Source organism: Oncorhynchus mykiss, chromosome 10 (genome assembly GCF_057628025.1).
Source record: "Oncorhynchus mykiss isolate SJ-2025 chromosome 10, ASM5762802v1, whole genome shotgun sequence".
NCBI lineage: Eukaryota > Metazoa > Chordata > Actinopteri > Salmoniformes > Salmonidae > Oncorhynchus > Oncorhynchus mykiss.
The window spans coordinates 13,141,781-13,285,959 of NC_143031.1; the positions used below are offsets into that span (position 1 = coordinate 13,141,781).

The following is a 144,179-nucleotide window of genomic DNA, read 5'->3' on the forward strand; positions in this document are numbered from 1 at the left end:
TTAACCAAACTTGTTATGGCTGAAATCCTAATACCGGGATCGATATGACAACTACCAGTGAAAATAGAGGGCGCCAAATTCAAACCACAGAAATCTCTTAATTACAATTCCTAAAACATACATGTGTCTCATATCATTTTAAATGTAATCCTGTTGTTAATCCCACCAAAGTGTCCAATTTCAAATAGGCTTTTCAGCGAAAGCACAACAAACAATTATGTTAGGTCTCCACCAAACCAAAATAAGCACAGCCATTTTCCAGCGAAATATAGCATTCACAAAAAGCAGAAATAAAGATAAAATTAATCACTAACCTTGAATTATCTTCATCAGATGACACTCATAGGACTTCATGTTCCACAATACATGCATGTTTTGTTTGATAAAGTTAATATTTATATTAAAAAAATCTGAGTTTATATTGGCTATTTAGATTCACTAATTCCAAAAACATCAAGGGATTTTGCATAGCCACATCGTTTCAACAGAAATACTCATCATAAATGTAGATGATAATACAAGTTATACACATGGAATTATAGATATACCTCTCCTTAATGCAGCCGCTGTGTCAGATTTCAAAAAATGTTTACGGAAAAAGCAACACATGCAATAATCTGAGACGGCGCTAAGAACAGAAGCCAAATTAGCCGCCATGTTGGAGTCAACAGAAACCAGAAAATACATGATAAATGTTTCCTTACCTTTGATGAACTTCATCAGAATGCAGTCCTAGGAATCCCAGGTCCACAATAAATGCTTGATTGATTCGAAAATGTCTGTTATTTATGTCCAATTAGCTACTTTGGTTAGCGCGTTTGGTAAACAATTCCAAAGTCACAAAGCGCGTCCACTATAACGGGACGAAATGTTCAAAAGTTCCGTAACAGTCCGTAGAAACATGTCAAACGATGTACTTGTAACGGATGTGAAACGGCTAGCTAGTTAGCGGTGGTGCTGAGGTAACGGATGTGAAACGGCTAGCTAGTTAGCGGTGGTGCTGAGGTAACGGATGTGAAACGGCTAGCTAGTTAGCGGTGGTGCGTGCTAAATAGCGTTTCAATCGGTGACGTCACTTGCTCTGAGACCTTGAAGTAGTGTTTCCCCTTGCTCTGCAAGGGCCGCAGCTTTTGTGGAGCGATGGGTAACGATGCTTCGTGGGTGACTGTTGTTGATGTATGCAGAGGGTCCCTGGTTCGCGCCCGGGTATGGGCGAGGGGACGATCTAAAGTTATACTGTTACATACTGAATCAATCTTTAGAATGTTGTTTACATATACAGTGTGGGAAAAAAGTATTTAGTCAGCCACCAATTGTGCAAGTTCTCCCTCTTAAAAAGATGAGAGAGGCCTGTAATTTTCATCATAGGTACACTTCAACTATGACAGACAAAATGAGAAAAAAAATCCAGAAAATCACATTGTAGGATTTTTAATGAATTTATTTGCAAATTATGGTGGAAAATAAGTATTTGGTCAATAATAAAAGTTTATCTCAATACTTTGTTATATACCCTTTGTTGGCAATGACAGAGGTCAAATGTTTTCTGTAAGTCTTCACAAGGTTTTCACACACTGTTGCTGGTATTTTGGCCCATTCCTCCATGCAGATCTCCTCTAGAGCAGTGATGTTTTGGGGCTGTTGCTGGGCAACACGGACTTTCAACTCCCTCCAAAGATTTTCTATGGGGTTGAGATCTGGAGACTGGTTAGGTCACTCCAGGACCTTGAAATGCTTCTTACGAAGCCACTCCTTCGTTGCCCGGGCGGTGTGCTTGGGATCATTGTCATGCTGAAAGACCCAGCCATGTTTCATCTTCAATGCCCTTGCTGATGGTAGGCTGTGTTACTTTGGTCCCAGCTCTCTGCAGGTCATTCACTAGGTCACACTGTGTGGTTCTGGGATTTTTGCTCACCCTTCTTGTGATCATTTTGACCCCACGATTTGAGATCTTGCGTGGAACCCCAGTTCGAGGGAGATTATCAGTGATCTTGTATGTCTTCCATTTCCTAATAATTGCTCCCACTGTTGATTTCTTCAAACCAAGCTGCTTACCTATTGCAGATTCAATCTTCCCAGCCTGGTGCAGGTCTACAATTTTGTTTCTGGTGTCCTTTGACAGCTGTTTGGTCTTGGCCATAGTGGAGTTTGGAGTGTGACTATTTGAGGTTGTGGACAGGTGTCTTTTATACTGATAACAAGTTCAAACAGGTGCCATTAATACAGGTAACGAGTAGAGGACAGAGGAGCCTCTTAAAGAAGAAGTTACAGGTCTGTGAGAGCCAGAAATCTTGCTTGTTTGTAGGTGACCAAATACTTATTTTTCACCATAATTTGCAAATAAATTCATTATAAATCCTACAATGTGATTTTCTGGAAACAAAATTATCATTTTGTCTGTCATAGTTGAAGTGTACCTATGATGAAAATTACAGGCCTCTCTCATCTTTTTAAGTGGGAGAACTTGCACAATTGGTGGCTGACTAAATATTTTTTTCCCCATTGTATCTTGAATAAAGTTCCAACCGTAGAATTAGAATGACTTCAAATGAGCAGTGGAACGCAGGTGCTTCCCCTGTGAATGCGCATAGTGAATACATGGTCAACTCGTGGCAGTGGTGACTATTTCCTGTGTCATTTGACCCCACTTCACATTAGAGTCATCAGACAAAGTTCTATTGACTGTTGACATCTAGTGGAAGGCGTAGGAAGTGAAAACTCATCCATATCTCACTGTAATTTCATTGAGAGCTTGGTTGAAGATCAGCCACCCCCTGCTATATGAGTCCTGTTATACTCACAGACATAATTCAAACAGTCTTAGAAACTTCAGAGTGTTTTCTATCCGATTCTACTAATAATATGCATATATTAGCAACTGAGACTGAGGAGCTGGCCGTTTTCAATGGGCACCTTTTCATCCAAGCTACTCAATACTGCCCCTGCAGCCATAAAAAGTTAACCCATAACCCTAAACCTAAACCTAAATCTAAACGTGACCACTAACCCCTTATCCTAATTTTAACTCTATTTTTAACCCTGACCTTAAACCTAACCCCTAAGCTTTAAAAAGCCTTTGTCCTCATGGGGACATAGGAAATGATGGGGACATAGGAAATGTCCCCATGAGGGAGAATTTTCCTTTTTTTACTATCCTTTGGGGGGACTTTTGGGGATTTTAGGTCCTCATAAGGATAGAAGAACCTACACACATGCACACGCACACAGCCCAGACGAAGAGTGATGCACGAAACACCCAGGAGCACACTGAGTTTATTTGCATCTTCCAGGAATAAGCCGTCCTGTAATCTGCCCTTGATTGGAGAGAAAGGCTTATATACAGTGCATTCGGAAAGTATTCAGACCCCTTGATTTTTTTCCACATTTTGTTACGTTACAGCCTCATTCTAAAATGTATTAAATTGTTTATTTTTCTCATCAAACTACACACAATACCCCATAAAGACAAAGAAAAACAGATTATTAGAAAAGTTTTACTAATTTATAAAAAAAGTAAAACTGAAATATCATACTTACATAAGTACTCAGAACCTTTAATCAGTACTTTGTTAAAGCACCTTTGGCAGCGATTACAGCCTCAAGTCTTCTTGGGTATGACGCTACAAGCTTGGCACACCTGTATTTGGTGAGTTTCTCCCATTCTTTTCTGCAGATCCTCTCAAGCTCTGTCAGGTTGGATGGGAAGCAATGCAGCACAGCTATTTTCAGATTGCTCCAGAGATGACCAAGTCCGGGCTCTGGATGGGCAACTCAAGGACACTCAGAGACATGTCCCGAAGCCACTCCTGCGTTGTCTTGGATTTGTGGTTAGGGTTGTTGTCCTGTTGGAAGGTGAGCTACTCCCCCAGTCTGAGGTCCTGAGCGCTCTGGAGCAGGTTTTCATCAAATATTTCTCTGTACTTGGCTCCGTTCATCTTTACCTCGATCCTGACTAGTCTCCCAGTCTCTGCCGCTGAAAAACATCTCCACAGCATGATGCTGCAGCCGCCATGTTTCACTGTAGGGGTGGTGCCTGGTTTCCTCCAGATGTGACACTAGGCATTCAGGCCAAAGGGTTCAATCTTGGTGTCATCAGACCAGAAAATCTTGTTTCTCATGGTCTGAGAGTCTTTAGGTGCCTTTTGGCAAACTCCATGCGGGCTATCATGTGCCTTTTACAGAGGAGTGGCTTCCGTCTGGCTGATTGGTGGAGTGCTGCAGAGATGGTTGTCCTTCTGGAAAGTTCTCCCAGGATGCACTTGAGCTCAATTTCGAGTCTCATAACAAAGGGGCTGAATACTTATGTAAATAAGGTATATCTGTTTTTTATTTGTAATATATTTGCAAACAATAAAAAAAAAAAAGTTTTTGATTTGTCACTATGGGGAATTGTGTGTAGATTGAGGATTCTTTTTCATGTAATACATTTTAGAATGTAACGTAACAAAATGTGGAAAAAGCCAAGGGGTCTGAATACTTTCCAAAGTCATTGTAACAGTCAGAGTCAGGGAGGGAAAGATGGAGGACAGGCAGGTCATTCATCCCCTGCCTGTTGTACGAGACACTGCCTGACGGCCCAGTCACTTCCATTCCCCTTGACAGACTGATCCTTCATAGTGAACCCAATGAAGTGCATTCATCTTAAGATAGCTCGGTGAGACAACAACATATCTCAATTGTAGCAAGTACATATTTCCTCAATAAAGTAGTTATCAGCAAAGTCACATGTTCATTGGAATAGCTTGAATGAGAATAACAACTTAGTTACTGTAGATGTACAGCTACATGGGCACATGGTCACATGGAATGATATTTCAGTACCTGATAAATATAGAGTTGTCTCTATAACAGCTGCAGTCACTTCCATTCCTCTGGGACAGACTGGCCCAACCCATTCACACTGACAATAACATCTGCATCCCTATGGTTCTTCTCTTAGATCACATTCTAGTTTTTATTGAACCCTTATTTTATCAGGTTAGTTGACTGAGAACACATTGTCATTTACATGAACAACCTGGGGGATAGTTACAGGGAAGAGGAGAGGGGACGAATGAGCCAATTGGAAGCTGGGGGGATGATTAGGTGGCCATGATGGTATGAGGGCCTGACTGTTAAGCCAGGACACCAGGCTTAATACCCCCACTCTTACGATAAGTGCCATAGGATCTTTTGTGACCACAGAGAGCCAAGACACCCATTTAACGTCCCATCAGAAAGACGGCACCCTACATAGGGCAATGACCCCAGTCACTGCCCTGGGGCATTTGGATATTTTTTTGGACCTGAGAAAAGAGTGCCTCCCACTGGCCCTCCAACACCACTTCCAGCAGCATCTAGTCTCCCAACCAGGGACCAACCCAGAGGCAATCTTCAGAGGCAATCCAGCAGCGGGATGCAGTGTGGTATGCTACTGGCCAGTCAAAGATCTTAGAAATGATCAGAGAGGGAACCCCTTTAGGCTTTAGAGTCATGATTCTCCTAGACTTAAGGTGACAGTAGTCAAAACCCTGACGTGAACCTGGAGGCTGAACATCATGATATCAATCCTTTTTCTTTGACTAGAATATGAGGCAGACACACTTCTACCAAGCTAAAAACTTAATAACAACTATGCTTCATTTATGCTTAGAACTATTACAATATTGATATTGTAGGATAACTTGAAGGGGATATGCATTGTGAACACATTGGGGAAAATTAATTCACCTCAAATACCCCTTTAAACTTGGCCAAGGTTTATAAGGGCATATTTTTGTTTCATTTGGCACACTGTTAACTGACTTCATGTATAGTTCACGTTATTGGCTTAGCTAATCAAGGACTATTTCTCTGCTATGTGTTAGGTTGTGAGTCATAGCCTTTAATGCATGTCTATCAGTCCAAAACTAACGCAAGACACTTGCTGTCACACTTTCAGATATGTGATCAAAGAACGGGATGACACAGCTTTCATCTCTTTTTCACATTGAATAAAATAAACATCTGCTTTCCCATTTCATGCAGGTTTTGACACTTGAAGTGGTAAATTGTCTGAAGTTTTGGGACGATGAAGTTGTTTACAACTTTCATGAATTTCACCTATCAGTTGTGGTTTTGGGCGAAGTAACAAGGCTTTTCAAACTACTAGCTCAGTGGTTCTCAGTCCTGGTCCTGGGGACCCAAAGGGGGACACATTTCAGTTTTTGCCCTAGCATTACACACATTCAAATCATCAAAGATTGATGATGAGTTGATCATTTGAATCAGCTGTGTAGTGCTAGTGCAAAAACTACAACGTGTCCCCCTTTTCGGTCCCCGGGACCAGGTTTGAGAAACACTGTACTAGATGATTATACTCCTCAATTAGACATGTATTGGTAAGGTCTGAGCAGATACAGTATATCTTCACCAAGCTTGGAAATCAAAGATACAGCACATTATGTTTGTACATCAGAATAATGATATGACAGTGGATTTGTCCTGGAGCGCATAGTCTCTCGAATGATCTTTACCCTTTACTCTGTCTGTTGAATGCCAAAGAAACTACATGCTAACAACATGCTGAGGTCACATAGCCTCAGTTGGGCCTATATGAAGTCTTAAACCTTTTGTTGGTATGCTAGTCAATTGCATCAATTACTGTACATCCTTTTAACCTCAGGAGAAGCGTTAGGAAATGTGATGTGTGTAGAAATACATAGCCAGTGTGATATGGCTGCTTAGAGGATCCAGACAGCATAGATTAGAACATACAGTAGGTAAACAAGGCCAGCCTGTCTGACATCACCGTGGTGCCAGTAACTAGGTCTACTCTCGACCCCTGGGTGCGCGGGCAATAAGTGCAGGCCTTTGCCGTCTCACCGCACTGCAGATTTGATTTCCCCCTTGCCGTGGAGCCCGGGCGTGGGCGGGCGCTACAGAGGTGTTAAGCGCTCTGTCACTCCTGGCCTCACACCCCATCAATCCTGCCATAGCTCATTGCCATAGTTCATCTGGAACCCAAACTGTGAAACGGTTGGTAATGCTGCCTTATCAGACTTTGATTATCTTTAATAGTCGCCCTACGCTGAGCATGAAATGTGGGGCACATAGCAGGTTTGGAGAGTCTTATTTCATTAGTCATAAACAACAATAAGACAGACAACACTAAAGTGCTTTTGCTCACAGGAAGGAAGATCGAAACAGTGCAGGAATATTCCCACCTGGCTCGTATTCACTAGAACTGTAACCGATACAGGGACTATATGAATTTGTAGATTATGGATTAAAACATTCTAAAAACCTGGGGCCAGCCCAGCAGGGGAGCATAGTAATAAGCAGCATATCATATGCATGAGGTTAACTTCTGGTCTGAAGAAAATTAAACACTGTGGTATTTTATTTACTTCAAGGGAGTTAGCAAGTTTGAAGGTAAAACCAAAGCTCATAACTTTTGAAGTTACAAAAGAACTGTAAACTTGTGCTAGAATAGAGATGTCACGTGCATTTGCCATATGTTGTGACAGTTATTTTCGACGTGTGAACTGACTCTGATGATGCCTGTTCAACACCTTTCCTTCAACAACCCCCTCCATGTCACATAATATTGACAGACATTGTTTTTAGCACAGGTAGATGCTTCTCGTTGTTAGAATATGATGTCTATGCACTGTAGTCGTGTAAACAACAATATTGCATAAATCTTACTATCGGTGCTTTGACGGAATCTGGCCAGTAGTTTGAATCTGTACATGATGAGACGTGGACGTCAGGTATTTGGACGGGTAGTGTACTTGTCAATCAGCCATGGCGCCCATATATAAATATACACAAGACCAAGCCACTATGAAATCATATTCAAAGTTTATCACAGCTAATTATATAATAATTAAAATGTGCATGTTTGGCATCCAAACAGGTGTAAATTCTGCCTCTCCCCAGTGTCTGTCCATAATAAGCAGCAGCTGATGCTTACTTTCCATCCTGGTCTTTTTGAGGACACATTCTTCATGAAATGTTCAACTGGAAAAAATTCTGAAATTCCCCGAGAACAAGATGGAATTACATACGTTTGAGATGGTTGCATATAAATAGATGTATTGTAGATGCTGTTGACAGCATTTTTCACATTTTTACTCTGAAGTGCTAACTGTGTATTGGGATCTTGTTTTTCTTCTTTAGCTCATCATGACAAACTATGGATCGTCCAAGTCATTCAGCAAGTCATTCAGCATGGAAGAGCAGCATCAACTGTTTACTGACTATCACCCTAAGCATAAACATTCAAAAACACCAGCTGGTCATCATTATTAAATGGATCAATATGTGTTTGTGTTGTCGTTATGTGTGTGTATGTTGTGTGTGTGTGTGTGTGTGCATGCGTATGTAGTGAATGTGTATACAGTGCCTTCGGAAAGTATTTAGACCCATTGAATTTTTCCAATTTTTTTACGTTACAACCTTATTATGATTGTTTTTTTATTCCCTCATCAATTTACACAAAACAGATTTTTTTTTAAACATTTATGCAAATTTATACAGCAAAAAAATATACACCACCGTTCAAAAGTTTGGGGTCACTTAGAAATGTCATTTTTTTAAAAAGAAAAGCAACAAAAAAAAGCCCATTAAAATAGCATCAAATTGATCAGCAATACAGTGTAGACATTATTAATGTTGTAAATGACTATTGTAGCTGGAAACGGCAGAGTTTTTAATGCAATATCTACATAGGCATACAGAGGCCCATTATCAGGCCAGCATCCCAGAGTCGCCTCTTCACTGTTGACGTTGAGACTGGTGTTTTGTGGGTACTATTTAATGAAGCTGCCATTTGAGGACTTGTGAAGTGTCTGTTTCTCAAACTAGACACTCTAATGTACTTGTCCTCTTGCTCAGTTGTGCACCGGGGCCTCCCACTCTTTCTATTCTGGTTAGAGACAGTTTGCGTTGTTCCTTGAAGGGAGTAGTACACAGAGTTGTACGAGATCTTCAGTTTCTTGGCAATTTCTCACATGGAATAGCCTTCATTTCTCAGAACAACAATAGACTGACGAGTTTCAGAAGAAAGTTATTTGTTTCTGGCCATTTTGAGCCTGTAATCAAACCCACAAATGCTGATGCTCCAGATACTCAACCAGTCTAAAGAAGGCCAGTTTTATTGCTTCTTTAATCAGGACAACAGTTTTCAGGTGTGCTAACATAATTGCAAAAGGTTTTTTGTGGGTTTGTTTACTTTGATTTACACAACATGCCTACCATTTTGAAGATGCTAAATATTTTTTCCTCTGAAACAAACAAGATAAAAGAACAGAAAATTTGAGCGTCCATAACTTTTCACCCCACCAAAGTCAATACTTTGTAGAGCCACCTTTTGCAGCAATTATAGCTGCAAGTCTCTAGGGGTATGTCTCTATAAGCTTGACACATCTAGCCACTCTGATTTTTTTCCCCATTCTTTATGGAAAAACTGGAAAAATCCTCATTCGTCATTCCTTCAATTCTGACCAGTTTCCAAGTCTCTGCTGATGGAAAAACATCCCCACAGGATGTTAGTCTTGGGATAATGATAGGTGTTGGGTTTGCGCCAGACATAGCATTTTCCTTGATGGCCAAAAAGCTCAATTTTAGTCTCATCAGACCAGAGTACCTTCTTCCATATGTTTGGGCAGTCTCCCACATGCCTTTTGGCAAACACCAAACATGTTTGTTTTTTTTTCTTTACGCAATGGCTTTTTTTCTGGCCACTCTAGCGTAATGCCCAGCTCTGTGGAGTGTACGGCTTAAAGTGGTGCTATGGACAAATACTCCAATTTCCGCTGTGGAGCTTTGCAGCTCCTTCAGGGTTATCTTTGGTCCCTTTCTTGCCCCTCTGATTAATGCCCTCCTTGCCTTGTCCGTGAGTTTTGATGGGCGGCCCTCTCTTGGCAGGTTTGTTGTGGTGCCATATTCTTTCCATGTTTTAATAATGGATAAATAATGGTGCTCTGTGGGATGTTCAAAGTTTCTGATATTTTTTTATAACCCAACCCTGATCTGTACTTCTCCACAACTTTGTCCCTGAGCTGTTTGGAGAGTTCCTTGGTCTCCATGTTGCCGCTTGCTTGGTGGTGCTCCTTGCTTAGTGGTGTTGCAGACTCTGGGGCTTTTCAGAACAGGTGTATATATCTATATATACTGAGATCGTGTGACACTTAGATTGCACACAGGTGGACTTTATTTAACTAATTATGTGACTTCTGAAGGTAATTGGTTGCACCAGGTCTTATTTAGGGGCTTCATAGCAAAGGGGGTGAATACATATGCACACACCACTTTTCCGTTTAGTTTTTTTTTTCTTCACCAATTTGGACTATTTTGTGTATGTCCATTACAAGAATTTAAAATAAAAATCCATTTAAATTACAGGTTGTACTGCAACAAAAGAGGAGAAATGCCAAGGGGCATGAATACTTTTGCAAGGCACTATACATGTATCACATTTACATAAGTATTCAGACCCTTTACTCAGTACTTTGTTGAAGCAGTGATTACAGCCTTGAATCTTCTTGGGTATGATGCCATAAGCTTGGCACACCTGAATTTGGGGAGTTTCACCCATTCTACAGAACCTCTCAAGCTCTGTCAGGTTGGGCTCAGGCTGGGCCACTCAAGGACATTCAGGGACTTGTCCCGAAGCAACTCCTGTGTTGTCTTGGTTGTGTGCTTAGGGTTGTTGTCCTGTTGGAAGGTGAACATTCACCCCAGTCTGAGGTCTTGAGCTCTCTGGAGCAGGTTTTAATCAAGGATCTCTCTGTACTTTGTTCCGTTCACCTTTCCCTCGATCCTGACTAGACTCCCAGTCCCTGCTGCTGAAAAAAATCCTCACAGCATGATGCTGCCACCACCATGCTTCACCGTATGGATGGTGCCAGGTTTCCTTCACACGTGATGTTTGGCATTCCTGGCCAAAGAGTTCAATCTTGGTTTCATCAGACCAGAGAATCTGTTTCTCAAGGTCTGAGAGTCTTTCAGTGCCTTTTGGCAAACTCCAAGTGGGCTGTCATGTGCCTTTTACTGAGGAGTGGCTTCCATCTGGCCACGCTACCATAAATACCTGATTGGTGCAGTGCTGCAGAGATGGTTTTCCTTCTGAAAAATCTATAACGCAACAAAATGTGGAAAAAGTCCAGGGGTCTGAATACTTTCCCGAATGCACTTTGTTTGTGTGAGTGCAGCGTGTGTATATAGTGTGTTTATAGTCTAGTGAGTAGTCAGTGCAGCCAGCAAACACTTTAGGAAAACATTTTGAAATCACAATAAATGTGGAATAGTTTAAGATCTCATGGATCTCGAAGTTAGTTTAGGTTCAGTTAAGGTTTATTTAACTGTTGTGGCCCATTGAGTGCTTTAGGAGAGTGGGAAACTTCTGTTCACAGGTGAATGCATCATGCCTGGCTCTCACGGTGGATGAGCAGAAGACTACCATCTGGATTTTGGTCAGGGGGGTCCATAAATACATCAACATGAAAAGCACTACCAATGCTCACTGCTGTGACACTGAATAACATATGATATCTCTAGAGTCCTCCCCTACTGTGTACCATGTCTTCTGGAGGGGAAATGAGCGATCTATTATCCATGTGTTTATCATACTGTACGATCTCTGCCTATGTTATGGTGGTATATTGATTGTGAGAGTGGCTGGTGCATCCCGTCTCCTACTATTAAACTGATGTTGTTTTAGAGTGTCTGATGCATCCCATCTCCTACTATTAATCTGATGTTGTTTTAGAGTGTCTGGTGCATCCCGTCTCCTACTATTAAACTGATGTTGTTTTAGAGTGTGATGCATCCCATCTCCTACTATTAATCTGATGTTGTTTTAGAGTGTCTGGTGCATCCCGTCTCCTACTATTAAACTGATGTTGTTTTAGAGTGTGATGCATCCCATCTCCTACTATTAATCTGATGTTGTTTTAGAGTGTCTGATGCATCCCATCTCCTACTATTAATCTGATGTTGTTTTAGAGTGTCTGGTGCATCCCATCTCCTACCTGATGTTGTTTTAGAGTGTCTGATGCATCCCATCTCCTACTATTAATCTGATGTTGTTTTAGAGTGTCTGGTGCATCCCATCTCCTACCTGATGTTGTTTTAGAGTGTCTGATGCATCCCGTCTCCTACTATTAATCTGATGTTGTTTTAGAGTGTCTGATGCATCCCATCTCCTACCTGATGTTGTTTTAGAGTGTCTGATGCATCCCATCTCCTACCTGATGTTGTTTTAGAGTGTCTGGTGCATCCCATCTCCTACCTGATGTTGTTTTAGAGTGTCTGATGCATCCCATCTCCTACCTGATGTTGTTTTAGAGTGTCTGATGCATCCCATCTCCTACCTGATGTTGTTTTAGAGTGTCTGATGCATCCCATCTCCTACCTGATGTTGTTTTAGAGTGTCTGATGCATCCCATCTCCTACCTGATGTTGTTTTAGAGTGTCTGATGCATCCCATCTCCTACCTGATGTTGTTTTTAGAGTGTCTGGTGCATTCCATCTCCTACCTGATGTTGTTTTAGAGTGTCTGATGCATCCCATCTCCTACCTGATGTTGTTTTAGAGTGTCTGATGCATCCCATCTCCTACCTGATGTTGTTTTAGAGTGTCTGATGCATCCCATCTCCTACCTGATGTTGTTTTCTTCAACCCAAGTTGCCACATGTTCAATTTGTGTATATATACACTGTCGTTCAAAGGTTTGGGGTCACTTAGACTTGTTTTTGTTTTTGAAAGAAAAGCAATTTTTTGTCCATTAAAATAACATCAAATTGATCAGAAATACAATGTAGGCATTGTTAATGTTGTTAATGATTATTGTAGCTGGAAACGGCAGATTTTTAATTGCATATCTACATAGGTGTACAGAGGCCCATTATCAGCAACCATCACTCTTCACCCTGTGTTCCAATGGCACGTTGTGTAAGCTAATCCAAGTTTATTATTTTAAATGGCTAATTGATCATTAGAAAACCCTTTTGCAATTATGTTAGCACAGCTGAAAACTGTTGTCCTGATTAAAGAAGCAATAAAACTGACCTTCTTTAGACCAGTTGAGTATCTGGAGCATCAGCATTTGTGGGTTTGATTACAGGCTCAAAATGTCCAGAAACAAATAACTTTCTTCTGAAACTCGTCAGTCTATTCTTGTTCAGAGAAATTAAGGAAAGTCCATGCGAGAAATTTCCAAGAAACTGAAGATCTCATACAACGCTGTGTACTACTCCCTTCAAGGAACAGCGCTAACTGGCTCTAACCAGAATAGAAAGAGGAGTGGGATGCCCCGGTGCACAACTGAGCAAGAGGACAAGTACATTAGAGTGTCTAGTTTGAGAAACAGACGCCTCACAAGTCCTCAACTGGCAGCTTCATTAAATAGTACCCGCGAAACACCAGTCTCAACGTCAACAGTGACGAGGCGACTCCGAGAGGCTGGCCTTCAGTTCTTTAATTTGCCATGCCTAGATACAGCACACCTTCCACCTCCGCTCAGAGTCAGGATAGTCAAATCAATAGTAATTACTACTGAATGATCAAGTTGAACTCATTATGTACAATGACCCAAGCTGCTAGACTTTAGATAAAGCCTTCTCCATTGGCTTTCAATCTCCACACATCACTAGAGTCTCAACTCAAATCTCTCCTCAGTTGTACTTCTTTTCACACCCTCTATTTCCTTCAGTCTGCCTTTTGAAGTCTGTGATATTTAACTTCATGATCAGGGTGATTGTGTTGGGGGAAAGATAACGCAGAAGTAGGTCTACATTTTGGAAACCTAACAGAAATTATATAGCCTATGTGTTACCTGCAAAGCATAAATTCGGGTGGCAGATAGCTTAGCAGTTAAGAGCGTTGGGCCAGTAACCGAAAGGTCGCTGGATCAAATTGCCGAGTCGACTAGGTGAAAATCTGCTGATGTGCCCTTGAGCAAGGGCCTTATTTCTCATGTAAGTTACCATTTAAACAGCCTGTGTCCACCCTATCGACAAGGGGAGATGCCCCGTGGAAGGGCTCTTTCTGTTCATTCTAAGCATGTGCCGTTGTGTCTGCCTCCAATGTAAAATGCATTTTGGACCTCCACACCAAATTACTTCTTTACTTATTTTAGGATTAAGGAAGTGTGTAGTTCGCATTCTTTAGGCATTTTGTGCTCAGTTTTATGCCCCTCGTTCCCAGCTCAAATGTACTGTAAGCTGCTTGCGTTCAGTTACAGTGAGAGTGGCTCTTGGTGCTTAACCTCTTCCTTTAGCCAAGCCAATCTGTGTAAACAGGGATTAATTACCCAAGCTTATTGTCAAGATAGCCCTCCATAACCACAGAGAGTAGATAAGCACGCGTTACACACATAATAGTCTGGGGAGAAATGAGGACATGGTGGGTTCACTTACGTAGGTACGCTGCTTTCAGAAAGTATTCACTTCCACATGTTGTTGTGTTACAGCCTGAATTTAAAATGGATTCAAATTAGATTTTGTGTCACTGGTCTACACACAATACCCCATAATGTCACAGTGAAATTATGTTTTAGACATTTGGACAAAAATGAAATTCTGAAATGTCTTGAGTCAATAAGTATTCAATGTGCTTAACCAGTCACATAATACGTTGCATGAACTCGGTCTGTGTGCAATAATAGTGTTTAACATGATTTTTGAAGGACTACCTCATCGCCATACCCCACACGTACAATTATCTGTAAGGTTCCTCAGCTGAGCAGTGAATTTCAAACACAAAGGAAGTATTCCAATGCCTCGCAAAGAAGGGTACCTATTGGTAGATGGGTAAAAAATGAAATAACAAACATCAAATATCCATTTGAGCATGGTGAAGTTATTAATTACACGTTGGATGGTGTATCAATACACCCAGTCACTCCAAAGATGTTTTATATCTTTTTTTATTTCACCTTTATTAATCCAGGTAGGCTAGTTGAGAACAAGTTCTCATTTACAACTCCGACCTGGCCAAGATAAAGCAAAGCAGTGCGACACAAACAACAACACAGAGTTACACATGGAATAAACAAACATACAGTCAATAATACAATAGAAAAAGTATATATACAGTGTGTGCAAATGAGGTAGGAAAAGGGAGGTAAGGCAATAAATAATAATAATAATGACAATGTAGCAATTAAACACTGGAGTGATAGATGTGCAGAAGATGAGTTTGCAAGTAGAGATACTGGGGTGCAAAGGAGCTAAATAAATAAATAAAGTCCTTAGATACAGGAGTCCTTCATAACTCAGTTGCCGGAGAGGAAGGAAACCGCTCAGGGATTTCACCATGAGGCCAATGGTGACTTTAAGACAGTTACAGAGTTTACTGGCTGTAATAGGAGAAAACTGAGGATGGAGCAACAACATTGTAGTTACTCTACAATACTAACCTAAATGATGGAGTGAAAAGAAGAAAGCCTGTAAAGAAAATAATATATTCCAAAACATGCATTCTGTTTGCAATAAAGGCACTAAAGTAAAACTGCAAAAAATGTGGCACAGAAAGGAACTTCATGTCCTGAAAACAAAGCCTTATGTTTGAAGGAAATTGAACACAAGGCATCACAGGGTACCACTCTTCATATTTTTAAGCATAGTAGTGACTGCATCATGGTATGGGTATGCTTGTCATCGGCAAGGACTAGGGAGGTTTTTTAGGATAAAAATATATTAAATAGAGCTAAGCACAGGCAAAATCCTAGAGGAAAACCTAGTTCAGTCAGCTTTCCAACAGACACTCAGAGACAAATTCCCCTTTCAGCAGGATAGTGACCTAAAGCACAAGGCCAAATATAAACTGACTTTGAATGTTCCTGAGTGGCCTAGTTACGGGTTTGACTTAAATTGTCATAAAAATCTATGGTAAGACTTGAAAATGGCTGTCTAGCAATGATCAAGTAACTGCCTTAATGTTGCTGGACTCCAGGAAGAGTAGCTGCTGCTTTGGCTAATGGGGATCATTAATAAACCCCAGGAAGAGTAGCTGCTGACTAATGGGGATCCTTAATAAACCCCAGGAAGAGTAGCTGCTGCCTAATGGGGATCCTTAATAAACACCGGGAAGAGTAGCTGCTGCCTTGGCTAATGGGGATCATTAATAAACCCCAGGAAGAGTAGCTGCTGCCTTGGCTAATGGGGATCATTAATAAACCCCAGGAAGAGTAGCTGCTGCCTTGGCTAATGGGGATCATTAATAAACCCCAGGAAGAGTAGCTGCTGCTTTGGCTAATGGGGATCATTAATAAACCCCAGGAAGAGTAGCTGCTGACTAATGGGGATCCTTAATAAACCCCAGGAAGAGTAGCTGCTGCCTAATGGGGATCCTTAATAAACACCGGGAAGAGTAGCTGCTGCCTTGGCTAATGGGGATCATTAATAAACCCCAGGAAGAGTAGCTGCTGCCTTGGCTAATGGGGATCATTAATAAACCCCAGGAAGAGTAGCTGCTGCCTTGGCTAATGGGGATCATTAATAAACCCCAGGAAGAGTAGCTGCTGCCTTGGCTAATGGGGATCCTTAATAAACCCCAGGAAGAGTAGCTGCTGCCTAATGGGGATCCTTAATAAACCTCAGGAAGAGTAGCTGCTGCCTTGGCTAATGGGGATCCTTAGTAAAAAACAAATACAAATCAACAACCAATTTGACAGAGCTTGAAGAATTAAAACAATATATAATGTGCAAATTTGGTACAATCCAGGTGTGCAAAGCTCTTAGACTCATAGCTGTAATCGCATGTATTGCCTCAGGGGTGTGAATACTTATGTCAATTAGATATTAATGTATTTCATTTTCAATAAATCTGCAAACATTTCTAAAAACATATGTTCACTTTGTCATTGTGGGGTATTGTGTGTAGATGGCTAAGAAAAAAATCTATATGATCCATTTTGAATTCAGGCTGTAACACAACAAAATGTAAAATAAGTCCAAGGTTATAAATACTTTCTGAAGGCACTGTATGATCACACACAGGGTGCAAATCTCAAAAATATTTATTTGTGGTTTTGGTTTAAGTTTAGACATTGGTTAAAGCTCGTATTTCATGGCTGACATTTTGAAATGTGAATCGCTGTTTGAGTAGTTCAAAAGTTATTTAATGTCACTTCTAATTACGTTTGGTGCCTTTTGATGCAGTAAGGTGATATCTTTAATATCTAAATAGCTTTTCAAACAGCATAAACATGTCAGTGAGACACTTATGTTTTAGGTAGCCTGTATGACTTTACGATGAGACATTTTGTTATTTGGATGAACTCTCCCTTTAAATTTCACCATGTCTTGGAATTTGTTTTACACATATCCCTCTTTTTTTTTATGTCCCTGGAATGACTTTGCCCTCCAACCACATAGCCTATGTGGGTTAGTAAAATCTTTGCAAAAAAAAAGCAAGTCCTATAGAATGACCTGTTCATGCCAAGATTCCAGGGATATGCACATCCGATAATCCAGTTGTCAGTTGGTTAAGACAATTCTAAATGTTGTGGAGATGGGGTTTACAAACAGACAAGTTCTCAGGCATTCATTTCATGAAGGGGGGGGGGGGGTCTCCTTGTAGTTCCAGTTTTTCCTCAGAAGAGCTTGCACCTCTGTGGATGAAAGGCTACTTTTGATCATGGGTTGTGTAATAACCAGGGTGATTCGCTGCCATCTCTGCCCCAGCAGCTGCCACTCAACCCAGGGGATGAGGAGATGCCAAGTCAAAATCTGCCTGAGCCAGCCAGCCCAGCACGCTGCTGCCCTGAAACACATCAAACACTGGGCTACTGCCGATGTTCCCATCACATCACTGCACAGTCGACCACACCTCAACTCGCTAGTCAAAAACTGCTTCACATGCCTCCAAATATGATGTCATCTGTTGTTTTATCTGTTTTTTTGTCAAGGCACCAAGTGCTTTATTGTAGCTCAATCCAGATTTTAATCTGTTCTCCCCGGTGATTATCATGATGGACTTCAGGTATTATATGGTCTATAACCCTCAAACTCAACTCTGGACCTCTAAACCAGTTTCACTGTATTTTATTTCATTGTTCCCCTCCAATCAGGGACTGATTTAGACCTGGGACACCAGGTGAGTGCAATTAATTATCATGTAGAACAGAAAACCAGCAGGCTCCTGACCTCATAGGTTGAATACCCCTGGTCTATACAGCGTGAGAAACCAGCTCACATGTTCCAGAGTGTCATGTTTTGATGCATAGTCGCATTTCTTTGTGTTACACCATGCCATTGCTAGAATAACAGCAATGTTTATTAAATACATGTATTGTAATGCTATGTACATAACGTGTTGATTTGACAAACAAGACACATTGATAAATGCAATCATTTTATTATAAAATGCACACAGCTGTGTGCAAATCCCTTATGAAAAGGATATTTTCAGTACATTTAGTGTATTATACAGACCCCAAGAATAATTCATCAATATCCTCAAGAAATATACAGAGATGGCAAACAACTAACATATCAATGGAATTTATAATATATTGATTTTGTTTTTGGAACCCAGGTACCCAATACAGCAATGATGGTGTGGTATATTTTATTGTTTTTCCCAGTCTGACAAAATATATAACAATATAAATTATCTACATGTGATCTTCACATGGGTCTTATTTAGAGTTTGCCCAAAATAAAATAACTCTCTTGTCTTCGGTGATTGTTGAGTCTACATCTAACATAAATGTGATGGTCGAATAGACGGAGGCAAGGCATGAGGCCAAATTAAGCTGATTAATACCACATTACTTAAATGTCAAATATATTAATCTTTGTGATTGACCTATATATCTTGTGCAAATACTGTATATTTTATGATATCTTTGGAAGTACCAGCAGACTTCCAAAACCTTCAACAGTTTATACAACTGTATGTACCATACTGTAAACTAGCACAAGAAAATACAGAAATCACAAAAATACAATATAATGTAAAGTAAAGTCATATTTAAATAGTTGATAGAAATAATCCGATTTTGTATGCCATCCCCGTTCAATAACATGACCTCTCAAGCTCTAAGGACTGGTTGGTCGTTGGGTATATGTAAACCAAATAGAGTTGTTCCACTCTGGCTTGATACCTCAGTAACTACTTCCTCAGTTTAAAACATCTCTACTTTATGACTGCACTCAGTCCTTCATTTAAACAAACAAAACATGATGCCTTATGCTAACTCATTCTCTTTTCATTGGTGAAACTTGAATTTATGAAAGTGTGCTGAAAGAAGGAGACATTTAGATAAAGCTAACTCATGGTTTAGTCCTTGTGCCTGGATATTTGTTCATAAGCAATAGACCATGAGAAAATGTTAAAGATATGCAAATAAAAGTCACATTTTTGTCATATTTTCATGCTGTATGTGTCAATAGTAAATTATTTAAAAATGGTGTTAAATATATTTTCTCGAAGAACACAAAACGGGTTTCTCTCGTTCTCACATTATTTCCAAAAACTCCAGTGCAGCAAAACAGTTCATTTCGATTTAGAGATCATTGGATACTATGGGTTTCTGAAAGGATATATCACATTTGTGTCAAAGTTTGGCACTTAGTTGTTCTTCCATAACCTTCCATTCCTTTACATTTTAAAATAAGTAAACACTACACATTAAAGGCCCAGTGCAGTCTAAAATGTTTTGTTTTTTAAAAATACATTTTCAGACTATGAGGTTGGAATAATACTGTAAAATTGAGAAAATTATGAATATGCCCTTTTAGTGTAAGAGCTGTTTGAAAAGACCACCTGTAATTTCAGTTTTGGCCTGCCTGGTGACATCAGGTAGCCTAGCAGTTACGAGTGTTGTGCCAGCAACCAAAAGCTTGCTGATTCAAATCCCTGAGCTGACTAAGTGAAAAATCTGTCGATGTTCCCTTGAGCAAGGCAATTAACCCTAATTGCTCCTGTAAGTTGCTCTGGATAACAGCGTCTCCTAAGTTACTAAAATGTAAATAAGAGAGTTCCAAACCTCTCCCCCATTCACAGATAGTTTTCAGACCACTCCCAGAAGGTCCTGGCTAAATTCTTGCTTGAGAAATTGCTCTTCGCTAAGAAGCTATTTTTGTTCATTTTGAAAACACAATCACAGTAAGGTTCTTAATTGTTACCCAGAAATAGGCTGCATTGGACCTTAAGTAAACTATCAAGTGGCCCAAAAAATAAATTCCATTCTTTTCAAGAAGTGCAAAAAACAACACACATGCTTAAGACACACCCTGGTACTGAGTGATAGCTTCGCAACAGGTACAATATATAGGACCACTAGTGAATGAAAGCGCTTCAGTTTCCACTTCATTCAACTAACATTGGTAGTACAGTTAATACAGAAACTCTGAAGATCACTCTAGAGTAGCACATCTGTTCAGTACCTCAGGAAGTAGCTAACATCACAGTAAAATGTCTGAAAATATATTTTTAATTGAGGCTGGTTAATAAGTAACTTTGCCACCTACCTTTTTAGCCATAACATTCAATGAACAGACTATAACTGGTCTTTAACGCCTATGTAGACCACAACATGGAAAATAAAATAACTACGACACGATAAATGAATTTCTACATAGAACGAAAGTGTGTCTCGTTGTTGACAAATGACATTCTCCATCTCTGTTTTGTTAAGGGCCATCTGTTTTGTTAAGGGGAAATCTAAACAATTTCCCACAGGTTCAAGCATAATGTAATGATATAAATGAAAAGGGTTAAATGAAGGAAAGACAACAAACCAATAAGTTCCCCATTTTAAAATGTAAGGGTTTGTTAAGTGTTGGTTTCCTTTTGTGATCGACTATGTACATAATATCATGTGACTTACAATATGCATAATGACTTATTTATTTCGATTCAAGAACTGCTCTTTAACATCCTTGGGCTGCCTTTACCCAAGGTACTCGTTTGGAAACGGTTGGCTATGATTTGGGTATATAAATATCCCTCAAGTTGCATTGTAAGACCTCTGTACCGTATGATGTGAAGCACATTAGTACTCAAAGCAGTTTGAGTACTTATTTTGACGTTCACAATGTGCTACACTATACAGTACATGAGTAATGTCGTACTGACACATTAATGATTTAATGATGCATCATAAACACTGGAAAAAAACAACAACAAAACAAACCAAAATGAATTCCTGAACTTCTCCCAGATCTTTAAACATGTTTTCAGTGTCAGATCATTGTAATTTCCACAGTGTGTCTCTTCAAAGAGAGTAAGGCTAATGCATCTGGTCGGGTCACAAGCAGATGCTTTCTTCTCCACGGAGCTGTCAAGTTCAGCAATATTCCTCCAGTTAAATAGTTAGTTTTTGCCTTAAGTCCCCCTAAACCACCCATTGAGACAGATGGATCTGTTTTAATGCAGTGACTAAGCAATGCTGTTCAGTCTTATGGCAAATGGGAGTGTGTTTTCTGTCACTGAGCGTTTGGGCATTTTGATGGGTGTAGGCATTCAGAACTACAGCCGCTTCCAGTGTAGACACTCAACGTGCCAGCCGAATGAAGTAAAACACTGCTTGCTGTGTTTGTGTAATACTAACGTCTACCAAGTGGTTGTCGGGGAGAAAAAGGAGCAGAATATTTTTGGGATGATTCTGATGCCTACTTCTTATCTACACACTTCCCATAGGAGCCAGCACAACCACACCTGTGTCAATTGAAGTGTTTGAAAAGGAAGATTAGGTCCTCAGAACACTATAAGTTCATTAAAGTTGATATAACGTTTTTTTGCCTGTAAGGTCTGTATTGATCCTGTCTTAATACATATTGGTGGAGATGAACATGAACTTAGAAGTCAACATCTGAAAGTATTTTTGTCTCATTTTCTACTTTTCCTCAAAAAAAGATGAATAATCAGCCGTGTTCTTTTTCTGCATCCATAGCCAACAACAGAATACCTTAAAACGTGTTGAATTTTGGCCAGAAAGGTGCATGCAATAAATGTAAACCACTACATAATAACATATATACACAGTGTCTGTACAGTCGACCATAAGCAGTATTTTCTAGCGCTCTGACCACACATGAAAAAAAGTCACGTTCAACACTGCTAGTCATGTTTAACACTGCTAAAGTCATGTTTAACACTGCTAAAGTCATGTTTAACACTGCTAAAGTCATGTTTAACACTGCTAGTCATGTTTAACACTGCTAAAGTCATGTTTAACACTGCTAAAGTCATGTTTAACACTGCTAAAGTCATGTTTAACACTGCTAGTCATGTTTAACACTGCTAAAGTCATGTTTAACACTGCTAAAGTCATGTTTAACAGTGCTAAAGTCATGTTTAACACTGCTAAAGTCATGTTTAACACTGCTAAAGTCATGTTTAACAGTTAGCTAAAAGAAACATATCAAAGTAAAATGTAAAATCATACTTACTGTTCAACCTATATAACTATTAAAGTGCTTTTTGTATTTTGGATGGATGAATATAGCAATAAATAAAAACGTGAAAATAAGCTGATGTCATATCTGACATTTGTCTTCTGTAGCGCATGCGTAACTTGTTAATACAAAAAAACAGGAAACTGCCCTTTTCACTGTGATCTAATATGCTGACTAAGGGCAGATACAAATAAAACATTGAAGCGGACCTGATATTGAATAATTTCTACATAAACCAATACCTGACCAAGGGGAATCTGGGAAACGTAGTCATGCAGAATCACTATGGTGAGCTTAGGTTCTTGCTTACACAAAGCACAGTCGTAGTTCCACTATCAGACTCCAGATCCCTGCATGCCTATTGGGTTTGCTACAACTTTTGCATTAAAAAATATGAATGATCAAATAACGAAATAAAAGAGAAACAAAAGGAAAAGGAAAACATTTCAGTGGGTCCCCTTCTTAAAAATGGTCTTGTTGGAGCAGAACGTATATTCTACGTCCGGCTACACGCTGGATCTAGAGATAGAGATAGGAGATCCAGTAAACCAGGTTAAAGAGACCGAAAGCGGTGGGGAAACCGATGCGAGCGTACGAGTCTATCTTGGCGACACGGATGTGCAACCGCCCGTGCCGCCAGGCCCCAGAGCGGCAGTCCTCGAAACAGCAGAAGAAGCTGGTGCAGTCCTTGCCGTCCAGGCACTCGTAGCCATACTCCTCATCCCGCTCCTGCATGTGGGTGGCGTTGTTCATCTGGATGGCGGTGGCTGAGCGAGGGCGTATGTCCACCGTAGGGGTCTGCTTTTAACAGAGAGAGCACAGTTAGCAACTGGAGTCTAAGAGGTGAAACATGGGGGACCTAATTTAGTCTCTATCTTAGTACACAAAATATAATTTTTAACTTCACTTGGAAATTGAATCTTTTTAAGCATTTCAGTAAAACACAAATAAGCCATCAGTGGTACCTGTATTTAATTAGAGTGGCTTAAAGCTGACAATGGACTATTCCCTTTGGAACACACAATGCAAATTACACCTATGGGTAAAGCCAAAAGTACAAAGTATCTGGCTTCTGTAGGATACATTGTGTATTGGGCTTTATTTAGTCGAAAGATGACGCTAGTGCTGGGCAACCTATTTTAAGCTCTGTTTTGCACGTCATGGGAAAATACGAGGAGTATCATGGTTATCATTAGTCCCAAACCTAAACACAGTCCCTTTTTGCATAATGATTCACTCAAATGACATAATTCTTGTTCTGTATGTGGATGCCATTGAGTGGATTTCAGAGGGGGAACATTTGAATTTATTCTAAATGGATAATGATGTAAGCTGTACGATAAGAAAGACTGTTGAGCAGGGACTCACTGTTCCTCCATTTCCTATCCCTAAATGGGTTAAATCAACCTCCTTTAAAGCCTGCCCACCACTTGAGAGCACAGCAATTCATTTCTGACAATTCCTAAAATAGTCCTTTGCTCCATCAGTCAAAGGAGGCACAATTAGCATTTTCATGGGCTTTTATCTCAAAATGGCAAGCCACCTTTGCACATATGTCTTCTCTCGTGATGAACTATAAGACTGAGTTTCTGCTGACCCAGCATAATATTTTGTGTATGATTCATTTAGAAATATAATGACGCAGTTACATACAGTATTGTATTGTTCCACTTCAAATAAACTGAATGGAATCGCTACTAACTGAACAGAGCCCAAAGCCTTTAACCTCTAGTCCCTAACCTCTCCCGTAACCTCTAACCCCTAGTCCCTAGCCTCTAACCCCAAGCCCCTAACCTCTAGGCCCTATCCCAGAGCCTCTAACCCCTACTCCCTAACTCCTAGCCTCTAACCCCTATCCCCTTCCTTTTCATTAGGCTTTATTGTAGTTAATCGATGTCATGCTAGTGCTATGTATAGGTAATCATACTGCTTTCCTAATGTCCTCATAAAATGAACCATATGTGTGTCAAGCACCATCAAACGCCATAATAATTGGGGTTAAATTGTTTAAAGGCATGTGTCATTATAAAAGATCAAAACACTGATTTGACTGTAGCTCCTTCTCTGCAGCTCAAATTTGCCCAGCACTAGAATACAAGGATGCTTGTAGTTCCTTTGAAAACGATGCATAACCACATGTAAAGATTGGTTGGTTCCACATTATACTCTGATTCATTGACAAGCAGGGGATTTGCAGCTAGGTCGAAAATATTGAGGTTAATACAACCTAATAATTCCATGCGGAGCGTTTGAAAATAAACACATTCATTGGACCAGCTCTGTGGCTGATTCTACAGGAATAGGTTTGAAAATGTCACCAATGGTCAAGAAATCAAGTAACAAAGTGGCTGCAGATCATTTTTTATAATTTTTTAAAGAATATAATGACAGTAAAACAGTTATGCTGTGTTTGGTGAGTAGTTAGCTAAAATGGGAAACTTTTTGTACTGCTAACATTTGCTTCCAGTCACTTTTGCTTGTTAATTCTGTAGAATCAGTAATGGTGCTGGTCCAATTAATTTGTTAATTTTCCAACGCTTCCGCATGGAATTATTACATGGTTTTAACCTTTTATCATCAACCTAGATTTGCACCAGGAAGCAGCATCGGGTCATGTGACTCGGTTCTCAAAGGGGGGGTTGCACGGGAGAAGGAAGCGTGTAGTGGAAGCTAGCTCAAGCAGAAGAGCAAACCCAGATCCTGCAGTGTGGCCGGGGTTTGCAAACAAAAGTGGCATAACCAGCTTTAACCGGATGAAGTAGACAACCTCTCAAAATGAATAATTGACGGAAACACTTAAGGGCTCTATTCAATCCGCACCGTGGAAGTTCAGCTTTACAGGTTGAATATAGGCCTTAGTCTCCTACTCTGGATAACTACCACTATAATCAAAGCTAAGTGTCAGCTGTAGTTCATTTTTTGTCCATTACTTAAAATAGCTATAAAAATGATCTCACTTTAAATGGCTGGTTCAAATGTTTACCATACTTACAGTATCCTCTGACTAATGGTATTTAAATTCAGTCAAATTACCCCATTAAGAAATGTTACACTTCCATATAATAGATTCAGGGTGATTCTGTTTTTTAAAGCACATCATCTTCTTTACTTGAGTGTTAAATATACAGCTAACTGCCAAAATAAAGGAAACACCAACATAAAGCGTCTTAACAGGGCATTGGGCCACTACAAGCCAGAACAGCTTCAATGCACCGTGGCATAGATTTTACAAGTGTCTGGAACTCTATTGGAGGGATTCACACCATTCTTCCACGAGAAAGTCCATAATTTGCTGTTTTGTTGATGGTGGTGGAAAACGCTGTCTCAGGCGCCGCTCCTGAATCTCCCATAAGTGTTCAATTGGGTTGAGATCTGGTGACTGAGACGGCCATGGCATGTGCTTTACATCGTTTTCATGCTCATCAAACCATTCAGTGACCTCTCGTGCCCTGTGGATGGGGCATTGTCATCCTATGGGGGCATGGCCATGGTAGCAACATTGCCCAGCATTTTATACATGACCCTAAGCATGATGGGATGCTAATTACTTAATTAACTCAGAAACCACACCTGTGTGGAAGAACATGCTTTCAATATACTTTGTATGCCTCACCTAAGTGTTTCCATTATTTTGGCAGTTACCTGTAGCTCTTCAGTAGCACCCTGTGCACTGTGAGTGTTTTAGAGATTACTGGGGCTAAATCTACTCTGCTGCATGTGGAGCCATTAAAATGATCACTACTAATTAGGCTTAACACAGTGTAGGGGTTGTCTATTTCAGTCTGTTAAGGCTCTGCTGATTCTATAGGAAGCGTCAGGTTAAAAGCCCCACAAACACACGGGTAGCTTAGCTTGACAGGGGAAATAGAGCTGCCACTGCTTTACTGTTAAAATTGCACAGTGTAAAAAATAAAATAAGTCAGAATGAAACTATTTTGTACCATCTTTTTACTAGCTGTGGACGTGTGTGTGCTGGTTATATGAGAGAGCAGAATGTTGTCATTACACAAGTATGTCTGGCTGCCTCTGCACAGTGAGCGCTTTGTTTGGTGGTATTGCGGAAGACATTCTGAGGTAAAGGTAAAGAAATGGTCTCTAAAACAGACATGTAGCAGTGAGGTACACTAGCTGGGTACAGAGACAGGCAAAATGCAGCAGACACATGCAGTCAATAGATGAAACTCAGACACAGGCAATATACCTTTGAGGAAAATAGCCGGAGGAGCTTTTGTCCCAACAGGAAACAAAGAATATGTAGAATTAAAAGAGAACAACACAAAAAAGAACAAATGTAAAAAGACAAACAGAGAGAATGTCTAAAGAAAATAACACCGTAGAAGTAGGAAGGGAACAACATACTGTCGAGACACACATACAGGAGGAAGATGCAGGACTGGATACATCAAATTGTGGACCAGGTTGATCCCCAGTCAATTTTACATTTAGAGATGTGCTATATCCATGAAACAAACTTGACATCAACGATTTAGGGATGATATTGATCCTAGTTGGGCTCAGAGCTGACCCGTTACACCAAGACAAGACAATGGCATTTTTAAGCTCAGTTAAAGGCATTTTTATCTGAAAAACACATTGAACATGGATTTGTAGTACTTTAAACTCTCAAACTACTGTATCTTCAAAAATGCTTTTTTACTGATTTTATTTCCTGTTTATCAAACAATTAGTCCTAATGGAATAACACATCAGTTCCAGTATGCATACATTTAACAGATTGATTATAAATACACTGTCGTTGTCTACAAACAATTATTTGAACAATTACTGTACCATCATAACATTTCATAACACTGAAATAGGACATCATTATTTACTTATTCATTTTTTAATTTTCAGAAAATGGTTAAATCCTTAAACCTAAAACCTATGAGAAATGAAAATGTTTAGACCCTTACACCCAAAACCTATGAGAAATTAAAATGGTCAGACCCTTACACCCAAAACCTATGAGAAATGAAAATGGTCAGACCCTTACACCCAAAACCTATGAGAAATTAAAATGGTTAGACCCTTACACCCAAAACCCATGAGAAATGAAAATGGTCAGACCCTTACACCCAAAACCTATGAGAAGTTAAAATGGTTAGACCCTTACACCCAAAACCCATGAGAAATGAAAATGGTCAGACCCTTACACCCAAAACCTATGAGAAGTTAAAATGGTTAGACCCTTTCACCCAAAACCTATGAGAAATGAAAATGGTCAGACCCTTACACCCAAAACCTATGAGAAGTTAAAATGGTTAGACCCTTACACCCAAAACCTATGAAAAATGTTAGACCCTTATTAAACCCAAAACCCATAACATATTAAAATGGTTAGACCCTTAAACCCATAACCTATGAGAAATGAAAATGGTTAGACCCTTACACTATAAAAACCTATGATAAATGAAAATGGTTAGACCCTTACACTATAAAACCTATGAGAAATGAAAATGGATAAACCATTACACCAAACACCTACGAGAAATGAAAATGTTTAGACCCTTACAACATGAAAACCTATGATAACTTAAAATGGATAAACCATAACACTCAAAACCTACGAGAAATGGAAATGGTTAGAATATTACCCCCAAATCCTGTGAGAAATGAAAATGGTTAGACCCTTACACCCAAAACCTATGAGAAATGAAAATGGTTAGACCCTTTCACCCAAAACCTATGAGAAATGAAAATGGTTAGGCCCTTTCACCCAAAACCTATGAGAAATGAAAATGGTTAGGCCCTTTCACCCAAAACCTATGAGAAATGAAAATGGTTAGACCCTTACACTATAAAAACCTATGAGAAATGAAAATGGTTAGACCCTTACACTATAAAAACCTATGAGAAATGAAAATGGTTAGGCCCTTTCACCCAAAACCTATGAGAAATGAAAACGGTTAGACCCTTACACTATAAAAACCTATGAGAAATGAAAATGGTTAGACCCTTTCACCCAAAACCTATGAGAAATGAAAACGGGTAGACCCTTACACTATAAAAACCTATGAGAAATGAAAATGGTTAGACCCTTACACTATAAAAACCTATGAGAAATGAAAATGGTTAGGCCCTTTCACCCAAAACCTATGAGAAATGAAAACGGGTAGACCCTTACACTATAAAAACCTATGAGAAATGAAAATGGTTAGACCCTTACACTATAAAAACCTATGAGAAATGAAAATGGTTAGACCCTTACACCCAAAACCTATGAGAAATGAAAATGGTTAGACCCTTTCACCCAAAACCTATGAGAAATGAAAATGGTTAGGCCCTTTCACCCAAAACCTATGAGAAATGAAAATGGTTAGGCCCTTTCACCCAAAACCTATGAGAAATGAAAATGGTTAGACCCTTACACTATAAAAACCTATGAGAAATGAAAACGGGTAGACCCTTACACTATAAAAACCTATGAGAAATGAAAATGGTTAGGCCCTTTCACCCAAAACCTATGAGAAATGAAAATGGTTAGACCCTTACACTATAAAAACCTATGAGAAATTAAAACGGGTAGACCCTTACACTATAAAAACCTATGAGAAATGAAAATGGTTAGACCCTTACACTATAAAAACCTATGAGAAATGAAAATGGTTAGGCCCTTTCACCCAAAACCTATGAGAAATGAAAATGGTTAGACCCTTACACTATAAAAACCTATGAGAAATGAAAACGGGTAGACCCTTACACTATAAAAACCTCTGAGAAATGAAAATGGTTAGACCCTTACACTATAAAAACCTATGAGAAATGAAAACGGGTAGACCCTTACACTATAAAAACCTATGAGAAATGAAAATGGTTAGACCCTTCCACTCAAAACCTATGAGAAATGAAAACGGGTAGACCCTTACACTATAAAAACCTATGAGAAATGAAAATGGTTAGACCCTTACACTATAAAAACCTATGAGAAATTAAAATGGTTAGACCCTTACACTATAAAAACCTATGAGAAATGAAAATGGTTAGACCCTTACACCCAAAACCTATGAGAAATTAAAATGGTCAGACCCTTACACCCAAAACCTATGAGAAATGAAAATGGTCAGACCCTTACACCCAAAACCTATGAGAAATTAAAATGGTTAGACCCTTACACCCAAAACCCATGAGAAATGAAAATGGTCAGACCCTTACACCCAAAACCTATGAGAAGTTAAAATGGTTAGACCCTTACACCCAAAACCCATGAGAAATGAAAATGGTCAGACCCTTACACCCAAAACCTATGAGAAGTTAAAATGGTTAGACCCTTTCACCCAAAACCTATGAGAAATGAAAATGGTCAGACCCTTACACCCAAAACCTATGAGAAGTTAAAATGGTTAGACCCTTACACCCAAAACCTATGAAAAATGTTAGACCCTTATTAAACCCAAAACCCATAACATATTAAAATGGTTAGACCCTTAAACCCATAACCTATGAGAAATGAAAATGGTTAGACCCTTACACTATAAAAACCTATGATAAATGAAAATGGTTAGACCCTTACACTATAAAACCTATGAGAAATGAAAATGGATAAACCATTACACCAAACACCTACGAGAAATGAAAATGTTTAGACCCTTACAACATGAAAACCTATGATAACTTAAAATGGATAAACCATAACACTCAAAACCTACGAGAAATGGAAATGGTTAGAATATTACCCCCAAATCCTGTGAGAAATGAAAATGGTTAGACCCTTACACCCAAAACCTATGAGAAATGAAAATGGTTAGACCCTTTCACCCAAAACCTATGAGAAATGAAAATGGTTAGGCCCTTTCACCCAAAACCTATGAGAAATGAAAATGGTTAGGCCCTTTCACCCAAAACCTATGAGAAATGAAAATGGTTAGACCCTTACACTATAAAAACCTATGAGAAATGAAAATGGTTAGACCCTTACACTATAAAAACCTATGAGAAATGAAAATGGTTAGGCCCTTTCACCCAAAACCTATGAGAAATGAAAACGGTTAGACCCTTACACTATAAAAACCTATGAGAAATGAAAATGGTTAGACCCTTTCACCCAAAACCTATGAGAAATGAAAACGGGTAGACCCTTACACTATAAAAACCTATGAGAAATGAAAATGGTTAGACCCTTACACTATAAAAACCTATGAGAAATGAAAATGGTTAGGCCCTTTCACCCAAAACCTATGAGAAATGAAAACGGGTAGACCCTTACACTATAAAAACCTATGAGAAATGAAAATGGTTAGACCCTTACACTATAAAAACCTATGAGAAATGAAAATGGTTAGACCCTTACACCCAAAACCTATGAGAAATGAAAATGGTTAGACCCTTTCACCCAAAACCTATGAGAAATGAAAATGGTTAGGCCCTTTCACCCAAAACCTATGAGAAATGAAAATGGTTAGGCCCTTTCACCCAAAACCTATGAGAAATGAAAATGGTTAGACCCTTACACTATAAAAACCTATGAGAAATGAAAACGGGTAGACCCTTACACTATAAAAACCTATGAGAAATGAAAATGGTTAGGCCCTTTCACCCAAAACCTATGAGAAATGAAAATGGTTAGACCCTTACACTATAAAAACCTATGAGAAATTAAAACGGGTAGACCCTTACACTATAAAAACCTATGAGAAATGAAAATGGTTAGACCCTTACACTATAAAAACCTATGAGAAATGAAAATGGTTAGGCCCTTTCACCCAAAACCTATGAGAAATGAAAATGGTTAGACCCTTACACTATAAAAACCTATGAGAAATGAAAACGGGTAGACCCTTACACTATAAAAACCTCTGAGAAATGAAAATGGTTAGACCCTTACACTATAAAAACCTATGAGAAATGAAAACGGGTAGACCCTTACACTATAAAAACCTATGAGAAATGAAAATGGTTAGACCCTTCCACTCAAAACCTATGAGAAATGAAAACGGGTAGACCCTTACACTATAAAAACCTATGAGAAATGAAAATGGTTAGACCCTTACACTATAAAAACCTATGAGAAATTAAAATGGTTAGACCCTTACACTATAAAAACCTATGAGAAATGAAAATGGTTAGACCCTTACACTATAAAAACCTATGAGAAATGAAAATGGTTAGACCCTTACACCCAAAACCTATGAGAAATTAAATCGGTTAGAACCTTACATCCAAAACCTATGAGAAATTAAAATGGTTAGACTATTACACCCAAAACCTATGAGTAATGAAAATGGTTAGACTCTTAGACCAAAAACCTATGAGAAATGGAAATGGTTAGAATATTACCCCCAAATCCTGTGAGAAATGAAAATGGTTAGACCCTTACACCCAAAACCTATGAGTAATGAAAATGGTTAGACTCTTAGACCAAAAACCTACGAGAAATGGAAATGGTTAGAATATTACCCCCAAATCCTGTGAGAAATGAAAATGGTTAGACCCTTACACCCAAAACCTATGAGAAATGAAAATGGTTAGACCCTTTCACCCAAAACCTATGAGAAATGAAAATGGTTAGGCCCTTTCACCCAAAACCTATGAGAAATGAAAATGGTTAGGCCCTTTCACCCAAAACCTATGAGAAATGAAAATGGTTAGACCCTTACACTATAAAAACCTATGAGAAATGAAAATGGTTAGACCCTTACACTATAAAAACCTATGAGAAATGAAAATGGTTAGGCCCTTTCACCCAAAACCTATGAGAAATGAAAACGGTTAGACCCTTACACTATAAAAACCTATGAGAAATGAAAATGGTTAGACCCTTTCACCCAAAACCTATGAGAAATGAAAACGGGTAGACCCTTACACTATAAAAACCTATGAGAAATGAAAATGGTTAGACCCTTACACTATAAAAACCTATGAGAAATGAAAATGGTTAGGCCCTTTCACCCAAAACCTATGAGAAATGAAAACGGGTAGACCCTTACACTATAAAAACCTATGAGAAATGAAAATGGTTAGACCCTTACACTATAAAAACCTATGAGAAATGAAAATGGTTAGACCCTTACACCCAAAACCTATGAGAAATGAAAATGGTTAGACCCTTTCACCCAAAACCTATGAGAAATGAAAATGGTTAGGCCCTTTCACCCAAAACCTATGAGAAATGAAAATGGTTAGGCCCTTTCACCCAAAACCTATGAGAAATGAAAATGGTTAGACCCTTACACTATAAAAACCTATGAGAAATGAAAACGGGTAGACCCTTACACTATAAAAACCTATGAGAAATGAAAATGGTTAGGCCCTTTCACCCAAAACCTATGAGAAATGAAAATGGTTAGACCCTTACACTATAAAAACCTATGAGAAATTAAAACGGGTAGACCCTTACACTATAAAAACCTATGAGAAATGAAAATGGTTAGACCCTTACACTATAAAAACCTATGAGAAATGAAAATGGTTAGGCCCTTTCACCCAAAACCTCTGAGAAATGAAAATGGTTAGACCCTTACACTATAAAAACCTATGAGAAATGAAAACGGGTAGACCCTTACACTATAAAAACCTATGAGAAATGAAAATGGTTAGACCCTTCCACTCAAAACCTATGAGAAATGAAAACGGGTAGACCCTTACACTATAAAAACCTATGAGAAATGAAAATGGTTAGACCCTTACACTATAAAAACCTATGAGAAATTAAAATGGTTAGACCCTTACACTATAAAAACCTATGAGAAATGAAAATGGTTAGACCCTTACACTATAAAAACCTATGAGAAATGAAAATGGTTAGACCCTTACACCCAAAACCTATGAGAAATTAAATCGGTTAGAACCTTACATCCAAAACCTATGAGAAATTAAAATGGTTAGACTATTACACCCAAAACCTATGAGTAATGAAAATGGTTAGACTCTTAGACCAAAAACCTATGAGAAATAAAAATGGATGGACCATTACACCCAAAAGCCATAATAAATGAAAATGGTTAGACCCTTTCACCACAAAAACCTATGAGAACGGAAAATGGTTACACCCAAAACCCATGAGAAATGAAAATGGTTAGGCCCTTACCCCCAAAAGCCATAATAAATGAAAATGGTTAGGCCCTTACCCCCAAAACCTATGAGAAATTAAAATGGTTAGACCCTTCCACTCAAAACCTATGATAAATGAAAATGGTTAGACCCTTACACTATAAAAACCTATGAGAAATTAAACTGGTTAGACCCTTACAACACACAAAACCTATGAGTGTCACTTCCTGACCTTAGAGAGCCGTTGTATTTCTCTATTTGGTGAGGTCAGGGTGTGAGGTGGGGTGGGCATTCGATGTTTTGTATTTCTTTGCGTTTGGCCGAGCGTGGTTCCCAATCAGAGGCAGCTGTCTATCGTTGTCTCTGATTGGGCATCATACTTAGGTAGCCTGTTTTCCCACCTATGTTGTGGGATCTTGTTTTTTGTTAGTTCTGTGAAGCCGGCTGAACGTGACGTTCGGTATTCCTTTTGTTGTTTTTGTTTGGTGTTCTGAGTATTAAAGATCATGAACACTTACCAGGCTGCACCTTGGTCTACTTCTTCAGACGAACATCACAGAAGATTCCACCACAAAAGGACCAAGCAGCGTTTTCTGGAGGAGTGGACATGGGAGGAGGTACTGGAAGGCAAGGGACCGTGGGCGCAGGCTGGAGGATATCGCCATCCTAAGGAGAAGCTGGCATGAGTTGGCATGACGAAGCATGCATGAGAGGCAGCCCCAAACAATGTGGGGAGATTGGCGGAGTCAGGTTATAGACCTGAGCCAACTCCCCGTGCTTACCGCGGGGAGCGAGTGACCGGGCAGGCACCGTGTTATGCGGTAAAGCGCACGGTGTCGCCAGGGCGCGTGCACAGCCCGGTGCACTCGGAGCCAGCTCTCCGCAAGTGCCACACTAGAGTGGGCACCCAGTCAGGGCGGATTGTGCCAGCTCAGCGCTCTTGGTCTCCGGTGCAGGTTTCGGCCCAGGGTATCCTGCGCCAGCTCTGCGCACTGTGTCTCCGGTGCGCTGTGACAGCTCAGTGTGTTCTGTGCCTGCACTCCACACGTGCCGGGCTAAAGTGGGCATTCAGCCACGAGGAGCGGTGCGAGTTGTAAGCACCAGATCTCCAGTGCTCCCACACAGCCCTGTTCAACCTGTGCCTGCGCTCTGCAGGTGCTGGGCTAAAGTGGGCATTCAGCCTGGAAGAGTGGTGCCAAGGATAGGCACCCGATCTACAGTGCTCCCCCACTGTCCGGTTCATCCTGTGCCTGCTCCATGGGTCTCCAGTCCGGAGCCTCCGGCGACGGTCCCTAGTCCGGGGCCTGCGGCGAGGGTCCCCAGTCCAGGGCCTGCCACGAGGCTCCCCAGTCCGGGGCCTGCCACGAGGCTCCCCAGTCCGGGGCCTGCGGCGAGGGTCCCCAGTCAGGGGCCTGCGGCAATGGTCCGTAGTCCGGGGTCTGCGGCGAGGATCCCCAGTCCGTGGCCGGTGACGATGGTCCCCGCACTAGAGGCGCCACTAAAGTGGGGGGAGCCAGAGGCGGAGTGGGGGCTATGCCCTAAACCGGAGCCGCCGCCAAGGGTAGATGCCCACCCGGACCCTCCCCTATAGGTTCAGGTTTGCGGCCGGGAATCCGCACCTTGGGGGGGGGGTGTACTGTCACGCCCTGACCTTAGAGAGCTGTTTTATTTCTCTATTTGGTGAGGTCAGGGTGTGAGGTGGGGTGGGCATTCAATGTTTTGTATTTCTTTGGTTTTGGCCGAGCGTGGTTCCCAATCAGAGGCAGCTGTCTATCGTTGTCTCTGATTGGGTATCATACTTAGGTAGCCTGTTTTCCCACCTATGTTGTGGGATCTTGTTTTTTGTTAGTTCTGTGAAACCGGCAGAACGTGACGTTCGGTATTCCTTTTGTTGTTTTTGTTTGGTGTTCTGAGTATTAAAGATCATGAACACTTACCACGCTGCACCTTGGTCTACTTCTTCAGACGAACATCACAATGAGAATTGAAAATGGTTAGACTATTACACCCAAAACCTATGAGAAATGAACATGATTAGACCCTTATACCCATAACCTATGAGAAATAAAAAATGTTAGACACTTAAACCCATAATACATTAAAATGGTCAGACCCATAGACCAAAAACCTATGAGAAATGAACATGGATAGACCCTTATACCTAAAAGCCATGAGAAATAAAAATGGTCAGACCCTTACACCCAAAACCTATGAGAAATAAAAATGGTTAGACCCTTACACACAAAACCTATGAGAAATGAAAATGTTTAGACCCTTACACCCAAAACCCATAAGAAATGAAAACAGGTTAGACCCTTACACACAAAACCTATGAGAAATGAAAATGGTCAGACCCTTACACCCAAATCCAATGAGAAATTAAAACGGATAGATCATTACACCCAAATCCAATGAGAAATTAGTATGGTTAGACCCTTACACCCAAAACCTATGAGAATTTAAAATATGTTATTTCCTCGATTTCCTTTTTTATTCATGAAGATCAAAAAGATCTGAGTCAAAGGCTTCTTCTGCATCACAACTTGGCAGACCATGTGAAGAACCTCATTTAGAACAACCCCTTAGAGAAAGCAAACTGGCATTACACCTTCAGATCGTCAAAACTCATTCACCCAGCACACATTTATATCCAAAAACAAATCTTACTTACAGAGAAGCTGAAACTGGAGCACTCCACAGCCTGATAAGTACCTAGCTAGCTAACTCTGGTGCTTTTACTATAGCCGTCATGATGTTGTGGGGATTTAAAGCCCCGACACCTTCTGGCCATGTGACGAGGTTTTAAAATAGTACTGCACAGCTGTGGTATGGATTAAGGACAGGTTCTATGTCTCTCGTAGACTGCATGGCACGAGGTGGCCTCACAATGACTGCTCCCTTCAGAGAACCTAGTGGTAGTAGGCTTTGCATTACAGTGACACAGTAATACAGTGATTGGCGAGGCTTTCAGAGACGGGAAATAACTCTGTGTTTGGAGAGTGTTGTAATCCCCACCCCTTGACTGGGCCTATTCCTAATATAAACACATTCTCACAGGTATGGTCAACATTCTTTGCAAACACATTAAGCTCAAAATGTGTCTGACATTTATCTCAGCTATTCTGACCATTTTATCTTCACTACTTGAGAAGAGTCATTGTGTGCCCACTTTGTTTTGGATAAACGACTCACCGGGTTTTTCTTCTTCTTGTCCTTTTTTGTGCTTGGCTTCCTGTTGCTTACAAAGTAGTGCAGTGTTCCGTATTCTATCAGCGCGGCAAAGACGAAGATGAAGCATACGGACACAAAGAGGTCCATGGCCGTCACGTAGGACACCTTAGGCAGCGACTTCCTGGCTATGGTACTCAGCGTAGTCATGGTCAGCACAGTGGTGATGCCTGTCAATAGACCAGATGGCCAAGAGGGTCAGACGAGGGTACAGAAAGGGTATAGCAACAAAAGATAACAAACAGTATGCCATTCTTAGAGGGTTTTGATTTTAGTACTTGGGGAGTTGGTACAGTGGAGGCAATAAAAAATGTAGGATATGTCGGAGACTAACAAAATAGAGTTGTAAGAGTGGTTCAGAATATATATATATATATATTTAATATATATATAATTATTTTATTGACCTCCCTAGTCTCAGAGACGTGAGAAAAAAACTGACCAAAAATTCAAAGAAACTTTCTGTACAAAAATATATTCACAGAGATTATTGGAATGGAGCAATCTCAGACTGGTTGAACAAAATACAATATGTATGATACACACAGTGGGGATGTTTGAACTATTTTAACATGCTGCACACATCTATTTTGAAGAGAGCTTCCTATTTGATCCTTATGGGTCTTAAATGAATTACATACTTTACGTGTGTGAGCTGGGTTATGCCGAAGTGCTTTCTCTGGTAATGTAACATATCTAACAGATACAATATATTTCCCATAATACTACTCCAACAAATGAAAGGAATCCGAGGAAACGGTATCATTAAGTATAGTGATTAGAAATCAAGGCAGAGTATTCAAGTACTGGATTACACAAACTAAAGGATTATGAAATGCTGTTAAATTGCAAACACTTGACACATTATGACGTACAGTTTCCCCATAATGGACGGCGTAGCAACCAACTGTTGTGGTCCCTTGATCCACAACATACACAATATATACAACATTATGTGGACACCCCTTCAAATTAGTGGATTCAGCTGTTTCAGCCACACCCGTTGTTGACAAGTGCATAAAATTGAACACACAGACATGCAATTTCCATAGACAAACATTGGCAGTATAATATTGTTACTAGAGGTCAGTGACTTTCAACGTGGCACCGTCATAGGATGCCACCTTTCCAACAAGTCAATTCATAAAATTTCTGCTCTGCTAGAGCTGCCCCGGTAAACTGTAAGTGCTGTTCTTGTAAAGTGGAAATGTCTAGGAGCAACAACGGCTCAGCCGTGAAGTGCTAGGCCACACAAGTTCACCGAACAGGACCGTAGAGTGCTGAAGTGCGTAAAAATCGTTTGTCCTCAGTTGCAACACTCACTACCGAGTTCCAAACTGCTTCAGGAAGCAATGTCATCACAATAACTGTTCGTCAGGAGCTTCATGAAATGGGTTTCCATGGCCAAGCAGCCGCATACAAGCCTAACATCGGCGGATGCCGGGAGAACGCTACCTGCCTCAATGCATAGTGACAACTGTAAAGTTTGGTGGAGGAGGAATAATGGTCTGGGGTTGTTTTTCATGGTTCTACATGGTACCTCAGTAGTGTTCTTGTGGCTGAATGGAAGCAAGTTGCAGCAATGTTCCAACATCTAGTAGAAAGCCTTCCCAGGAGAGTGGAGGCTGTTAAAGCAGCAAAGGGGGGACCAACTCCATATTAATGCCAGAGATTTTAGAATGAAATGTTCGACAAGCAGGTGTCCACATACTTTTGGTCATGTAGTGTATCTCTTCTTTCAAGTTCAGCCTTACCACCAGCCATCTGGGGCAAAGGGATCAGTGTTCATTTTGGCAGCTATTTTATATTTAGTTTTAGTCTTAAAATATATTTGAGCCTTAGTCACACTTTAGTCATTTTATCCATCATTAGTTTCAGTTATTATCAATTGACTAAAACTCTGGACAATTTTTGTCAGTGCATTTTTCCCCCATTAAATAATTTATATTTACCTCTATCTTCCATCATGTGCACATTCAGATGGCCGTGTCCAACTAGGCCTACTATCCCTGTATACAACTGGCACATTGCTATTGTGGAAGATTGTAACCAATGCCAGCCAAGATTTACTATATAGGCTACAAAGCCTTGGATACAGGTTAAACAATTTATGTATAGGCCTACAGCTCTTTTCTCCCAATCATAACCAATGAGAGAATCGCATTCCGTATTCTGCAAAGGCATGCATGCGTATGATTGGACAATACAGATGAAAAGCAGCTTCATGTCAAATTGAATGTCCATGAGTCTTTTCGTCAACTAAAAATGAAAACTCATTTTTTACAGTTATAAATTAAGGACCCTGTCTTTCAAAGATCATTTGTAAAAATGCAAATAACTTCACAGATCTTCATTGTAAATGTTCAATGAACCATAAACAGTTAATGAACATGCACCTGTGGAACAGTCGTTAAGACACTAACAGCTTATAGACGGTAGGCAATTAAGGTCACAGTTATGAAAAGTTAGGACACTAAAGAGGCCTTTCTACAGACTCTGTGAAAAACACCAAAAGAAAGATGCCCAGGGTCCCTACTCATTTGCGTGAACGTGCCTTAGGCATGCTGCAAGGAGGCATGAGGACTACAGATGTGGCCAGGGCAATAAATTGCAATGTCCGTACTTTGAGACACCTATGACAGCACTACAGGTAGACAGGACGGACAGCTGATTGTCCTCGCAGTGGCAGACCACGTGTAACAACACCTGCATAGGATTGGCACATCCGAACATCACACCTGCGGGACAGGTACAGGATGGCAACAACAACTGCCCGAGTTACACCAGGAACGCACAATCCCTCTATCAGTGCTCAGACTGTCCGCAATAGGCTGAGAGAGGCTGGACTGGGGGCTTGTAGGCCTGTTATAAGGCAGGTCCTCACCAGACAACACCGGCAACAACGTCGCCTATGGGCACAAACCCACCATTGCTGGACCAGACAGGGCAAAAAGTGCTCTTCACTGACGAGTCGCGGTTTTGTCTCACCAGGGGTGATGGTCGGATTCGGGTTTATCGTCGAAGGAATGAGCGTCACACCGAGGCCTGTACTCTGGGCTCATGGTCTGGGGCGGTGTGTCAAAGCATCATCGGACTGAGCTTGTTGTCATTGCAGGCGATCTCAACGCTGTGCTCATGTGGTACACTTCCTGCAGGCTCATCCTGACATGATGCCACCAGCCATACTGCTCATTCTGTTCGTGATTTCCTGCAAGACATGAATGTCAGTGTTCTGCCATGGCCAGCGAAGAGCCAGGATCGCAATTCCCACATCTGGGACCTGTTGGGGCGGAGGGTGAGAACTAAGGCCATTCCCCCCAGAAATGACTGGAAACTTGCAGCAAGAACTGGCAAATCTGGTGCAGTTCATTAGGAGGAGATGCACTGTAGTACTTAATGCAGCTGGTGGCCACACCAGATAGTAACTGTTACTTTTGATTTTGACCCCCCATTTCTTCAGGGACACATTATTCCATTTCTGTTAGTCACATGTCTGTGGAACTTATTCAGTTTCTGTCTCAGTTGTTGAATCTTGTTATGTTCATACAAATATTTACACATGTTAAGTTTGCTGAAAATAAACGCAGTTGACAGTGATGTTTTTTTTTGTTGCTGTGTTTAGTTTTTTCCACGGCAACTCGTTTCATTATCATCATTCGTTGTCGTCGGGAAAAATAGGTCGTTGAGTAATATTTTTTGTCATAGTTATTGTTGACGAAATTAACACTGCATGGGATCTTTGTCATCGAGACATGATGATATGGAGGGCGATACCACACCAGGGGAAACCCTTTAACATAGCACACAGATACTACAGATGCGTGTTTAGTGAGTACAGCTACCAGCATCCCTGCCTCAAACACACACCGCAGCTCTTTAACAAACCACTCTAATAGATCACGAGGGCTTTGCGGCTAATATGGTTTTATTTGTGTCTATTTTTCATGCAAAACGAGAGACATCATCATGTCTCAAGATTAATGTTGCAATATCTATGGAGGTGCCTGGAGTGATTGTCATATTTGGTTGGATGGCACTGAAGGATTAAGAATAATGTGACAGCTAGCTAACCAACATTCACCACCCTGTTATCTTTGGGAAGAAAATTAAGCCATTTGACTCCATTTTCATGTTTGTCCTAATATTTAATATTACATGAAGATTATAAGATAACAATAAGATATGGACACCTGCAGTAAATAAAATAACAAGTTAACCTCTCACAGCAATAGGGACATTCACTAAAGGTGAATTGGAAGTGGATGTCCGTGTTCTGGATTGATTTACAATCAGCAATGCTTCTAATGGTCCTGGTGAGTGCTTGTGTTCAGGTTTGAGAAGCTTGGAGAAGCAAGGAGCTGACTAAAGAATATGTACATACTCTGAAGTCGTCTGCCCTTCGGAGACAAGAGCGGGTTCAAAGGTTCACACATTCTGAAAAAAAGTCTCCCTTTTTGCCTTAAGCAAAGCTGGCCACCTGTATTTTCACACTGAGGCTGCATCTCCCCTGCTGTGTTGCATAATGAATGTCTAATTTAGATATGTATGAAAACAGATGTGCTCATCTGGGCTCATATCATCAAGAAGGACTAGTTACTGAAGCCTCTCTGGGTCACTGAGGGTTGGTCCTGACCACCACAAGTCCTGTGTTATGAGAAGCACTGATAATAAACTTCACTGATAATGCTGCACCGTGTGTTTGTGTCGAGGCTAGGTTGGTGTGAACCTGAGGAGGTTTTTAAATACCCTATCCCGATTTTCCTTGCTTGTTGTTACCTAAGGATGTTCTAGCAGGCACAGCATCCTTGTTGATCCAGAAGGAGACCCAGGAGAGAACAACGATGAGAGTGCAGGGGATGTAGGTCTGAATGGTGAAGTAACCCATCCTTCTGCTCAAGTCGAAGAAGACTGTCAGCACAACGTAATCTCCTACGAGAGAGGGAAGATGAGAAAAAGAAAAACACTGGATCACCAAATTACTGTATATAATATGCAGGAAGGCAATGCAGTCAACACAATTTAATCCCCATAGAGAACTACAATAAGCATACATGCCATACAGACAATGAATAAACAGTAGACAAAGTTAGGTAAAGATATACTGGAAATCTGATTTGGAAATCTGATTTGCATATAACATCACAGGGTTAAATAGAGATTCTACAAACTAGGTGTAGAATCCCCTCTTGACCCCTGACCTATCCAGATGTTAGACTGTTATACAGGGTGGTCATCCCTGCTTCCGCCAACTTCTGCTATGAAGTTGGAAACAGTGCGAGCAGCTCACCCTACCTGTGTAGGTTTATAGAGAGCTCAACGCTAACCCGTACACTAATTGATTAACACCACAATGTAAGCTGTGTCAGAAACTCTCCTGCCCCCTACTATAGTTATCGTGCTTGTAAGCCTGGGGGGCATCGTGAGTATTCTCCTAGCCCTTTTCTGCTTTGCGAGTGGGGCCGCACCAAGCAATTTGGCAACCCGATAATTGACTTCCCTTACAAAAAAAGAAACGCACACAGCAGGGTTACGTGATCAATCCCAGGTTACACCTCTCCTCACCTCCACACTGAGAGAGAGAGAGAGAGAGAGAGAGAGAGAGAGAGAGAGAGAGAGAGAGAGAGAGAGAGAGAGAGAGAGAGAGAGAGAACCAACCAATGCCGCTGACATCTCCATGTGAGTTTTCTGCTGATGAGGCAGTTGGTAGGAGAGAGATATGTGAAGAATATTCTCACAGGTCTGTGGTCCACTATTTGTTTTTATTACCATTACATTAATATAGCTATTGAGGTTGGTCAGCACACATTGCATTACCCTCCACAATAATAATGATGGGCTTATTAGGCAAATACTATCCTTTTTTGTGTTTAATTTTACCCCCCTTTTCTCCCCAATTTCGCACACAACCCAACCAAGCCGCACTGCTTCTTAACACAGCGCGCATCCAACCCGGAAGCCAGCCACACCAATGTGTCGGAGGAAACACCGTGCACCTGGCAACCTTGGTTAGTGCGCACTGCGCCCGGCCCGCCACAGGAGTCGCTGGTGCGCGATGAGACAAGGATATCCCTACCGGCCTAACCCGGACGACGCAAGACCAATTGTGCGTTGCCCCACGGACCTCCCGGTCGCGGCCGGTTACGACAGAGCCTGGGCGCGAACCCAGAGTCTCTGGTGGCACACCCGGTAGGCCGGCAAATACTGTCTTAATGTAAGACACCCCAGCTGTACAACAGCACAGTTCTGGCAGAGTGCTTCCTACTGTCATGACATAGACTTGGGGTAGACCTGGGGTGAGGATATCGACAACTTACTCCATCAAGACTAATGTATCCATATCAATGCTTTCCTGTTATCATGAAACACTCGACTCGCTTGTTCAAATGTTTAACCCCATTATCTCACACCAAGGCCAACTGAATTATTCCTTCGTTCGACAACACAAGAGATGGAGCAAGCACATGAATATGAGGTCAATTGGATGGAGACACGATAGCTACAGTGCTTTCGGAAAGTATTCAGATGGCTTGACTTCTTCCACATTTTGTTAGGTAACAGCCTTAATTAAAAATGTATAAAATTGTTTTTTTCCCCCATGATCGATCTACACACAATACCCCATAATGACAAAGCAAAAACAGGTTTTATTGAATTTTTGCTCATTTATAAAAAATTAACAAATAAATATCACATTCAGACCCTTTACTCAGTACTTTGTTGAATCACCTCTGGAACCAATTACAGCCTTGAGTCTTCTTGGATATGACGCTACAAGCTTGGCACACCTGTAATTGGGGAGTTTCCCCATTCTTTGCAGATCCTCTCAAGCTCTGTTAGGATGGATGGGGATCGGGTTCAAGTTTGGGCTCTGGCTGGGCCACTCAAGGACATTCAGAGACTTGTCCCCAAGCCACTCCTGCGTCATCTTGGCTGTGTGCTTAGGGTCATTGTCATGTTGGAAGGAGAACCTTCACCCCAGTCTGAAGTCTTGAGCGCTCTGGAGCAGGTTTTCAACAAGGATCTCTACATTCTTTACTCTGTTGATCTTTGCCTCGATCCTGACTAGTCTCCCAGTCCCTGCCGCTGAAAAACATCCCCACAGCATGATGCTGCCACCACGATGCTTCACTGTAGGGATGGTGCCAGGTTTCCTCCAGACGTGACACTTGGCATTCAGGCCAAATAGTTCAATCGTGATTTCATCAGACCAGAGAAACTTGTTTCTCATGGTCTGAAAGTCTTTAGGTGCCTTTTGGAAAGCTCCAAGTGGGCTGTCATGTGCCTTTTACTGAGGAGTGGCTTCTGTCTGGCCACTCTACCATAGTGGCCTGATTGGTGGAGTGCTGCAGAGATGATTGTCCTTCTGGAAGGTTCTCCCATCTCCACAGAGGAACTCTAGAGCTCTGTCAGAATGAACATCGGGTTCTTGGTCACCTCCCTGACCAAGGCCCTTAGCGCCCGATTGCTCAGTTTGGCCAGGCGGCCAGCTCTAGGAAGATTCTTGGTGGTTCCAAACTTCTTTCATTTAAGAATGATGGAGGCCACTGTGTTCTTATGGACCTTCAATGCTGCAGAAATGTTTTGCTACCCTTCCCCAGATCTGTGCCTCAACACAATCCTGTCTCGGAGCTCTAAAGACAATTCCTTCAACCTCATGGCTTGGTTTTTCCTCTGACATGCACTGTCAACTGTGGGATCTTATATAGACAGCTGTGTGCCTTTCCAAATCATGTTCAATCAATTGAATTTACCACAGGTGGACTCCAATCAAGTTGTAGAAACATCTCAAGGATGATCAATGGAAACAGGATGCACCTGAGATCAATTTTGAGTCTCATAGCAAAGGGTCTGAATACATTCACTTTGTCATTATAGGGCATTGTGTGTAGATTGCTGAGATGTATAATAAAAAAAATAATCCATTTTGGAATAAGGCTTAAGCATAACAAAATGTGGAAAAAGTCAAGGGGTCTGAATACTTTCCTAAGGGCACTGTATAGCTGGTTATCCCCACATTGTGAGTGCAGTATGATAAACAAAGAGCATAGGCTGTAGCTTTGATAGACACAACTCAATAATTTTCCGCTGGGGCTACGCACAGCATGGCAGCAGTGACACATCACACATTATCATGGCCCACGAGTCACCATTCCTGGCTCTGCTATTATCACATTATCATGGCCCACCAGTCACCATTCCTGGCTCTGCTATTATCACATTATCATGGCCCACCAGTCACCATTCCTGGCTCTGCTATTATCACATTATAATGGCCCACCAGTCACCATTCCTGGCTCTGCTATTATCACATTATCATGGCCCACGAGTCACCATTCCTGGCTCTGCTATTATCACATTATCATGGCCCACGAGTCACCATTCCTGGCTCTGCTATTATCACATTATCATGGCCCACCAGTCACCATTCCTGGCTCTGCTATTATCACATTATCATGGCCCACCAGTCACCATTCCTGGCTCTACTATTATCACATTATCATGGCCCACCAGTCACCATTCCTGGCTCTACTATTATCACATTATCATGGCCCACCAGTCACCATTCCTGGCTCTACTATTATCACATTGTCATGGCCCACCAGTCACCATTCCTGGCTCTACTATTATCGCATTATCATGGCCCACCATTCCTGGCTCTACTATTATCACATTTTCATGGCCAACCATTCCTGGTTCTGCTCTTTTCTATTTTGTGTATTCAGAGAAATACAAACAAAAAATATCCCTCCCAAATGATTTAGTGAAATGTAATATCGGGTCCTTGGCATGTACTGCATACGTCCCCCCTGTCTCTCTCTCCTTCCCCAGAATCTACAGAGCTTCAGTGGGTGAAGTAGTCGGCTTGTCCCAATGGATTTCTCTGTGCGCTTCAGGACATCAAAGGGCCCTGCTTGCTTCTCCCTAATGAGAGGCCAGCGCATGTGCGAACACACACACACACACACACACACACACACACACACACACACACACACACCTCAAAGCTCCTCTCTCTTCAGGAGATCTCATCTGTCAACCCACAAGATAGTGGAACACATGACGTAGGTGTAGAAGTTCTGCTTTAATCATCACACCGTGTGAATGCATGAAACAACACTTCCTTCTCACAACCAGGCAACTCCTTAGTGGGGCCTATACCTAAAATATTTATACATTTACTTTACTTCTCTTTGACATGAGGAAATACAAAGCTCTTATCCAGGAACATTGAAGATGGTTGGAAATGGGCTCAATGGGTTTGGTTGGGTCATACCAATGAATATGGACCCTTTTCTCTAATCAGGTTGAGACAGATCTTGGATTCAATTAGTCTATCTGGGTTGAAATACTTCTCCCTCTTTCTAAACAGATATGATGCTTGACTAAAACATAATAATTTCAACTGGTGTGAGATGTTCTGCTGTGTTCTGATGTTTTCTGAAAAGCTTAAAAATTTAGAATGCTGTGACAAATTCACCACTTAGACTACACAATGACTCAAAATCGAACTCATTGTTTATATTGAGGTATTGTTTTGTGTATTTTTATTAGTATAGCTGCATATTTTCCCGAAGCAGGAAATTTAGTAAGAAACCTCACAAATGTAATATTCTCCTATAAAGAGTTATGGAACGCAATAATAACTTGGCAGGGAAGATCATTCATCAGAGCACACTGTTAAAACCTCTGGGACTGCTGGATAGAATTATGCACATAACACAGGCCTCACTCTGCCCATGCTCCTACCATTCCAGATCCCACTGCAACAAGACCACAGTGGTAAATAAGCAGTTCCATTTTCCATTTTTGAACGGAGGAAATGCTGAAACATCACTCCCAGTAATGTTGGTGGCTACATATTGCCGGAGGAGACTGCTTTCATGAGAAGAGATATGGTAATCCCAGGTTGGGTTGCAGATCAGGAGAAGAGCTGCTGCCACTGGATAATCTCTCTCTCATCCCCTGGGATTGAGACAGACATCTGTAAACTGGCATGATGGAGACAAGCAGGCTGGGACCTGCGGCACATGCTGGCCGTCCTGTGGTCATAGGCATCTGCTGACAGGATGGCAAAGAAGACGTTATGCACAACCACAGAGCAGTCTATAAGAGGGGGTGGTGAGCACTATCGCTGTGGGGCCAGCTATAAGAGGGGGTGGTGAGCACTATCACTGTTTGGCCAGCTATAAGAGGGGGTGGTGAGCACTATCACTGTGGAGCCAGCTATAAGAGGGGGTGTTGAGCACTATCACTGTGGGGCCAGCTATACGAGGGGGTGGTGAGCACTATCACTGTGGGGCCAGCTATACGAGGGGGTGGTGAGCACTATCACTGTGGGGCCAGCTATAAGAGGGGGTGGTGAGCACTATCACTGTGGAGCCAGCTATAAGAGGGGGTGGTGAGCACTATCACTGTGGGGCCAGCTATAAGAGGGGGTGGTGAGCACTATCACTGTGGGGCCAGCTATAAGAGGGGGTGGTGAGGGCCGATTTGTTCTTGAGCGGTTGGTCGGGGGCCGGAACATAATTACAAATCATTTATAGACAGCAAATTGACAGCAAGAAGCCTAAACCTAAACAGATGTAATGTTTGACTAAAACCAAATCATTTCAAACCTTGCTTACATTTATATACTATCACATGTCTCTCTAATATCCGTGGGAATACTTGGGAACAGATTTCTTCAATTAAAATCACTTGGAGACAAAATTCACCCAACTTATTGTGGGAAGCTTGTGGAAGGCTACTTGAAACTTTTGACCAAAGTTAAACAATTTAAAGGCAATGCTACCAAATACTAATTGAGTGTATGTAAACTTCTGGCCCACAGGAAATGTAATTGAAACAAATAAAAACTGAAATAAATCATTCTCTCTACTATTATTCTGACATTTCACATTCTTAAAATAAAGTGATGATCCTAACTGACCTAAAACAGGGAATTTTTACTAGGACTACATGTCAGGAATATGTCAGGAATTGTGAAAAACTGAGTTTAAACGTATTTGGCTAAGGTGAATGTAAACTTCTGACTTCAACTGTATATAAACTCAGCAAAAAAATAAACATCCCTTTTTCAGGACGCTGTCTTTCAAAGATAATTCATAAATATCCAAATAACATCACAGATCTTCATTGTAAAGGGTTTGAACACTGTTTCCCATGCTTGTTCAACGAACCATAAACAATTCATGAACATGCACCTGTGGAACGGTCGTTAAGACACTAACAGCTTACAGACGGTAGGCAATTAAGGTCACAGTTCTGAAAACTTAGGACACTAAAGAGGCCTTTCTACTGGCATCTTTCTTGTGGTGTCAGTAGAAAGGCCTCTTTAGTGCCCTAAGTTTTAATAACTGTCAAAATAAAGAGAGAGGACATTTCATTTTTTGCTGAGTTTATATATTCCCCCCCCCCCATACCTAATATATTTATTTTCTTATCTTCCTCTGCTCACTATCCATTTGAACTGGTTTAGGGGGAGACTAATTCTCCTCACAGAACAAAAAGAGTGCTGATGAGCAATCTCTAATCCCGGATGTGCTGGGAAAAAAATATGATAATCTAAAATTCAAAAAGACAAGATCTAATTAGTGAAGGCAAGCCAATGCTGTGGTTGGCGGCAGCAAGGAGATGCACCATTATTGTAGCTCAGAGGTATGCAGCACACAGGGCATTAGGGTAGGCTTTCAATTAAAACACAAGGCAGGGGGTCAGTTCAGTCATACTGTACTGGACATGCACGCACAGACAGACAGACAGACAGACAGACAGACAGACAGACAGACAGACAGACAGACAGACAGACAGACAGACAGACAGACAGACAGACAGACAGACAGACAGACAGACAGACAGACAGACAGAGCAATGTGTGTGCTAGCGAGAATGGTCGGGTTGTCATAGCAATCTTTTCTCTAGGCAGGGATCCATTTTACTTGCAAAGTAATAAGCTCAAGAGTGATTTTGTGAGGGGTTACTACAAACTGAGAATATTTCACATTTAATGTGGACATGAGAAAGGTGCAAAATTGCTTACACGACAGCAAAGATGTAGCCGCGGCCTTCATTCATGGATGTGTGAAAGCAAGGTGATCGTCTTATCGCCTGAAGTGATCTGACATCTAATGTAAAGTCACAGAAATATGATGACTAGCTCAGGTTTCCATGAAGAGATTACACACTATAACACTTTCTGTTGTAGTAAACAATAAACAATTGTCAGAAACTACTGTAACCAGCGAGCAACAAGTCTCCTCTCTCCTCCTCGTTTCCTTGGTTATTAGCTTGGAGACGGTCCAGTACAGTCAGTACAATTGTGGCTGAGAGCAGTAATGGCTGGAGAAGTGAGCCATGGACTCGGGAACACGATACCCATTTACTATTCACTGTGCTCTCAGGGAAGACTACATGGCTGGATAATTTGATCATGATCTCCACGACTCTCCTCCCAGCTACTGCTCCTCAGAGTGGCGTTGAGTCTGCACTGCTTCCTGCAGCTCAAAACTCAATGCCCGATACTGGGCTAGCTGCTGTGCTGTCTCAACAGTGTGGTGTTGGGAGTGGATGGAAGGCTATTAAGTGATATTAAAGTGTGTGCTGGCTGAGCTGGTCTAGCCCCCTGACGGACCCCAGTGCAGCCCTCCCAGCCCTCTCAGCTCAGATAATGACATGCCAGGATGTGTCAGCGTGACAGCCTTCCCTTGCAGGGTGCACCAGCAGACACTGGGGAGCGGGCCAACCGGCAGGTCCCTGACAGCCCAGCCTGTTTATACACTATACCTCACTTCGCTGCCTCCATCCTGTGCCAAGAAATAACAACTGTCACGCAGCCTTACAATGTCCCACACTCACAAATGGGTTGATTTCATTTCTGCTCAATGTATTCCTGTGTCCTAGTTTATTCATCTGACGCGCACCAAGGCAGGATGCTGTGGTTACACTCCATCAAATGAGGGAGAGAATAAGTGGAAAGTATTAGCAAATTCAAATCCCTGTTTAGAATTTCAACCGTTACTGTGATTGTACAGTAGGGCTTCATGTTCTCTGGCTCTGGTTTAGGAGCTGTTGTGAGACTTTGGGATGCTGGGATGTTGTGGTCTATTTTCATCTCTCCTTTTCTGTTTATCTTGCCATCTATTTGCCTGTTTCTCTCTATCCCAAATCTCCCTGTTTTACTCCCTGTTTCTCTCTACCCCACATCTCCCTGTTTTACTCCCTGTTTCTCTCTACCCCCCTCTCCCTGTTTCTCTCTACCCCCCTCTCCCTGTTTCTCTCTACCCCCCTCTCTCTGTTTCTCTCTACCCCCCTCTCCCTGTTTCTCTCTACCCCTCTCTCCCTGTTTCTCTCTACCCCACTCTCCCTGTTTCTCTCTACCCCCCTCTCCCTGTTTCTCTCTACCCCCTTCTCCCTGTTTCTCTCTACCCCCCTCTCCCTGTTTCTCTCTACCCCCCTCTCCCTGTTTCTCTCTACCCCCCTCTCCCTGTTTCTCTCTATCCCCCTCTCCCCCTGTTTCTCTCTATCCCACATCTCCCTGTTTTACTCCCTGTTTCTCTCTACCCCACTCTCCCTGTTTCTCTCTACCCACTCTCCCTGTTTCTCTCTACCCCCCTCTCCCTGTTTCTCTCTATCCCACTCTCCCCGGTTTCTCTCTATCCCACATCTCCCTGTTTCTCCCTATCCCCCTCTCTCCCTGTTTCTCTCTACCCCTCTCTCCCTGTTTCTCTCTATCCCCCTCTCTCCCTGTTTCTCTCTACCCCCCTCTCCCTGTTTCTCTCTATCCCACTCTCCCCGGTTTCTCTCTACCCCCCTCTCCCTGTTTCTCTCTACCCCTCTCTCCCTGTTTCTCTCTACCCCACTCTCCCTGTTTCTCTCTACCCCCCTCTCCCTGTTTCTCTCTACCCCCCTCTCCCTGTTTCTCTCTATCCCACTCTCCCCGGTTTCTCTCTATCCCACATCTCCCTGTTTCTCTCTATCCCCCTCTCTCCCTGTTTCTCTCTACCCCCCTCTCCCTGTTTCTCTACCCCCCTCTCCCTGTTTCTCTCTACCCCCCTCTCCCTGTTTCTCTCTATCCCACTCTCCCCGGTTTCTCTCTATCCCACATCTCCCTGTTTCTCTCTATCCCCCTCTCTCCCTGTTTCTCTCTACCCCCCTCTCCCTGTTTCTCTCTACCCCTCTCTCCCTGTTTCTCCCTATCCCCCTCTCCCCCGGTTTCTCTCTATCACCCTCTCCCTGTTTCTCTCTACCCCCCTCTCTGGTGCCCACAAGAGCTCTTAATACGCAGGTGGTAGTCAATGGGGAGGAAAACAAGCAGTTCTTTCCCCAAAGCAACATATTGTCTTTGGTTCATCAGCAGCGTCTGTGTCCAGGTGATAATTACGGATTTACTAGTCTGTCTCAGGCTGGATGGAGATGGACAAAAAACAGGTTGTTGGTATTTTAACTCAGCACAAGGTGTTGGTATTTTAACTCAGCAAAGGGGATTGGTATTTTAACTCAGCACATGGGATTGGTATTTTAACTCAGCACAGGGGATTGGTATTTTAACTCAGCAAAGGGGATTGGTATTTTAACTCAGCACAGGGGATTGGTATTTTAACTCAGCACAGGGGATTGGTATTTTAACTCAGCACATGGGATTGGTATTTTAACTCAGCACAGGGGATTGGTATTTTAACTCAGCACAGGGGATTGGTATTTTAACTCAGCACAGGGGATTGGTATTTTAACTCAGCACAGGGGATTGGTATTTTAACACAGCATATGGGATTGGTATTTTAACTCAGCACAGGGGATTGGTATTTTAACTCAGCACAGGGGATTGGTATTTTAACTCAGCACAGGGGATTGGTATTTTAACTCAGCATATGGGATTGGTATTTTAACTCAGCACAAGGTGTTGGTATTTTAACTCAGCATAAGGGATTGGTATTTTAACTCAGCACATGGGATTGGTATTTTAACTCAGCAAAGGGGATTGGTATTTTAACTCAGCACATGGGATTGGTATTTTAACTCAGCACATGGGATTGGTATTTTAACTCAGCAAAGGGGATTGGTATTTTAACTCAGCATATGGGATTGGTATTTTAACTCAGCAAAGGGGATTGGTATTTTAACTCAGCACAGGGGATTGGTATTTTAACTCAGCACATGGGATTGGTATTTTAACTCAGCAAAGGGGATTGGTATTTTAACTCAGCATATGGGATTGGTATTTTAACTCAGCAAAGGGGATTGGTATTTTAACTCAGCAAAGGGGATTGGTATTTTAACTCAGCATATGGGATTGGTATTTTAACTCAGCAAAGGGGATTGGTATTTTAACTCAGCACAGGGGATTGGTATTTTAACTCAGCAAAGGGGATTGGTATTTTAACTCAGCATATGGGATTGGTATTTTAACTCAGCAAAGGGGATTGGTATTTTAACTCAGCACAGGGGATTGGTATTTTAACTCAGCACATGGGATTGGTATTTTAACTCAGCACATGGGATTGGTATTTTAACTCAGCACAAGGTGTTGGTATTTTAACTCAGCATAAGGGATTGGTATTTTAACTCAGCACATGGGATTGGTATTTTAACTCAGCAAAGGGGATTGGTATTTTAACTCAACACATGGGATTGGTATTTTAACTCAGCACATGGGATTGGTATTTTAATTCAGCACAGGGGATTGGTATTTTAACTCAGCACATGGGATTGGTATTTTAACTCAGCACAGGGGATTGTGCCTGCCTCCATTCCCACCTCTCTGCTCTGCTCATCACTGGCATGACCCAGGAGGAAGTAAGGGGTTCAGAAACCAGTTCCTACTATGGGAACACAGCCGCACCACCGTGGTAAATTGATTATATACCGTGTGTAGCATTTCTAACCCCTTTCACACAAACTGAGAGGTACGTGGAGATCAGATAAAAAGCACTTGAAAAATGTGATAAACACATTATTACTGAATCACATTTTTTTTTTCGATAGGTGTTACCCAGCTCAATGTAACATCGATAGGTGTTACCCAGCTCACTGTAACATCGATAGGTGTCACCCAGCACACTGTAATATTGATTGTTGTCACCCAGCTCACTGTAACATTGATAGTTGTCACCCAGCTCACTGTAACATCGATAGGAGTCACCCAGCTCACTGTAACATTGATAGGTGTCACCCAGCTCAATGTAACATCAATATGTGTCACCCAGCTCACTGTAACATCGATAGGTGTCACCCAGCACACTGTAATATTGATTGTTGTCACCCAGCTCACTGTAACATTGATAGTTGTCACCCAGCTCACTGTAACATCGATAGGAGTCACCCAGCTCACTGTAACATTGATAGGTGTCACCCAGCTCAATGTAACATCAATATGTGTCACCCAGCTCACTGTAACATCAATATGTGTCACCCAGCTCACTGTAACATCGATAGGTGTCACCCAGCTCACTGTAACATCAATATGTGTCACCCAGCTCACTGTAACATCGATAGGTGTCACCCAGCTCACTATAACATCGATAGGTGTCACCCAGCTCAATGTAACATCAATATGTGTCACCCAGCTCAATGTAACATCAATATGTGTCACCCAGCTCACTGTAACATCGATAGGTGTCACCCAGCTCAATGTAACATCAATATGTGTCACCCAGCTCACTGTAACATCGATAGGTGTCACCCAGCTCACTGTAACATCAATATGTGTCACCCAGCTCAATGTAACATCAATATGTGTCACCCAGCTCACTGTAACATCGATAGGTGTCACCCAGCTCAATGTAACATCAATATGTGTCACCCAGCTCACTGTAACATCGATAGGTGTCACCCAGCTCACTGTAACATTGATAGGTGTCACCCAGCTCACTGTAACATCAATATGTGTCACCCAGCTCACTGTAACTTCAATATGTGTCACCCAGCTCACTGTAACATCGATAGGTTCTTGGTGCTCTTCTAAAACAGCGTCTCTCCTGAATCTGCTGTGGATTTCTACTATCGAACCTGTTGCAAGACTTTTACCAAGGTGTCCCTGGGATGATTCCCTAACCTCCCGCCACACAGTCACTACATTGCCACCAAGGTGTCCCTGGGATAATTCCCTAACCTCCCGCCACACAGTCACTACATTGCCACCAAGGTGTCCCTGGGATGATTCCCTAACCTCCCACCACACAGTCACTACATTGCCACCAAGGTGTCCCTGGGATAATTCCCTAACCTCCCGCCACACAGTCACTACATTGCCACCAAGGTGTCCCTGGGATGATTCCCTAACCTCCCACCACACAGTCACTACATTGCCACCAAGGTGTCCCTGGGATAATTCCCTAACCTCCCGCCACACAGTCACTACATTGCCACCAAGGTGTCCCTGGGATAATTCCCTAACCTCCCACCACACAGTCACTACATTGCCACCAAGGTGTCCCTGGGATAATTCCCTAACCTCCCGCCACACAGTCACTACATTGCCACCAAGGTGTCCCTGGGATAATTCCCTAACCTCCCACCACACAGTCACTACATTGCCACCAAGGTGTCCCTGGGATGATTCCCTAACCTCCCACCACACAGTCACTACATTGCCACCAAGGTGTCCCTGGGATAATTCCCTAACCTCCCACCACACAGTCACTACATTGCCACCAAGGTGTCCCTGGGATAATTCCCTAACCTCCCACCACACAGTCACTACATTGCCACCAAGGTGTCCCTGGGATGATTCCCTAACCTCCCACCACACAGTCACTACATTGCCACCAAGGTGTCCCTGGGATAATTCCCTAACCTCCCACCACACAGTCACTACATTGCCACCAAGGTGTCCCTGGGATGATTCCCTAACCTCCCACCACACAGTCACTACATTGCCACCAAGGTGTCCCTGGGATAATTCCCTAACCTCCCGCCACACAGTCACTACATTGCCACCAAGGTGTCCCTGGGATGATTCCCTAACCTCCCACCACACAGTCACTACATTGCCACCAAGGTGTCCCTGGGATAATTCCCTAACCTCCCGCCACACAGTCACTACATTGCCACCAAGGTGTCCCTGGGATAATTCCCTAACCTCCCACCACACAGTCACTAAATTGCCACCAAGGTGTCCCTGGGATAATTCCCTAACCTCCCGCCACACAGTCACTACATTGCCACCAAGGTGTCCCTGGGATAATTCCCTAACCTCCCACCACACAGTCACTACATTGCCACCAAGGTGTCCCTGGGATAATTCCCTAACCTCCCACCACACAGTCACTACATTGCCACCAAGGTGTCCCTGGGATGATTCCCTAACCTCCCACCACACAGTCACTACATTGCCACCAAGGTGTCCCTGGGATAATTCCCTAACCTCCCACCACACAGTCACTACATTGCCACCAAGGTGTCCCTGGGATGATTCCCTAACCTCCCACCACACAGTCACTACATTGCCACCAAGGTGTCCCTGGGATAATTCCCTAACCTCCCACCACACAGTCACTACATTGCCACCAAGGTGTCCCTGGGATAATTCCCTAACCTCCTACCACACAGTCACTACATTGCCACCAAGGTGTCCCTGGGATGATTCCCTAACCTCCCACCACACAGTCACTACATTGCCACCAAGGTGTCCCTGGGATAATTCCCTAACCTCCCACCACACAGTCACTACATTGCCACCAAGGTGTCCCTGGGATGATTCCCTAACCTCCCACCACACAGTCACTACATTGCCACCAAGGTGTCCCTGGGATAATTCCCTAACCTCCCACCACACAGTCACTACATTGCCACCAAGGTGTCCCTGGGATGATTCCCTAACCTCCCACCACACAGTCACTACATTGCCACCAAGGTGTCCCTGGGATAATTCCCTAACCTCCCACCACACAGTCACTACATTGCCACCAAGGTGTCCCTGGGATGATTCCCTAACCTCCCACCACACAGTCACTACATTGCCACCAAGGTGTCCCTGGGATGATTCCCTAACCTCCCACCACACAGTCACTACATTGCCACCAAGGTGTCCCTGGGATAATTCCCTAACCTCCCGCCACACAGTCACTACATTGCCACCAAGGTGTCCCTGGGATGATTCCCTAACCTCCCACCACACAGTCACTACATTGCCACCAAGGTGTCCCTGGGATAATTCCCTAACCTCCCACCACACAGTCACTACATTGCCACCAAGGTGTCCCTGGGATGATTCCCTAACCTCCCACCACACAGTCACTACATTGCCACCAAGGTGTCCCTGGGATAATTCCCTAACCTCCCGCCACACAGTCACTACATTGCCACCAATGTCTCCCTGGGATGATTCCCTAACCTCCCACAACACAGTCACTACTTTGCCACCAAGGTGTCCCTGGGATAATTCCCTAACCTCCCACCACACAGTCACTACTTTGCCACCAAGGTGTCCCTGGGATAATTCCCTAACCTCCCACCACACAGTCACTACTTTGCCACCAAGGTGTCCCTGGGATAATTCCCTAACCTCCCACCACACAGTCACTACATTGCCACCAAGGTGTCCCTGGGATAATTCCCTAACGTCCCGCCACACAGTCACTACTTTGCCACCAAGGTGTCCCTGGGATGATTCCCAAACCTCCCGCCACACAGTCACTACTTTGCCACCAAGGTGTCCCTGGGATGATTCCCAAACCTCCCGCCACACAGTCACTACATTGCCACCAAGGTGTCCCTGGGATGATTCCCAAACCTCCCACCACACAGTCACTATTTTGCCACAGGGTTTGTCTCTTCATGAATGTAGACCATATAAAAGGGAATTTGCTGGAGATAAATTGGTCAGTGCTCAGTGTAATGTCACTACTGTCCCCCTAGGACGGGTCACCTCGGAGAAGCTGTGGTGGGTTTTCTTTGTTCCTTTGCTGGCCCCCATGTGCAGGACTGAAGGGCTACAGAGAGCACAATGACACACCGCTGTGTGAGGATGGTGGGCTGGCGGGTCGGGGGGTGGGCGGGCTGGCGGCGCGTGTCCTGAGTGCTGTGCTAGTCCCTTACCCCGGCCACTTCCTGTCATCCACAATGCCTCCAGATTTCCCCTGTCAATGGCTCATCTGTGGGGAGGCTGCTGATGTGTCCCGAGGCTTTCTCCACTGCAGCTAAATCACACAGACAAGAGAGCTGCACGCCACAGCAGCTAGAAGGTCCTTCTAAGAATAGCACTCGGCCCAAAAACACAACAAAACACAGATAAATAACAAATTAACCATCAGTTACTCTGCTTAAAATCAATACTATGACTCATCTTAAAGAGAGAGTGGAAATGTGGAAAATGGAAATTGAAACATGGAGAATGAAACATGGAGAATGAAACATGGAGAATGAAACATGGAGAATGAAACATGAAGAATGAAACATGGAGAATGAAACATGGAGAATGAAACATGAAGAATGAAACATGGAGAATGAAACATGAAGAATGAAACATGGAGAATGAAACATGGAGAATGAAACATGGAGAATGAAACATGGAGAATGAAACATGGAGAATGAAACATGGAGAATGAAACATGGAGAATGAAACATGAAGAATGAAACATGGAGAATGAAACATGAAGAATGAAACATGGAGAATGAAACATGAAGAAAGAAACATGGAGAATGAAACATGGAGAATGAAACATGGAGAATGCAATTGACTCTTTTTACGCTTGAGACGATAGCCCTAAACCGTGCTCTGTTTAAACAATGCTTTTACAATTCATTTATTCTGTTAATGCACTCAGAAGGAAACTAATGAATGTGGGGAGGTCCTTTTGAAATAATGCTGATGATTAACTCAAATGCCCACAAACTAAGGTCTGTGTTTGGCGGGAACAAATCACATGGAATAAAAAAAACATTGTCCGACTCACAACTAACTATCAGACCCGTGTGAAGGAAATGTTACTTTGTGAAGAAAAAGTATTGGGTGTCATAAACAAGTCCCTGCTTGTGCCTGGTAAAAGTGTCTATAACCAGTCTATAAGGGAAATAACGGAACTGCCCCGAGAGAACTCCTGACAGACGTTCACTATGGGGTATCAAGTATGTTAGAACGTCCCCACTTAACTGATAATAAACCATTATTAATTTAAGATTGACTTTGAGTGTCCCTGTGTAGAATATCCACAACACCCTCAAGTAATTTACTTTCGCTGTATTAGTATCCGTCTCTCTCGCTCTCTCTGTCTCTCTCTCCCACTCTCCTTCTCCCTCCCTCATGTTCTCACTCATGTTCTCACTCTCTGATGTGTTTCTCACTCTCAGACTGCTTGTCCTTAAGAAACTGAGAAGCTAGTATCTTGGTTTGTCAGCAGCAGCGGACAGCAGCAGGGAGCTGGATCAAGACACTGAGGAGGACATAGGGCTCGGCAGGTAGATTTGTGGCCCTGAGGGGCATTGATGTGGTGCGACACAATGAAGGACTAAGCTCGTTGACATTGCCAGAGGAGAAACACCAAATCAAAGCAGACACAGCCTCCTTATAAGGCAAACAACCACAGCGGAGGAGCAGGTGGTGTTGTCTTTAATTCTCTCTTTTTGTGCTTTGGGCCAAATTTGAAATATAACTCAAGCTATGTGCTCTGAGGGCAAGTAGTCAACATTTTCCATATCAGCACGGATGAAACTGTAGTTAAAATACAGAGGGCAATGGCATGATCCCTCCTCCGCCCCCTCGGAATACATTTTCACCAGATGGTATTTCAGAATCTTAAACCGAGGCAAGCCCCACAATGGACTGCACCATTACAATCGCCGCTCCACTTTCCCTTGTCATGTAACAGAACAGCTGTTTGTTTATCTAACCTTTGAGTCAAAAGAACAGAAAGAACGCGATTTAGTCCTGCATCTATTGCAAGGTAAAGGAATCTAACTGTAGTCTACTATCTCCAATCAATGTAATTCCCTCTCAGTTGTATAAACAGTGAGTGTTATTCCAAGACCTTGTGTTGTATTTTCCCTGTTTCACTGACTGACTTCAGAGCTGGTGTTATCCCTGGGATCAGAAGCTACTGTGTGACTATGAAAGACAACAGCTGTCGGAGCAGCCGCTAACGGCAGACAGATAGAGTGCGGATTTGTAAACTGCCTCCTAAAATAAACAGACCATTTAATTCTGTCTCTGATTGGGTTCCAGGAGGAGAAGTTCAAGTTTGATGAAATAGCTATGAAGATGAAGTGTGCCAGGTTTCATCTGGTCAGAAAGACACAGATTGTGTGGCTCCATTCAGTTTATCTTCTCCATACACAGCTTTACCCTTTCAACAGGTCAGCTTACATTTCACTATCTACAAATGCAATAGTTTACATGATACATAGACTAATTAAAATAGTAACTCAAACATAACCCCTTGATCAGGGCTATATGCTGAAAGGAGTTGGTTCCGTTGTCATCCGAGAATGTACGTACATCTTCCACATTATTAGTTCAGCTCATTACATGGAGGTTTTTAAAGAATATGCTCTCTGTAACCATAATTTCTGCCATCTGTAACCTAGTCATTATACCTGTAATGCTAACTGTAACCATCATGTCTGCCATCTGTAACCTAGTCATTATACCTGTAATGCTAACTGTAACCATCATGTCTGCCATCTGTAACCTAGTCATCATACCTGTAATGCTAACTGTAACCATCATGTCTGACATCTGTAACCTAACCATCATACCTGTAATGCTAACTGTAACCATCATGTCTGCCATCTGTAACCTAGTCATCATACCTGTAATGCTAACTGTAACCATCATGTCTGCCATCTGTAACCTAGTCATCATACCTGTAATGCTAACTGTAACCATCATGTCTGCCATCTGTAACCTAACCATCATACCTGTAATGCTAACTGTAACCATCATGTCTGACATCTGTAACCTAACCATCATACCTGTAATGCTAACTGTAACCATCATGTCTGCCATCTATAACCTAGTCATCAAACCTGTAATGCTCTCTGTAACCATCATGTCTGCCATCTGTAACCTAGTCATCATACCTGTAATGCTAACTGTAACCATTATGTCTACCATCTGTAACCTAACCATCAAACCTGTAATGCTAACTGTAACCATCATGTCTGCCATCTGTAACCTAGTCATCATACCTGTAATGCTAACTGTAACCATCATGTCTGCCATCTGTAACCTAACCATCATACCTGTAATGCTAACTGTAACCATCATGTCTGCCATCTGTAACCTAACCATCATACCTGTAATGCTAACTGTAACCATCATGTCTGCTATCTGTAACCTAGTCATCATACCTGTAATGCCAACTGTAACCATTATGTCTACCATCTGTAACCTAGTCATCATACCTGTAATGCTAACTGTAACCATCATGTCTGCCATCTGTAACCTAGTCATCATACCTGTAATGCTCTCTGTAACCATCATGTCTGCCATCTGTAACCTAGTCATCATACCTGTAATCCTAACTGTAACCATCATGTCTGCCATCTGTAACCTAGTCATCAGACCTGTAATGCTAACTGTAACCATCATGTCTGCCATCTGTAACCTAGTCATCAAACCTGTAATGCTAACTGTAACCATCATGTCTGCCATCTGTAACCTAACCATCATACCTGTAATGCTAACTGTAAACATCATGTCTGCCATCTGTAACCTAGTCATCATACCTGTAATGCTAACTGTAACCATCATGTCTGCCATCTGTAACCTAGTCATCATACCTGTAATGCTAACTGTAACCATCATGTCTGCCATCTGTAACCTAACCATCATACCTGTAATGCTAACTGTAAACATCATGTCTGCCATCTGTAACCTAGTCATCATACCTGTAATGCTAACTGTAACCATCATGTCTGCCATCTGTAACCTAGTCATCATACCTGTAATGCTAACTGTAACCATCATGTCTGCCATCTGTAACCTAGTCATCATACCTAGTCATCAAAGCAATGATCCAAAGGATTTGTAATAATACATGCATGGTACATTATGTTCCCTTCTCAGTTAAATGCATTACTAAACGGATGTACCTTTCAGGACGACAACATCGCCTTCAAAATATAGTGAGACGTAATCTGAAGAAAATACCAGACATACCAGACATGAGAAAATGAGAAAATACCAGACATAATTGCTCTACTAAAGCATATCTGCTAGAATCATTTCTGTTTCTTTAGGCCAGGGTGATTGTCTTACACTGATGGAATGTAGCCAACAAAGATCCATTCTGTTCGATCAATATCCATTTAAGCGAATAGCCTAAATAAATGTAGTATCTTTTTAAGATCTTTCTTAATTTCCCTCCAGAAGCCAAAAGACTCTTGCCACATTTATGACAATGGGAACTGATAATGTTTCCTCTGGTTAGTACTTCTTCTGTAACTGCCAGTTAGGGGAAATAACTGCTTAAATGGCGGTATATCTTCTTGACTGATTAAACACTGTGATTTATAGGTTGGCCTTTAGTTTTACATACATTATTTTCCCCTAGAGAAGACTTCAGCCATGTCCCTTGCAAACCCAGATGTTTTAATGACCATATAGTGTGTACAGGCCAAAGATAAAGCTCTCTGTCAGGCTGTAGGCCAGAGAATATCACAGTGACTTCCCAACAAATTCATGCATTTCCATACAAGGCTCCTGACACACCACCACACATTATAAACATTCAACTCCAAACAGCCTCTAACCAGCCTCCAGTACTAGCTCCACTGCAGAGCCATTTTCCTCAGGAGACAAATTCATTTCCTGCTTTGGAATCCAACCAAAAATGTGTGCATGCATAATGCATATGTTTTCCTCTGTTATGTATTAGGCACATAGTCTTTTAATTCACCAGGGTGTGTGCATGCTGCAAGTGCCAGAAAGCAGAAGGGGGGTTATGGAAAAGGGGGAGGTGCCTCCTTGAGTAAACCACATTCAGAATAGGGAAGCTCAGAGAGAGAGAGAGAGAGACAAAGACAGAGAAACAGAGAAAGAGTGAGAGAAAGAAAGAAAAAGAAAGAGTGAGGGAAAGAAAAAGAAAGAGTCAGGGAAAGAAAAAGAAAGACTTACCTGACACAGTCCTGACAATCTCGCTGGTATTCCTCAGGCCAACGAAGGAGAACTGGTAGAGCCTCCAGGAGCGGATGTCTCCCACCTCCACGGAGCTTCTCTTCCACTTGTACACTATCTCCTCTCTGGGGTAGCCATCTGGACAGAGGGAGGGTGGAGAGACAGTTAGTTCGGGAAATTACTACCTGTGGTGGTCTATGACTGAATCCATCCAATAATAAAACGTGTTAAACAGGTGATGTGTAATGCTATGTACATCTTTTCCACTCCAATGGTAGGAAAATGTTTAGGGTGACTTTAATGTAGACATAACCAATATTCAGGAACATTGTAAGGAGCAATCCTAAATAGTGACTGGACACTAATAGTCTGATAATGACTGACCTTCAGTCAAGTCTCTGTTGATTTTTGTCCAGAGAAGAACACTACAGGCCTACATCATGTACAGGCCTACATCATACTAAATGGGGTGGTTTAATGCACATTAGCTTTCCCAAGTGCAAGCTGTAATGGGCTTTTTGGTTGAATTGCCCAGATATCCTGCCACAGATATCCTGTAATAGATATCCGGTAACAGATATCCTGCCACAGATATCCCGCCACAGATATCCTGCCACAGATATCCTGTAATAGATATCCGGTAACAGATATCCTATAACAGATATCCCATAACAGATATCCTGCCACAGATATCCTGTAATAGATATCCGGTAACAGATATTCTATAACAGATATCCTATAACAGATATCCTGCCACAGATATCCTGTAATAGATGTCCCTCAACAGATATCCTGTAACATATATCCTATAACATATATCCTGCCACAGATATCCTGTAATAGATGTCCCTCAACAGATATCCTGTAACAGATATCCTATAACAGATATCCTGCCACAGATATCCTGTAATAGATGTCCCTCAACAGATATCCTGTAACAGATATCCTATAACAGATATGCTGCCACAGATATCCTGTAATAGATATCCGGTAACAGATATCCTATAACAGATATCCCATAACAGATATCCTGCCACAGATATCCTGCCACAGATATCCTGTAATAGATATCCGGTAACAGATATCCTGCCACAGATATCCCGCCACAGATATCCTGCCACAGATATCCTGTAACAGATATCCGGTAACAGATATTCTATAACAGATATCCCATAACAGATATCCTGCAACATATATCCTGTAACAGATTTCATGTAACAGATATCCTATAGCAGATATCCTATAACAGATATCCTGCAACGGATATCCTGTAACAGATATCCTGTAACAGATGTCCCTCAACAGATATCCTGTAACAGATATCCTGTAACCTATATCCCTCAACATATATCTTGCAACAGATATCCTGTAACAGATATCCTGTAACAGATATCCTATAACAGATATCCTGCAACAGCAATCCTGTAACAGACCCTGTCTGTCTGGTTACTGTACTGGTCTCTCTCGTCAACCCTGCCTGTTTACTGTACTGGTCTCTCTCACCAACCATGTCTGCCTGTTTACTGTACTGGTCTCTCTCACCAACCCTGTCTGGTTACTGTACTGGTCTCTCTCACCAACCCTGCCTGTTTACTGTACTGGTCTCTCTCACCAACCCTGTCTGTCTGGTTACTGTACTGGTCTCTCTCACCAACCCTGCCTGTCTGGTTACTGTACTGGTCTCTCTCACCAACCCTGCCTGTTTACTGTACTGGTCTCTCTCACCAAACATGCCTGTTTACTGTACTGGTCTCTCTCACCAACCATGTCTGCCTGTTTACTGTACTGGTCTCTCTCACCAACCATGTCTGCCTGTTTACTGTACTGGTCTCTCTCACCAACCCTGCCTGTTTACTGTACTGGTCTCTCTCATCAAACATGCCTGTTTACTATCCTGGTCTCTCTCACCAACCATGTCTGCCTGTTTACTGTACTGGTCTCTCTCATCAACCCTGTCTGTCTGGTTACTGTACTGGTCTCTCTCACCAACCCTGCCTGGTTACTGTACTGGTCTCTCTCATCAACCCTGTCTGTCTGGTTACTGTACTGGTCTCTCTCATCAACCCTGTCTGTCTGGTTACTGTACTGGTCTCTCTCACCAACCCTGCCTGGTTACTGTACTGGTCTCTCTCATCAACCCTGTCTGTCTGGTTACTGTACTGGTCTCTCTCACCAACCCTGTCTGTCTGGTTACTGTACTGGTCTCCCTCACCAACCCTGCCTGGTTACTGTACTGGTCTCTCTCGTCAACCCTGTCTGTCTGGTTACTGTACTGGTCTCTCTCACCAACCCTGTCTGTCTGGTTACTGTACTGGTCTCTCTCATCAACCCTGTCTGTCTGGTTACTGTACTGGTCTCTCTCACCAACCCTGCCTGGTTACTGTACTGGTCTCTCTCATCAACCCTGTCTGTCTGGTTACTGTACTGGTCTCTCTCATCAACCCTGTCTGTCTGGTTACTGTACTGGTCTCTCTCACCAACTCTGTCTGTCTGGTTACTGTACTGGTCTCTCTCATCAACCCTGTCTGTCTGGTTACTGTACTGGTCTCTCTCACCAACCCTGGTCTGGTTACTGTACTGGTCTCTCTTACCAACCCTGTCTGGTTACTGTACTGGTCTCTCTCACCAACCCTGTCTGGTTACTGTACTGGTCTCTCTCGTCAACCCTGTCTGTCTGGTTACTGTACTGGTCTCTCTCACCAACCCTGTCTGGTTACTGTACTGGTCTCTCTTACCAACCCTGTCTGGTTACTGTACTGGTCTCTCTCACCAACCCTGTCTGGTTACTGTACTGGTCTCTCTCACCAACCCTGTCTGTCTGGTTACTGTACTGGTCTCTCTCACCAACCCTGTCTGGTTACTGTACTGGTCTCTCTCACCAACCCTGCCTGTTTACTGTACTGGTCTCTCTCATCAACCCTGTCTGGTTACTGTACTGGTCTCTCTCACCAACCCTGTCTGTCTGGTTGCTGTACTGGTCTCTCTCACCAACCCTGTCTGGTTACTGTACTGGTCTCTTTTACCAACCCTGTCTGGTTACTGTACTGGTCTCTCTCACCAACCCTGTCTGGTTACTGTAGTGGTCTCTCTCACCAACCCTGTCTGGTTACTGTACTGGTCTCTCTCACCAACCCTGCCTGGTTACTGTACTGGTCTCTCTCACCAACCCTGTCTGGTTACTGTACTGGTCTCTCTCACCAACCCTGTCTGTCTGGTTACTGTACTGGTCTCTCTCACCAACCCTGTCTGGTTACTGTACTGGTCTCTCTCACCAACCCTGCCTGGTTACTGTACTGGTCTCTCTCACCAACCCTGTCTGGTTACTGTACTGGTCTCTCTTACCAACCCTGTCTAGTTACTGTACTAGTCTCTCTCACCAACCCTGTCTGGTTACTGTACTGGTCTCTCTCACCAACCCTGTCTGGTTACTGTACTGGTCTCTCTTACCAACCCTGCCTGGTTACTGTACTGGTCTCTCTCACCAACCCTGCCTGGTTACTGTACTGGTCTCTCTCACCAACCCTGTCTGGTTACTGTACTGGTCTCTCTCACCAACCCTGTCTGTCTGGTTACTGTACTGGTCTCTCTCACCAACCCTGCCTGGTTACTGTAGGTTTGGAGGTTAATGTTATACTCCCTCTTTCATTGTACTGCTTCTCCCCTCTATTACTGCTTTCTCTCACAATAGAAAAGCACTAAAAACACAGCAGCATGTTGTGCACTGTGCTGATGTCTTCATGGTATAGTGCTTGTTCTTGGCTGCCACTGCTGTTGAAAGTAGGCATGTGGAGGCCATGGAGAGAGAGAGAAAGTGGCATGTGGAGGCCATGGAGAGAGAGAGAAAGTGGCATGTGGAGGCCATGGAGAGAGAGAGAGTGTGTGAGCGAGAGAGACATGAGAGAGTGGTGGTGGGGAAGTAAAGAGCACATGGCAAGACTTACAGCTGGAAAACTCCAGCGGACAGGAGTGCTCATCCATTGGGAAGTTGTTCAGTTTAAGCTGGCACTCGGCATCAATAGTCAACCTACAAACACAAAAACACAGTTTGCATCTGCTGTGCTGGTCGGGTTGTCAACAAAGCATCTAAAATATTCTGTTCTGAAACTATCCTGTCTGATTTCTATTGTTCATTGGACTTAAGAGTGTTGGGCCAGTAACCAAAAGGTTGCTAGATTGAATCCCTGAGCTGACAAGGTACAAATCTGTCGTTCTGACCCTGAACAAGGCAATTAACCCACTGTTCCTAGGCCGTCATTGTAAATAAGAATTTGTTTTTAAATAAAGGTTAAATAAAAATTTAAAAAACATTTTTTTTTAATTATAATTAGTCATTGGTGAGGTTGGAGTTCCCTAATGAATTAATGAACTGTGGTTGCATTCTGGGAGAACATCAATCACTGCTGGGTTGAGGAGTCCAGTCCACCAAAGTTCATCTTCTCATTAGACAGTGTGAGGGAGAGTTAGCTAGCTAGCCAGGCTGAATCTACTCTTCTTTCTTAACCAGAGGCACCAAATTAGGATGATTAATGAGGTCTGAAGCGCAATCAGTCAGCTCAATCAACTACCGCCTGTCAAATACAGTCAACTGGAAACCGTCTGTTTCCTCATTTGTGTCAGAGTCTCCCAGTGGTACTTCTTCATTGGACAACATCTCACCGCAGTGTGTAGAGTATCCGTCCATCGTTCCAGATCCGGAGCATACGATTGGGTGTGGTGATCCAGTGGGCGTCGGCCTTCTTGGAGTTGCGGAAGAAGGTGTCAGGGATCCAGATCTTGCCCACCATGTTGCTGTTGAGACGCAAGACCTTCATGGTACTGTTGAACTTTAACCTCCGGTCATACCACGTCTGGGCAAAAAATATGTCGATGGTGTACTCCTGCGGAGGGAAAAAAACAGGCTTGATTCTATTAAACCCGCGGTGCGGTATTATTCAAGGTCAAATCAAATCTAATGTTATTTGTCACATGTGCTGAATAAAACAGGTGTAGACCTTACTGTGAAATGCTTACTGACAAGCCCTTAACCAACAATACAGTTAAGAAAAATAAGTGTTAAGAAATACAAAAGTTAAAAAGAAATAAACAAATAATTAAATAGCAACAATAAAATAACAGTAATGAGGCTATATTCGGGGGGTACCGGTACAGTCAATGTGCGGGGATCAGAGAATGTTTTTTACTACTGCAGGAACCTAATATTACTAGCTAGACCCCACTCACAGGTATATGCATCCTGTTTTCAGAATAAGAAGTGTGTACACAGGCAGTAGTAAATCACCACTGGCTAATTGCCTATCACTATGGCAGTTGAGTTGATTCCATCCATAGTCATCTTTGGAAGAGTTTCATTCCAAAATGCTATATTTAGTCAGGTCTAGGGTTACACATTTTGGGGAATATTCAGAGGTGGAAACATTCCGTGGGAATTAACGGGAATATATGGGAATTAACGGTGACATATGGGAATTAACGGAAATATATGCAAATTAATATTATTACCATTTAAATGTAGATGTTTTTTTGCATTGGACATATTTAACATATCATATGGAGACAGAAACATGAACCTTTTACTTTATCATAAGAATACATAATTGCAACATATTAAATCCTTCCAATAGAAATGTAAAAAAAACTATTTAGTTACGAATTGAACTTTAATTAAATGAGTTGACTCTTCACATGGGATGATTTCACTGAACAAAAAAAAAAAAAGAATATTTAATCATCCCCAATGATCCATCGCATCTCCTAAAAACATTTTTCTACATACATCTGTAAAATTATAGTCTAGAAACTAAAGCTTTGGTTGTCTTCTTCTCAGGCTTCCATGTCTTCTCCCTGGATCTCCTCAATGTCCACCTCTTGAACATTAGACTGAGGCCTCATCTTCACTGTCACTTTCTAACCTTGTTAAGGATGGCTGGTTATCAGGCTCAAGAAGCCTCAAATTTGCCCTGATGGCCACCAATCTTTCAACCCTCGTATTGGTCAGCCTGTTGCGTGCTTTGGTGTGTGTGTTCCCAAACAAGCACCAGTTGTGCTCTGAGGTGGATGATGTTAGTGGGATTTGGAGGATGATGGCGCAACAGGGGAAAGAGCCTCAGATCCACAAAGTCTCTTCCACCAGGTGGCTGATGATATACGTTGGCACGACTGCCATATTGCATCTCCATCCCAAAGCCCTTGCTTGGAAATATACTTCACCAGACTTCCAAGAACCTTCCCCTCATCCAGGCCAAGGTGGTGAAACACGGTAGTGATGACACCATAGGCCTTGTTGATGCGTTTCACCAGACAGGATGCTCTTGTCAGCATACTTGGAGTCCAACATGTACGCTGCGGCGTGTATGGGCTTCAGGCAGAAGTCTTCATGCTTTTTGATGTATTTCAGAACTGCAGTTTCCTCTGCTTGGAGCAACAGTGAAGTGGGTAGGGCAGTATGGATTTCTTCTCTTACATCTGCAAGCAGAGTCTGAACATCAGACAGGGTGGCATTGTCTCCCTCAATCCGTGTAATGGCTACTGCTATAGGTTTCAGGCTGCTTACCACTCTCTCCCAAAATACATCATCCAGGAGGATCCTCTTGATGGGGCTGTCCATATCGGCAGACTGTGATATGGCCTCTTGGAGAGACTCTTTCCCCTCTAGGAGACTGTCAAACATGATGACAACACCACCCCAACAGGTGTTGCTGGGCAGCTTCAATGTGGTGCTCTTATTCTTCTCACTTTGCTTTGTGAGGTAGATTGCTGCTATAACTTGATGACCCTTCACATACCTAACCATTTCCTCGACTCTCTTGTAGTGTATCCATTGTTTTCAGTGCCATGATGTCCTTGAGGAGCAGATTCAATGCATGAGCAGCACAGCCAATGGGTGTGTTGTGAGGGTAGGACTCCTCCACTTTAGACCAAGCAGCCTTCATGTTCGCAGCACTGTCTGTCACCAGTGCAAATACCTTCTGTCCAAGGTCATTGATGACAGCCTTCAGTTCATCTGCAATGTAGAGACCGGTGTGTCTGTTGTCCCTTGTGTCTGTGCTCTTGTAGAAAACTGGTTGAGGGGTGGAGATAATGTAGTTAATTATTCCTTGCCCACGAACATTCGACCACCCATCAGAGATGATTGCAATACAGTCTGCTATCTCTATGATTTTCTTGACCTTCACCTGAACTCTGGTGAACTCTGCATCCAGCAAATGAGTAGATAAAGCCTGTCTGGTTGGAGGGGTGTATGCTGGGCAAAGAACATTCAGAAATCTCTTCCAATACACATTGCCTGTGAGCATCAGAGTTGAACCAGTTGCATACACAGCTTGAGCAAGACATTCATCAGAATTTCTCTGACTACGTTCCTCCATTGAGTAAAAAAAACTTCTGATTCCAGGAGGACCATGAGCTGTTGCTATCGATAAGGTGTCTGATTCATCATTTTCACCTCAAATAGAAGAGGGACTTCTGTCAGAGGTTGCTTGTTGTGAGCGCTGAGGGAACTTTATGCACTTGGCCAGATGATTCTGCATCTTTGTTGCATTCTTCACATATGATTTGGCACAGTATTTGCAAATGTACACAGCTTTTCCTTCTACATTAGCTGCAGTGAAATGTCTCCACACATCAGATAGTGCCCGTGGCATTTTCCTGTAAAGATTAGAAAAAAATGAGTAAAAAATAAACAAATATAATTCCATGTACAGATAAATAGTTAAGCAGTTAGATTAAACAACTCCTTTGTAAAATAAATGTCTTAAAATGAAACATGTATGGAAACAGGTGAATTAACACTCTTCAGTTAGCAGGCTCAAGCAACCGAAAACCCACATGGTAGCAAAAACTGACAAGCAGAAATTGCTAACAAGTTAGCAAATGATTTAAACACACTTTGCTGTAGGCTCCTATTTCCTAGTTAACAAAACAATCATGTTAGTCATATAAATATATTCACCCCACCCAGTATTGTAATCAAAACTTACCAGAAAGCATGTAGTCCTTGACTCAGACAGTGTAGTAGTGTGGGCTCAATAGCATCTCAGTGTGCAAGATCTTGAGAATCAGCTGTACATGGAAGAGGGCACTGCACATGTGATGGAAGAATGCACTGTGCATGCAGAGGGTTGCAATTCCATTGAATTGGGGATATTTTAACCAAAACATGCCACAAGACCTAGAATTGCCTGATGTATATCGCACAAAAAAAGGTTCACAGTTATAAGCTAACTTTTTACATGAATTTAAGCAAAATTCCCCAAAGTCCAGGGCTTAACCTCCCATGGAAAATTTCAAGAAACTTACCAGAAAGTTTCCAACCCTTTGCAACCCTAGTCAGGTCCATAAATATTTGGACATTGACCAAGTTATTATTATTTTAGCTGTCTACCACAGCATATTGGAGTTGAAATTAAATAATGAATATGAGCTGAAAGTTCAGATGTTCAGCTTTAATATGAGGGTATTAACATCCAAATCAGGTGAACGGTGTAGGAATTGCAGCACGATTTATATGTGGTACCCCCTTTAACGTACCTCACTTTAAGGGACCAAAAGTAATTGGACAATTGGCTGCTCAGCTGTTCCATGGTCAGGTGTGTGTTATTCACTCATTAGTTAATTTACAAGTAAGCAGATAAAAGGTCTAGAGTTGATTTCAAGTGTGGCATTTGCATTTGGAATCTGTTACTGTTAACCCTCAATATGAAGTCCAAAGAGCTGTCACTGCCAGTGAAGCAAGACATCAATAGGCTGAAAAATCAAAACAAACCCATCAGAGAGATAGCAAAAACATTAGGTGTGGCCAAATCAACTATTTGGTACATTCTTAAAAAGAAAGAACGCACTGGTGAGCTCAGGAACACCAAAACGCCCGGAAGAGCATGGGAAAAAACTGTGGTGGACGACAGAAGATTATTTCGCTGGTGAAGAAAAACCCCTTCACAACAGTTGGCCAGATCAAGAACGCCCTCCAGGAGGTAGGTGTATCTGTGTCAAAAGTCAACCATCAAGAGAAGACTTCACCAGAGTAAATACAGACCGTTTACCACAAGATGTAAACTATTGATAAGCTTCAAAAACAGATGAGACAAAGATCAACTTGTACCAGAATGATGGCAAGAAGGGAAGGAACTGCTCATGATCCGAAGCATACCACCTCATCTGTGAAACATGGTGGAGGTAGTGTTATGGCGTGGGAATGTACAGTATAGCTGCCAATGGAACTGGTTCCCTTGTATTTATTGTGATGTGACTGCTGACAAAAGCAGCAGAATGAATTCTGAAGTGTTTAGGGCTATATTACTTGCTCAGATTCAGCCAAATGCTTCAAAACTCATTGGACGGCGCTTCACAGTGCAGATGGACAATGACGCAAAGCATACTGCAAAAGCAACCCAAGACTTTAAGACAAAGAAGTGGAATGTTCTGCAATGACCAAGTCAATCACCTGATCTGAATCCAATTGAGCATGCACTTCCTTTGCTGAAGGCAAAACTGAAGGCAAAACGCCCCTAGAACAAGCAGGAACTGAAGACAGCTGGAGAAAAGGCCTGGCAGTGCATCACCAGGGAAGAAACTCAGCATCTGGTGATGTCTATGGGTTCCAGACTTCAGGCAGTAATTGACTGTAAATGATTTGCAACCAAGTATTACAACTCACAATTTAATTTATGATTATGTTAGTTTGTCCAATTACTTTTGAGACTCTAGAATTGGGGGGCTATGTATAAAAAAGGTTGTAATTCCTACACGCTTCATACCATCATTTTGACAAATCTCTTAAACTAAAGATTAAGTCTACACTTAAAGCACATTTTGATTGTTTCCTTTCAAATCCATTGTGGTGGCGTACAGAGACAAAATTATGCAAATTGTGTCACTGTCCAAATACTAATGGACCTGACTGTATCTGTTTTCAGAAATGTTGGTAAATTAGCTTTTATTAAATCAATTATGAAAGAGATTGGTGTGTTATTTCCACTATCTAATCATAGCATGAGGTTGTTCAATGACAGCAATGTATTTGTTTAAAATCACTTGATGGTTTAATTTCAGAGAAATGAATAATACTGGGTAAATAATACTCACTCTCAGAGAAATAAGTAGTACTGCTAGGTTTTACACAATCAAATGTAACACATAACTAACTACATTTTAATAAAGAACTGTACAAATGCTACATATGAGATCTGTATGTAAAACATTTACATTTTACATTTTAGTAGATGCTCTTATCCAGAGCGCCTTGCAGTAAGTGCATTCATCTTAAGATAGCTAGGTGAGACAACCACATATAACAGTCAAATATACAGGATACGAACAATTCATTCCAGCTAAACAATGGATATATAGCATTTTGCAACAATATATAAATATAATACACATCTAAAATCGCTGAACTAAAAATCAGAGATCAGTAATATTTTACACACACATGAAGGTACCCATATGCAATCATTCCTGATGAAAAAACACTAATGTGAAAAATTTGTGGATATAGAATTTTGGAACTAAACTTTTCATTTAAACTACCGTTCAAAAGTTTGGAGTCACTTAGACATTTCCTTGTTTTTTAAAGAAAAGCACATTTTTGTCCATTAAAAGGCTAATTGATCATTAGAAAACCCTTTTGCAATTATGTTAGCACACCTGAAAACGTTTGTGCTTATTAAAGAAGCAATAAAACTGGCCTTCTTTAGACTAGTTGAGTATCTGGAGCATTAGCATTTGTGGGTTCGATTACAGGCTCAAAATGGCCAGAAACAACGACCTTTCTTCTGAAACTCATCAGCCTATTCTTGTTCTAAGAAACGAAAGCTATTCCCTGAGAGAAATTGCCACTGAAGATCTCGTACAGCGCTGTGTACTACTCCCTTTACAGAACAACGTAGGCTTCTAAACTGGCTCTAACCAGAATAGAAAGAGTGGGAGGCCCCGGTGCACAACTGAGCAAGAGAACAAGTACATTAGAGTGTTGGTTTCTCAAACTAGACACTCAAATGTACTTGTTATCTTGCTCATTTGTGCACCGGGGCCTCCCACTTAGAGACGTATGAGTTTCAGAAGAAATGTCTTTGTTTCTAGCCATTTTGAGCCTGTAATCGAACCCACAAATGCTGATGCTCCAGATACTCAACTAGTCTAAAGAAGGCCAGTTTTATTGCTTCTTTAATAAGAACAAAAGTTTTCAGGTGTGCTAACATAATTGCAAAAGGGTTTTCTAATGATCAATTAGCCTTTTAAAATTATAAACTTGGATTAGCAAACACAATGTGCCATTGAACACATGAGTTATGGTTGCTGATAATGGGCCTGTGTACGCCTATATAGATATTCCATTCAAAATCAGCTGTTTCCAGCTACAATAGTCATTTACAAATTTAACAATGTCTACACTGTATTTCTGATCAATTTGATGTTATTTTAATGGACAAAAACAAAAAACAAGGAAATGTCTAAGTGACCCCAAACTTTTGAACGGTAGTGTACATACATGTTAAATTCTGTGTTGAAATTTAACAATGAATAAAAACTACTGTAGAACACCCTGAGACCCTAAACAGGAACGAGTGTCCTCCAAAACGTTGAATACAAATCACTCTCCATGTTCCACCGAACCCGTTTAAACTGAGGACAGTTTTACAACTACATGGTAAAACACCTACATGGTAAAACTGCTGTCTGGGATACATTGGCAGAGCACTTTCTTAAAGCAAAACGGCTTCCTTTCAGACCATTAATCTTTTGTTCCTATTAAAGAATGCAGCTACACTGGGCCACCTTGAGCCCCTCAACCTGAAAATGAAATGTTTAACGGGGCAATTAATGGCTTCCCTTGTTTAGCAGAAGCATTATCTAACCTCATATCCTGAGAAGCACTTTGCTCTCACTCTGACAAAACCCTTCCTGCAGTGCTCTCTGTCTCCCATTCAACAGGCCTAGGAAATATATATTAAGGCTATTCAATAGAGCACTGGAGAAAGGAGAGAGGAGTGTATGTGTGTGTGGTCATGTGTGTGTTTGAGAGAGAGAGAGAGAGAGAGAGGGGGGGGAGAGAGAGAGATATACAGAGAGAGAGAGAGAGAGAGATACCGAGAGAGAGAGAGATAGAGATACAGAGAGAGAGAGAGATATACAGAGAGAGAGACACAGTCTACTTAAACAGAGCAATACTCAATCATGAGGCATCAAAGCCAAAGGAACTGAGTAACATTAAGAAATGCTATAGATGGAAGGAATGCAGTTTGGAAACCTACCAAAAAACAATTAGGCAACAACAAATTCAATCCCTTTTAGACAATTTCCTGGCTAAAACATTCCACTGTAATAGTGAAGGTGTAAACTTGGCAGTAGAAAATCTTAACAGTATATTTGACCTCTCAGCTTCCCTATCAAATCTAAAAATCTCAAATAGAAAACCGAAGAAAATTAACAATAATGACAAATGGTTTGATGAAGAATGCAAAAATCGAAGAAAGAAATTGAAAAACCTGTCCAACCAAAAACATAGAGACCCGGAAAACCTGAGTCTACGCCTTCACTATGGTGAATCACTAAAACAATACAGAAATACACTACGGAAAAAGAAGGAACAGCATGTCAGAAATCAGCTCAATGCAATTGAAGAATCCATAGACTCTAACCACTTCTGGGAAAATTGGAAAACACTAAACAAACAACAACACAAAGAATTATCTATCCAAAATGGAGATGTATGGGTAAACCACTTCTCCAATCTTTTTGGCTCTATAACAAAGAATAAAGAGCAAAAACATATACATGATCAAATACAGATCTTAGAATCAACTATTAAAGACTACCAGAACCCACTGGATTCTCCAATTACATTGAATGAGATACAGGACAAAATAAAAACCCTCCAACCCAAAAAGGCCTGTGGTGTTGATGGTATCCTCAATGAAATGATCAAATATACAGACAACAAATTCCAATTGGCTATACTAAAACTCTTTAACATCATACTTAGCTCTGGCATCTTCCCCAATATTTGGAACCAAGGACTGATCACCCCAATCCACAAAAGTGGAGACAAATTTGACCACAATAACTACCGTGGAATATGTGTCAACAGTAACCTTGGGAAAATCCTCTGCATTATCATTAACAGCAGACTCGTGCATTTCCTCAATGAAAACAATGTACTGAGCAAATGTCAAATTGGCTTTTTACCAAATTACCGTACAACAGACCATGTATTCACCCTGCACACCCTAATTGACAACCAAACAAACCAAAACAAAGGCAAAGTCTTCTCATGCTTTGATGATTTCAAAAAAGCCTTCGACTCAATTTGGCATGAGGGTCTGCTATACAAACTGATGGAAAATGGTGTTGGGGGTAAAACATACGACATTATAAAATCCATGTACACAAACAACAAGTGTGCGGTTAAAATTGGCAAAAAACACACACATTTCTTCACACAGGGTCGTGGGGTTAGACAGGGATGCAGCTTAAGCCCCACCCTCTTCAACATATATATATCAACGAATTGGCGCGGGCACTAGAAAAGTCTGCAGCACCCGGCCTCCCCCTGCTAGAATCCGAAGTCAAATGTCTGCTGTTTGCTGATGATCTGGTGCTTCTGTCACCAACCAAGGAGGGCCTACAGCAGCACCTAGATCTTATGCATAGATTCTGTCAGACCTGGGCCCTGACAGTAAATCTCAGTAAGACCAAAATAATGGTGTTCCAAAAAAGGTCCAGTCACCAGGACCACAAATACAAATTCCATCTAGACACTGTTGCCCTAGAGCACACAAAAACGATACATACCTTGGCCTAAACATCAGCGCCACAGGTAACTTCCACAAATCTGTGAACGATCTGAGAGACACGGCAAGAAGGGCATTCTATGCCATCAAAAGGAACATACATTTCAACATACCAATTAGGATTTGGCTAAAAATACTTGAATCAGTCATAGAGCCCATTGCCCTTTATGGTTGTGAGGTCTGGGGTCCGCTCACCAACCAAGACTTCACAAAATGGGACAAACACCAAATTGAGACTCTGCACGCAGAATTCTGCAAACATATCCTCTGTGTACAACGTAGAACACCAAATAATGCATGCAGAGCAGAATTAGGCCGATACCCACTAATTATCAAAATCCAGAAAAGAGCCGTTAAATTCTATAACCACCTAAAAGGAAGCGATTCCCAAACCTTCCATAACAAAGCCATCACCTACAGAGAGATGAACCTGGAGAAGAGTCCCCTAAGCAAGCTGGTCCTGGGGCTCTGTTCACAAACACAAACACACCCTACAGAGCCCCAGGACAACAGCACAATTAGACCCAACCAAATCATGAGAAAACAAAAAGATAATTACTTGACACATTGGAAAGAATTAACAAAAAAACAGAGCAAACTAGAATGCTATTTGGCCCTACACAGAGAGTACACAGAAGCAGAATACCTGACCACTGTGACTGACCCAAAATTAAGGAAAGCTTTGACTACGTACAGACTCAGTGAGCATAGCCTTGCTATTGAGAAAGGCCGCCGTAGGCAGACATGGCTCTCAAGAGAAGACAGGCTATGTGCTCACTGCCCACAAAATGAGGTGGAAACTGAGCTGCACTTCCTAACCTCCTGCCCAATGTATGACCATATTAGAGAGACATATTTCCCTCAGATTACACAGATCCACAAAGAATTCGAAAACAAATCCAATTTTGAAAAACTCCTATATCTACTGGGTGTCCACAGTGTGCCATCACAGCAGCAAGATTTGTGACCTGTTGCCACGAGAAAAGGGCAACCAGTGAAGAGCACACACCATTGTAAATACAACCAATATTTATGCTTATTTATTTTATCTTGTGTCATTTAACCATTTGTACATTGTTAAAACACTATATATATAATATGACATTTGTAATGTCTTTATTGTTTTGAAACTTCTGTATGTGTAATGTTAATTTTCGTTGTTTTTCACTTTATATATTCACTTTGTATGTTGTCTACCTCACTTGCTTTGGCAATGTTAACACGTTTCCCATGCCAATAAAGCCCTTGAATTGAATTGAATTGAGAGATACCGAGAGAGAGAGAGAGAGAGAGAGAGAGAGAGAGAGAGAGAGAGAGAGAGAGAGAGAGAGAGAAAGATAGAGAGAGAGATATACCGAGAGAGAGAGAGAGAGATACCGAGATACGAGATACAGAGAGAGAGAGATATACCGAGAGAGAGAGAGAGAGAGAGAGAGATATACCGAGATACAGAGAGAGAGAGAGAGAGAGAGAGAGAGAGAGATACCGAGAGAGAGAGAGAGAGATACCGAGATACAGAGAGAGAGAGATACCGAGATACACACAGAGAGAGAGAGAGAGCGAGAGAGAGAGAGAAAGAGAGATACCGACATGCAGAGAGAGAGAGAGAGAGAGAGAGAGAGAGATACCGAGATACAGAGAGAGAGAGAGAGAGAGAGAAAGAGAGAGAAAGAGAGATACCGAGATACAGAGAGAGAGAGAGAGAGAGAGAGAGATACCGAGATACAGAGAGAGAGAGAGAGAGATACCGAGATACCGAGAGAGAGAGAGAGAGAGAGAGAGAGAGATACCGAGAGAGAGAGAGAGAGAGAGAGATACCGAGATACCGAGATACAGAGAGAGAGAGAGATAGAGAGAGATACCGAGATACAGAGAGAGAGAGAGAGAGAGAGAGATACCGAGATACAGAGAGAGAGAGAGAGAGAGAGAGAGATACCGAGAAACAGAGAGAGAGACAGAGAGAGAGATACCGAGATACAGAGAGAGAGAGGGCGAGATACCGCGATATATATATATATATATATATATATATATATATATATATATAGAGAGAGAGAGAGAGAGAGAGAGAGATTTGTGTGTGAGAGGACATAGGCTAAGCATTGGAGATTTATACAAATTTAATTTATACAAATTTATACAACAAAATTTATACAACAAAATAAATAAATGCAATACCTTATTTACATAAGTATTCAGACGCTTTGCTACAAGACTCAAAATTGATCTCAGGTGCATCCTGTTTCCATTGATCATCCTTGAGATATTTCTACAACTTGATTGGAGTCCACCTGTGGTAAATTCAATTGATTGGACATGATTTGGAAAGGCACACACCTGTCTATATAATGTCCCACATTTTCGCAGTATTGAAGTTCACCAAAAACACAGTGGCCTCCATCATTCTTAAATTGAAGAAGTTTGGAACCACCAAGACTATTCCTAGAGCTGGCCGCACAGCTAAACTGAGCAATCGGGGGCTACGGGTCTTGTTCAGCGAGGTGTTCAGCGAGGTGACCAAGAAACCAATGGTCACACTGACAGAGCTCCAAAGTTCCTCTGTGGAGATGGGAGATCCTTCCAAAAGGACAACCATCTCGGCAGCACTCCACCAATCAGGCCTTTATTGTAGAGTGGTCAGACGGAAGCTACTCCTCAGTAAAAGGCACTTGACAGCCCACATGGAGTTCGCCAAAAGGCACCTAAAGTCTCTCAGACCCTGAGAAACAAGATTCTCTGGTCTGATGAAACCAAGATGGAACTCTTTGGCCTGAATGCCAAGCATCACGTCTGGAGGAAACCTGGCACCATCCCTAGTGTGAAGCATGGTGGTGGCAGCATCATGCTCTAGGGATGTTTTTCAGCAGCAGGGACTGGGAGACTAGTCAGGATAAAGGGAAAGATGAACAGAGCAAAGTACAGAGAGATCATTGATGAAAACCTGCTCCAGAGCTGATGACAGCTTTGAAAATCTTTAGACAGAGTTGAAAGTCCGTGTTGCCCAGCAACAGCCCCAAAACATCACTGCTCTAGAGAAGATCTGCATGGAGGAATGGGCCAAAATACCAGCAACAGTGTGTGAAAACCTTGTGAAGACTTACAGAACATGTTTGACCTCTGTCATTGCCAACAAAGGCTATATAACAAAGTATTGAGATAAACTTTCCACCATAATTTTCAAATAAATTCATAAAAAATCCTACAATGTGATTTTCTGGATTTTTTCTCTCTCATTTTATCTGTCATAGTTGAAGTGTACCTATGATGAAAATTACAGGCCTCTCTCATCTTTTTAAGTGGGAGAACTTGCACAATTGATGGCTGACTAAATACTTTTTTGCCCCACTGTAAATGATTCACAGAGTTCAAGTAACAGACACAACTCAACATCAACTGTTCAGAGGAGACTGTTTGAATCAGGCTTTCATGGTCCAATTGCTGCAAAGAAACCACTACTAAAGGACACAATTTGTTTAAATGTAACCCTTATTTAACTAGGCAAGTCAGTTTAGAACTAATTCTTATTTACAATAAATAAATAAATAAATAAATAAATACAATATAAACATAGGACAAAACACACATCACAACAAGAGAGACAACACAACACTACATAAAGAGAGACCTAAGACAACAACATAGCAAGGCAGCAACATATGACAACACAATAAGAAGATGAGACTTGCCTGGACTAAGAAACACGAGCAACGGACATTAGAGCAGTGGAAATCTGTCCTTTGGTCAGATGAGTCCACATCTTTTGGGGTTCCAACTGTCGTGTCTTTGTGAGGTGCCGAGTAGGTGAACGGATTATCTCCGCAGGTGTGGTTACCACCGTGAAGCATGGAGGAGGTGGTGTGATGGTGTGGGGGTGCTTGCAGGTGACACTGTCTGTGATTTATTTAGAATTCAAGGCACACTTAACCAGCATGGCTATCATTCTGCATCAATATGCCATCCCATCTGGTTTGCGCTGAGTGGGACTATCATTTATTTATCAACAGGACAATGACCCAACACACCTCCAAGCTGTGTAAGAGCTATTTGACCAAGAAGGAGAGTGATGGAGTGCTGCATCAGATGACCTAGCCTCCACAATCACCCAACCTGAACCCTACTGAGAATGTTTGGGATGAGTTGGACCGCAGAGTGAAGGAAAAGCAGCCAACAAGTGCTCAGCATATGTGGGAAGTCCTTCAAGACTTTTGAAAAAACATTCCATGTAAAGCTGGTTGAGAGAATGCCAAGTGTGCAAAGCTGTCATCAAGGCAAAGGGTGGCTAATTTGAAGAATCAAAAATTAAAATCTATTTTGATTTGTTTAACACTTTTTTGGTTACTACATGATTCCATATGTGTTATTTCATAGTTTTGACGTTACATATACATTTGCAGAAATAATTAATAACCTGTTTTGGGGGGATTGTGTGTAGATTGATGAGGGAAAAAAGTATTTAATCAATTTTAGAATAAGGTGTAATTTTATTAAAAGGCTGCCTAAAACTTTATAACTCCGGTGGTCTAAAACCTATGTCAAACTAGGGATTCCGTGGTTAAATAAGGTAAAACAATCATTCAATGAATCTTTTATTTGTGTACATGAACTATACTGTACATTGACACATCAAGACCAAAACTGGAGTTTTAACTCAGTTTTGGCCAAATTTGCCAACATCCCGTAGACTTCTACTTATCTAGTATCTCTTTTTCCTCCATAGCCATAGTCCACTGAAACCAATTTGGAGGATACTATACCGTAAGCCTCCTGCTACCAGTCAGATTCCCATTATAAATGTAGCTAGATTGCTTCCTGTTCAGAATAGGAATTGTGCATGCACAGGTAAGCATTTGTAAACATTGTTATAGCAACGGCTTCCGGTTAAACTCCAACACCATGACAACTGACCAGAAAGCAGGATCTTGCTATTCTCTTCAGGACATTTCAACTTAACCAAATGGATGCTGCTAAAAGCTGTGGCAAAGTGAGTAGTCCTGCATTCTATACTGTTTATGCTTTGATACACACTCCAGCATCATCAGTCAACCCATAATCCTCTTCTCTTTAGGAAAGCTAGCATCTTCACCACAATCCTCAACAACAGCCATGATGTGATTTCATGTGAACGTACCCAGCACTGATTACATCTGAATGTACGGCAATCAATATGGTCTTGACATGCACGTACACACAAAGGTATACTCACACACAAACAGACACACAACACACACATGCAAACACACACACATAAACACTAAGAAATGTGAGCTGGTTGCTATGGAGGATCAAGGTGATTAAGAACAGGAAGATCAAACGAGTGACTGTCTTTAAACCCCCACGTTGACAGTAACAGAGCCATGCTTGTGTTAAGATTTTCTCTGTGGCTTGACGCTTGCCCATGGTGGAGATGAGATTGTTGTGCTGAATTACAATGGAATTGGAACCTCGGCATGGATTTTAACTGGAGTACAATGGGACAAATGTTGTTGCAGTCTCTCTAAGCAATGCAGTCCACTTATCTCACCCTACACACCCTGCCCTATTTTTACAGCCTAGCTTACAGTAACTCCTGTACTGTCTACAAATATCAACAACCATCTTGGAGTAGCTTATTCCATCAAGTTTGTATAGGCCTACTCCATAGAATTCTGGATGTCTTTCCGACAACCATAGCCAAGGCAATAAAACAAAAGCTATGATATTACCTTGCGCAAGGTATCTTAAGTTTGACTTATGCAACAATCCATGACATGACATGAAAGCAACACAATCAGAACACAATTATGCCATTCATTACATAATGCAATTCATTCAACATTACAGCTTTCAATGTATCTATCTATTTTGAAAACAAACTTGGCATGTACATGAACAGACCATGGTGGAAATAAAGTATGTCTGAAAAAGTGCAATGATTGGCGGCTACTGATAGACATCAAATCAATTCAATCAAACTGTATTTGTCACATGCTTGGTAAACAACAGGTGTAGACTAACAGCTTACTTACGGGCCCTTCCCAACAATGCAAAACATTTCAAATCAAAAAATAAATGGAGAAATAATAGAACAATAATAACAGAAGGAATAAACACACAATGAGTAACGATAACTTGTCTATATAAAGTACTGCACAAACAGCCCTAACTCATCCACCCTATAGGTCTTCACAGCAAAAGCCCTGTAGTTTCCCAGTCAGTAACGATAACTTGGCTATATACACAGGGTACAGGTACATGAGTCGATGTTCAGGGTTACGAGGTAATTGGGGTAGCTATGTAAATATAGGTAGGGATAAAGTGACTAGGCAACAGGATAAATAATAAGCAGTAGCAGCAGATTTTAATTTGAGAGGGGACTCTCTCTATATTACTCACCATATTGATAGCATTCACTGGGCCAATACTGTTGACAAACATGTCAGTGTGGATCACGGTTGGTTTTACTGAAAGAAGAAAAAACAAGTGTTATGATGCACATTCAATATTATGTGTTTAGGTATTATTCATGTCTATCTTATGTCAGGGCTAAATAGCTTGTACTACTATAGCAGTTAGTGTGTCCGAGTGTAAAATGATGACACGATGGGGCTGTCCATGGTGCTGAAAACAGACTTTACGTACTCTGCACTAAATTCTCTCTCTCTCTCTCTCTCTCTCTCTCTCTCTCTCTCTCTCTCTCTCTCTCTCTCTCTCTCTCTCTCTCTCTCTCTCTCTCTCTCTCTCTCTCTCTCTCTCTCTCTCTCTCTCTCTCTCTCTCTCTCTCTCTCTCTCTCTCTCTCTCTCTCTCTCTCTCTCTCTCTCTCTCTCTCTCTCTCTCTCTCTCTCTCTCTCTCTCTCAGTCCAAAGTCCACCATGGTACTGGAGCTTACTGCATGATACAGTACAGATAGATGTAGGCTCTTAATAGCGAGCCAGTTTGTTACAGCAGGAAAATAGCAGGAAATGTTAATTATTATGTGTACATTTTTGTAGGGTTTGATATATTGTTTGTAAGATAAAATATTTTTAGGATCCTACATCTGTCCTGAGCCTGAGACGATCTCTGCTTTTCCAAGATATGGATGTGGTAAAGGCTTTGACACACCACAGACACGGCTTCTAGTTTATCTCCAATCACAAACTCTCTCACCATAAAAGTAATGTTACTAGAGATTATATAGTGAGTGAACATAAACTGGCCCCATGTAGTGAGTTTCCGACTGCATAATCAGTGTCAAAAACATAGCATGATAAAAACTCAAACTTAAAGCCATATTTAGTTCCAATTGCCAGCTGGTAAATTGATTTCTTTGAAAAACACAATAAATATGACCGTATACAAATGAAATAAAAAACACAGCTTGGCTTTCTGAATTCCCAGACCACTTTTGAGGGTGATAACATTAATGCAGTCGTAGAAACCAACTGCTACATTCATCCTGGGAATACTCATCAAAGGTGCAATGGTGTGTACAACCTATAGCCAAACAACAAACGCAGCAAACTACCGTTTGGACGTCCTCATTTCCTTTGGCTCCAGGTTGGCTTTATATTATACCTTGTCTATACCTGCATGCCATGACGCACACCATTTCCTTTGGCTCCAGGTTGGCTTTATATTTTACCTTGTCTATACCTGCATGCCATGACGCACACCATTTCCTTTGGCTCCAGGTTGGCTTTATATTTTACCTTGTCTATACCTGCATGCCATGACGCACACCATTTCCTTTGGCTCCAGGTTGGCTTTATATTATACCTTGTCTATACCTGCATGCCATGACGCACACCATTTCCTTTGGCTCCAGGTTGGCTTTATATTATACCTTGTCTATACCTGCATGCCATGACGCACACCATTTCTTTTTTAGCAGACAACATTGCAGCCTGTGTCCTTGTGATATCATAATGCGAGGGAATTAAAATGTCATTCCCCACATATCTCTCGTTAGCTATTTTGCTATACATAGACTGCAGCAGCATTACAATTGAATGAGCTGCACAATGGACTTGAAAAGAACTGTCCACAATCTGCAATTAATCCAAATCCCAGTTTTCAGTGCATGGTTGCAATCCCAGTTTTCAGTGCATGGTAGCAATCCCAGTTTTCAGTGCAACGTAGCACTCTTGGTAGTTGTTAGCTAATTATACCCAGTGTGTAACTCTGGCAGTCTGGGAGATGACAGGGTGCAACATCATATCATGTTTGATGGTAAGATGGTGGCGGCTGCCTCTGTAAATCTATTGTAGCTGTATGCATTTTCTGTCTGAACATGGGAGCTGACCCCAGCTGCCAGCCCAAGTGAAGGGAGAGAAAGCTACTTCACTGGCTCTATACTTGGCCAACAGCAGTGCAGGGACAGACGAGGCTAATAGGCCCATAATGGATAACCAGACGTCCAGGTTTCACAGCTCACACTGGGTCTGCATAATAATGCTAGAATGTTGTTTCTGTTGCACCAACCTTTACACAAGTCATACTGGGGCGGGCCCATGGCCCTGTAGACTGAATGGGCTCCGTGAAATGAGAGGGCTGCCTGTGATGATGCTATCAGTGATGATGGTGTCTGCTCATCATTCATGGCCTGTAATACTGATGTAGATAGATTGTGACGAAGGCGTTGATGCCAATGGAGATTGGTCTTTGGGGAGGGCGGCCATAGCAGCAGCAGCCAATCAATGTGCAGTGGTATGACACCTACCTCCTATATCTGGTCGCAGTTTGTTATCGTAGCCATCTAGTAGGCTGTTTAGGATGTTGGTGACATCGCTCTCGTACACTTTGGGAGTCAACACCCACGTTTTGTTTGTCACATCATCGTCATTTTCAGTCTGGAGGGATCTGGGAAGAGAAAAGGAGAACAGAGAAAATATGAAGCAAGGATTTTTCCATCAGCACTATAAACAGCAAGGTAAAATGAAAAGAGAGAGAATCTTGTTATGCTGTCAATATGTAAAGCAACAATCCACGACAACAGCACAGAAAAGACCACTAAATCATACTAGGCTAAGCTTGCTATGCGTTTAGGCTCCATTCTTTCAAATGTGCACTGCCCGCTGGTTGAAATCAAAGGACAAGGCAGAAACGGGATAAAAGGGCAGAACTCCTGCTGGTTGCCACTGATCTCTATGTGATTCCCTACATGAAAGTCCTCACAAAGTGACACCAGCCCCACAGTGCAGCTGGAACTGAGAATAACGGCAATGAATCCTAGCATAGTGTTCAAAAACAAAAACCCAGTTAGGAGAGAAAGACTGTTACCCAGGCCCTTTCAGAACGCTGAAGAAATGCACAGTGCCAATAGTGGACCTGACATTGTTCCTTTGAGTGAGATTTTGTAATAGAATGATTGTTCTCTGCTCTCTTTTCAGTGCTTGAACAGAAGGGTCCGTCTTGTGAGTTGGCTCACCTCTGTAAAATGTCTCAACCAAGAGTGCCATAGTCACCAAAAACACAGTCAGGAGAGAAACATGGGGAGAGAATGTTCTGGTTCCTCAGGCCCTTTCATAACACAATGAAGAAATGCCAGGTACAAACAGTGGATCTGTTGTTCCATTTGTGAGATTTCTTCTTTGACATTCCTTGGTTCTCTGCTCTCTTTTCAGTACTCAAGCAGAAGAGTTAGTCTTGGGAGTTGGCTCACCTCTGTAAAACGTCTCAATGCATTACAATGTCTCAAAAATCCTAATGAAAATGTTCTTCACTCAGCCAAGAGCCAGTTAACTGAATTACACATTGAATAAAAGTGTTTTGCAATGGGGCTGGGATACTGAGGCTGGAGGTGTGAATACACCTATGATGGTGCATTGGAGTGCACCACAGATGAGTCTTATCTAGAAGTGCTAACGGCAACACACTGTCATGAAGTGTGTGATTAAACTAACAAGCACAGATTCAGGTCTCTGGGAAGTTGTTACCGCCAATGGCACGATAGATGGAATATGAAGGATTTCCATTGTGTCCGAACTTACTGTACCAAGAGCTTTACCCAACTCAGTAACCATGGAATCCCAGGGATACTGTATACAGTATGGTGGCACCACCAACACATTAAGACTTTATAGAGGGATTCAGGACAGCTTGGATCTTTTGGCCATTCTTAGACATTGTAAATGGACCTGATGTCGAATCAAATCTAATTGTATTTGTCACATGCACCAACCTTACCGTGAAATGCTTACTTACAAGCCCTTAACCAACAATGCAGTTAAGAAAATATTTACTAAATAAACTAAAGTTTAAAAAAATAAAAGTGACTATGCATAGATAATAAACAGCGAGTAGCAGCAGTGTAAAGTCCGGGTGGCCATTTGATGAATTGTTCAGCAGTCCCCTCTGTTCTAATAATAGAACTAGAATGAAGATTGAAATAGTTAAACATACTTGTTCTGTGGTTCTAATCTACTGCAGAGTCGACTGAGCCAATAGCAGTCAGGTGCTGTTCCTACTTTTCAGCAGAACCCAGTTGTCAACGGAAATCCCCCAGAGACGGTTGGATGAAAGAGAAATCTGTGTATGTCCCCCAGACAGATCTAAAGTATCCATGGCTAATTTGGTAATGGGAGGCCCATAAAAATGTACAACTTAGAATGTGACACTGGAGTACAGTAATGTTATTGTAGCTACCCCCATTGAGAACATGCTACAGCTGCAGGGCCTAGCTAACCACAAGAGGACTGTTTCCTATACTGAAAGGTTTAAATTGGCCTTTATCGCAGTTGCATCATGTGAAAACTGCTATCAGATGTATTTTTTTGATTCACATTTTCCTCACGTACCAGATGAAAGACAATTCAATTGTCGACAGAAAAACAATTAGGATGTATTTGAAAACACTCCTTAAAGTAGTTCTGTTAAATATGATCTCTAATTGAATTCTTATCATCAACACCAATGATTCATAAAACATTTATTTTTTTATGTAACCTTTATTTAACTATGCAAGTCAGTTAAGAACAAATTGTTAGTTACAATGACGGCCTACTCTGACTAAACCCAGACGACGCTGGGCCAATTGTGCGCCACCCTATGGGACTCCCGATCACGGCCAGATGTGACACAGCCTGGATTTAAACCAGGTACTATAGTGACACCTCTTGCACTGTGATGCAGTGCCTTCAACTGCTGCGGCACTTGGGAGCATCGATATCCAAATACCAGTATAATGTACAGACCCCCAAATCAGTTGCTTCAATATCAGTTCAAATACTACAAACAATTCTGGGATGATTTGATGTTAACTTTAAAAATATATATTTGAGCATAATGTTATCAGGTGGGAAAATCACTGCATGTCTGTTGATAGTAATTATGTCACGTTTCCGTAAGCTATCATTTCCTGGGTTTGTGTCTGGGGCTAATGAGGCACAGCCCATCCCAACTCTCCTCCTATCCAGCCACACACAAGACACATCACTGAGCACCATTCTTACAATCACTACACCAAATGAAGACTCATTACGGTAGCTAACACTGACTGCCTTAACGTAGTCCTCGCACCATTTTGCTTGTTATCGCCATAGAGAAGGTACTAGGATCTATCCCTGTGGAACAAGATGAAAATGCCTCTGTTTGTTCATTTCTTGGAGGGTAAGATTGCAGTTTAGCTGACATTTTATAAAATGGCCTCACGGTGCTCTGTCCTGAGGACACAGAGCTATTAGTGACAGATCACCTGACCTGTGGTGACCTGGTACTCCCTAATTAGCTCACCTCTGGCATCAGCTCTATTTGTGTACCCAGTTAAGCCTAACTAAATGGGATCAGACAGATTAGAAACATTATGATTGTTTAACGGGATACTTTGGGGTTTGACCATTTATCTACTTTCCTGGAGTCAGATGAACTCGTAGATACCATTTTTATGTCTCTTTTTATGTATCTTTTATGTCCAGTACGAAGGAAGTTTTGCAAGCCAATGTTAACTAGCATTAGTGCAATGACTGGAAGTCTATGGGTATCTGCTAGCATGCTAGTTAGTAATGGCGCTAGCGCTAGTTAGCAACCTCCTTTCAAACTGCAAGCAGACATGAAAATGGTATCCACAAGTTCATCTGAATCTGAGGAAGTAGATAAAGCGCCTCATTGTCAAAATCCCTAAGTATTTTAAGTATTGTTTTCCATCAATGATTAAATACAGCTTAGGACAGATACGGCTAATTTGAGAGGCACAAGACTGTTGATTTCATTTGTATTAACCGCAGGAGGTTGGTGGCACCTTAATTGGGGAGGACGGGCTCATGGTAATGACTGGAGCGGAATCCGTGGAATAGTATCAAATAATCAAACACATGGTTTCTATGTGTTTGATGCCATTCCAATCACGCCGTTCCAGACATTCGTTCAGATAAGAAAAAGGACCAGTAGGCCTACCGTAAAACCTGTTTCTTTACAACTAGCATGGGATGGCAAATGATACCAGTCAAAATCCAAAATCCATTATTAAAACAGAGCAGTTAAATTGTAAAATGGGACTACAGAGGCCTACTGAAATTCTAGACACACTGAGCGACATGCAGGTAGGAATTTAAGGAAGCAGGTGATATAAATGCTTTTGAAAAAGTTGTATTATCCCCAGGTCACCCACTACAGTAGGCTTATTCCCTGTGCCCGTTGGAAAGAAACGTGCTGATTAGGATTAAGAATAGGCCCAGCGGACCGTATCCAAAGTGCTTTCCATAAAAGTCACTTCAATGAAGGCTGGTAGTCACACAAGACACCTGTAGGTCACAGTAATAGACATCCTGATGGGTTATACTGTAGATGCAGTTCGTCTGACATACATTACATGCCAAAAAGTATGTGGACACCTGCTTGTCGAACATCTCATTCCACTAACTTGAAGGGGTTTCCACATACTTTTTTTTTGTCCATGTAGTGTATTGCTTGTGGTTTTTTGTCCATGTAGTGTATTGCTTGTGTTTTTTTTGTCCATGTAGTGTATTGCTTGTGTAATCACAACATAGTCTATAGTCATGGACAGTTTAACCCAATGGGCAACATGGACTGTGCTTCTGGCATGCTAAACAGTGACTTACTTGATTTAATCCCTTGGCTCCTATAATAAGCATAGGCCATTGATGATTGTCCTCCATATGCTATACTGTAGTTGTGTATGTTTGCTTCTTTGACAACAGCTGTTGAGTATGTCAAGTGATTAGAAAGTGAGGACACACTGAGACAAATTAACAATACATGTATGTTGAGTATGGTGGGTCTGCTATAGGTCAACTGTTTGACAGTAGTGTCATCCACCTATACCGAATTGCATGCAATGTTGTCAGAAATTATAATTGAGCTCTGACTTGCAAAGCGCTGACTTGACCATCCACTACAAGTTGTAAGTATGATTGTCAGAAATGGTTGCAGTATGGATCAAGCACTACACATACCCTTTGATAAGGCACACCAATGTGATAAAGCTTAATACACCTATGCCCATTGTTTTGTATGGCCCCGACCTAGGGCCCACCTTAATCCAGCACTGTCTGCACATGGATTATTAGCTATTCATATTGTGATAATCCACTCAACGCAGATCACCTAACCTGTGATGCTCTATTGGTCTTTTAAAAGCGGAGACATCACAACACAAGCTGCCCGGGTGGGTTGGGGTCGAAGGGAGGTCCACCAGACTACAGGTAATCTCTCATTGTTGGACTACTTCCTGCTGGCAAGGCTTTGGCACTTTCTGGGTTTACAGATACTCCTTGGGGATTAGCTACATCAGAAGGCATGTGTTTCCCCTGGGTGCCCTATGGGTGGCCGTGGAGCATGGCCCAGTGTACTGTAAACCAAGTAGTTGGAGTGAAAGTTGGATGAGTATGTTATTACTATACAGTTAATACCAGAGATCCTGAGGTGCTTATGAAGTCACTAACAGCGGTTATAGAGTTCATACTCATGTATATATATATCATTCAAATAGATAGTAATACAATTGTAATAACAAATATATCTGTAAAAATGTGTCAACATAAAATCCCTTAGCCAGTTGTTAGGACAGTTCAAACCTTATGTTGTACCTAGCCATGCCAGCCTATATATACAGTGTTGCTCTTTCACAGGGGCTTATGTGTTATGACTACCTAGGATGCACCCTTATGTTGCCTTACCATGAGCTGCAGTCAAGGTGAGCTCATTACGTTTCATGCGTCTTATTTACGTGTTCCCAGATGCATATGAAAAGCCTTGCCTACTGAATTCTTGAGAACAGAATCCTTTTAAATTAGGTTTGAATCATGTTAAAGGCTGGCATATGTGTGAACACAATAGAACACACAGTGCAGACATTTTGATCTAGGCCAGAGACTCCATGGCCGCGTTTTCTACGATGGTGATTGAATGAAGACTGATCTATCACCCTCCATTTTTCACCCTCAGGCAGCACACAAGACAGAAGCGATGTGAGCCCTTAAACCATCCGCTTCCTTCTCAAGTGTTCATATTTTATTGGTGCAATGGGTGCCTTTTCGTGACAAGTCAATTGAGCATTTCTTTCTACAGATTGTGGAGTTAGCAGTGACCAGAGATAGACCATATGTGTCTCTCTATTGTTGCCTTTATTGCACTGCTTCTATGTAAATATAAAAGTCTACCATTTTGAAAAGTCGTGATTTAGATACAGGAATCAACAATTACTTTTGAATCGTGATTTTAATGGCTAAGGGGGCGGTACATATGAGACCAATGGGTTTCATTTGAAGTTCTACATCCATCACCTTAAAAACATTCTGGGAATGAGGACGTTTTGGGATCTTGTAATATATAAGGTTCATGCATCGATAGGCTACGTCTTCACGTGCCATTTATACAGTACATAAACATAATCATTTAGAATGATATGGTATGCTATGCATCTATTTCCAAGACATTAGCTTTACATATTGTTCACATCTGAATAGCTTTGCCCAGTAGCCTACATCACCATTATAATATTCCTTATACAGCAAATAAACCCGTGGAAATAATGGACATCCTTACCTGACCACTGTTTTTATTCTAACCTCCCAAAAACACGACTATATCTATTGGAGTCACATTAAGCATTACAGTTACGGATCCAATACCACTCATCCAAAGTGCCAACAATGTGCGAAATACATTCCTTGACAAGTAACTAAACGAGCCCTGGTTCTGTAACAAGCCACCCTAATAAACGGCAGGGTGTTATCCTGTCCGATAGAAAGCATAAGAGGAAGATCAGAGGAAAACATAAGATTGAAATAACTGGGCCGGACTCTCATTCTAGTATCCAAAAACTAAATATTTGCCCGGCCACACATGTATGTGTCGACGGCATTTTAATAAAAGCCTGGTATATTTTCTCCTTACCTTGTAGGAAGATTAGCGAGTAAAAACACCCAAAGAAATAGCTTTAGAGAGAAGGAAGGCTTCGCCATCGCTTTCGAGCATTTAGATGCTACATTTGGAGGAGCAATGATCACCATCTTCTTTTCGTCTTTATTGCAGATGGACTACTGTCTATCCTCACTGTGGTACATCACGCACATAGCATAGGCTAAACAACTTGTGTTAGCGTTCGGTTCGGAAAATGTAGACCCTCTGCGGTGTTGAGCAAAACGGCCACAAAACCGATTGAATCTAATCAAGCTTCCCCGACTTTAAGAAATAACAGTAACAACTACATAAATACAGCGGCAACGGAATAGCCTAAAATCCAGCAACTGAGAAATATATTGGAGCGTCAATCTAAATCTGAATGCAGATTAACTCTGGGGTCAAAGAGGAATTGATGCACGTTGCCGCAGCACAGATGAACACATGCGTGGTTTCATTGCGCGGATGCAGAGCTGTGGAGAGAAAAATAAACCTTAGCTTGCTACTATACTTAAAAATGTACCCTAAAATCGTTTTTTTTGTGTGTGTGTTATTTCCCTAAAATAGAAATGCCGCATTATATGATTAGAGGGAGTTGTTGGTTTGATACGGTTTTGAATTGTGTGCGATTAAATAAAGCCAGCAAACAGCTGATATGGCGGTGATAATTAGGCTATAGGTAAATCTTGCCCATTTTAAACAATTATGGGAACAATATGTAATTCATTGAGCTGAAAGATGTGATCTAGCGTATTCTATAAGCGACTCGTCACCACCACGGACAGATCGTTCTGCTTTCAGCACCCCCGTTAAAATGCAAACTAGACCGTCTGGCTTTCCCTGTAAGCTAATTATTGAGTTGATTGATTCATTGATTTATTGATTGATTATAACAGAATAATCAATAATTTAATATCTTAATAACAAATATATATATTTCCGTAGTAAATAACTTTTTAGTTGTCAAAGTGCGTGATACTGGCTATTTTGTCTTGGTCCTGGAGGTTTGTAGTTCAGGGCTATTTTAACAACCCACCCTGTCTTGTTGTTAATTGTAATTTACGAACAGTGTGGTGGTGTTCAATAGTCATAGTCTCTTTTGGAGAGTCTCCAAATTTGTTCAGCACATGGATTAATGTCTATATTTATGTTCCTATTTGCTGTAATTCATTCTGAGGTCTCAGTTGGTTAATTTACAACAATAACATAACATCAGATAATAGGCTATCCTTTGTTTGACAAATTATCTGATTCAGTCTGGGTCATTTCAAACATGGGAGACAGTAAACCCCAAATGGTCAGTCCCAGTTTACTCTTGCCTGAGGGGTGAACCCCCCCCCCCCCCCCCAAAAAAAATGTTGAAATATAATTTATGCACATAATTACGTTCGTGACGTCAAAGGTTTCACGTGTGCTTAGCTTTGCTTCTCTACTGAATAAACTGTAGTAGGGGTATATAAGCAGCAGTCACTTACAGTTTGCCACTTAGTCTCTGATATAAAGCAGCATGATGCTCCCTGGAAGCCTATGTACAGTACACTATCCACATGCATTCATTTGTTGAACACTGGCACATCTAAGCATCAAAGTGACAGTACTATATTTCGTACAGTACCTTATATTTCTGTAATGCATTCCACAGGAAATTGCTTCAATTCAAGTACAACAAGATAAGATATGTATTGAAATCCACCAAATGCATAGCCTGGCCAACACCATGGGACATGTGACATTTGAACCTGCTGTATGTGCTGTCCTGTAGGGTTTTCCCCTTCACAAACCAGCCATTCAAATTTAAGATGCTCTGTGATGTATGAAAACTAAAAGTGTTCTTGCTTTTTCAAACAACAAAAAAATATGCTCAAAACAAACGGTGTCAGAAAACCTCACTCACTAGAAGTAAAGGGCACCAGATGTATCCAGTATTCTACATATTTTAATGGGTTGCCTGCCACAATCCCTCTGAACACTTAGCCCACATCCATACACAACAACAGACACACACCACTCTTTAAAAATTAGGGTCCTATGAGGATAGTGCACATGAACTCTTTACCTGTATCAATTCAATGTTGCATGGTAAAAACTGCTTCATTCAGATACACATGAGGATCCAGTGCCCTTGCATCGACCCCTCTGCAAATCAGCAATGACAGTTCAGTTAAGTTTTACTATTTGTTTTGACTGAATCCAATTGAATGGCTAGCCTTACCAGCTGCCTCTGCCATGTATGGATGGGGAGGTTCCTTGGTCTAATCAACAAAACCATGTACTCATTTGTACCAATTTAAGCTTGGAGTGCTACAATTATCTCATCAAAATCGAATGCTGGTTCACCAGATTTACAATAGAACTCCTTGAAAAATGTTGTATTCAACAACCACCTTGAATAAACAGGAAGAGAGTTGGTTGAAATATCTTGCATTATCCTAGCAACAGTTTTAAACACAATTCCTCCACCTCGCCCGAAGCTTTTCTTCAAATGTCAGATTCACAATGTACTGCACGCAACATGTGGAAATGCTAACAGTTTTAGGTCATTTTTCATCACCAGCCATACATCTACACTAATGATGAACTACATTTAGAGCGATCACAACAAATCCCCATACTGCCATGTTTACAAAACCCAGCAACTTGTGCTTTTTGCACTGACCTGGGAAATTATTGGAATTTTAGTATAATCAAATAGAGAAACTAGACACAGGCAAGCCTGGTGTTCTCCAGCCATGCCACCTACAGTACACTCACTAAAGTATCTGCTTTGTTCATTAACATTATATTGTTCATGTAAATGTTTTTTTTATGTACATTTTGTCTGTAATGTCTTTTTCGTTATGTGTTGGACCCCAGTAAGACTAGCTGTGTCCATTGCCGTCGGCTAACGGGGATCCTAATAAATCGAATCAAAATTGTATTTCCCATCAGTGACTCGCAAAAAGGGATTCTGAATCATTTCCTCATCATAACCCCAAATAAATGCAGTTGCCGGGTACCAGCGTAAAACCATGGTTCATTGTTCCATTGTTTGAGGACAAAATACATCAACAACAAAAAAAGCTCATTTTTAGATCATGTGTGCTACAGTGAAACAGCTTGGAGATGTGTTGGGGTCTGATACACAAGGGCAAAGAAGACAGAGGATGGCATTATTATTCATCTCCTACTGTCGTTGTTACTTTATATTCTCACAGTGACCAGTTTAACACTTAGCCACCGCATGGTACCTTGACATCCACTGGGTAGTGAGGAAGTCTACACTGAGCTTTGAGCCTGTGTAGTTGGATGCTGATTTCAGATAATGATACCTTTACACCCAGTGGGTATAACATCTATACTTAAGTATTAAATGTCAGGATGAACCACATACTACAGATCTGAGCCTGTGTATTACTATAAGAGGAGGAGAGGAGGAAGATTACACTGCCTTAGTACACGACCCAGGTTGCGGGTTTTATCAATCGTTGTCTGCAGATTAATGAGATTCTTCTTGTTTAATTCAGTGTTATATAAGTGACCCAGCTCTCCAGGTCACCTCAGACAGATTAACACGATAAACAAAGGGCTTTACAACAGCATGGCATGATTGTTGGAAGTGTTTGACTGGAGATTTTATATACACATTCAAGGCCTTTTCTTTCAGCTAATCTCTGTATCATACAGATGAATTCCAATAATTGCTCACATACATTGCTGAATTATCAGTTATCGTAGGGTTTAATTACTTATCTACATGGGCCCTATATGCTGATATGAAGACAACAAACATAAAAAAGACTAAATGTGTCATTTGCATGGTGGAGGGAAAGATCCTTTGTTTATAGATCACCGATAGACTTAATTCTTGATCAGCTTCATTAGAATCAGCCACAGCATAACTCACTTATACTGTGCCAGTTTGCTACAGCAGGAAAATAATCCTGCAGCAACAGGAAATGTGAATTATTATGTGGATTATAATTTATGGATGTTTTTGTAAGGGTTGGTGCATTTTTCATAAGGGAAAATCATGTGTGACATTTCAAAGTGGAAATTAAAAACTTCAGAAACCTTTTTAAACCTCAAATACACTACAGGTTTTACATTTCCTACATTGCAGGACAGTTTTCCTGCAACAGGGTCATCAAATTAAGATCCAACATCTGTATTTTGCCAGTTACCCACTCCTTCCCATACCCAGCCTCCATGTTCTGCAGTCGTCAGATTCCTCTGTGTGCCGTCATTACCCACAGGATAAACAGGCACCAGTGTGCTGATGTGATTCTGTCTGACTACCCACATGGACCGAGACTCTATTGCCTGTTGTTCAGCTGATAACATCCATAATAACACTTACCCCAGGTACTGATGCATCAGCATCACACTCCCAGGCAGGCCTCCATGTCATTGGTACTGTCATGGACACATCTCAGGTCACTGCTAATCCCCTAAAGATGGTACAGAGATTTCGTATTGATTTGGTTGGATGTTGGTTAGATGCTGATTTTCCAGCTGTCATTGCTGCTCAGTTTAATTCATTCAATGTTTCAGGCAAAATAACCTCTGACATAATTCCAATGCTACCTTTGATGCAGCACAGCACTTGTGCATTTGTGTATGATAGTCAATTAGTTAAAGTATAACTATATCCTTTTAATGAACATGAATGCTTGTAATTACTTTATACAATCAAACTACTGTTGCTACAAAATACACAATAACCATTGGAGATGGACCAATAAAGGAATTTACTCATGGCGCTACCTGGGCATTCAGTCAAGGCAAGCACAGGATATAGGGGATTTTGAGAGAGGCAGGTTGGTTTAGCGGTCACAGCACAAGGCTGGGTTGGGGAACACTCCCTTAGCACGCAGGCACCTGTGTTGTACTTTCTCCCTGGACTCTCTCCCTGGACTCTCTCTCTGGACTCTCTCCCTGGACTCTCTCTTTGGACTCTCTCCCTGGACTCTCTCTCTGAACTCTCTCTCTGGACTCTCTCCCTGGACTCTATCCCTGGACTCTCTCTCTGGACTCTCTCACTGGACTCTCTCTCTGGACTCTCTCTCTGGACTCTCTCCCTTGACTCTCTCTCTGGACTCTCTCCCTGGACTCTCTCTCTGGACTCTCTCTCTGGACTCTCTCCCTGGACTCTCTCTCTGGACTCTCTCCCTGGACTCTCTCCCTGGACTCTTTCCCTGGACTCTCTCTCTGGACTCTCTCTCTCTGGACTCTCTCACTGGACTCTCTCACTGGACTCTCTCCCTGGACTCTCTCTCTCTGGACTCTCTCCCTGGACTCTCTCCCTGGACTCTCTCCCTGGACTCTCTCCCTGGACTCTCTCTCTGGACTCTCTCCCTGGAATCTGTCCCTGGACTCTCTCTCTGGACTCTCTCCCTGGACTCTCTCTCTGGACTCTCTCCCTGGACTCTCTCCCTGGACTCTCTCCCTGGACTCTCTCTCTGGACTCTCTCTCTGTACTCTCTCCCTGGACTCTCTCTCTGGACTCTCTCCCTGGACTCTCTCCCTGGACTCTCTCCCTGGACTCTCTCTCTGGACTCTCTCTCTCTGGACTCTCTCACTGGACTCTCTCACTGGACTCTCTCCCTGGACTCTCTCTCTCTGGACTCTCTCCCTGGACTCTCTCCCTGGACTCTCTCCCTGGACTCTCTCCCTGGACTCTCTCTCTGGACTCTCTCCCTGGAATCTGTCCCTGGACTCTCTCTCTGGACTCTCTCCCTGGACTCTCTCTCTGGACTCTCTCCCTGGACTCTCTCCCTGGACTCTCTCCCTGGACTCTCTCTCTGGACTCTCTCTGTACTCTCTCCCTGGACTCTCTCTCTCTGGACTCTCTCCCTAGACTCTCTCTCTCTGGACTCTCTCTCTCTCTGGACTCTCTCCCTGGACTCTCCCTCTCTGGACTCTCCCTCTCTGGACTCTCTCCCTGGACTCTCTCCCTGGACTCTCTCTCCCTAGACTCTCTCTCCCTAGACTCTCTCTCCCTGGACTCTCTCTCTCTGGACTCTCTCCCTGGACTCTCTCCCTGGACTCTCTCCCTGGACTCTCTCCATAGACTCTGTCCCTAGACTCTTTCCAGGGAGTGCCTCTACACACTCTCCCTAATACTCACCTGCAATATGCACCTCAGCGACAACCACTTTAAATGTAAGCCTCCTCTTAGCTACACCACCCCTTCATACTCACTTGACTAGATTAACTGAAGCAATTGGTAAGTTGTTGTGTTTTATAGTGTTGTTCCTGTTCAATTTGAATCCTTGAACTCCGTCATAGCATTGATTGCATCACCAATATTTTGAAATGATTTTGCATCATGTATTTTTAAGGGCATCCTTTTAAAGAGAATCTTATGCATCATTGATAGGCTGAAATTTTGGAGACGGGGTACTTTGAATACATGATGAAGATGCCATACTTAGGTTACACCACTAGCCTTTCAGGCATATATTCTTATTACATTGTAATGAGCGCAATCGGTTCTGAATCATTTACTCTGTTGACATAATAAGGGAACACAACATAGAGGCTGGGTTGCTGGTAGATAATGGGGTTGGATAGTAAGTGGGGTCCTCTTCAGCAACAGGAGGGAGGACTGGGTAGGTTTGCCCTTCCACAATGGCATCATCATTTTACTCCAGATGCCTAGCCAACGGGAGTCATTGTGGATTTACAACTGCCACATATGCTGTCGCACCATCACTCCACTACAGACATGTCATCAGTATGCTGATTGGCTATATGTGATGTTTAATAGCGTCAATAGCAACTTGATAGTATGCATTATGAATGGCTATTGTTTTAATGGATTACTGTTCAGCATTTGTTCAGCAAATGAACACCAAATAAAGCATTGTAGACACAAAGAAAATGTGGACCCCATGAGTATAAATCCAGTCAGAGCATTGTTTTAAGAAGTAGGTTAAGCTCCGCATTACCGTTGGTCAAACATAGGCTACGTGAAGAGAGGAGCAGACATGTTTGTCTCCAGTGAGTGCTTCCTTACAGTATGGACATGGGCTTATTGGGCCTTTACAGATACTAGGATATGTATTGTCTGCCAGGCAGAGTTCATCTCAAAACCTCCGGATAACAAAAACTCAAATCACTGTGCATACCATCTAGATATATCAATTATCATTCGGTTTCTGAAAAACTATATCTGAACACACAGATCAAAATCAAGATAAAATCAGGAATAATATTTACACGTCTCCTAATCGCTCAGGGGACATATTCCTCTGCCTATATAGATCTAGGACACAGACAGCTCCTAGTTGATTTCATTAAAGGTTTGGCAATGACAACACCAACAAACATGCCTCCAAGACTGTTAAGCCATATCACGGTACCCAGGAAGTCTATCTACACAGTGTGTCTATGGCTCACGTATTGTCTGGTCTGTTAACTATTTACAATACCTTTAGAAAGTATTCACACCTCTTGACTTATTCCACATTTTGTTGTTTAACAGCCTGAATTCAAAATTGATTTTTTTTAAATCTCACCCATCTACAAGCAATACATCACAATGACAAATGGAAAACATGATTTTCGAAATTTGATGCGTCTGAGCTGAATTTGGAGTGTCAGAGTAAAGGGGGGTGAATGTTTATGTAAATGAGATATTTAGGTATTTCATTTTCAATACATTTCATGTTTCACTTTGTCTTTACGGGGTGTTGTGTTTAGATGGGTGATACAAAAATATATTTGAATCCATTTTGAATTCAGGCTGTAACAAAACAAAATGTGGATTAAGTCAAGGGGTATGATACTCGCTGAAGGCACTGTATTCTAAACCTATCCAAATGAAATCAATTCAGTGCACCTCAAACCCCTCTTCCACCTCTGGTGTGTCCTGATATTCCACACATGGGATGGAGGCCAGTGCAGATACATGTAACACTTTAGTAGCCTATCACAACAAGGATGGTACTGTAGTCATCAGAACATAATCATGCCATGAGAGGCTGACAACCCAACAAGTTTGAAACTGGAGTTGAATGGAAAAATACACTCCTGCACTTTGTAAGCACACTAAAGCTACTTTATGTATGATTCTGCAATGCTGGCAACTCCTTCCTCCAGGTCTGTGAGCAGTGGGGTGTCTGGCTACACCTAACCTCTCTCTCTCTCTCTCTCTCTCTCTCTCTGCTGTGATTATGGAAGACGTCAACAGGCTGATTTAAACCCTGCTCTGATACAGTATTTGGTCTGCTTCCGTTAAGCAGGTATAATCTCCCCTCCCTAAGGTAGATCATACCGGGTTATTCCTTTCGGCTTAGACATTGTTTGCAGGGCCTTGATGCTCTCTGTAGGGAGGATGCCATTCCAATTGACATCAGAACAATCAACTGGTATGCAGTGATACTTTTTAGCTATATCCAAAAGGAGATTATAGATGGCGAAGAGGTGATTAGCCACATTACCGTATTACAAGGAAATAATAAAGTCTTGTAGACTACATTCTTAGAAAAAAAGGTGCTATCTATAACCTAAAAATATTTTTCGGCTGTCCCCATAGGAGAACCCTTTGAAGAAACCTTGTTGGTTTCAGTTAGAACCCTTTTTGGTTCAATGTAAAACACTTTCCAAAGAGGGATTCACATGGAACCAAAAAGTGATCCAGGAGAACCAAAAACGGTTCTAGGAGGACAGTGGAATAATTATTTTGGAACACCTTTTCTAAGAGTGTAGAGTATTGTAAACAAATAAATGACTGTTCTGATTCCATCTGTGCAAAAAGCATGTCTCTTCATTCCTAAACTAACCCTTAATCAAATAATCAAATACATAATATATTAATCAAAAATAACCAAATACATAATATATTAATCAAAAATAACCAAATACATAATTTGATAAGTGTCTGCTAAATGACTCAAATGTAAATGTAATGCATAGACACATACAGTATGTCATTCTGTTGACAAAATATTCAGCTGGTTTAAGATGTTGTCAAAGCGCAATCATGAATCAGATGAACATGTCCTCAGGCAAACTATTTGACACCCTGTGGATTTATCTGATTACAAGTTTAAATCCTCAACTCCTCATGTACTTGTTTTTACCACAATCTCTCAAGTTATGAAACTTTCATTTTCATAATTTGATTCCAACAGGTTTGCTTGATTAAACTCAAATAAAATGTTCTTGTAAGATGCCAGTATGTATTTTTTATTTAAACTGTCTTCCAAATATATATCCTCCTCCATAAATATAACTAGGTGATCCTCTGGAATAAATGCCCTATCTTGTCATGCAACTAGACATGTTTGCTGTCGGTAAATGCATAAATGAGAAGAGTTACAAATCAAATAGTAAAAAATAGAGTTACTACTCACCCATAATATGTTGATATTTGACAAACGACTTCCCCTGCCAATAATAAGGAATTATTGCTAAGATCAACATTCCATTAGCAATTAAGCAAATACAAGGTATAACTTAATGTCCATTATTCAAGTACTGAGACTGGGCCAATTAGACCTAATAGAGAAAACAAAAAGAGGTAAATAGAGACCCTGCCCTCAACAGATCCCAATTCATTGGAGTTCTCCCCTAGCAGACCAAAACAAAACAGTGACTTTTTAGATTGGCAGTACAATGCAATTTTTCATTTTAGATGTTAGATCCCAAAATAATTAATTTAGCCCAATTCTACATTCAGCTTCTGTTGACTATTGAATAACATTTGCCATGCTCTAGGGATATCTAGGGTTCTTTCTCCCTCCAAGTCTCCAATCAACTAACTCAATCAAACTAAATCCAAATCATTCGGTTTCATGAGTGACTTGAGGTGAACATGAGTTGCCCATATATGTATGGTTAAGTTGTGGTGCTCGGGAGCATCATGACTTATCCCAGGTTTCTTGGAGCAGCAAACTCAGAGATTGTAATGCTCCGCCAAGTTGTGGTGAATTATTTTGTTTTGCCACTCTTCTCCCATGCCTCCACTAACCTCTTGGCTGCCTCTGACAGTGGGATATGATTGTTATTGAACACTATTAGCAATGACCCTTTTTTGGGGGGGGGGGGATTACAGTTTTTCTTTCTCAAGCAAGTCTGAGGTTTGTGTCGCATTGCATTCTGTCATCAAAAATCCTCAAAATGAAGGACATTTCTATTTGAAATAATGACACCCTGGTCTTTCGTAATGTTTGTGTCATAGTGAGGATGAATAGTTCCCAGACCAGTATCTGGGTTCTTATAGCCAGGGGACATTTAGCCACATCTACCATCAACTGCTTTGGATTTTAATGACAAATGAAACACAATGCCCGGAGAAGCATGTATGAGGGACTATCATAAAGGCCTTTAGCCCTGAAATGTTACCACATTCAGTACAAAGACAGAATGCGCAATCAAAGCCATTAAGATAACAGTGGGGAATTCAAATGGCAGAGCCTGAAATAGTTTCCGTCTCCTTTAATAACAATAAAACGAGTCCTTCGTATCAGTCAGAACTGTGCAGAACGGTCAACAGATCACTACTGTCCCTGGGTTAAGCTAATGCAACAGGGCATCAGCACAGCATGGCCTGCATCTAAGGAAGAGTTGTCTATAAAGCTGACCCTTTCAACAGAGTTCATGCTGTATACAAGATAGGTAGGATTTATAACATATGGAAGACAGAGGTCACTGTACTCACAACTATCTGAACGGTAAGGCGTTGTTCATTATCAATATTTATCAACATTGACATGTACGAATCACATGGCTGATCTGTAGACACACAATTCACAGCACCTTCCATATGTTTAAGTAAGTGTCAAGTGTTTCCAGATTTCTATGAAATATAACCTATTACTTACAATGTGAGTGAAATAGTTTTCCTTCCTATTTGTTTTTATTAAGTATGTTAAAAATCTGCTTTTCTGTGATGGAATGGTGTGGTCATAATGTCATTAAAAATATTAATGCGAGTAGACCACTGATTAGCCTGCTCAGCCAATATATATATATATATATATATATATACAGTGCCAGTCAGAAGTTTGGACACATGTACTCATTCAAGGGTTTTTCTTCATTTTTACTATTTTCTACATCGTAGAATAATAGTGAAGGCATCAAAAATATGAAATAATACATACGGAATCACGTAGTAACCAAAAAAGTGTTCAAAATATATTTTATATTCTTCAATTTAGACACCCTTTGCTTTGATGACAGCGTTGCACACTCTTGGAATTCTCTCAACCAGATTCACCTGGAATGTTCTTCCAACAGTCTTGAAGGAGTTCCCACATATGCTGAGCACTTGTTGGCTGCTTTTCCTTCACTCTGCAGTCCAACTCATCCCAAACCTTCTCAATTGGGTTGAGGTTGGGTGATTGAGGATGCCAGGTCAGCTGATGCAGCACTCCATCACTCTCCTTCTTGTTCAAATAGCCCTTGCACAGCCTGTAGGTATATTGGGTCATTGTCCTGTTGAAAAATAAATTATAGTCCCACTAAGTGCAAACACGATGGGATGGCGTATCCCTGCAGAATGCTGAGATACGCCATCACACTGCCTCCTCCATGCTTCACGGTGGTAGCCACACATGCTGAGATCATCCGTTCACCTACTCTGCATCTCACAAAGACACGGTGGTTGGAACCAAAAATCTCAAATTTGGACTCATCAGACCAACGGACAGATTCCCATCGGTCTAATGTCCATTGCTCGTGTTTCTTGGCACAAGCAAATCTCTTCTTATTATTGGTGTCCTTTAGTAGTGGTTTCTTTGCAGCAATTCGACAACATCATAGCACTTGATGGTTTATGCTACTGCACTGAAATTTTCCGTATTGACTGACCTTCATGTCTTAAATTAATGATGGACTGTTGTTTCTTTTTGCTTATTTGAGCTGCTCTTGCCATAATATGGACCTGGTCTTTTACCAAATAGGGCTATCTTCTGTTTACCCACCCCCCCCCTGTATACCAAGCCTACCTTGTCACAGAACAACTGATTAGCTCATAAGCACTAAGAAGGAAAGAAATTCCACAAATGTACCTTTTATAAGGCACACCTGTTAATTGAAATGCATTCCAGGTGACTAACTCATGAAGCTGGTTGAGAGAATGCCAAGAACGTTCAAAGCTGTCATCAAGGCAAAGGGTGGCTACTCTGAAGAATCTTAAGTAAAAAATATATTTTGATTTGTTTCACACTTTTTTGGTTACAACATCATTTCATATGTGTTATTTCATAGTTTTGATGTCTTCACTATTATTCTACAATGTCGAAAATAGTAAAAAATAAAGAAAAACCCTGGAATGAGAAGGTGTGTCCAAACTTTTGACTGGTACTGTAAATGTAACCTGAGTGGCAACTAGCCCCAGTCTCCACTACAGTATGTTATATTTAGGACTCATTCATGTTATTGTTGAAATAATACAGTGCCTTGCAAAACTATTCCTATTTTGTTGCATTACAACCTGTATTTAAAATTGATATTTATTTTGATTTCATGTAATGGACATTCACAAAATAGTCCAAATTGGGGAAGGGAAAATTACTTGTTTCAAAATATTTGAGAAAAAAAAAAAACGGAAAAGTGGTGTGCGCATATGTATTCACCCCCGTTGCTTTGAAGCCCCTAAATAAGATCTGGTGCAACCAATTACCTTGAGAAGTCACACAATTAGTTAAATAAAGTCCACCAGTGTGCAATCTAAGTATCACATGATCTATCACATGATCTCAGTATATATACACCTGTTCTGAAAGGCCCCAGAGTCTGCAGCACCACTAAGCAAGTGGCACCACCAAGCAAGTGGCACAATGAAGCCTGAGGAGCTCTCCAAACAGGTCAAGGACAAAGTTGTGGAGAAGTACAGATCACGGTTGGGTTATAAAAAAATATCAGAAACTTTGAACATCCCACGGAGCACCATTAAATCCATGTGTACATTAAATGATACAAACCCCCAAAAATTCAATTTTAATTCCAGGTTGTAAGTCAGCAAAATATGAAAAATGCCAAAGGGGGTGAATACTTTTGCAAGCCACTTTAGAATGTCACATATCACACACTGCTGTGCTGTGTTCAGTAATTCTCAATGCTGCAGAATTTTGATGAAAATAAAATGTATTGCCCAAGAGCTGTATCGAAAAGTACAGCCTTTTCTGAATTTTCATCAGGCAGTTATATAACTGTTGTTCAACCCAAGGCCATAGATTTCTCTCACTGTGAATACAGACAGCAATAGTTACCCAGCCAACAATTGTTCATTCATCCAGGTTTTTTGAGCGTGTTCAACATTTTCTCCTTGACTACGGATATGAAGGTAAGTGCACTTGGCATTACCAGGGGAAACAGACAATAAATAACCTTTATGACTGTTTATACTGCATACAGAGCTGCAAACTTACGTTTAGCTGTTATGGCAGAAAATCGCTTGACAAAGCATTTACTGAAAAGTGTGTCAACTCAAAATATGAAATGGATGTATATGGATCAGAATCTGATGGTCAGAAACTGCACAATTTAATAATACAGAATGTTGCTCAGACTTGTTTCCTAATAAGACTTGTGAATTTTTCATCAGTGCAATATAGACATCCTTGAGGACAATGAATGTATTGCAAGGAAGGATTTATATTAGCATATTTTACAACATATTGGAGTGATTTGGGTTTTGAGCTGAGGCAATTATCAGTTGTTGAGATTTTTTTTACTTACTCATCACCATGACAACAATTTTTACAAAACAGACAGGGTGAACAATTATGGAACGGGTTAGTGCTAAATCCAGTGAAAGTATGGCCCTGTGTCATCTTATGTCAATATACAGTAAGTGTTTCTCTCTCTGCCTGCTGTGTTTAATCAGGGCTCCTTATCCCTGAGGGTGCAGCGGCAGGAGGTAGGAAAAGGTTAAGCCTTGTACTCTTGTGTTCTGCTCTTGAGAACAAGGCCAGGCGTCACAAACTGGTTTGTCCTTTAATTCTGTGATACATCTCAAACTTGACTTTGGAGAAGATATGTACTTGACTTTGTTGAAGGTACAGTGCCTTCGGAAAGTATACAGACCCCTTGACATTTTCAACATTTTGTTACGTTACAGCCTTATTCTAAAATTGATTAAATTGTTTTTTTCCCCTCATCAATCTACACAATACCCCATAATGACGAAGCGAAAACAGGTTTTTAGCTCGGCACACGTGTATTTGGGGATCCAGATCCTCTCAAGCTCTGTCAAGTTAGATGGGGAGCATTGCTGCACAGCTATTTTCAGGTCTCTCCAGAGATCTTAAATCGGGTTCATGTCCGCACTCTGGCTGGGACACTCAAGGACATTCAGAGACTTGTCCCGAAGCCACTCCTGTGTTGTCTTTGCTGTGTGCTTAGTGTTGTTGTCCTGTTTCGAAGGTGAACCTTTGTCCAAGTCTGAGGTCCTGAGCGCTCTGGATCAGGTTTTCATTAAGGATCTCTCTGTACCTTGCTCCGTTTACCTTTGCCTCTATCCTAGCTAGTCTCCCAGTCCTTGCCACTGAAAAACATTCCCACAGCATGATACTGCCACCACCATGCTTCAATGCAGGGATGGTGCCAGGTTTCCTCCAGATGTGACGCTTGGCATTCAAGCCAAAGAGTTCAATCTTGGTTACATCAGACCAGACAATCTTGTTTCTCATGGTCTGAGAGTCTTTAGGTGCCTTTTGGCTTCTGTCTGGCCTGATTGGTGGAGTGCTGCAGAGATGATTGACCTTCTGGAAGGTTCTCCCATCTCCGCAGAACTCTAGAGCTCTGTCATTGTGACCATTGGGCTCTTGGTCACCTCCCTGACCAAGGCCCTTCTCCCAACGATTGCTCAGTTGGTGGATCAAAACTTGATGATGGAGGCAACTGTGTTCTTGGGGACCTTCAATGCTGCAGACATTTGTTGGTACACTTCTCCAGATCTGTGCCTCGACACAATCCTGTCTCAGAGCTCAAGGGACAATTCCTTTGACCTCATGGCCTGGATTTTGCTCTGACATGCACTGCCAACTGTGGGACCTTATATAGACAGGCATGTGCCTTCCCAAATAAGGTCCAATCAATTGAATTTACCACAGGTGGACTCCAATCAAGTTGTCGAAACATCTCAAGAATGATCAATGGAACCAGGATGCACCTGAGCTCAATTTTGAGTCTCATAGCAAAGGGTCTGACTTTGCAAACATTTCTACATCACTTTTTTGTCTTTGTCATTGTGGGGTATTGTGTCTAGATTGCTGAGAAAACATACAGCTGAAGTTGGAAGTTTACATATACTCAATTAGTATTTGGTTGCATTACCTTTAAATTGTTTAATTTGGGTCAAACGTTTTGAGTAGACTTCCACGAGCTTCCCACAATAAGTTGGGTAGATTTCGGCCCATTCCTCCTGACAGAGCTGGTGTAACTGAGTCAGGTTTGTTGGCCTCCTTGCTCACGCTTTTTCAGTTCTGCCCACAAACTTTCTATAGCATTGAGGTCAGGGCTTTGTGATGGTCACTCCAATACCTAGACTTGGTTGTCCTCAAGCCATTTTACCACAACTTTGGAAGTATGCTTGGAGTCATGGTCCATTTGGAAGACCCATTTGAGATCAAGCTTTAACTTATGTCTTGAGATGTTGCTTCAATATACCCTTCCTGAGCGGTATGAAGGCTGCGTGGTCCCATGGTGTTTATACTTGCGTACTATTGTTTGTACAGATAAATGTGGTACGTTCAGGTGTTTGGAAATTGCTCCCAAGGATGAACCAGACTCGTGGAGGTCTACAATTATTTTTCTGAAGTTTTGGCTGATTTCTTTTGATTTTCCCATGATGTCAAGCAAAGAGGCACTGAGTTTGAAGGTAGGCCTTGAAATACATCCACGGGTACACCTCCAATTGACTCAAATTATGTCAATTAGCATATCAGAAGCTTCTAAAGCCGTGACATAATTTTCTGGAATTTTCCAAGCTGTTTAAAGGCACAGTCAACTTAGTGTATGTAAACTTCTGACCCACTGGAATTGTGATACATTGAATTATAAGTGAAATAATCTGTCTGTAAACAATTGTTGAAAAAATGACTTGTGTCATACACAAAGTAGATGTCCTAACCGACTTGGCAAAACTACAGTTTGTTAACAAGAAATGTGTGGAGTGGTTGAAAAATGAGTTTTGATGACTCCAACTTAAGTGTACAGTATGTTAACTTCCGACTTCAACTGTACATATTTTTATCAATTTTAGAATAAGGCTGTAATGTAACAAAATGTGGAAAAAGGCAAGGGGTTTGAATACTTTCCGAAGGCACTGTATATATATTTTTGTTACTAGGAGTGTCTTTAGGCCTGCCGCCTTACCCCAGGCCATCATGTATCGCCTGGCAAGCCCAGCAAATTTTGGATCTAATTTGGGAGAAGTGCCTTGGGCGGCATATGATGTATCTGTTCAGATTTAGACTCTGTCCACCTAACAGGTGAGGATGCGAGAGTAACAGCATAGCCCATGTTAAGGATTTAGACTCTGTCCACCTAACAGGTAAGGATGCCAGAGTAACGGCATAGCCCATGTTAAGGATTTAGACTCTGTCCACCTAACAGGTGAGGATGCGAGAGTAACGGCATAGCCCATGTTAAGGATTTAGACTCTGTCCACCTAACAGGTGAGGATCCCAGAGTAACAGCATAGTCCATGTTAAGGATTTAGAGGCATAGGACATTGGTGTTACATGTGTTTAATGTTTTACAATGTGACCGAACACTGTTCTATTAATAATCTTAAATTCATTATACAGAATAATTACGCCTTTACCAGAAATAAATGACAGACTCCATTTGTCAGAGTCTTATCTGAAATTTGCACAATGCTTACAGATAACACTTTGAGAAGGCCTACATTTATATTTGAAAGATTTTCATTTTATGCACAACCCCTTTTACACCCACATGTAAAGGCCAATTTCAGCTTCACATGGTGAAGGTTTGAGTTACACATCTGGAGATACACACTCATTTTTCATACTTGGCCAGAACAAATGAAAAATAATGCACCCTGGCTGCAATGTGTATTAACTTCTGATTTGTGCCTTATTGGGTTATTTATGAGTTGATCAAATATGCATTAAGTTTAATTTACAATATCTCTGTCGGGCTGAGAAGTGCTCTGGCTGAGAAATGCAGCTTTTCCCTCTGCATTAGATCCACTTCTGTGAATTGATCCACACCTTATCCTACCTCTCAGCCGTCTACTGTCTAGGTCAGGGGCCTGTTTTTCTAACATGATAACAATTACTCGGCCCTATGATTCAATTAAGTGGAAGGCTAAGTTGGCTAACCCTCTTACTTGAGTATAATAGATTTAGGTTAGAACTTTTAATGCATTTTCTGTGGAGCGTTCAAATTTGGATTTCATTTTTTTTGTGCCTCCCCTCCTTTACCTCCACCTCTTCCTCCCACAATGAGTGCAGTGTGGAACGTCTACAGCGCCACAGCCCGGCCCCAGCAGACCCACAGCCCGACCCACAGCCCGGCCCCAGCAGACCCATGGCCCGGCCCCAGCAGACCCACAGCCTGGCCTCAGCCGACCCACAGCCCGGCCCTAGCAGACCCACAGCCCGGCCTCAGCAGACCCACAGCCCGGCCCCAGCAGACCCACAGCCCGGCCCTAGCAGACCCACAGCCCGGCCTCAGCAGACCCACAGCCCGGCCCCAGCAGACCCACAGCCGGCCCCAGCAGACCCACAGCCCGGCTCCAGCAGACCCACAGCCCGGCTCCAGCAGACCCACAGCCCGGCCCCAGCAGACCCACGGCCCGGCCCCAGCAGACCCACAGCCTGGCCTCAGCCGACCCATAGCCCGGCCCTAGCAGACTCACAGCCCGGCTCCAGCAGACTCACAGCACGGCCCCAGCAGACCCACAGCCCGGCCTCAGCCGACCCACAGCCCGGCCCCAGCCGACCCACAGCCCGGCCTCAGCAGACCCACACCCAGGCCCCAGCAGACCCACAGCCCGGCCCAAGCCGACCCACAGCCCGGCCCCAGCCGACCCACAGCCCAGCCCCAGCCGACCCACAGCCCAGCCCCAGCAGACTCACAGCCCGGCCCCAGCAGACCCACAGCCCGGCCCCAGCAGACCCACAGCCGGCCCCAGCAGACTCACAGCCCGGCTCCAGCAGACCCACAGCCCGGCCCCAGCCGACCCATAGCCCGGCCCTAGCAGACTCACAGCCCGGCTCCAGCAGACTCACAGCACGGCCCCAGCAGACCCACAGCCCGGCCTCAGCCGACCCACAGCCCGGCCCCAGCCGACCCACAGCCCGGCCTCAGCAGACCCACACCCAGGCCCCAGCAGACCCACAGCCCGGCCCAAGCCGACCCACAGCCCGGCCCCAGCCGACCCACAGCCCAGCCCCAGCCGACCCACAGCCCAGCCCCAGCAGACTCACAGCCCGGCCCCAGCAGACCCACAGCCCGGCCCTAGCAGACCCACAGCCGGCCCCAGCAGACTCACAGCCCGGCTCCAGCAGACCCACGGCCCGGCCCCAGCAGACCCACGGCCCGGCCCCAGCAGACCCACAGCCTGGCCTCAGCCGACCCATAGCCTGGCCCTAGCAGACTCACAGCCCGGCTCCAGCAGACCCACAGCCCGGCCCCAGCAGACCCACAGCCCGGCCCCAGCAGACCCACAGCCCGGCCCCAGCAGACCCACAGCCCGGCCCCAGCAGACCCACAGCCCGGCCTCAGCCGACCCACAGCCCGGCCCCAGCAGACCCACAGCCTGGCCTCAGCCGACCCATAGCCCGGCCCTAGCAGACTCACAGCCCGGCTCCAGCAGACTCACAGCCCGGCTCCAGCAGACTCACAGCACGGCCCCAGCCGACCCACAGCCCGGCCTCAGCCGACCCACTGCCCGGCCTCAGCAGACCCACACCCAGGCCCCAGCAGACCCACACCCAGGCCCCAGCAGACCCACAGCCCGGCTCCAGCAGACCCACAGCCCGGCCCCAGCCGACCCATAGCACGGCCCTAGCAGACTCACAGCCCGGCTCCAGCAGACTCACAGCACGGCCCCAGCAGACCCACAGCCCGGCCTCAGCCGACCCACAGCCCGGCCCCAGCCGACCCACAGCCCGGCCTCAGCAGACCCACACCCAGGCCCCAGCAGACCCACAGCCCGGCCCAAGCCGACCCACAGCCCGGCCCCAGCCGACCCACAGCCCAGCCCCAGCCGACCCACAGCCCAGCCCCAGCAGACTCACAGCCCGGCCCCAGCAGACCCACAGCCCGGCCCCAGCAGACCCACAGCCGGCCCCAGCAGACTCACAGCCCGGCTCCAGCAGACCCACGGCCCGGCCCCAGCAGACCCACGGCCCGGCCCCAGCAGACCCACAGCCTGGCCTCAGCCGACCCATAGCCTGGCCCTAGCAGACTCACAGCCCGGCTCCAGCAGACCCACAGCCCGGCCCCAGCAGACCCACAGCCCGGCCCAGCAGACCCACAGCCCGGCCCCAGCAGACCCACAGCCCGGCCCCAGCAGACCCACAGCCCGGCCCCAGCAGACCCACAGCCCGGCCTCAGCCGACCCATAGCCCGGCCCTAGCAGACTCACAGCCCGGCTCCAGCAGACTCACAGCCCGGCTCCAGCAGACTCACAGCACGGCCCCAGCAGACCCACAGCCCGGCCTCAGCCGACCCACAGCCCGGCCCCAGCCGACCCACTGCCCGGCCTCAGCAGACCCACACCCAGGCCCCAGCAGACCCACACCCAGGCCCCAGCAGACCCACAGCCCGGCCCAAGCCGACCCACAGCCCGGCCCCAGCTGACCCACAGCCCAGCCCCAGCCGACCCACAGCCCAGCCCCAGCAGACTCACAGCCCGGCCCCAGCAGACCCACAGCCCGGCCCCAGCAGACCCACAGCCGGCCCCAGCAGACTCACAGCCCGGCTCCAGCAGACCCACAGCCCGGCCCCAGCAGACCCACGGCCCGGCCCCAGCAGACCCACGGCCCGGCCCCAGCAGACCCACAGCCTGGCCTCAGCCGACCCATAGCCTGGCCCTAGCAGACTCACAGCCCGGCTCCAGCAGACCCACAGCCCGGCCCCAGCAGACCCACAGCCCGGCCCCAGCAGACCCACAGCCCGGCCCCAGCAGACCCACAGCCCGGCCTCAGCCGACCCACAGCCCGGCCCCAGCCGACCCACAGCCCGGCCTCAGCAGACCCACACCCAGGCCCCAGCAGACCCACAGCCCGGCCCCAGCAGACCCACAGCCCGGCCCAAGCCGACCCACAGCCCGGCCTCAGCCGACCCACAGCCCAGCCCCAGCAGACCCACAGCCCGGCCCCAGCAGACTCACAGCCCGGCCCCAGCAGACCCACAGCCCGGCCCCAGCCGACCCACAGCCGGCACCAGCAGACCCATAGTCCGAGCATACACTCTGCTGCCTAGCCTGTGTTGGGAAGGCTTTGCCTGGTGCTCCGCTTCATCGCTGACGCATGCATTTTACAAATCGTTATCTCACCGTCACACCATACTGCTATACAGTATGTGTCTCCTGCTCGCAAGTTTAATAGTGATAATGAAATATTTATAGCTAAAATGTTACCAATATAAACCCTATGACCTGGCACTAATTAGTCTAATTAGTCTGGATGTGCTGTGCAAGAAGGATGGTTCTCAATTAAGAAAATAAAGTTATATAAAATATAGAAATGAAGAAGAATTTGAATTTAGCTGGAGTCCAGCTGAAAGCAGTAACGTCAGTGCTCACCATGGCTTTGGGACATGGCATGATTTATTTAGTGCTGAAAAATCAACTTCTCCCACTGCAGTCTCAGTGAGTAATGGTCATCACTAACTTCTATACCCTAACATTAACCCTAACCACACTGATAATATTATGCTTAGTCCTAACCTTAAATTAAGATCAAGAAACTCATTTTTGTAGCCAATTTGGACTTGCTGTGGAATCGGACTTTGTGGATATAGAATCTAGTGGAAACATTTAGTAGTACCGTAGCAGCGGAGTCCCTGGAAGCGTTGCGACCGGCCATAATGCTATAGAAAATAAGACTTCATATCACCTCACAGTCACCACCACAGGGCATAATCTATTTTTATGACTCAACACAAACATCTGTTATTCATTACGTTATGCATTATTAATATGTCATCAATTTCCTCTAAAACCATGGGTGACTTCCTTTCCGTGTTTTCCAAATTCAGGTATAGTACACAGAAAGAAATTACACATCCTAAGCGCTCAGAGGCAAACTCGTCCCTGCAACCCAAACAAACAGATATCAATACTACCCATGCTATCGCATACCACAACTCTGAATAAAAGACAGTTCAGCTCAGACTGTCTCAGCCGGTCTGCGTGAGACCAGAGAACTATAGCAGGTAAAATGTCAGTGCCTCCTAAGTGCAGGGACTGTGTGGCTGGCTCTGTCTGTGCCGGTCGGGCTGCACACCTACAGTGATCTTCAACAGTCGGTGACAGAGGCCTGTTTCAGTTATTGTCACGGGACTCTTCTGAGTTGGCTGTCTCTCACTGCACTTGGTGAGATTAACTGGAGTGATAGAGTTAGGCTGTCTCTGGTTGTAGATGTCTGCCTGCCTGACGCCACGCTGCTCACACCACCAAATACTGCAACAACTCCCCCTGCTGGAAATACTGCAGTGAGATGAGCTGATGAATTATGGAGAGTATGCTGATATTCTCTCCTTCTCTCTCTCTCTCTCTCTCTCTCTCTCTCTCTCTCTCTTTCTCTCCTCTCTCTCTCTCTCTCTTTCTCTCCTCTCTCTCTCTCTCTCTCTTTCCTCTATTTTTCTCACTTGCTCGCATTCACACTTTAACTCGCTCTCTTTCATTCTCTCTTCATTTTACTACATTCTCTTGCATTTTTTTCTTCCTATTTTTTTGGTACTTTTCTCCTGTCCCACTCCTGTCCCACTCTCCGCTCTCCCACGATATGTCTTGTATTTGGCTGTGCAAAATAAGACACTAACGGTAATAAAGGGAGGTGGGGGACGGTTTTTCAGGGGGATTTTTAGGTAGGACTGAAATTTGAATGTTTATGAGAGTTGATGTCACTCAATTGCAATGGTTTGAATCAATGGGAACTAACGTCCCTCTCAAAGTCAGCCATCAGTATTCACACAACATGTGCAGTGTCACACACAAAGTCCACCATCAGTATTCACACAACGTGTCACAGAAAGAGTCAAAGAACAACCAAACAAAATGTGTTTTTTTGTGTCGCGATAAAGACTTAAACGGCTGTCAATATGCCAGAGGCGCGGGAGCTGTGAGCCAGATGAAACAACATGAATCCATAAGAAAAAAATGTAATTCTGCCAGTAAAATATCCCCCCTAGTAACATCAACATAAACAGGCAGCGTGTAAAGGTTACCCGGGAGACAGAGAACACAGGGCAATGTCATGTGATGGAGGACATTTCATTCCTCCATGTCAAGGTGACCTTGAGTGTAGAAGGGGGAAAAAACTCAGCAAAGTTCCTTCCTTGAAAACCTTTAGTGTCTTCAAAAGATGAGGGACAAAAGGTGAGTGTTTCGAAGCAACTGGAGATTAAGTGCTTGAGAAAATAAGCAAGGCTTTCTTGCTCTGAGTCCCCAGGCGGAATGCCATATTAAGATGGTCCAAGCCCCCTGTTAAAGCAGCTGACTACCACAGCCTTCTAGGTTTGAAACCAGAATAATAATCCAGCTCCTATTCAAAACCCTCTTTTCTTGAGTGGTCCTGTACATTGTCCACTGCATGACCTCTATAGTCCTTTGGTGGAATCGAATGTTGGAACATTCTTGGTTTCTCAACCATTGAGGGCCACATCAACCACTTCAGAGATTGGAAGACACCCTTTTTGTGAAAAAGTTTTCCATCTTCATTTTGGACCTTAGTAATTCTCAGTTTCATTAATGAGACAGGATGGCATTGTCAGCGGCAGGCAGTGCAGGTCGGTGGACAGGAGGGAGCTCGCCAAACAGGAGAAGAGAAGTGGTTTAGTAAAAATGCAGATAAGCTAATCAGTTGACTTCATGCAGGGAGAAGGCTTTCGCTTCACTCCGGGTGGTTGTTCCATGTTTGTCTGCTGCAATCACAAGGGCTCCTATTCATTTGGCCTTCAATGTATTTCATTCTCCTCATTTTATCTGCTGGTTCTGAGTTCTTCTGGATCGCTGAACAACAAGAAGATAAAACGAGGTTGGTATAAAAAAAGAGTTGGTTGGATGATGCACTAGGTTGTTTTCACGTCCATGTACGTACATGTATGCTATTTGCAGCCGGTTGCACGGTGTTGAGGTGCGTTAAGGATCCATTGTCGGTGTGTTTGGATGGTGAAGAGGCCACTGGCTCCCCAGGGAGCTGATATGAGGTGCATGTTTGCACAGTTGGGGTAAATTGAGCCATTTTTTGTTACTTTCAGCATCGCTACATCAAGGAAAATATAGTATTCTTTCTAACAAAGATATCTACATACTGTAAACATAACAGTTCGAAAATATAGCTGGTCCTCTTGGCAAAACTTTACCTGTTTTTGGGGTAGGTTGAGCCTCCTTGGGGTAAGTGGGTGATGGTGTCCTGTGACAGTGGATGATGGTGCTGGTAGGTCAACGTTTAATTCATGGTATGGGGGTGTGGTATATTGTACATCTTAAATGTATGCCTACATTCAGATATATATTTATCTGTTCAATATCACTTACCCTTCCATTTCTTGACCAGGGACAAAAATGTTGTTTCGATGAGCCTATTTGTATTTCTCTGCATTTGAGGCTATTAACCCCATAAAACTGGTCTGTGAGATTCTTGAAGTTTTTATCAAGCTCACACTCCATGTCATCAGATAAGACCTTGTGTGCCTCTGCTACTCTATCATAGACTCTCTTTCACACAGGTACAGTTGAAGTCGGAGGATTACATACACTTAAGTTGGAGTCATTAAAACTAGTTTTTCAACAGCTTCACACATTTCTTGTTAACAAACTATAGTTTTGGCAAGTATGTTAGGACATCTACTTTGTGCATGACACAAGTCATTTTTCAAAAAATTGTTCACAGACAGATTATTTCAGTCATAAATTAACTGTACCACAGTTCCAGTGGGTCAGAAGTTTACATGCACAAAGTTGACTGTGCCTTGGAAAATTCCAGAAAATGATGTCATGGCTTTAGAAGCTTCTGATAGACTAATTGACATCATTTGAGTCAATTGAAGGTGTACCTTGAAGGCCTACCTTCAAACTCAGTGCCTCTTTGCTTGACATCATGGGAAAATCAAAAGAAATCAACCAAGACCTCAACAAAAAATTGTAGACCTCCAGAAGTCTGGTTCATCCTTGGGGGCAATTTCCAAACGCCTGAAGGTACCACGTTCATCTGTACAAACAATAGTATGCAAGTAAGAACACCATGGGACCAAGCAGCCGTCATAACGCTCAGGAAGGAAACACGTTCTGTCTCCTAGAGATGAACGTACTTTGGTGCAAAAAGTGCAAATCAATCCCAGAACAACAGCAACGGACCTTGTGAAGATGCTGGAGGAAACAGGTACAAAAGTATCTATATCCACAGTAAAACGAGTCCTATATCGACATAACCTGAAAGGCAGCTCTGCAAGGAAGAAGCCACTGCTCCAAAACCACCATAAAAAAGCCAGACTATGGTTTGCAACGCACATGGGGGCAAAGATCGTACTTTTTGGAGAAATATTCTCTGGTCTGATGAAACAACAATAGAACTGTTTGGCCATAATGACCATCTTTATGTTTGGAGGAAAAAGGGGATGCTTGCAAGCCGAAGAACATCATCCCAACCTTGAAGCACGGGGTTGGCAGCATCATGTTGTGGGGGTGCTTTGCTGCAGGAGGGACTGGTGCACTTCACAAAATAGATGGCATCATGAGGAAAGAAAATGTGTCTTCCAAATGGACATTGACTCCAAGCATACTTCAAGCATACTTCCAAAGTTGTGTCAAAATGGCTTAAGGACAACAAAGTCAAGGTATTGGAGTGGCCATCACAAAGCCCTGACCTCAATCCCATAGAACATTTGTGGGCAGAACAGAAGAAGCATGTGCGAGCAAGGAGGCCTACAAACCTGACTCAGTTACACCAGCTCTGTCAGGGGGAATGGGCCAAAATTCACCCAACTTAATGTGGGAAGCTTTTGGAAGGCTACCCGAAACATTTGACTCAAGTTAAACAATTTAAAGGCAATGCTACCCAATACTAATTGAGTGTATGCAAACTTCTGACCCACTGGGAATGTGATGAAAGAAATAAAACCTGAATGAAATCATTCTCTCTACTATTATTCTGACATTTCACATTCTTAAAGTAAAGTGGTGATCCTAACTGACCTAAGACAGGGAATAATATTTTCTAGGATTAAATGTCAGGAATTGTGAAATTTAATTTAAATGTATTTGGCTAAAGTGTACGTAAACTTCCGACTTCAACTTCAAATGGACTTCATCCCTTCTCTCACTTCCTTGGCTTCTCTCTCAAGAACCTTAAGGGGGCCAGACCCCTGCTTGTTTTATGTTTGTATACACAAGGCATGATGATGTCTGCTCTGTAACAATACAAATGCACTATCTAGAGTTCATATCCATGACAGACAGCAACAGTACTATGCATAGAACTGACAAAATGTAATCATAATTTGTGTATGGGGTATGGTGGCCAAAACCTCAACCTACCACATGACCATTGGCTCAACTTACCCAAAGGCAAACATTTTGACTATTAGCCCACAAGGCTACAAGGATGCACTTTCATGCTAGGTTTAGGACCTCATTGTGAAGCTTATAGACACCCCAACTGATGTATAAAACAATCTACTTTGGTTTAGATACAAGCATCATGAAACCTGTAACACAATCAATTAATTTGACTTTGTGAAAATCTCTTTTTTTTTACCAAACTTGCTTAACACTTTTCCATGGGTTTTCTTCCATCACAGACTCCATAAAATGACCTCTTCCTAAATATTTGGTCACATGATACATTTTGTGTATGGTTTCCTAGAAAAAGGGTTGGCTCAACTCACCCTTTGGCTCAATTTACCCCATTCTCCCATATGTTCAGAGTATCGTGGCTCAGGTCTGTCTGACATGGAAATGCCAGATTGACCAGAGTGGCTGGGGTATAGCCATTAGACACCTCCCTGGAATACATGAATACATGAAGAGGGAAAAGCATAGAATCACATTTAGACAAAGGTACACATCCATTACCTACATCTAGTGATGACTGACATTGTTTCTTCCCTGACACACCATGTGAATCTTTCATGGCAGGTCCCCTTCTTCATAACATATTTTCTTGGTCAATCCTATTCTTTACTAACTTTATTGATTTTTATTCCTGAAATGTGTGTTCTTCCTGGGAATGTGCCTTTTTTGCTGCAAAAATAGCAGAGGGAATAAAGTGGGAATGTTGCTTGTTACCTTTGGATTATCCTCAAACACACACAAAGGGTAATGCTCCCTGAAACGCAATGTCACTGGTGCAATTATCTGCAATACAGAATATATATATTTTTTTTTAAACTTGCATTGATTGAATTTCTAGTTTATGCCCTATGAGCAGCTTTCCCACAAAATAGAGAAGTTCAAAGGGAACCTCCTTATAATAGGATATGATTGAATGAAAATGTGTGACTGAGCAGAACGAAGTGAGCATTATACCCTTTTGAACTGCACTGCTTGTTAGAGATGTACACTGCAACAATTGGCTTTGACAAGGAACATCCGGAAAGCTTCAGAAGACTGAGTGTGAATGACCCTGTAAATCTCTGGAGAGTGTAATGTATTGTTTGTAGGAACAGTGTGAACAGAGGGGGGACTCCTTTCCCACTACCAGGTGATGTTAGGGGCTGACTGCTGTGGCTGTTGCCTTACACTGTGATTTATGGGTCGGAGGTAGATACACACCCTCAGGCTGGGGGTAGCAAGCGCTGCTACTGTTAACCATCCAAAGTGAAGCCATGTTCGGCACGCTAGAGATCCAGGCTGGACAAATGCTTTGAGCCCAGGAGTCACCACCCGCCAGCAGAAGTGTATCGCCCTGAGTGTGGGACATCCCATGAGAATAGGAATGTGGTGGGTGTGTAGATTTGTCCTGTTTCACACATGTCCAAGTGTATATTAACGTGTGAAATGGAAATATGTTCTTTGCATATCCCAACTCTCCCTGAGACACCCTTGGAGAGTGGGGTTGCGGCCAGGGTCAGCCATTATCAACGGCGACACTGGAGCATTTAGGGTTAAGTGCCTTACTCATCGACAGATTTTTCACCTTGTTGGCTTTGAATTAGCAACCTTTCAATTACTGGCCTAACACTATAACCGCTAGTCTACCTGCCGCTAGGCTACCTAACACGAGTGTAACCGGTGTGAAATGGCTAGCTAGTTAGCAATGCGTGCTAGTCGTGTTTCAATCGGTGACGTCACTGGCTCTGAGACCTTGAAGTAGTTGTTCCCCTTGCACTACAAGCGCCGCAGCTTTTGTGGAGCGATAGGCAACGATGCTTCGAGGGTGACTGTTGATGTGTGAAGAGGGTCCCTGGTTCAAGCCCACGCTGGGGAGAGGTAAGGGATGGAAGAAAAACAATGTTATGCTAGGCTACTTCCCGCTAGGCTACCTGCCTTAATAAGGCAGTGGATAAGTAACATACTAGCCCAAGGCAGTAGTTAAAGCTCTAATGTTCATACTCCCTTGTGTTGGTATGATGGTCTCATTGAAAAAGAATGTGGTAATATTTTAAAAATCCACGTTTGTATTTGTTCTGTCATTTTTTGTTGAAGGGTTTATCAATTCATGTATTCAGTTTCTATAACATGTATGGGCTGCTGACAAATATTTCCGTCCAACCTCCCTTAAGCCAGTCTACAGGTAGCTCACAAATATACATGTATATTTGCTATTTTGTTTGTATGTATGTGTTGGACTTTATAGATAGCTGAGATTATTCTTTACAGTGTCAAGTATATTTGTCCAGGCTGTTCCTGGACTAACACCATTCATTCTCGCTGTCAATAATTCTGATGTTACAACTTCTAATAGTAACTGTATCCACTTCCATATTTTTTTTCAAGCTGTGCTGCCTCCCAGCAGTAATCGTCTCTGATTGATTGAAAAATTCAAGGAGCTATCATCGTTAAGTAACATAGTAGATGCAATGCATTGAATATTTACATTCATACACTTAAAAATTAATTTAGAAACTTTGGCCCAGAAGCATTTACGGTAACTACAGGGCACTCCCACATCATATGAAGGAACGAGATTTAGGGGATAAAGTGAACAGTTGGGAGTTGGGGCAAATTTCATCATAAACCTTTTCATTGGTGTGAACAACCTGTATGAATTCATGGTTCCGATTACAGGATGCCAAGGTCAGATTTTTCCATATTCTGTTCCAGTTAAAGGGTTGTTCAGATTCACTTAGCTCTGTGGACATTACTTTTTTAATGGCTAGCTCAGAATATGAGCTTTCCAAAAGTTGTTTATATATTATAGATGTTAGACCTTTCAGTTAGCCAGATCATTTATTTATAAATCCCATCATTGGATGGTTCAGTAGTTGGATTTCCCAAGGGACTCCATAGGCCAGAATAGCTGACTTATGTTGTCAATATAAAAAGGAGTTGCCTGGTAATGTCTTTCAAATCTTGGAATGCTCTCAACCCGTTTACAGTCCATGAAATCAGAAAGGGTGTGGATTCCATATTTAGACCATTGGGGGGATGCAAAAGGCCGGTCTCTAGATCGCAAGACATTATTGTAAAATATTGCACGGGCATGCCATTTTCATTCCCAATTCCATTTTTTATTTTATTTTGCGCTTATTAGAAATTGTGTGAGCAGTAATAGGACCTAAGTGTAGTTTACATTGTTTCAGGGATATATCAGTGAAGACCACTTCTTTCAGGACAATAGGAGACACCATATTTCTCTCTATAATCAGCCAGGGGGCAAAATAATAAAACGTGACTAGTTTTAGAAAACTATGTTGTGTATGTCGTGTGTCACTACTTCACAGGAGAGTCATTTGAACATAAACTTTTTTTATTTTTAGAAAAATTCAATTTTGGGGCAGAAGTGCCTTCTGGAACATGTGAACTTTCATGTGCCGTAATAACAAACGTTCATGTGCCTTAATAAGAAACTTGTATGCCATCTATTATATATGTAAATATTAGCTGGCTGGCTGGCTCGCTAGCTAACATTATGTGTATGATCTGTGTAGTAATATTATTTGTATCTCAGAGTCATTTGCTTTGCTAGTTATAGCCTAATGTTAGTTAGCAAACATGAAACCTGGTTGGTTAGCTACCTGCAGATTCATGCAGGGTATTAACGTCATGAATTGGTATTATGGTTCATTTTTTAGCTAGCTACATGTCTGAAATTCTTTGGGATCGTTGTCCCTTCCATGGGACGGTTGAGCTAACGTAGGCTAATGCGATTAGCATGAGTGTGCCAGAGCGCAAAATACCCGTTGAAAATGGTTTGTCATCCTAAGTCATTACCTCCTTGCAAGTTTTTTAATTTTGTCAGGGATTGCTTACCTTGCCATATACATTCTGAAACTGCTCTATGGATTTTGTCCCCATAGCCAGAAGGGGAACAACAGAAATTAAGCAATGGCAATAAATACATTTTGACAATAGACATTTGGAATGTTAAAGTAATTGGGATTTCTACCGAGGTCGGATTGAATTTGATTTGAGTTTTCTGTTAAAGCTTCTGGCAGTTGTTTTATCTAAGGAAGGAAATATATCTATTAAAACGGGAAAAGATTGGGATTCTATAAGTAGAGATGGAGTCCTCCATCAGCGTCTTGAGAGGCAGTAGGGCAGATTTGTTAGATGTATTTTATAACTTGAGATGGAGCTGAATTTGTCTATGGGAGGGATTGAGATACATTGTCGAGAGTAAGTAAGATATTGTCCGTTTCACCTGTCCTCGTTATTGTCTCCACCCACTCCAGGTGTCGCTTGTTTTCCCCAGTGTATTTATCCCTGTGTTTCCTGTCTCTCTGTGCCAGTTGTGTGTTCCATTTTTTCTTGTGTGTTTCCAAGTCATCCAGCGTTTTCCCATTCTCCTGCTTTTTGCATTCTCCTTTTTCTAGTCCTCCCGGTTTTGACCCTTGCCTGTTTTTGGACTTTGTACCTGCCTGCCTGACCATTCTGCCTGCCTTGACCACGAGCCTGTCTGCCACTCTGTACCTCCTGGACTCTGATCTGGTTTTGACCTTTTTGCCTGTCCACGACCATTCTCTTGCCTACCCCTTCGGATGAATAAACATTGTAAGACTCCAACCATCTGCCTCCTGTGTCTGCATTTGGGTCTCGCCTTGTGCCTTGATAGTACGAACTGGCCATGACAGACCCAGCAGACTTGGACCAGCTCTGCCACGCTGTCTCACTGCAGGGAGCCACCATTGGGAGACATCAAGAGTTGCTACAGGGCCTTTTGGAAGGGCTCAGTTCCTTGACGGAATGCCACAACCATGGGTTAAAGGCTATTATGGAACAAATCAGGGAGTTAGCTCAGAGACTGTCTGCCACTTCTGAAAAACTCCAATCTAGCTGTGGTGACTTGGTACAACCTATCCTGAATCCCCGTGAACCCTGCTTACTTCTTCCAGAGTGATATTCGGGGAATCCTGGTGCCTTCCGGGGTTTTCTTTCTCAGTGCTCGCTTATTTTTGAGCTACATCCATCTTCGTTTTCTTCAGACCGATCGAAGATAGCATATATAATTACACTAATGTCGGGAAGAGGCGCTCTCCTGGGCTGGGCTATGGCAGTTTGGGAACAACAATCTGCCATTTGCGGGAATTTGGAGGAATTTATGGCAGAGGTGAGAAGGTTTTTGAGTCTTCGGTATCCAGGAGAAAGGTGGCCAGCAAACTGCTTGACTTAAGTCAAAACTCCCGTAGTGTGGCAGACTACGCGGTTGACTTTCACAGCACGTTGGCCGCCGAGAGTGCCCGGAATCCGGAGTCTCTTTTCGGTACTTTTCTGCACGGATTATCTGAGGAGGTAAAGGATGAGCTAGCTGCTCGGGAACTGCCAGAGGACCTCAACTCTCTTATCGCCTTAACCATGAAATTTGATGGACGCCTAAGGGAACGCAAGAGTGAGAGGGGGTCGGGTCTCAGGCACACTCGTGCACCCGATATGGCGCATTCACTTCCTATGGAGTCCGGAAGTTCCCAAAGGCAGCTCTTCCAAGAGGAGTTGAAGCCACTCGAGCGCTCTCGCGAATCTACAACGGGTGAGTTGGATACTCCTGAGCCTATGCAGTTGGGAAGAACTAGGCTATCAGTTCGGTAGCACTCACGGAGGATGAATAATAACTGTTGTCTGTACTGTGGAAGGGGCAGGACATTTTATAGCTACTTGCCCTATTAGGAAACCCTTGTCTCCAGTTGGTACCAGTACTATGGTGAGTCAGACTGGGAGTTCCCTAATTCCGATCACCCGCACACCCCTTGTGACCAATCTAAGTCTCTCCGATTGCTCATTGACTCTGGGGCTGATGAAAATCTTATGGATGCCACAATAGCTTCGGAGCTTGGTATTCCCACTCAGCCTCTCTCTGTTCCCATGGATGCTAGGGCACTGGACTGCCGCTCTGTAGGGGAAGTCACCCATAATACTGTGCCCGTTCAATTACGGATTTCTGGTAACCACAGTGAGACGATAAAGTTCCTCCTCATTACCTCTCCCCATGTTCCGGTGGTTTTTCCTGGCTTCAAAAGCACAATCAGATGATTGATTGGATCACAAGCTCCATCCTGGGTTGGAGCCCATTTTGCCATTCCCACTGCCTTCAAGCAGCACAGCCATTCTCAAGTCATCTTCCTCAGGATGCTATCTCCACAGAATACCATGACCTCCTGGAAGTGTTCAGTAAGGCACATGCTACTTCCCTTCCCCCGCACCGTCCTTATGATTGTGCCATTGATCTTCTCCCAGGCACCACATCACCTCAAGGTCGATTGTATTCTCTGTCTGGACCAGAGACCAAAGCTATGGAGGAGTACATAGAGGAGTCTCTATGGAGGAGTACATAGAGGGTCCATCTGCATCTCCTGCCGTCGCAGGGTTTTTCTTTGTGGAGAAGAAGGACAAGACCCTGCGTTCGTGCATTGACTACCGAGGACTTAATGACATTACTGTCAAGAATCGTTACCCCCTGCCTCTCCTCTCCTCGGCGTTTGAACCTCTCCAGGGTGCCACCATATTTTCCAAGTTGGACCTTCAAAATGCCTACCACCTGGTTTGGATATGCGAGGAGGATGAGTGGAAGACAGCCTTCAACACAGCCAGTGGACATTATGAGTACCAGGTAATTCCATTTGAACTCGCTGTTTTCCAGGCTTTGGTCAATGATGTCCCATTCTCATCCATCCAGATCCCTCGCGTCAATTTGTGATGGAAGTGGATGCTTCAGATGTTGGAGTGGGGGCCATCCTGTCCCAGCGATCTGTCCAGGGCCAGAAGCTTCATCCCTGTACCTTCCTGTCCCATCATCTCAATCCTGCTGAAAGGAACTACGACTCCTGGCGTTGAAGATGGCGTTGGAAGAGTGGAGGCATTGACTGGAAGGAGCAGAAAAGCCATTTCTGGTCTGGACCGACCGTTAAAACCTGGAATATCTCCATACAGCCAAGCGCCTAAACTCCAGGCAGGCCCGGTGGGCCCTCCTGTTTCACCAGATTTAACTTCACCATCTCCTACCGCCCAGGGTCAAAGAATGTGAAGCCTAATGCCCTCTCCCGCCTATACAGTTCCTCTGCCACACCGTCAACCTCTGAAACCTTTCTCCCTGCCTCATAACTTGCTGCCACTGTGGATTGGGGTATTGAGAACCTGATCCGTGAGGCACAATTCTCCCAGCTTGGACCTGAAGGGGGCCCGGCTAACCGTCTGTTTGTCCCTAATCCAGTCCGGTCCCAGCTTCTGGAATGGGCTCATTCCTCCAGGCTGACCTGTCATCCAGGGTCCCGTTGTACGCTAGCCTTCCTTCGACAACGTTTCTGGTGGCCCAAAACGGTCCCTGACGTCTCTGCCTTTGTCACCACATGTACTGTGTGTGCTCAAAACAAGACTTCACGGCAAGCTCCTTGTGGCCTCTTGCAGCCACTACCGGTTCCTCATCATCCCTGGTCTCATAAATCTCTGGACTTTGTCACTGGCCTCCCTAGGCTTGATGGCAACACTGTCATTCTGATGGTAGTCGACCGGTTATCCAAGGCCGCCCAATTCATTCCTCTCCCCAAACTACCTTCTGCCAAGGAGACGGCCCAGCTTATGGTGCAGCATGTCTTCCGGATCCATGGTAAACATGTTCTCCGATTGGGGTCCTTAGTTCTCGTGGTCTTAACCAATCCCACTACCTGGAGCCGTCAACTGGTCTGGGTGGAGTATGTCCAGAACACTATTCCCAGTTCTGCCACGGGACTCTCCCCTTTCGAGTGCTCCATGGGGTATCAGCCTCCACTCTTCCCTGAACAAGAGCAGGAGGTCAGCGTACCCTCGGCTCAGATGTTTGTCCGCCTTTGTCGAAATACCTAGAGAAGAGCCAGGACGGCTATTCTCAAGACCAACTCCAGGTTTCGTCGACAAGCGGACCGTCGCCGGACCCCAGCTCCCCCTACCACATTGGGCAGACGGTATGGCTGTCCACACAGGACCTGCCCCTTCTGGTAGAGTGCTGCAAACTGTCTCCTCAGTTCATTGGTTCTTTTCCCATCTCCAGAGTCCTGAGTTCCACTGATGTCTGTCTTGTGTTACCCCGTACCCTCCGTATTCAGCCCCCCCCCCCCCGTGTCATTGATGGCCATCCGGCCTACACGTAAAACGTCTCCTGGGTGTTTGACCACAGGACAGGGGTTTCCAGTACCTGGTTGACTCTGAGGGTTACGGCCCGGAGTGGAGATGCTGGGTTCCCACTAGAGACATCCTGGATCCAGCCCTCATCATCGACTTCCACCGCCGACACCTCGGTCAACCAGGTATGCGCCCAGGTAGGACACCAGGTGGCGTCCCTAGAGGGGGGGTACTGTCACACCCTGATCAGTTTCACCTGTCTTCGTTATTGTCTCCACCCCCTCCATTGTAAGACTCTGCCTCGTGTGCCTGCATTTGGGTCTCACCTTGATATAATGAGATGACCTGTGTCATGACGTTGGCCTGGGGGGTAGGTTTATGACAGTCATAAATACCTCTTCCCCCCTTTTTCCTCTCTACCCTACTGAGGTTACATTTGCAAAACCCTTGGTTAACTCTTGGAACTACCCATCCCGGATCTGGGAGTATTGTCATCAACTGACACAAAAAAAATCTTACTAGAAAATATTCATATTCACGAAATCACAAGTGAAATATATTCAAACACAGCTTAGCCTTTTGTTAATCACCCTGTCATCTCAGATTTTGAAAATATGTAAAACCGGGTGGAAAAATGGCTACCTCTGTCTTTTGTGCGAGAAATACACAAAGAGCCATCAGGTGGACACTGACACAATGTTGTTGTACACACTCATTTTTCAAAATAAAAGCCTGAAACTATGTCTTGTGATACTAGACACATTAAGGAAGCCATAGAAAAAGGAATCTCGTTGATATCCCATTCACTGCTCAATAGGGAAGCATAGGAAGGGACTCTTATTTAGAAACCGCTGCATTCCTGATTGAATTTTTCTCATTCTTTTGCCTACAATATCAGTTCTGTTATACTCACAGACAATATCTTTACAGTTTTGGAAACTTTAGAGTGTTTTCTATCCTAAGCTGTCAATTATATGCATATTCCATTTTCTGGTCCTGAAAAATAGCCCGTTTACTTTGGGAATGTTATTTTTCCCAAAATTTAAAAAATGACCCCTAGATTCAACAGGTTATTAACATAGAGATTCTGGAAACGTTAGAATATGGGGGGAAATGAACTATATTCTGGTAATCCGAACAATTGAACATATGCGGTGGTACTTAATGAATATGATGTCAGTTCGGTTGTCATCTGAGACATTCTCATCAATGATAAGATGACATAAACTCTACAGTGGAAAGTCTACACATCAGAGTTATCGGATTCACATGGAATTGTTGTTCAATTTAAATGTTTGAATATGAAATTATTTGTGATGGGATGAAATGTGATTTTAGCTTCTAAAATGTGAGATGTGAAGAGACAGAGGATGTAAACTATGAATCACACCCCTTTTCTCCCTTCCTATATAAATTCTTGACGACAACATAACTTCCTGTTCCGAGGATATGAGGGTGACGGTCCTATGTCAGAATGGTTCAGAACGAAGCCAACATCAGCATGAGCTTTGGTTGCGAATGGTATGAACTTTGAACTCTTATTCACTACAGAAGTGATACTTCCTAGCTGTTGAGTTAGCGACCGCAGCTACAAACGCAGGTTAGGAAGGAACAGACAGAGTATCCCGTCTAACGACGTTACTACAACGTATCCAATTGACTACCAGAGACATTCTTCAAAGGACAGAGGACTCGGTTTGGCAACACGGCCTTCCATCTACCACCAACCTACTGAAGCGCAGCTGAAAGTAAATATTTATTGTATTTTCCTTTTCCAAATGGGCGGTAATTTAGAATGCATAAGATACTGTATTTACGATAGCACAGCTTCGCCTTTGTTCCTGTCTTTTGTGTAACAAGCTGTCACATCTGTTCCGCCCGCTAGGGACGTTTTCCTTTATGACGTAATTTGTAATCAAGTTATGATGTAATTATGTGTATGTGTGATTAGTTAGGTATTTAGTAAATAAATTATTAAACCCAATTTTGTATTGCTGATTCAAATTGTTAGCCAGGGTTCTTGCAGATAACTAAGAATTTACAACTTTCAGATGAGACTGAAGTAAGATGAAGATTAATGTTGACTGCTATGGATGTAAAATATTACTTGGTCTTTAAGAGTTTATTCGGAAGATAACAGCTCTATAAATATTAATTTGTGGTGCCCGACTCTCTGGTTAATTACATTTACATGATTAGCTCAATTGAAAATAATAATAATATTACTACATTCTGAGTTAAATGAGTGTAGCCCACAGCCATACGGCATAGCCAGATCAGGGCCTAACAACTCAGAGTATGCTATTCTGTTCTTCTGAAATAGACTACATTTTCTTCACTCCATGTTTCTTTAGACCTGTCTAAAATAAATAATGTATTTATTGTGAAGGTGTAGGCTATATTACATGGATTTATTAGACTCTTTAAAATGTACTGTAGATGTTCCAAAGGTCTGCATCAGTAACTTGTAGGCTCTGTGGAAGCCAGGAGATGCCAAATGTGTTTATGTTAATTAACGGTCAATTAGACCTGCAGATATTTGCTTGACAGTCACCAACTGATTACATTTGGTAACCGCCACAGCCCTACACCTGACACCTACTACCATACTCCGTTCAAAGGCATCTTTTGTCTTGCCCATTTACCCTCTGAATGGCACACAATCCATGTCTCAATTGTCTAAAGGCAAAAAAAAAAAAAATTAACTTGTCTCCGCAGCTAATGAAGTGGATTTAACAAGTGACATCAATAGGGGATCATAGCTTTCACCTGGATTCTCCTGGTCAGTGTACATCATGAAAAGTGCAGGTGTTCTTAATGTTTTGTATACTCAGTGTATATTGCCATATTTAGCCCAAATGGATTCCATGTACTGTAACCACACAAGAAAGCAGTCCCAGTATGTATGACACCTCCATATATGGTTCATTGTCCATTCGTTGGCATGGTGTCATCACTGTGTAAATGTCCTAGAACACAGGCAAAATAATTATAACAAGTTCAATGCTCAGCATCAATAGTTATATTGTTTTTTTGTACCCACACATGAGAGGTGTCCTCATCCTAGTCTTATGCTGAGGGCAGCATCGTAGCCATAGGCTAAACTGCGTGATTGTGCATGGATAGCATACCTGAATAATGAGCCAGCCATGGGGTACCATCTGTCAGCTTGTCCCCTTGTGTGTTGGATTTGATGTGCTTCTCAAATAAGTCTTGAGCCTCCTTGGCAGTGGAAACTGTGTGTGTTGTGTTCTGGAAGGTCATGATTAGTTTTGCTGGATGGATGAAGCCGCATCTCAGGTATAGCTTGCCTCCTATTTGACAGTTTGATGCAGTGTCCAAAGTGCCCCAATTACAGTGGAAATTAGGTGTAACTCCTTTTTTTCTCCACATGAAAGCTCTCACTTGTAATTTAATGGAACTGTATGTTTTCTGATGTAAGCCGAACACATTTCAACTACCATCTGAGCAAATGGATTTTTGCACTGAAAAAGGCGGAAGACATCTGAATTGGGATAAACGACTGGCACAAGGAAACTAAATGAATGTAATGCAATGATTGAAAAAGTAGAACTTCTAATTATGTTACATAACTTCTGTTACATAAATGTAGCTGTAGCAGCCCATAAAAACAATATCTCCTAGATGATAGAATTGCTTTTAATAATTGGAATAGAGAGAGCAAAACAGAGGGAAAGAGCAAGAAGGGAGAGAGAGGATGCACATGAGAGGAGGAGTTGGTGAGCCAGAATAACAGATTTTCCCTCGTCTTTAGTCATGTAAGCTCTGCTGTCGTGTTACACCTCTGAGATGTGTCATATCATTCTCTGAGTATAGATGCCTGTGACATCAGCCGCATGCAGACACAAAGGCGGCAGGAAGCGGTGTAATGCCAAGGTCCTACGCCCATCTCCAGGCGTTTCTGTACACATGACAGCCAAATGAGTGGTCATCATAATGTGCGCCCAATCTATTCCTTCCTATCCACATAGATGGGTATGTCAATCGACCATCAGAGCCAGAGTGATTTCCCACCAATGTAAATATCATCAACAAAAATAGTGACAAGAATATTTGTCAAACACATCTTTTTTTAAAGACTAACTGACTAAATTGACTCAGAAAAAACTAAAACTAAAAAAAAAATATTTTTCATTTCAGTTAACTAAAATGAGACAAGACAAAATTATCTCTGTGACTAAAATCTGAAAGCTTTTCAGTGATAAGCACAATTAATATTAACAACACAGATGCGCAGCGCAGTTCTGTTCAGCAGTAGGAAGGACGCACCAAACCCAGCACACAGCCTACATTAGCTGGTAAGCTGCACGGGAGCAAGCGATGAGTGTGGTCAGACAGGCAGACAGGCTCCGATCCGACTCCGCCTCTGATTATACACATTGCTCAGGTGACTCTCTTGCTTCCTCGTAGCTAACCAGTCACCACCAGCCTTCTAGTTAGCTACCTTTGCCTTGTTACAAAGCACAAAATGCTCAACGAACTTCAAAACAATAGCAGCGTTGAGTTTAATAATAAAACAACAGTCTTCCTATGTTTTTCTCTCCCTTGAGAGAGAGAAAGAGATATCTATGTAGGCTGAAATAGGAATTTATATGGGCAGATAATTCTTATATATGTTTGTCATATTTCTGCTGTTGGGAAGAGAATAGGATACTATGGATGTAACAATCGTCTGTGGTTGAAGAAGGTGAGGACCAAAGCGCAGCGTGGTAAGTGTTCATGTTTTTTAATAAAGTAATGAACACTGAACAAAACAATACACGACAAACGAACAGTCCTGAACGGTGCAACAAAACACAAAACAGAAAATAAACACACACGAAACACAGGTGTAAAAAGGCTACCTAAGTATGATTCTCAATCAGAGACAACTAACGACACCTGCCTCTGATTGAGAACCATACTAGGCCGAACACAGAAACCAACATAGAAAAAAAAATAGACTGCCCACCCCAACTCACGCCCTGACCATACTAAAACAAAGACAAAAAAAAGGAACTAAGGTCAGAACGTGACAATGGAGGCTTCTCAGAGCAGGAAGGGGAGGATCATCCTCCTCAGTGAATAAAAATAAATAAAAAAAGTAAAATATTAAAGAAAGTTATCCTTTAAGTTATTCTACTAAATATATTAATGTCACCAAAGAATTGATTAAAACTCACTGTTTTGCAATGAAGGTCTACAGTAGCCTCAGCAGCACTCTGTCGCGTAGCACCATGGTGGAGCCAGAGCACAGCTAACTTCGATCCTTCTCTGGGTACATTTACTTCAATACAAGACTTAGGAGGCTCATGGTTCTCACCCCCTTCCATAGACTTGCACATTAATTGTGACAGAGAGAGAGAGAGCTATATTTGGTTGTATTTTTTAAAACTTTCACTTAGCTAGCAAATGCAGCTAGCTAGTTTAGTCTACTCAAACACCCGGCTCAAACAGAGAGGGATGCTATGTTAGCAAGCTGGCTATGATTATCCAACACTGGAGCTCTTCCAAGTCAAGGTAAGCTTTTGGTTTTATTAATTTATTGCCACCGGTGACATGAAGGTTTGGCTTGGAATGTTTTTTTCCGCCTGGTCACAGACAGCTGATGTGTTGTGCATGTAAGTCCACAAGGGAAAAGGTGAGAGGATATAGTTGAGAGAAGGAATTATATATGCAAAGAGCAAAGTGATCATGTTGTTTTTATGTGGCTGATATGAAAGTGAACTGTGTTTGCGTGTGATCAGAGGTGTATTCATTCTGCCGATTCTGTTTAAAAACATTTCTAAACAAAAGCAAACAGAACAAAACGGAGATGAACATATCAGAATGTGTCCAATATAAACTCTCATTTGCAACTGTTGGACTAATGATTACACCCTAGATCAGCTAGATGCAGGCAAGAGTGTACAAGGCGGTATTGAATGCATCACTGTCTGGCTCCTTGATTACTCAAAATTCTCTCGACCTGTGCCCCTACGTTGTAAACTTTGATTCATAGGCTAGGATGTAGCAACCTTATGGGTAAATTTGACTATCATATAGTAGCCTAAACCGATCGATATTACATTGACCTGGGTAAAAGGAATATGAATGACATTCATCCAATATGGTGTAATAGAAATAAGGCCATGCTCATAAAAAATGATCATCTCATCTCAAGGCTGTGTATGTTTGTGCACATGGAAGTCAGTGATTTATGTTTATCATGGGTACAAATGTGATGTGACTAGAATGAAAAGGGCATTTAGTTTACTAAAATGACCCACAGTTGTTGTCGTTTTGACAATAACTAGACTAAATCATTATTCAAAATTACTAAAATGTGACTAAGACTTAAGGATATTTTTAGTTGTTGAATTTTTACCCCTTTTTTCTCCCCAATTTCATGGTATCCAATTGTTGTAGTAGCTACTATCTTGTCTCATCGCTACAACTCCCGTACGGGCTCGGGAGAGACGAAGGTTGAAAGTCATGCGTCCTCCGATACACAACCCAACCAGCCTCACTGCTTCTTAACACAGCGTGCCTCCAACCCGGAAGCCAGCCGCACCAATGGCTACACAGTGTACCTGGCAACCTTGGTTAGCGCGCAGTCACAGGTGCGCGATGAGACAAGGACATCCCTACCGACCAAGCCCTCCCTAACCCAGATGACGCTAGGCCAATTGTGCATCGCCCCACAGACCTCCCGGTCACGGCCGGTTACAACAGAGCCTGGGCGCGAACCCAAGGACTCTGATGGCACAGCTGGCGCTGCAGTACAGCGCCCTTAACCACTGCGCCACCCGGGAGGCCTGACTTAAGGATATTTTTAAGTAAAAATGCTAAGACTAGACTAAATCTAAAAAAGAGTGGAAAGATGAACACTGTTTCCCACACATAATGACAGGAAAATAACAACTTAATATTATTAGATACACACACAGGCATGCACGCATGCACACACCACACACATAAAACACACCCGTTCTCTCAACCTTTCTTCTACACAAAAGGATTACCAAAAGTCACCATTAAGTCCACTTTGAACAGGATGTGAAGTCATCAGTAGGGGACAACTCCTTCCTGTTCTCTACTTATGGCCTGCTTCTCTATAAAATACTTTCTTGTTCTTCATCCCCCCTCTCCTCCATTCCTCTTCCCCTCTCCAACCTCCCCCTATCTCCAGAGCAACATGTCAATTACGGAAGTTGAAACAGAAGCGATGTTAGAGCAGAGGATCAATGCGATCTGCCCTGCGGTCAGGCTGACCCAAGTGACAACTTCAAAAACAAACCACTGGCCCCAGAAAGAGAGAGGGCCTGTGGATTCTAATGAGAGGCACCAAGGACATACAATCTGCTGATGATGTCATTACGGCCTACTGCCTGGAGGCTTAATTCCTGCTCCTCTCCTCTCTGCCCCTCTCCGCGAGGCTGACGAGTCTTGCTGTTGGCAACTTTTTGACTCGTTAGCTGATTGGGAGGCGCTGCAAAGTTCAACCAAGTAATGGGATGGCTATTTAGAGTATTGAATGACGAACAGTATCTCTAATGCAACAACCCCAGTAGAGCAGCTCGTAGGTTAATGTTGCTGTCCTGCACTGCCCGACACATCCGAGTCCAGCATGTCATTTTTTGTGGTATGTACTGTAGCATTATTGCCACAAATTCTAACACCTCTGGGGCTTCTTACTATTTGGGCCGCTAACACATTTATATTCGATTTGAAAGGCTTTAATTGTTGTCATTGTGTGTGTGTGTGTGTGTGTGTGTGTGTATGTGTGTGTGTGTGTATGTGTGTGTGTGTGTGTGTGTGTGTGTGTGTGTGTGTGTGTGTGTGTGTGTGTGTGTGTGTGTGTGTGTGTGTGTGTGTGTGTGTGTGTGTGTGTGTGTGTGTGTGTGTGTCTCTGTGTGAATGTGTGTTATTAATGATCAACATCACCTCCTCTCGGGTAACATGGGTGTAGACGACAGTGTTATCCCTCTGGGGGATTTTGCCATTAGTGTCTGTTCGATTGGTAGAGAATGAGACATAGAATTAAATAGAACCCCTTCTATTTTGGATCAACTTTATAATCAACTCCCGCCATAGGGAGTCCAATGAGCCTAAATCTACATGGATAGAAATCTACATGAATATAGCACCTGTTTCATGCTTTTTCATACATTTCCAAGTCCATTCATTGGTTTTCTTGTGTGCTATCCAAAATGGCAGATGAAACTCCATGAGCTATATTGAACATAAATAAATGTCTGTCCTAATACTATAGATGAAATAGGATCTATTGGACTACCGTATTGGGAGTTTGTATTTCTGTTGTATAAAACAATTGGCATTTCTTTACACATAAAAAGTATAGATAAACACTTTTGCCCCTCAGGCACAAACCGTTTTCAACAGACACAACGCGAAAAGCCCTTTTGTAAGGTGAAGGAATTTAGATACAGTAATGTTGACCTATTCATTTAAATTGATGGGGAAAAACAAATCACAGGTCCAAATACCTGCCAAAGTAATCTTTGATATGAGTGAACAGGTAATGTCAGAGATAGAGAGAGCGAGAGGTCTGGGGTCCGCTCACCAACCAAGAATTTACAACATAGGACAAACACCAAATTGAGACTCTGCATGCAAAATTCTGCAGACTCAACCAAATCATGAGAAAACAACAATATAATTACTTGACACATTGGAAAGAATTTTCCCAAAAATTTAGCAAACTAGAATGCTATTTGGCCGTAAACAAAGAGTACACAGTCACAGAATACCTGACCACTGTGACTGACCCAAACTTAAGGAAAGCTTTGACTATGTACAAACTCAGTGAGCATAGCCTTGCTATTGAGAAAGGCCGCAGTAGGCAGACATGGCTCTGAAGAGAAGACAGGCTATGTGCACACTGCCCATAAAATGAGGTTGAAACTGAACTGCATTTCCTAACCTCCTGCCAAATGTATGACCATATTAGAGACACATATTTCCCTCAGATTACACAGATCCACAACGAATTAGAAAACAAACCCAATTTTGATACACTTCCATATTTACTGGATGAAATACCCAGTGTGCATCACAGCAGCAAGATTTGTGACCTGTGACAAACACCATTGTATATACAACCTATATTTATTTATTTATTTATTTCCCTTTTTTACTTTAAATATTTGCACATAATATGACATTTGAAATGTCTTTATTCTTTTGTAACTTCTGTGAGTGTAATGTTTACTGTTCATTTTAATTGTTTATTTCACTTTTGTTTATTATCAACTTCACTTGCTTTGGCAATGTTAATATGTTTCCCATGCCAATAAAGCCCTTAAATTGAAATGACTTGAATTGAATTGACATAGAGAGTGAGCGAGAGAGAAAGCACTTCTAGGAATCTCAGCACATACCCCTACAGCCGAGGGAATTAAGAGCCAAAGAATTTAATGTGGCACAAGGCGGATTGGAGCTGACAGAGAGATGGCTCATAGTTCCTGGCTTTTCTGGAGCCCAGTACAGGGAAACCATGCAGACAGACAGGCAGGCAGGCACTTCCAGAGAGGGGAGAGAGAGAGAGCATCTCAGCCAACATAAGAAGCCCCACATCACGTAACCGTCTCATACTTTTGAGGAAGCCAACGCACGTTCCTCTGCACCTGAATGTGACGGTGGTAGGGACAGGGGGAAGAAAGAGGATGGCCCATCACCACCACTTGAAAGACGTAGAGGGAAGCGAGCTACCTCCCTCTCTCTGTCGTTATGTGAGGTCTCAACCAATTAACTTTCACTCAGCATAAAACAGAGTCAACAGACAATTTCCTACTGAATTGAAATTAACTTTAGACTCCTATCTTAGACACTGCATATAATAAACTGGTGTTTTTTCCCGACTCTCTCTCTCACACTCAGAACATTCATGGTTAGTGAACGAAGCAGAATATTATTTATATGAGTGTCCCCACGGACTGCTTGTATCTTTAAGAAAGAGACGGGGAGAGCTGTAAAAGGGGGAGTCAATAGCCATTGGTTAGTGTGTTTCCTAACTTCAATGTGCATTAGAGAGAGGAAGAGAGACAGGGACAGAGAGACAGAGACAGAGACAGAGAGACAGAAACAGAGACAGAGAGAAATAGACAGAGAGAGGGAGAGAGACACAGAGAGAGAGAGAGAGAGAGAGAGAGAGAGAAGATAAGGAGGATAGAGATCATCATTTGGATAATAGTAGGGCTCCAGGACCTTCTTTCTGATTAGGATGTTGTTGGAGAGCTTTACAGTACTGTACATCAGTTTAACCAGGGGACATCACTCTGTTATGCATTGTTATTTATGTCAACTTAGCCTTGTCACCAAAACAAAACTACCCCCTGAGACATACCAGCCATAGAAACGTGAGGTGTTATTCCTTCCCTTGCCTGTGCACAATTTGACTTAGTGTCCCTTTGAGTCCCTGACATGTATTTTATGTGTAATAAGCTGCAACGGTCTCACTCTTATGCATTTGAGTTGTCCATTCCCCAAGAGACACATACATGTATGAACTGTCAGTTCTCAAGTATTATCTTTGGTTGTAAAAGTAACAGAAAGCATAATACGCCAAGTCATAAAAGAACGATGTGTTGGCATTTTAATCATTTATTACACATTGATAAAAATGTCAACGTGACCAGGTTTATTTAAAGACGTATGTTGAGAATCAGATTCTACTGAGAGTCATTTTATAACAAAACCAGACATTTACAGAAGATGCACCTTTCCATCCAATCCAACAGAATCCTTCCCCTTCTCCATCATCGTTGTAATTGATCAGCTGTTCCATATCAGTGTGTGTGGATGCCTTTCACCCTCATCCATTATAAATCTGCAACATTTGCGCTTTCGAAAATATGTTTTTATTTCCGATTTAAATATATTTGTATGCCTGATAAATAAATGCACAAGAAAACAACAAACTCCCACAGGCACCTAATATTGATCAAAGACCCAACTTTGAAAAGCAATGAGGGAGGATTCTCGATGGGGGATCACTTGGTCTCCAACATAGGGGATCGGTTTGAGGTGCTTTTACATGTTACAGCTGATGAATGTAAAAAGGAAAGGGGTTGGAAGCTCATGTTTGAAAATGTGCCACAGATTCCACAGCCAGTGCTATGGAGCAAATACAATGCCTTCCTAAATGAGTATGCCAGAATAACAACAAGTGGGGTGGGTCCACTTTCCACTATGAAATGAATTGTAGCTGAGGTTTTCATTTGCTAAATGACAGAGGAACTAACTATCTCTAAAACTAAATTGCTAGCTATGTGGAAAATAAAAAAGTGTATTTATCCAGTCTGCAATTCATCAGTCTCAGATTATATAATCAAATCTGATTAATTTCATCGTCAAATAAAAATGTATGTTAACTTGATATACTTTAGCTTGAGGTTTTCAATTGACTAACTTTATTACCATAACACCCCCCCCCCCACCCCCCCCAAAAAATGCATTCGACATTCAAAGCCATCATCTTTCCATCAACCATCATTAGATTCAGACATGTACATCAAGAAATAATGGTAGAGTAATTCACAATCACTATCAACTATGTGATTACCCAGCAGAAAAAAAGTGTTAAACGGCTAAGTAGGTTGCATGGTTGATTAAAGAGTTAAGCTTTTTACAACACCTTTTTAATTGGACAAACAACGGTCAAAGGAAAAGGTGAATTAACGTGGTGCAAAGCTGTCCTTGTACAGCACAAAGCTGTCCTTGTACAGCACAAAGCTGTCCTTGTACAGCACAAAGCTGTCCTTGTACAGCACAAAGCTGTCCTTGTACAGCACAAAGCTGTCCTTGTACAGCACAAAGCTGTCCTTGTACAAAGCTGACTACATACATGTAAAGTATACTTCTAATGTGCAAAAGGCATAACAATAGGTTGGTACAAACAATATTTATCATTATCTTAGCTAGTATGTTTTATGAAATAGTCATATATGCATTATGTATATTATATATATATTTATACTCTTTTCGTCATGATATTAAACATCCATACAATACGTTTGAATTTAATTATCTATGTATTTATATATTTGTACATTTCACACGGAACTTGTGTTCCTGACGCAGTTTGAAACAGACTACTCTGTGCACGGCAGAGTGAACCTGCATACTGAAAGCCCTCCATCTCCAGGAATGGATTCTGTCTATTGGTCGTAATGCAACTGTCTCTCTCCTTCTCCCTCTGGGAAACACTGACCTTTTCACCCCTGTGCACTGATATACATTACACTCTAGTCTTTCTACAAGGTCCAGAGATGTCATCACCACTGCACAATGTCCAGTACTATAAAACCCATTTACTGTAAAAACACCCCAGCCCATGCTATGCAATACCCCCACTCTCAAATTGGATCATAGATTTCTGAAAGCAAGTCAGGTGCTGACGGCTTGAAAACCACAGAGAAGAAAAAATATAAGCCATTGCTCGTGATCGTTAATCCAAAGATATTTTGGATAACAACAATACACATGGAACTATGACTACAGAGGTCACCATAAAGCTACCATGGATATCATCCCGGACAATGCATGTTTTAAATTCAGATTTTCAAAAAGCCCTTGCTAATCAATATTGCTACATCAACAGAATATGAGAAGGACAATTAACTTTAACTTGCCACCTCTGGGAAAACATTGTCTGTTGGAATGAGAAAATAAAAAGAAAGCAAACATGTTTTCACGTTTGGTTTAGAATCTGTTGGTTCTCTCTGAGGAGCGATTGACATCATGCTACAAAAATATAGATATTCAATATTGTCAAAGAACTACAAGACATTTCCTATGCGCAGAACACAAGCACTAGCCAATAGAGTTGAGTGCCTCCGCCTTCTCTCTCATCAACATCAAGCAGCAACAGACGCAGGCCAAAAAGCAGCCTTCCCCTAACGGCATGTGAGACTGAAGGCAGCGTAGCAGGTGCGTTTTAAGTGATGTCTAAAACATCGGTAACAGAAGATGGGAACTACGGCGCCATCACAGGGTCACGGAATAGAGCAGGATGGAAAACGTAGTGTCATCAATCATGGGAGTAGCCTTTCCTTAGTGGCACTGCTCTTCACTCTCAATGTGTTTGCCACTGCCCGGCCGGTGCAACGCTCACTGCTACCAGCCATCTTAGAAACTTAACAATGTTGCTGACAGTCCTCTGGGCCCTGTACAAATGTCCCTTTAGGGTCTCATCTCTGCCATAGAAACCAGAAACCAAAGTAAAGAATAATAGTGTTTTTTAATTCTAAATATAAAATGCATTCCGACATTTAGACTTCGACAGTTTTACATTCTTACTCATTACTATCCCAGACCTGACACATTGTTGGTGTCAGTACGCACATACACACAGCTATGGAATTAGTTGAATATATATATTAACTTATACTTGATAAGTACTTGATAACTTGATAACCACTGTCAACGTTGACCAGCGACCAGTGGAACACTGACTTGGTAAGAAACAGTCACTTTGGAGTGAACCAGTAAATACTCTCTTCATACAAACTATTTTCAATGTTTCAGAAACAGTTAAAGAAAGAAAATATTTTTTTTGCCAGGAGTTGTATATGTATACCATTAGTTACTCTTTGAAAAGCTTAAACATAATGTTGACATCTCTAACACTTGATCATATTTACAAAACAACTAAATTCATGTTACTCCTAATGTTGCACATAGAAACAATAAAATAATTTAGCCTCTTCTAAAATCGATGAATGAATGATGTTGTTTCCATTGAGACATGTTTTATTGCTATTGCTGAACCCCTATCTCAATTCTTTCAACAAAAGGAAATGAACAAACCCCAAAAACATCAACTACAGAGAATAGAGGAATATTTGATGAAGATTGAAGGTAGCATTTTGTCACTGATATCAAACAAACTGGTCCATCGGTGAAATAAATGTTGATTGATCTTTGAAAAGAAAAATGCCCAGTTCATGCAAAAACACAATTTTCTTTTACAGTGTTAAAAATGTAATGCAAAACAACAACTGAACATACATCAGAAAACTAAAACAAATAATAGATCCTTAATAATTGTTGGGCTATGTGCATTTGTAGAATAGCATTCTCTTGTGTATATCATATATTATTTATAGCATATTTTCTTTAGTAGCATAATCCCTCCCCCCAAAAACAATTCCCATGAAATAGTCACCACATTGATCCTAAGACCTTTACTCTTTTCTATTTTTTTTTAAATCTTGGAAGGTATTTGACATTAAAGCAATGTGGCGACTGGGAATTCAACCAGCATGAAAACCATGTTTTCAGAAAATAAACATTCGGGGAAAAAATAATTTGATTGAGATTGAGATTAGTGGGATCCTGGGGTCATACCCTGTAATTTAGGCTTTTTATTCAAGTAGGTTGCCCAGTAGACCAGGTTAAAGGTTCCAAAGAGTAACGGGAAGGCTATTCTGGCGATCCTGTCGATCTTGCTGACGCTGTTGAAGGTCTTCTTGGCCTCTGGTGGCTTGGGCTTGGGCTCTTCCTTGGGCTCAGTGGGGGGAGGGGGAGCACTTTTGGCAATGGTGGCCAAACCAGGATCTCTGGCAATGTTTGGAGCGAAAGCTGTAGCAGTGGCGGCAGTGTAGGCGGTGGTGTTGTTCTTCTTCAGGAGGGACTCCTTCTTCTTCTTTTGCTGCATGAGAGGTAAACAGACAGTTCCTTGGGTTAGCTTATGAGAAACCAACCAACAAAGCACATTGACAAGCAAGCAATTTACATTTTGGGACAACCTTTACAGATAAGTATAACAAAACATGGCAAAACATTGTGTGAGAGTTTGTCTAATAGCACTCTCAGTGTTGTTCAGGAGAAGCTGAAGACCACATAGTAATGTAGATCTAACTGCACTGGTGACACAGTGATGACCTGAACACTAAACTATTCATGTTTTTGTCATGTCCCATGAATATCATTTCCACTGAGATGAGCAAATGGCATAAAACCAACCCTTGATGTTGTGCTCCAACTGACTGCTCTGGTTTTAGGTAGAACACTCCCGATCTTGATGTTTAGAAACAATTTGAGTTTTTAAAATCTTAATATGTCACAAAATACGTCTTTTTTTTTTTTAAAGACAATATATTTTATGGGGGATAAGAGGAAGAACACCTTCTCTGGCACCACACTTTTTCCATCCCAGGCGTAGCCCCTCTTTGTGAAGTAGTTGACTGTAGCAAACTCAATGAGGGCAGAGAAGACAAAGGCATAGCAGACTGCAATGAACCAGTCCATGGCTGTGGCATAGGCCACCTTGGGAAGAGAGTTCCTAGCACTGATACTGAGGGTGGTCATGGTCAGCACAGTTGTCACTCCTGTATGGACAGAGAGGGAGAGGGAGAATGGGTTACTTTCTAGAACGGAACAAAGCATGTGCTTGCTTGTTTTGGTTTCACATTGGTTACACACTGTCCAATCTAGCACGTGTGGGCATTTACAAAATGGGGATGTTCTGGTCAAATTAAAACACACTGTTGTTGACATATGTAACACTGCACATCTTGAATCAGTAACAACATAATTGGTCACTGGGTAAAATTGCTTAAATGGATGAAGCATGAGCTACCATTATGTTGGCATCCTGAACATTACATTTTGATTAGCTGCCGCAAAGCTGGCCAACTTCTCCAAAGCATCCCTGATTCCAACTTCATGCATTACATGAAAAACGAGGCTGCAGCCCCAGAGAAATAGGAATTATCATGTAATGCCGGTGGAGACATCATTTAGTTTTGATAAAAGCACCAAAACACATGCGTTTCTATTTAAGCCTGCATAATACCTGCGCACGAAAGGTTGGATGAACTTAAATACAGAAAGAGGGAGGGTGTTAAGCCTACAGGGTTATGTGAGGTCATCGTGTACTATAGTTGGGGTTTGTTAAAGCAGAGGTGAGAGCAGGGCTGTTGGAGAAGAGAAGCAGGTCAGGGGATGTCTGTCGGTGCATTGCTCACCCACACGGACTGCTGCAGATGTTTACACCACAAAACAATAACAGCCCAGCGGCTTACACAGAGAACTCAGCTGGGGCCAAGGCAATTCAAGGGACAGAAGGAGAGACTGGTCATGAACTAGCCAGTACACAGTCTTCCTCCACCAGCCCTGTGTTATACTGCAATGGTACTGGCTAAAACAGGTATATAGAGAAAGGATAGTGTTAGCCTTGTCAGCAGAATCAGAATCACTTATTCACGAATTACATTTACCCATACCTAGAATTTGACTTTGTGAATAGGTGCTGCCAGCAATAGACAATGTACAGACAGGATACAGACACACAGTCAAAAAAGTCAACATACAGACAATACTGTACAAATACAGTGGACATAAAACATAAAACTCTGGAGTATACAGTAAGCTGAACTCCAACATACGCTTCTAAACTACTGTTGTCTCTCCCTACTCTGCTCTGCTTGGATGACTGTGTTGACTGAGACCGAGATGGAGAGATTAGACAAATCAGAGAATCAACCTGGTGTTTTAGAGATAGGTTAAAACTCAGTGACTCCACTGACCTTGGTCCTGTGACTTGGTTTGACCTTGGTCCTGCGACTTGGTTTGACCTTGGTCCTGTGACTTGGTTAATAGACAACCTTATTCTAATTAATCGTACTTCTTTTTAATTACTTTTGTTGATGAGAATAGAAAAGAAAAATGTTTTTCTCACAGTTCAATGCATAATTATTCTAGACTTCACAAAGATATTACAAACAAAATGTGAAAATAATTTTCCATGTTGGTGTGTGAGGCTCTTTGATGTATATTTAACTCTTATGACCTTACTAAATAAAAAAATAAAAAAGTCAATCACAAATGAGACAGCACACGCACGCAATCTCAAAGCCACAAAAGCATCTGGCAGTGGAGAGGTTAACGTTCTCCTCGGAGCTCTGAATGTTATTGTTTGCCATCAGAATGATGAATTCTCTCGTTCCGATGATGTGACGATGACTCATAGTCCTACATCCCATTCACGCTCATTCTATTCTGATTTCATAGAGTTACATGAGGCTAACAAAGTGATGCTAATAAGACAATCACGTCAGCAACAAATAATAAAATCAATACAAAATTCAAATGTCCCCAAAATATGCATGTTCACTCCATTTGTAGAGGGACCACTAGATTTTGCAGATAGCCTTGTATAAGGCCAAGCTATGATATAATTTCTACTCGACTAGAGTAGTATGACAGGGGTGGAATTACTTTGAAAGGTCATACTACTATCAAGATGTCTTTTCACTGCCATAAAAACAATCTTGATCGACCTCAGACACTTTCCTTTATTGTACGGTGTCAAATCAGCTTTCTATTACTGTCATCATGTGGGTCCATCATGGGCTTAGAGTGTTTTTGTGTCTGGACAGGGCTTTACAGTAGAAATAGCTACGTGCTGTGAAAGGCAGCGCCCCCAACATGACATTATCCCCTCAGCAGCTCAGTCACCTCAGTCTGATCATCACTGGCTGGATTTCCATGCTAGGAGATTTGCCGGGGGTGATTAGAAGTTGAGGTCTCCTACACGCTACCCTACACGGTCTCCTACACGCTTTGTTAGGAGCTCAGCTGGGAATCCATAGCCTGCAGGAAAACACATCACAACCGCATCTAACCGTGCCTGAAGATTTGCGCGGGGGGGGGATTGGATGGATACGTGGGTTTGGGGAAGTGGGAGGGGCATGCGACAGCCAGTCATGAGGCTGGTTTAAGACAGCAGCCTCCATCCTTCGTTACCCCACCACACTCTTTCCCACTATCATAAATAGAGACAGCAAGCTGTGTTGCCATGGAAACAACTCGCCGGCTCTAACTTTGTTACGTCTTCACAACCCTTCCCCCACCGCCCAAAAAACAAGTGTTAAAATCCCAAATGATGCATGGAATGCAAACAAAGTCATGTGTTGGGCATGGTAACATTTACTTATAGAACAGAGAAACACTGTTCAGTATTCAGATTCCTTCTCACCTAAATGAGCACAGCCACTGAATCATTACATTACTCTATTTGACCAGTTGGACTAATAGGCGTGGTGGCCCTTACTGAACAGAGGCGCCCATCTAGAAAGTTCTGTGTGGATTAGTAGTTGTTTAGCTCAGTTTTTGGTATTCCTTCCACTCAATTTAGCTCAATGTGCAGAAGCACTGCCACTTGATTCAGATCAACACATATTCTAACAAGGTTTGCCTCCACACACACAGTAGGTAGCAGGGAAGAACATTTTAGAGATAACGAGTAATAGTGTCTGTCGGTCACACCGGTCACACCGTTGGCTGATAGAAAACGCTGTCTCAAGGAAATCATGGATGAATCATAACAAATAAATCAACTATATCAAATGAAATCTCAAATAAACTCATATTTAACTTCTTACCACTCCCAGCAGTGAAGTGCTCATCTCTATTCACCTATCAGAGAAGCCTGCTGTGTCAACCTTAAGACTACTGCTTTATTCATGGCCTTATCAATAACTAAAACGTATTCTGCACATGTCTAACCATGCCAGTGGCACACAGCAACCCAGAAGATGTTGTATAGCGGTACTCTGAGAGTGTTTACTGGGGGGAATGTTGCAAGAAAGACATGTGCCAGCATCACATCTCCATAGCTGACTGGTCTACCCACCCACAGTCACACACACACTCTCTCTCTCTCTCTCTCTCTCTCTCACTCAACTCACTCACTCACTCACTCACTCACTCACTCACTCACTCACTCTCTCTGGCTGTCTTCACTCTCTCTCTCGCTCTCTCTTTCTCTCTCTCTCTTTCGCTTCCATTGTACCTTAATCAGCAGATACATCAAAAAGCAGCTGGGCACAGCACAGCCAGTACATACACTGTGAATGGCTTTAAGAGCAGGGAAGAAAGAGCTAATCTTCTGAGCACCGTTGACGTCTATGACAGCCACAGAGAGAGAATAAAGGACAGGGTATTTGCTCCAAAATGTAATATAATGTAACATATTCATACAGTTTTCCTTTCAGAGCCATATAATAATTACCATATATGTATTTTATTTTATTGGGATGATAAATAAATAAATAAATAGCAAATAATTTTTACACTGCAATAATCTGGCTCTGAATTTATCTGCCTTCTTTAATCGTAACAACGACAAATAGATAACCCTACCTAACCCACTGCTGTGTTTTTAAATTGCCTATTTATCTAAAAGGGAGGCTGTGTGTGTATACTGTGTTTTCTCACTCACACGGAACCTATTAACCAGGAGGCAATACATTACAATATCTTATGTTAGTTAATATGACTTGATGAGTCAAATACTACTACTCTAATTTCACTCATTATTTCTTAATGTCTTGAACAAGTTACATTTGAAGAGTTGATAAGACATGCTTGTTACAAACATCAGTATAAAACACTAGTACAGATACAGTATAGTACAGTATTGAACATGTACAGCTGATTATTGGAATCTTAAATTCAACTGTCTCAACTGAAAAACAATCAATAAGAATAACAACCATAAATAAGCTGTTTGTCAATAGCCTAGGGTTGATCAATCTAAGTTACATAACAAAACGATCCCCATCAAAATCTTTCAGTTTAAGATAGAGATACGGTG

General features: G+C 42.3%; 2 protein-coding genes across 11 annotated transcripts in view; both read right to left on the minus strand.

The window, feature by feature from the left end:
- Positions 1–18,311: 18,311 nt before the first annotated feature.
- LOC110533360 (gamma-aminobutyric acid receptor subunit gamma-2) lies at positions 18,312–91,546 on the minus strand. 4 transcript variants are annotated; one of them, XM_021617479.3, is made up of 10 exons: positions 90,742–91,546; positions 84,110–84,249; positions 81,804–81,871; positions 66,301–66,521; positions 65,586–65,668; positions 61,645–61,782; positions 41,370–41,522; positions 36,558–36,763; positions 26,578–26,601; positions 18,312–23,174 (listed from the first exon to the last, which is right to left on the minus strand). In XM_021617479.3, exons 1-10 carry the CDS (start codon positions 90,855–90,857, stop codon positions 22,896–22,898), a joined length of 1,428 nt encoding a protein of 475 aa, XP_021473154.1. In that variant the 5' UTR covers positions 90,858–91,546; the 3' UTR covers positions 18,312–22,895. The 4 variants fall into 4 exon arrangements, with proteins under 4 accessions (XP_021473154.1, XP_021473153.1, XP_021473155.1 ...); XM_021617478.3 differs by having other exon boundaries at positions 18,312–23,177; positions 90,742–91,540; XM_021617480.3 differs by lacking the exon at positions 26,578–26,601 and having other exon boundaries at positions 18,312–23,177; positions 90,742–91,542.
- A 43,616-nt stretch (positions 91,547–135,162) lies between these two features.
- gabra1 (gamma-aminobutyric acid type A receptor subunit alpha1) overlaps positions 135,163–144,179 on the minus strand; it is a 29,975-nt gene continuing 20,958 nt past the window's right edge. For all 7 annotated transcript variants that reach the window (XM_021617487.3, XM_021617484.3, XM_021617483.3 and 4 more), the window contains 2 exons: positions 139,706–139,908; positions 135,163–139,229 (listed from right to left, as the gene is read on the minus strand). In XM_021617487.3, coding sequence (XP_021473162.1) covers positions 138,903–139,229; positions 139,706–139,908 — 530 coding nt within the window. In that variant the 3' untranslated portion in view covers positions 135,163–138,902. The remainder of the gene's footprint in view (positions 139,230–139,705; positions 139,909–144,179) is intronic.

Bases quoted from the DNA above. Each gene is read 5' to 3' on its own strand.
- LOC110533360 (XM_021617478.3), bottom strand. From the start codon at position 90,857: ATGGTGATCATTGCTCCTCCAAATGTAGCATCTAAATGCTCGAAAGCG. The intron at 84,250-90,741 runs GTAAGGAGAAAA...TTCTCTTCCCAG, and splicing joins CTCGCTAATCTTCCTACAAG to ATCCCTCCAGACTGAAAATG. The intron at 36,764-41,369 runs GTAACAACAAGC...GTCTATTGACAG, and splicing joins GCCTGCTAGAACATCCTTAG to GCATCACCACTGTGCTGACC.